Source organism: Poecile atricapillus, chromosome 4 (assembly GCF_030490865.1).
Source record: "Poecile atricapillus isolate bPoeAtr1 chromosome 4, bPoeAtr1.hap1, whole genome shotgun sequence".
In the NCBI taxonomy this organism is placed as follows: Eukaryota; Metazoa; Chordata; class Aves; order Passeriformes; family Paridae; genus Poecile; species Poecile atricapillus.
Genome location: NC_081252.1, coordinates 26,896,290 through 27,015,443, shown reverse-complemented (window position 1 = coordinate 27,015,443; position 119,154 = coordinate 26,896,290). Strand labels below are relative to the sequence as shown.

General features: G+C 43.5%; 7 protein-coding genes across 11 annotated transcripts; 6 read left to right on the top strand and 1 right to left on the bottom strand.

Moving 5' to 3' along the window:
• Positions 1–639: 639 nt before the first annotated feature.
• Positions 640–14,786, top strand: C4H4orf54 (chromosome 4 C4orf54 homolog). Its single transcript, XM_058837607.1, has 2 exons — positions 640–5,421; positions 9,759–14,786. Exon 1 carries the CDS (start codon positions 994–996, stop codon positions 5,410–5,412), a length of 4,419 nt encoding a protein of 1,472 aa, XP_058693590.1. The 5' UTR covers positions 640–993; the 3' UTR covers positions 5,413–5,421; positions 9,759–14,786.
• A 1,866-nt stretch (positions 14,787–16,652) lies between these two features.
• Positions 16,653–43,773, bottom strand: MTTP (microsomal triglyceride transfer protein). Its single transcript, XM_058837609.1, has 18 exons — positions 43,603–43,773; positions 39,075–39,262; positions 38,365–38,508; positions 36,260–36,367; positions 35,400–35,516; positions 34,235–34,374; positions 33,213–33,363; positions 29,757–29,914; positions 28,736–28,904; positions 28,042–28,149; positions 26,945–27,157; positions 25,696–25,907; positions 24,981–25,078; positions 24,758–24,879; positions 23,780–24,007; positions 19,698–19,822; positions 19,180–19,350; positions 16,653–18,292 (listed from the first exon to the last, which is right to left on the bottom strand). The coding sequence occupies exons 1-18, from the start codon at positions 43,661–43,663 to the stop codon at positions 18,124–18,126; spliced, it is 2,682 nt and encodes an 893-aa protein (XP_058693592.1). The 5' UTR covers positions 43,664–43,773; the 3' UTR covers positions 16,653–18,123.
• A 3,636-nt stretch (positions 43,774–47,409) lies between these two features.
• On the top strand, positions 47,410–58,448 carry TRMT10A (tRNA methyltransferase 10A). Of its 4 annotated transcripts, none has more exons than XM_058837539.1 (8): positions 47,410–47,474; positions 48,552–48,855; positions 49,851–50,013; positions 50,440–50,511; positions 50,932–51,006; positions 51,988–52,137; positions 52,676–52,781; positions 54,101–58,443. In XM_058837539.1, the coding sequence occupies exons 2-8, from the start codon at positions 48,581–48,583 to the stop codon at positions 54,265–54,267; spliced, it is 1,008 nt and encodes a 335-aa protein (XP_058693522.1). In that variant the 5' UTR covers positions 47,410–47,474; positions 48,552–48,580; the 3' UTR covers positions 54,268–58,443. The 4 variants fall into 4 exon arrangements, with proteins under 4 accessions (XP_058693522.1, XP_058693524.1, XP_058693521.1 ...); XM_058837538.1 differs by lacking the exon at positions 47,410–47,474 and adding an exon at positions 47,486–47,852; XM_058837540.1 differs by lacking the exon at positions 47,410–47,474 and adding an exon at positions 47,486–47,856.
• A 4,238-nt stretch (positions 58,449–62,686) lies between these two features.
• Positions 62,687–74,612, top strand: LOC131578608 (alcohol dehydrogenase 1). 2 transcript variants are annotated; one of them, XM_058837535.1, is made up of 9 exons: positions 62,687–62,841; positions 65,722–65,823; positions 66,645–66,783; positions 68,839–68,926; positions 69,035–69,254; positions 69,964–70,224; positions 70,712–70,847; positions 72,150–72,288; positions 73,707–74,612. In XM_058837535.1, exons 1-9 carry the CDS (start codon positions 62,824–62,826, stop codon positions 73,729–73,731), a joined length of 1,128 nt encoding a protein of 375 aa, XP_058693518.1. In that variant the 5' UTR covers positions 62,687–62,823; the 3' UTR covers positions 73,732–74,612. The 2 variants fall into 2 exon arrangements, with proteins under 2 accessions (XP_058693518.1, XP_058693519.1); XM_058837536.1 differs by having other exon boundaries at positions 62,712–62,851.
• A 3,435-nt stretch (positions 74,613–78,047) lies between these two features.
• LOC131578609 (alcohol dehydrogenase 1-like) lies at positions 78,048–82,378 on the top strand. The gene is made up of 9 exons (XM_058837537.1): positions 78,048–78,281; positions 79,205–79,306; positions 79,511–79,652; positions 79,970–80,057; positions 80,204–80,423; positions 80,557–80,817; positions 81,123–81,252; positions 81,569–81,707; positions 82,135–82,378. Exons 1-9 carry the CDS (start codon positions 78,264–78,266, stop codon positions 82,157–82,159), a joined length of 1,125 nt encoding a protein of 374 aa, XP_058693520.1. The 5' UTR covers positions 78,048–78,263; the 3' UTR covers positions 82,160–82,378.
• Positions 82,379–87,037: 4,659 nt separating this feature from the next.
• Positions 87,038–91,513, top strand: LOC131579315 (alcohol dehydrogenase 1-like). Its single transcript, XM_058839032.1, has 9 exons — positions 87,038–87,449; positions 88,373–88,474; positions 88,679–88,820; positions 89,138–89,225; positions 89,338–89,557; positions 89,691–89,951; positions 90,257–90,392; positions 90,709–90,847; positions 91,275–91,513. The coding sequence occupies exons 1-9, from the start codon at positions 87,432–87,434 to the stop codon at positions 91,297–91,299; spliced, it is 1,131 nt and encodes a 376-aa protein (XP_058695015.1). The 5' UTR covers positions 87,038–87,431; the 3' UTR covers positions 91,300–91,513.
• A 9,927-nt stretch (positions 91,514–101,440) lies between these two features.
• Positions 101,441–106,241, top strand: LOC131579299 (alcohol dehydrogenase 1-like). Its single transcript, XM_058839001.1, has 9 exons — positions 101,441–101,820; positions 103,117–103,218; positions 103,423–103,564; positions 103,882–103,969; positions 104,082–104,301; positions 104,435–104,695; positions 105,001–105,130; positions 105,447–105,585; positions 105,998–106,241. Exons 1-9 carry the CDS (start codon positions 101,803–101,805, stop codon positions 106,020–106,022), a joined length of 1,125 nt encoding a protein of 374 aa, XP_058694984.1. The 5' UTR covers positions 101,441–101,802; the 3' UTR covers positions 106,023–106,241.
• Positions 106,242–119,154: the final 12,913 nt, after the last annotated feature.

The window sequence follows — 119,154 nt, the reverse complement described above, 5'->3', positions numbered from 1 at the left end:
ATTTAGGATGTTATCTGCATTCTGCACCCGAGGGGTGCTCTTCAGCACTGCTCACTTTCCTTTGTTTCTCCTCAGTGTTTAACAGCTTGCCATTTCAAAACTTCCATGGTGCTGGACTGATTTTTGGTTTGTCATCTTGGGGACTTCTCAGTAAAGCTCTCAGCCACCAAAGGTCAGGCATGCCATAGAAATGCCTATTAATAGGTCTTAAGTGCTGGTTGTGTCTAAACCGGCATTTCTTGGAAAGAGAAAGATTTCTTGGACACCGGTGGCTCTCTGGACTACTGTAAAGGTGCAGGGTCAGGCTGCCATCCATAGGGTGCTCCTATGCAAACACACCTCCTGCAGATAGGGACGCAGGGTGCAGGCGGATAGTTTAGGGAAGAAAATAGCTATTTAGCCACTGATGCTTGTAGAACGAGGGTGCGCTTGCTGTTGTCACGCTGCGCGCTCAGACGGTGCCCTGGGAGCTGTCTCCTGCAGCCGGTGTCGTCGGCTCCCCGGGGAGCGGAGCAGTGGCAGCATCTTTGTAGGCAGGTCTCGGGCAGCTCTCCCCTTCCAAGGGTTGTCCGGGCTCCTTTATTACGGCAAACACGGGAATAAAGTTTAAAATAGGATTTCGTTCAGCCGGCCTAAGTGACTCCGGCTCTATGTATAGTCCGCCCAAGCGGAGACCATCTCGGAAAACCCGTGGGACCTGGGACCGTGCCGGGATGCGCAGGGCCAGCTCCCCCGCGGCGGCCGGACCGCCTGCCCTGTGCCGCGGAGGCTGCGGGGGGAGCCGAGCCCGGCCCGACCCCTCCGCCCCCCGGCGGCTATGCCCGCCCGGGCCGGGAGCCGCCGCGCCGGGCGGAGGAGGGGACGAGAGAGGAGGGGAGGGGAGGGCAAGGAGGAGAAGGGAGGGCAGGGCGTGGGCGGCCGCTGCCCCCCCGTCCCGGCCGGCACGTGCCTGCCCGCCCCCGCGGGCCACTGCCGCGCCCCGACGGCCCCGGTATGGACGCGCCCGGCCAGCGGCCCGCCAGCCCCCGAGCCGGCCCGGAGGGCGCGGCGGCCGGGCGAGACCCGAGCACAAGCCCGAGCCCCAACCCCGGCCCGGGGGCGCCCGTCCAGGAGGAGGAGGAGGCGGCGTACGTGGAGATCCGCGGCTCGCCGCAAGAGCCGGAGGAGAGCCGCCAGAAGCCCGAACTGGCCCCGGCGGGCGGCGCGGAGGGAGCGGCCGGTCCCGCACCGGACAGCGGAGCCGGTGGGACCGGGGATGGCGACTCGGCGAGCGGCGGACCCCCAGGGGGAGGAAGCGGGAAGGAGGAAGCATCCTTGGACCACGGGAGGGATCGCCCTCTTTCCCCGGCGGCGGCGGAATGCGGCGCTGACAACGCCGGCCCCGGCTCCGTGGAAGCGGTGGGGAGCGGCGGGACGCCGGAGGCGGGGGGCTGCCCGGAGTCTTCCTCCTCCTCCTGCCCTTCGCCCGTGACCAAGGCGGACGGCTTTCCCGCAATGGGCGACCCGGTGTCGACGGAGGGCAAAACCTCCTCGTCCTCCTTCGGCTACGAAAGCGAAGTGGAGGATGAGGTCGCGGGGCGCAAGGCGACTCCCCCCGGCGCCCCCCCGGGCACCCCTCCCGGCGGCGGCCGCGACGAGGCGCACTATATCAGCACGCAGGAGATCCAGCTCAGCGAGGTGGACCACGACATGGACTTCGACGCGGGGCTGGCCGCCCGCTGGGACTTCGAGGATAACAACGTGATCTACTCCTTCGTTGACTACGCCTCCTTCGGGAGCGACGAGACCCCGGGGGACACGCTGACGGAGGAGGAGGAGAATAGCTGCTACCTTAGCACGACCACCAGCGACCCCAACAACCAGACGGACAGCATCGACAACACCAGCAGCACCGAGATCGTCAGCCTTACCTCCGAACACGACACCCCCGGCGGGGATAAGCGCGCCAGCTCGGGGGAAAGCCGGTCCAAGCAGCCCGGCCGCCCCGGCGGGAGCCCGGGCGCCCAGCTTCTCCTATCAATCAAAGCCGCTTCCCGGGCTATAAATGAGTCTAGCAACGTGCACGGAAAGCAAAACACTGTTTACGCTGCCAAGCATGAAAGCGACATGAGTCTCCGTGTCGCCGCGGCTCCCGACCGCAGTGCGAGTTTAAAACAGGATGCGGTCCGCGACCACGCGAAAAAGTTCATCGCGGTGCCCGCGCGGCTGCAGACGCGGTGCGGGGCCGCCAGGGCAGGGGAGCACTCGAGCGGCGCCTCCAGCGCCGTCAGCGAGCTGGACGATGCCGACAAAGAGGTGCGAAACCTTACGGCCAGGGCTTTCCGCAGCCTAGCGTACCCCTATTTCGACACCCTGCGCCCCGGCTCCCGGGCCTCCACCGCCTCCCTGTCCGACAATGCCCTGGGCATCAACCGCTGGTCCACCTACCTGGACCTCAAGTGCGGCAGTCTGGGGCCGAGAGCCGAGCCCAGCCTGCTGCGCTCCGGCCGCTCGCAGACCAAAGCCCTCGAGTTCGTGGTCAGCAAGCTCGACGGGGAGATCGCCCACGTGGAAACGCCGCGGCGGCTGCGGGCGGGCTCCCGGGTGGTGACCCTGCTGGACCTCGGCGATGCCGCCGAGGCCGGGGAGCCGCCGGCGGCGGAGGGCGGCGGGAAGGGGCCCAGCAAGAAGTCCAGGTTCGCCTCCAGCCTCCTCAAAAACGTCATCTCCAAGAAGATGCAGCTGGAGCACGAGTTCAAAATGGAGCGGGGCGAGATCACCGACACCTCCTACAGCGGGCCGGGCGCGGGCCGGGAGCCGGAACCCACCGGCGGCAGCGGCGGCCGGGAGCGGCAGCGGGAGGGTGGCGTGCAGCGGCAGAACTCCCGGCACTCGGAGGGCGGCTCGGACTGCACCGCGGCGCCGGCAGAGGATGCGGGCGAGGGCGGCGGGGGCCGGTCTCCGGCCTCCAAGGCGTCGACGCCCCGCGAAGGGAACCGCAGCCTGGACCGGGCGCTGTCAGAGGAGCTGTGCGAGGTGAAGCGCAGCGCCTCGGAGGCCATCAAGGCCACCTTCCTCCGCAGCCAGAACAGCGCCTTCAGGTCCTGGAAGGAGCGGGAGGCGGAAAGAAAGGAGGAGAGGGCGCCCGTCGGTAAGCTGAAACTCTCTCCCAAGCACGACTGGCGAGCCGACCTGGGTGAGATCTCTGCCGGAAAGTCCACCAAGATGTCCCGCCTGTTCGTCCCCGCCATTCAGCACACCCCTCGGGAGAAGGAACCCGGCAAGAGGGCGACCAAGTGCTCCGCCGCGGCCGCCGCTGCCTCCTCGCCCCCCGCCGCCAAGCCCAAAGCCCCCGAGATCAAGATCAGCCTGGGCAGCCTGCAGCAGCCCCGGGACGCCGCTTTCAGCATCGCCCAGCTGCTGACGCCGCAGATCGCAGGCCGACCGCAGGAGGAGGGCAGGGGACAGCCACTCAAGCCTCTCAAGGCCGCCGACGGCCCCGACAAGGTGCCCCAGTTCCTGGTGCGCGACGTGAGGGACAGCAAGTACAAAGCCCAGGGGATCCTCCACCAGGTACGGGACGTGCGGAAGCTCATCAAAAGCTCCTACAGCGCTGACTCAGGGGATAACAGCAGCGACAAGGGCAGCGGCGCCTCCGAGCAAGGCGGCCCGGAGCAGAAGCCTCGGCAGCAGCTGGTCATCGCCGGCGTCCCCCGGTCGCTCTCCCCCGTGGTCATCACCTGCCAGGCGGTCGGCCACACCGGCACCAAGCCCACCGAGGCGGGGGCAAAGGCGGGGGGCAGGGCGGCCGCCTGCCCCGCGGAGGGCACCGTCCTGGTGCACCGCACCTCGGGCAGGCTGCCAGTGGCCACCATCGCCCCCAACAAGAGCGATGCTCGCCAGCCGGCTGTGCTCAAGATCGTCTCCAAATCCTCCGCGCCCTGGCGGCACCAGCCCCCGCCGCCTCCCGCCGAGAGGGCCCGGGGACCGGAGGAGGACCAGCGGGAGGAGAGCAAGTCAGCGCCGGTGCAGAACGCGCTGGAGAAGCTGACGGCGGCGGTGCGGAGCATGGAAGAGCTTTACAGCTTCAACAATCGCGAGTGGAAGCGCAAGAGCGACCCTCTGCCCATCACCGACAGCCACGTCCTCTCTCTTATCGCCAGCCAGGAGCGGGGCGCCGGGTCCCGACCCTCCGCCGCTGCCGCTGCCGCTCCGCCCCCGCCGCCGCCGGCGGACAAGGCGGAGGAGCCGTCGGGCAAGGGGCCGAGCAGCGAGCGGCTGCCCCGCCGCCCCTCCAACAGCGCCGCCGACAAGGTCTCGGCCAAGGCGGCCGCCTTCGAGAGCCTGGCCCGGCAGCGGCAGCGCGGCCCGCCGCCGCCCCGCTCCGAGCCCCCCGGAGCACCCCGGGCCCTGCTGACTCTCCGCGGGGCGGGCGGGCCCGCAGCCCCCGCGCCGGCCAAGCCCCCCTCCGAGGGCGGCCTGCGGGGCCCGGCACCGCCGCGCTCCCCTCGGCTGCCCGCGGGCGCCGGCAGCGGCGACGCGGAGCGCGGCCCCGACTGCGGGAACTATCTGTCCCTGCCGCTGAAGGCGGCCACCGAGCCCGGCTCCCCCCCGTCCCCGGGGGCCACGGCGGGCGGCGGCGTTCGCCCCAGCGCGGTGTCGGCGACGGCGGCGGCGGCGGCGCTGTGCAGCCTGCAGCCCTTCGGCACGGCCAAGCCCCCCGGCAGCCCCAGACCTCCGCCCGGACCCCCGCCCGCCGAGGAGCCCCCCGCCGCCGCCCCGCCGCCCGCCGAGGGTCCGGCCGCCGCCCTGTACCGCCCGCAGCTGCCCTTCGCCCTGCCCGGCTCCGCGCCGCCGCCGCTGCTCTGCTTCTCGCCCTCCGTGCCCGCCGCGGCCACAGCGGCCGAGCCCTTCCCGCAGACGCAGCGCAAGGTGCTGCTGGACGTGAGCACCGGGCAGTACTACCTGGTGGACACGCCTGTGCAGCAGCCCCTCAAGCGGCGCCTCTTCGACCCCGAGACCGGGCAGTACGTGGAGGTGCCGGTGCCCCAGCAGCCGGCCGTCGCTCCCGTCCCGCTGCCTCTCTCGCCCCTCGCCCTCAATGCCGGTGCCTACGGCGCCACGTACATGCTGTACCCCGGGCTCCTGCCCGCCGCCGCGGTGCTGCCCGCCGGGGCCCTGCAGCGCCCGCTGTCCCACACGGGCAGCGATGCCAGCGCCCCGGCAGAGCCTGGCAGCCCCGCCGCGCCAGAGGCGGCTTTTGCCGAGAGTCCCTACTACGTGGCTACGAGCAAGGGCCCGCCGCCGCCGCGGCACGGGGCAGCCGAGGCGAAGCCGGTCATCAGCATCACAGCGCCGGCCACCGGCCCTCGGATCGTCGCGCCGCCCTCCTTCGACGGCACCACCATGCGCTTCGTGGTGGAGCACCGGTGAAGAGCGCGGGTGAGTCGGGCACGGCAGTCACCGGTGATGGGTCAGGGGTAATGGCCAAATGACAGGAGTGCCACAGCTTCTCCTCAGGGGAGAGAAGGTCCACAGAGGGGCCCTCACCAGGGCATAAAATATAGAAAGGTTAGGCACACCTCTTGGTGCAGTTCAGTATTCCTTGCAGCTTCTTTTTTTGGCAGTTTCAGAGAAGCACACCATAGCTGCTCATCACACAGCCTGTATTTGTGCAGCTCCATGGCTGAGGCATCTCCCATTGCTCTCAGGAATGACAGTAGTTGGGCATCTCTGGATCCATCATCTGGACCCATCTTGCAAGCCATGAAAGATCCCCTTCTCCTTGGCAACACATCTTTCTCATCTCACTTCTCACCTCTTTCTCCCAAGGGGAGGTGAGCACCTCTCTTTTTCCCCTGAACCTGTTTCCCCACAACATCAAGAAGAGTGAGAGAGGGGTCTGAGAGAAGCAAACCCTTCTTTTGGGTCATTCTTGTTAGTGGGGTGAGGGAGCAGGATGCGTGGAGCAGTCCCGGGTGTGCTCTCCTGGAGCCATGTGGCTGCTGGCAGGGGCAGAGGTGCCCACAGCTGCCTGTGCTGCAGGAGGGCTCCCTGGGGCACTGCTGCAAAGCACAGTTTTACACAGCAGCTCTGAGCTTGGAGTGCCAGAGTCCTGGCAGTGTCCAGCTACCTGGGGCTGTAACCCAGGGCCAGCCTCCAAATTCAGGGATGTGCGTGCAGGGGCACTGAGTGCCCGTCCTGGAGCAAGGAGGAGGGCACGGGACTGCATGGGCAGTCAGACATACAGACTGGCATACAGCATGCTCTGAAACCAGCATGGTGCAGTGTCCTGTGCAAAATAACTAAAGAATAATGACATTTTGTTTTAAAAGACCTGAAATGTTACAGAAGTGCCCTCAGGATTGGTGTCACTGCTCCTTCTGCCTCTTACATTAGAATGCATGGCTCATCTTTATCCCTTGCAGTATTAGGCAGAGCTGCCACAAATCTTCTGTGGTTTTCCAAGAACTCACAGAGTCGGTTTTCTGGTGTATAGGAAAAGGCAAAGAGAAAAGAGTGGAAGAGTGGTAACAGTCAGAAGTTTGCCACCAGTTTGTGCTGAGCTTTGTCAGTTGCATGCTTGAGGGTAAATTTTGTCTTCCAGCACTTGGGTTATTTATTTTGCTTTAATTTTTTTTTTTTGCTTGCATCATCTGCTACATAGATTATTTATTGAATGAAACCTTATTGTGTGATTTGTACACTTGCTTCTCTTCTTGTAATTACTTTATCTTGAAAGTTCCATTATTTTATCCTGGCTGTGGATGAAGTTGTTTTCATTGGCCCTTATGGGTCACTCAGGTCAGACAACATGTCAGTTTAACTTGAGCTCTGCTGTGCTACTTGAGTTCCTCTTGCCAGTAAAGTCAGAGAACATAGATGAAATGGCAAAAAGTAGTTTAAAAAGTAGTTGTTTTCCATTTGGAGGCTGATTTGAGACTGCTAGCAGAAGGAATTTGTTAGATTTCAGATCAGAGACTTGACGTTTTTTAAAAGGTGGGGTATACAGTAGACATATTTGTAACAGTAGCTGTTTAAACAAAAACCTCCAGCTTTTCTTGTGTCACTCTTTAAAAGTGAAAAACATCATATTTCCTGGTGTGCCCTGCCCCTCAGTTCCCAGAGGCTTATCCTGTTATCATGTATTTAGCTTGTCTTCAGTGCCTGGTGAGGCAGGTGATGCTCTCACCAAATTGCTCTTTCTCACTCGTGAAGTTAGAACAGAAGCTCTACTTTGATGTGCTGTGTCAGAACTCTAGCAGTGCAAAACTGTGTGAAAGCTGCTCCAAAAGACTGATGATGCAAAAATGTGTGTACTCAGTACAGGTCATTCAGCAGTGTGCAGACTTTAGTTTAATTTTACCACCCTTTCAATCTTTGACCACGCCAAGGTCATGATTGATCATTGTCCAATACAGACAGGGATGCCCCCTCTGGGCTGTCTCAGACCTGCTGAGGGAAGTGTCCTGCTGCTGGACAATGGATGCACTTTTTCACCTTGACCTGTTCTGATAGTCTTAAAAGAAACAATTTTAACTGCATGCTGCAGGATGCATTTAACTTGTCATTAGACTTTGGTTATTCCTGTATCTTAGCTCTCAGTGGAAAATTAGGTATATGCCAGAGAGGAATCACATGTGTAGCCTTCTTCTTCCTGTTATTTTCATTCACCTACAGAATTTTAATGTGCCTGTGGATAATTCTTCTTCTTCTTCTTCTCTCTTTTATCATCTACTTTGTCTTTTGTTTTACATTATTTTCCTGTATCTTTTGTCATTTAATTCCTAATGAAAAGCATTTGTTTGCTCAGCATGGTGTCTTTCCCTTAACAAGAACAGCCATGTAATTTCACATGAATCTAAGGGTGAACTGTTATTGACTTTTTAAATTCCAGTTAGTTGCTTTCACACCAGACCAGGGTTTTTTGATTGCAGCAATGTTGTGCAGATCCTAAAATGGATTTTAAATCAGCCTGATTTTGTCCTTTGAGTGTGAGTTAAATAAAGTACTGTCCTTTCAGGTTCTTCTTTTTTTTTTAACTAGGCAAAATGAACTGAATGAATGATCCTTTTCTCCACTCCTGAATTCCTTTCTGCATTTCCCATGTTATCTTCTTCCCTTCTTTGCTCTGTTTCTTTCACATCTTCATTCACAAGCTCTATCAATCTGTTAAGGACTGTTCCATCTTGGTCTCTGTCACCTGTGGGAGGTCAGTGTGACTTCAGGTTTTGGTAATGGTGTGATGTCTGTGGTGGATTGATGCCAAATCCTCTGCACATCTGCTGCTCTTCCAGCACTGCCCTTTATATCTGGTGCTCTTTTCTGCATAATCACTGGGATAAAATGGATCCCAGCAATCTGTGTTCTGACAAAATCCAAGCTGCCATTTCTGAACTATTCTTAAGTTTTTGATATGCAGAAAATAGTGGAAAATACGGGCATATTTCTGAGTGATATCATAAGGTTGCTTCTCTCTTTTATCTTCTCTCAGTGTAAATGGGGAGCTTTAGCAACATCTTCCTTGCCTGCTGCACTTCTTCCTTGATGCTTTTAGTTCAAATAAACTTGCATTTAAGCCTAGACAGAACCAACTTGTAGAGAGTGAACCACCTGACAGGAGCTCATTCCCAGCATAAATAATAAATAAAAATGTGTTTTTAACACATTTTACTCTCTGGAGTTGCTGCCTCGTGTTAGGTAAATAATGAGAAAAGAACAGGTAGCAAAGTAGAAATCAACTGTAGTAAATTGTACTGCCAATATTAGAAGGGTATTTTTCATTGTTCTGTTCAAACCATGACCATAAACACATTATAAGTACAGGAATACATGTGTAAATATACTTATTAATTGTGTTTTCTCCTCAACTGCTATCATAATCTATGCCTGCCTTTAAAAATTAATTTTGTGTGGATAGTATATAAAAATGATTTTTAAAGGCTCATAAATTAATACTTTTAAGCTTTGTTTTAGTTGTTCCCTGTTCAGCAGGATGTATGTTCTACATCACTAGAGTCAAGAAGTCAACTTACAGTGTAATATGCAGTACATAGGATTTACTTCTGCTGATGCCTTTGCTGATAATTTAGTAAAGAATTTATCCAGTTTTAATGGGAAATACTGGAATATTCCAAGAACCAAACAGGCTCTAACATTTGGTCTAGTAAATCAGTCTACAAATGGAAAAAAGCATGACCTTGTGTTCAAAACTGTGGCTGCTTAGGAAACATTTCAGTAGTGCTGAGCCTTGGTATCAATAAAAGTTTGTGGTGGCCTTAGTGACCCCTCCTGCCCAGGGTGATTTCCTGAACCAGTATTTAAGTGTTAAGTCCACAAATCTTAGAGCATGTGGGCATGGGTTGTTTCCCTTTTCCTGCTGTGTTCCATGCCGGATGCTGTGTTGGTAAGGAGAGTGCCCAGGTCTTTAACTAAGCAGATGGATTGCTTAAATCCCACATAAGTCACACCACCCTCTTTCCACCTATGTCCATGGGGTTCCCCAGGACCAGTCTGCTGGGAGCTGTGGGGCTTCCAGCACGTTCCACACCTTGAGCAGCAAGGATGGGTTCTGCTCAAGAAACCAGGGCTGCCCAACAGTTGACTCATTACAAAAAGTTGGGTGCCCTTGTCTGATTGCTGGCAGTAGCTTAGGAAATGAGGAGCAAGAATAGTGTGACAGCAAAGGAGGTACTTGTGCACTTCTCTAGAGGAGTAAAGATTGTTCAGATTGTATTAATGATGCTTTTCTGGTTTTGTTTGTTTATTTTTTTCTACAGGGATAAAGAAGAAGAATTATGCTTCTTTAATTTGAAATACACTTGGTAACTCTTCAACATTAATCCTAAAAACTGCTTCTACAGTTTTCTTGATTTTTTTTGCTTCATCATACAAAACAAGCATGTAAGTTTCTTATTTTCTCATAAATGCCCCCCTGTTTTGGAGTATGCCTACATTTAATTATGTGAGCAACACTAAATTCCTGCATTATTTTATGCAAAGTTCTTTTTGTACTGATCTCCAGGCTTTTGGCATTGCCTCTGTACTGGTAGCTAATGGTAGAGATGCCACTACAGCTGTTTGTAAAATGCAGGATGCAAATGCAGCAGTGTTCCAGTGTGGATCACCACACAGCTTCATTCGGGTCCCTGGAATGGGTTGTGATGATCCAGTGCAGCCCTGCAGCTCCTCAAAAATAAAATAAAGCCCTCTGCTCTCTCCTGTTGCAGTAAATGAGGGTCTTCCATACAGGTTTTAGTCACAATTTGCAATCAGGTGGTTTTTTGTACTCTCTACTTCTCACTTGGAATTGCAAACGAAAAAGAGCTGTAGTGTTAAATCTATCTTTAATGTTTATTTTTTGGCATGGTTCAAAACAAACTGTGTAAATGTCAGAAAACACATTTGATTGCTTTCATTTTTTGTTTGCTCCTCTATTCTGTGTTGCATATCACAAGTTGCCTTAAATATGACAGTGTTTAAATACTGGGAAACCAGAAATTGAATGTAATATTTTAAAATCCTGGTTCTGAAGGAGAGCACAGCATTTGTTTTTCTTTAAGACTGCAGTTTATTCTTCCTTAAATTGCAACATTGTTGAGAACATGATCCTAGACACTGCCCCATGAGAGGATTTTTTTCAATGTTACAGCCTCAGTACTACAGTTTTTTCTTTAGCTATTTGACAGGTTTATCTGAGGGCTACAATTACAATTTGCTAAGAAAATATTTACCTTTCAAACAAGAAAATATACTATAAGATTATTGACAGTGCTGTAATTTATATGTCCAGCTCTGCTCAAACTGATTATTTTGTTACCAGCAACTACATTGTCTCACCAAAAGAGAATTGTTATTATGGCAGTAAAACTAAAATTCAATAGTCCCTGCTCAAAATTTTGTTTAAGTGAAGCACTTTGGGAAGCAAATAAATGTAAGAGCAAACCTAAATTATGTAACATAAAGCTTTCTTGAGGTGTAACAGATTAGAATTCTAAAGCCTAAATACAAACCCCAGAAGTCTTTATTTAAGCATTTGCCCAAAGGCAGGATTTTCCTGCACCTGTTCTCAAGGTTTCCTGCAGTTAGGAAAGTTTCAGTGTTTCCCATTTGTAAAATAAACCCTGGGTTTTCATTTTCCTGAGTAATTCACAAGGTATAGAAAACTCAGGTAGAACTGTCTTTAACCGTATGTGTGAGATTGTATTTCAATGCAATTAATTTGTTTACAGGCACAAAGTGTAATTGCCCTCAGGATGAAATCCCTACAAGTGTGCAGATAGCAGCTTTCTCATGTATCTTCTCACCCATTTTCATCTTTGTGGGAATCCAGTGACTATTCTAACCCTTTTTAAAGAGCTTGGTGTGCCCATCTAGAGCACATATCGTGTAAGGCTGACCCCTGTGCTCTTCAGCTGTACAGTCTGCAGTACAAGCTTTAACTTCCCACTGGGATTTGAGCTGACTGCCTCTTAAAGGAGACGAATGCTTCTCCACCTTCCTCATGCCTGATAAGTCCGTAGGTGTTGTGATTAGAGTATCAGTGTAAAACAGAACAGTACTTGGGACTGCAGGACAGTGCAGGTACCAGAGTAGATGGTTCCCTGTGACACACCCGTGTGCAGGACGTTCAGTATAATACTAGCATCCCTGTTCCAAAATGTTTCTGTCCTACCTTTTCCTGTTTCGGTGCTTGGAGTGGAGTTTCACATTGCAGTTTACAAGATACAGGTTTGCACACACAACCTCAGGTTTACAGTTTCACCCGGTGTACTTGAAAGGAAAGAAAAAAATGCATAGAAAACAAGTGCCCAGGATTTCAACATGTGTTTGTTGGAGGCAAATTTTGCAGGGTTTTTTTTTTTTTTTCACTGCCTGTGGAGATGAAAGCAATTGAATGAAGGAATACCAACAGCTATTTATTTTCTCAGGGGAGATTACTTCAGTGGAATGTGTCAATACTAATGTCAAACAGTGTTTACTTGATTTTGTCTATTACTAAAAAGACTTCTTGTTTGCATCAAGGGGTCAGTTTTGCAAGGTGCTTCGCTTTGCAAACCCAGCAAAGCCTTCACATGCATCTCCAGCTTCAGATATCTAAACAGATTCCTGGGGACTTCAATGGAAGGATTTTTTCCTTCACCCATCTATGCAAAGCTTTGCTGAACTCATCCCAGAGTGCTGAGTGCCTTGCAGACCTGAGCACCAGGTTCTTCACTTTCCAAAACCCGAGCTCTGGCCTTGAGTCAAGCCGGACCCAGCAGATAATGCCACAAAAAGTCACCAGAAAAAAAACTCTGGTAATATGGTGCTCCTCCATGTATACCCAGTGGTGAATTTCTCCAGTGGATGGGGTGATGTGTAACCACATATCTTGGATTAGAGTCAAGTCCTCCATGTCAGGGCTCACAAGCTGCTAGTATTATATGTTTCACAGTGCAGTCATAGTATGTTACGGCTGAAATTCACCCCATGTGCAAAGCAGGGCAAAATCCTGGGCACCACTCAAGTTCCCTCCCAGCCCTGCTGTCAGGGTTTGAGGGCTGCACCAGCCAACTCTCCACGCATTTTAGGTCAAGATCCAATTAAAAGAGTTTGAGTGGGACTGGAGTGATGCACCAGAATGTTGTTCTGGTCTTTTGCAACAGGGTTGATTTCACTCAGTATCAAATTTAGCCCTTGGTGAATCAATTGGTGAATGATTTGAAATGTATTTATGGGTTGTGTGGGGTGTTTTTCCCCCTTGTCTGTATTCAATGCTACCTTTATTCTTTATTGTTGATGGCCAAAGTGTCATTCCTTATGCTTATATATTGCCATTAACTTGTGGCTAAAATGCTTGTGCTTTTTTTTTCACCTATTTCTTTTTTTTTAAATTTCTTCCCCCCCCCCCCCCTCTTCCTTTTTCCTCTCATTTTTAAAGGGGTGGGTTACTTATTGGTGTAAAGATATTTAAAAGTGCAAATGTGAAGGATAATGATTGTTAAGAGGATGTGGGTGGTATGTCTGATGAGAGAGGGGTGGGCTGTAAGGAAAAGGGGAAAATGCCATGAACGCATTGTGTTGATGATTGTTGCCTGTGGAGGAAGAATTAAGAAACAGAAGATGTATAACTGGAGAGAAATGGACTCTCTGAGCTGCTCTCAATGGAGACAACACTGTGGCAAGTGTGTAGCTGAAACCCGAAGTGATCCCATGATGTGGGCCTGGGATTGAAGGATGGCGGAGTCGCTCTGGGAATTGCACAGTGGGAACACTTCAGTGTGTCACAGCCACGTGAGAACAGACTGTCTGAAACCACCAAGTACCAAAGTTTGTAACTGAATGAGTTGGCATTTGTATTATGTTGGGGTTTGTTTTGTTTTTTTTCTTGAATGTTATGACAAATAAAATGTATTTTTCAGTAAAAGACACACTGCAAGCAAGCCTGCAGTCCTGCTTGGTTGTATATTTGCAAAGTTACCTTGGCTGCTGTAAAGAACAAGTGAAAACAGAGGCATTGCTTGGTTCAACATGTAAACAGCAACAGAAGCAAGGATTTCACAAGAGAGCAGATCAAAAACCCCACACTCAGGGTCTCCCTGGGTTTGTCCCAACATTGAAAGTCTCTTTCTGGCCTGATCTCTCTTTATCTTTTCCTCTTAGGACAAAGGGAAGTTGGCATTACTTTTTTTTTTTTTTTTTTTACCCAAGTATAATTTAAGAAAGAAATCCTCAGTTTCATTGGACTAACTTTGACTGGTGTATGGGTTTGGGTATCCAAAGAACTGCATTTTTGTCTGTTGTAAAGTGTTCAGAGAGAGCAATTGGTGGGGTGAATAACTTTTTTCTGCTCACTCTCTATGTTATTTTCATTGCCCAATATTGCAATACAAGAAAAGATAAGATGAGTTTATTAGTGGATAGCATCATTGCTTGAATTATTACTAGGAAAAATCTTTTGCTGCTTTAGTGTGTTCTTCTGTCTTCACGGAGATTGAGAAGGTTTCTGTCGTTAGGTCCAAGTGTTTAAAAATGCATGAACACCAAAAAATCCCAAAATAAAACAAAATTATTACTTTTGCAGTTTAGAAGAACACTTTTACTTCTCAGTTTTCTGTATGTAAGGAGCACATTAAAATGAGCTTTCCTTTTAATCATGTACCCAAGATACTTAAAGGAAAACTGATTCCCAAAGGAAAACTGATTCCCACCTCATTATTTATCTACAAGCTGGACAATATGAAGACACCTGCTGTGAATTTGCTTATCCTTCCAAGACATGGCTACAGGACCTTCCCACCTTGCTGGAAGCACAAATTCACTGGTATAACAGTCCTTTGGTGTTTGTGACTTTCTCCCTCCCCCTCTTCCCAGATTCTTTGGAATTTGTACCTTGGCACTGCATCCAAAATAGATATCATTGGAGGCTTCACTGCTGATGTTTAGGCAGTGATTCCCATACAGACACACACGTGGCAGCCCCAAAAGACTTCAGATTGGAATGAGAACAGATGTTGAAAGGAAGAATGGGGAAGAGGGAGGAATAAACTGGGAAGCGCGCAGCCACACCAGCTTAGCTGAACAGGAGCAAGCTGGGTTACCAGGAGATAGAGGGTGACCAAAACTGACACAAAACAACAGTGGGTGTGTAGAGCAGGGAAAAAGGCCTTGGATCGCTTTGTTAAAATCAGAGAAGTCTGAAACTGCAAAGGAACCTGGGGTTGTGAACTAGAAAATTTGGGAACTCTACTTTTCTTGAAGGTGAGCTCCTGGAGCCAGATTTCAGTGGAGCTCCATTACAAGATCTTCACAGCACTTTCTCACAAGAGATGGAAAATTTAAGCTGAAACCTCTACAAAAGAGAGGTCAAAAGTAAATAAGCTGAGAGACATGAACTTTAACCTTTCCCTAAGAGGCCCAGTTTTGCAAGCAATGTTTGTCCAGCAACAAAGTGCCTCACACCACACAAATCCACTGAAATGAAAGTATGAGGATTTCTTACAATACCTTAAATAAACTGAAAGGTGGAATATGGGATTTTCAAAGATTGTTGGAGAAAATCTTTTAAGTTTCTACATAGTCATTAGAATATCACTTGTAGGAATGACGAGACCCAAACGGTAAAAGTGCGACCCTATCGTCAAAAGGAGAAGGGACAAAGTAAAATGAGAAGCAGATAATTCCCTCATGTCATATTTAAACAAGCTATCCAAACATAGAACATAACTCTAAAAAAAAAACCTAAAAAAATAAGGCATCTATTTTAGAACTGCTGACCCCTGGGCTTGTCACTGTTGAGAACATGTAATCTCCCTGCCAAACCCAAACTGTATCCCTATATATATGGATATTTTTTTAAGAGTAGATGAAAAATACTCTTTAAAAATTAGCACTCCTGGAAACCTGAAAGGGAAACTTTCCAAGTCTGTATTCAAGTGGGTTGTTTTGTGGATTTAGCTGGATTATCATTGCACTGCTCCTTCTGTGTCTTCCAATTAGAAACGACCAAGCATTTGTTTGCTTCTCTAAACTTCATGTATGAATTGTTGAATTGCTACCACTGCTGTTTACTTGAAAGTACATGTAATACCATTATTAAATACATATTTTACATCTTGATTAGCCCCCACTGATCTGATAAACAGAGAATTTGCTTTGTTTGTAACCCTAAGTGTGTTTTCCCTTCAAATTCAGGCTCGAGCAATGTATTAATTTCACCTTATTTTTAGAAGTTTGTTACTTTTGTTGTTTCCGTAGCTATGGAGCCCAAGTAAGGAAGCCATGGCCTTCCATTACCCAGCTGCTGGACTGAACCTCTCCTGGAATCCCCATTATGTCCAGCTGTTGGGGTCAGATAGTTTCAGAAGCATCTGCTGCCATACCAGGGGGTATCCACGAAGACACGGATCACTTCTGAAGGAGCAATGTGGGTCTCAGGGGCTCTGTTTAAGTGTCAAAGCTGTGGGAGGTCCACAATTTCCTTTTACAGGCTGGTTCTTCAATTTGATAAAATTGAGAAGGGGTAAGCCTTGCAGTGGGATTACTGGTATCAAAGATGTTACAGATATTAATTGCATTACCTAGAACCTTTTTATTCTGATTTTGGGTCATAAATTGACAGGCAAGCCTGGCAGAGTGGGGCTGAGGTGTCATCTGTTGACATCTCCACTCTTTCCAAGAAAAATGGTCATGGCAACTATTTCATTGTCCACCTTCCATATTTAGGGTGTCAGGTCACTGCAGGAGGAGACTGCCTCTTGCTAGGTGAGTAAGTAGCTCTGCTCTTATTTTTTTTTGTGTGACACGAAGAGCAAGTAGAAATAACAAATGCCAAAGCTTGTCTTCAGTTTGATCCTGAAACAATAGTGGAGGTATCAGTGTCTACAGCACGGAGGGTGCAGACTGTGAGTGGATGTTGAGGGCAGAATTGACAATGAGGAGGAGTGCCTGGGTCTTACCTCTCCTCTGGGCAGAGGGTTTGGGCAGGCATCTCCAGCCCCTGGTGGATCCAGCTGGAGGTCTCAGAGAGGGAGCCCAGGACGAGTGAGTGCCAACCTAAGTTATTGCTTCATATTGTGAAGCTGAGTAAAATGGTGCCTCTTACCCCATCAACAGCATTCCTTCCCCAATGAGAGGTTTTCCCTACTCAGAAAGTATCAGACAATAAGACTGGAAACAATTTCTTCACACTGTATTTTTACCTGTTTTATTTAGTCTTTGACTAGAAATGTGCCAGCATTTTCAGGAAAGACAAGCAGACTATTTCATACCACTGACAGTTTGATTTTTGCAGGTGTCTGCACTCTTGGTTTTTTACAACACAAAATAATTTGGATTTTTTTTTCCTAAGCTTGTGATAATTTTTTTTTTTCATGGCAATTTATGAGTTTTTCCTTCCTGCTTTTGGGTTTGGGTTTTTTTTTAAATAAACAATTGTTCTTGGCTTTTTATTTTACTTTTTTTGTGAACAGCAATTGCCCACCTTGTCCTATAAAAATTAAATCAGATGGATCAGAGATCAGCTGAGTTGGGATATATTATTTTTTTAATCTGCAATGCTGATGTAAATGTAAAACTTTTTGGTTTTTTTTTCCCTACAGATCCTATGAAGACACTACTTGAAGTGTATAAGTAATTTTAATCTAAGGACTTCTCTGAGTAGTGATTACTTTTTTTTTGCATTGAAATGCAAGCCTAAGTTACCTAGAAGAAAATGTTCTGGCTCAGCATAGGCTTTGCTAAACTGTGGATCCAAAATCTATTTCTTTCACAACCCTTTCCTTCTTCATCTTTCAGAATTCCCTTAGTGGGTGCTCCTTTTTTTTAAATACACCTGCCTTGATTACACACAGGGAGACAAATTTTTAGGAGGCAACCTTGATGGGCAGCCAGTGTTGGCTTAACTCCGCTCCTGTTTCTGGTAGCTACAGAAATTATACCATTGATTTCAGTGAGAACAGAATTAAGACAACTGTAAGTCCTTCTGGAAACATAACCCCATACTGTTAATCAATTGTATTTAACTACAGCAGTTAATAAAAAAACTCCAAAAGATAAATAATAATAATTGAGCTCTGCCTGCTTAAAAAACCCAACAAAATTCTTCAAAATTATGTAAAATAGAACCTGCTTTCTTGTAAACAGGCAATACTGACTAAGCAGGAATTCATGGTCTTATCTGGATGTTAATTGTACTTGAAAATTGAATATTTGAATGGGGATTGGTCATAGGCCTAAAACACCTAAATACTTTAAAATACATTTACAAATAATCATTCTTTATACATCATAATTTTTCTTCCTGCACATCAAAAACACAGACTTTTGTATTCCCCAAGAAAGAAAAAAGGAAGGATTACTTTTGCTTTTTGGCACAAAAAGGTAAAAATCAAGAACAAGCACCACCCTTAAGGGAGTGCATGGAATGATACCAAATTGGTATTTATTTGCCTAAGGGTTTTTTTTTCCCTTTTTACAAAAGTTTTAAATATAGGTTAATATGTAAACACTGTGCACGCACTGAGAGTTTGATCCTGGCCCGTTGAAATCAATGGCACATTTCCCATTAAGTGCAGCAGCACAAGGTCAAGCTCCAGGTTGGTAAGGTACGCGCAGGCCTGAGTCACTGAGGGATTCAGGAAAGCAGGAGCTCGGGTCCCGCTCTCAAAACCAGCTGCCGGCAGAGTCGGACTTAGCGCCAAACACCTTCTTGCACATGTTGGAGTTTTCCTGGTGGAGAGGGTACTCATTCCCTGCCAGCGTGGCTGCTTTTCCCCTCCTGGCAGTGTAGCGCCTGCCAGAGGGCAGGATCTCATACTTGGTCATGTGAGCCCTGCAAAGACACAGCACCAGGCTCTGGAATTAGCAGGTTTGCGCAGAGCTTGCACCCTGTTACAAACACCTTGTGCATGGGCGAGGTGGCACTTCCACAGTGAGCAGATATGATCAGCAGATGTTTTAGTAGCTGCAGAACAGCAGACACTTGTTTTCTTAGCATTTCCTGAAGATTCTCAAGGTCTTTGATTCCTCTCAGGTTTTTAATCATCTTTTGGATGAGAAAAACCTGACTAGAAATCTGGCACAGGTTCTGCAAATGTTATCTTCCTTAGGTCTTAGCAAATAGGGGTTAGGAGAGAGCAGTAAACCAAATAAACCAAATTTAATTACTATTCTTTGGCTACTGAAGAGCATCTTTTTAACCTTATTGCACAGTTGTTTAGTTTTCAGGAAAACTGGTGCCTTAATAAAGTATGATAAAACACGATAGCTGCAAGAGTTTAACAGACCAGGTACTTTTGTTGACCGTAGTAAACAGCAGATGCTGAAGCTCATTTATGGCTTTGCTCTTCCTCTCTCAACAGTGTAATAGAGAACTACTGCTGGCTGAGCTCACCGTCAGAACTGATGGTACACGAGGGTACTGCTGTCCTGCCACTCAAGTTAGTTCACTTGCAAAATCAAATAAAAAAAATGGACTGAAGTGCACATTCAGAGCTAATCAGTTGTGATCTTCAGAAAGGTTATTTCTGAATCTCAGGGGTGAGGGACAGGGAGGAATGGGTTAGCAGAGAGGTCAGTGTGTATAACAGCCTGTACTGCACCTGATTGTGTTAGGCTGGAATTTGGCCTCAGTGGTTAACCTCTTGTGTCTGTGAAAACCAAACGTTCCAGCAGCTGGCTGGAAGGACACCTCAGAAAGTGTGTGCCCCTAGTTCTTACCTGAATGGAGAGTCCACTCTGTCCATCTGCATACAGACCAAAAATGGGTACTGTGAAAACTGCACCGTGGAGATGAAATCCAAAGATGTTTCTGTTTCCAAAGTGGCTTCCATGCCAGTTTTTACAAAGAAGGAATCCACCTCAGTGTTACCAGATATAAACATGGCTACCCTACCAAAAAAATCCAACATTACAATTATTTCAAAACACATTAAAAAAGAGGAAATTTAATTACAGTCCTACCATACATACATAAAAACTGCCCTCAAAGGAGCCCGTTCTTCATGTAAAAGTACATAAATTCACATGAGACCAGTGGGAACTGGTATTATCCAGGGGGAAAGGAAAAGAGAAGTACAAACTTTCTCCCATGTACATAATATTTAATTCTATTTATTTAATTGCTTAATTCTAACTCATCTGCAAGGTCTTTTACATTTAGATTAATTTCATTGCTGTTACCATAGCTCAGAGACCTGAGCTGTCTACAGCTACAGAGAGTGCTGGGAATATCTCACCTGTTCTTGACGTTGGTTTTGGATTCCCGGTACCACAGGCTGAACTCCATCCCTCCAGAGATGTCAATGGCCAGCCCACCCATGAACTCTGCATGGGCTGTGGGCCCAGACTGCAGCTGGATTTCCTGGAGCCGTGAGAAAGCACAGGTTACTGACTGCAGACCTCAGAGCTTTCCTTACTCCCTTTGGTACTGCACTCACACTGCTTGTCATTTTGCAGGAACAAAAAGGAATAGAGGGATTTTCTGAAAGGATGGACAAAACACCCTGATGCACATCCCTCCCTCAAAAATGGGATGAAGCTACAGCAAGGCACCTTGCATCCTTCCCTTCTCCCCTGTGTGCCAGCTGGCACAATTTCTGCATGGAGTGTCACTGCAGAGAATATCATGTCTCCAAGAGCTACCACACAAGCCCCACGGAGGCTGTGATGGCAGTCCAGCTAAATCAGATTAAACTCCGTGCTAAAAGCCCAGCACAGGTTCAGTGCAGTGCAACTTCAGCACCCCTGAGCAGAACTGTACTGGCAGTAGGATGCTGCCACTTGTGTAGTGGCTCCAAACCCACCATATGACAGGAATTATGTCTTCAGTGGCTGGGTGGCCAAACCCAACAGCTAATGCACCTTAATTTGCATTTAATGCATTTTCTATCAAGTACCAAATGTGCTCCCGGCTTCATGAAACCTGTAAGGCTGGACTGGAAACACATCCACAAAGTTCATTTCGGAAGTGGCAATATAGCTCAGGGTCATGGCAGTTCATTACTTTTGAGGTTTGACACACAGCCAAGATTTTAAGGTTCACCCAGCTTGGCAATCCATCTCTCTTTACTTAGTTGTCCTGCTTCCCTAAGAACTGGTGGATTAATTCACCATTTTAAAAGAAACATTAATTTGGGAAAAGCTTATTTTGATCATGTGCCTCACATACAGGACACCTTCTCCAGTCTCACAGATGGTTTTCTCCCTCCTCCCAGGTTTCTGTGTCTGTGGTATTCTCAGCACCTGTAATGTTGCAGGCCCTTATAGGATATGTGGGAATGTGAATTTCCTCCCCCTTTTTGATGTCCAGGTACCCTAGAAGTCTCTATTCTCTTCTTAGCTATTCGGTGGTCCAGTGGCTCCAACAAATGCTACCCCAAGATTTAAGAAAGAAGCAAGCAGAAAGTCAGTCTAGCCTCCTAATCCCTACAGCAAGGAGCGACATCGGGGGGAGACTTTTGTTCAGAACATTAAAATTATCCGGCTTTAATCAAAGACTCAGATAATTATGGTAGCTATACATGGTTACTTCACCTTTTAGGGTAAGTTAACTATCCTTGAAATTATTTCCTTGGCAGAGCCATCTTGGCAGTCAGTTGCTGCTAAAGTGGGCTTGAGATTTAAAGAATCCAGTGGGCTGGCTGTGGTTTATAAATGCAAGTGTGGTCATACGATGCTCTGATTCCTTATTTTCATCCAAGTTAAAATATTGGATTGAAATTGTGGTCTTTCTGAAATCAAAGGGAGTTTTTATACTAACTGCAATGGGGCATAAAATACTTCCCTTGTTGGTCTGTTTAGGTGTGAACATAAAGCTTGTTTTACTTTATTTTACTTTGCTTTTAATTGGGGCTGGATTGGTGGGTAGCTGCTAATGAGTGAGGAGGTAACAGTATACATGCTGGCAGAGATATGTACACACAACCAGAGGAGCAGATATTTTTAGACATATTGTCAAATTGCACACAAGAATATTAAAGTAGGCTGGGTTTACAAAGGCTGCACAGTTCAAGACTTAAATGCTACAGCTAGAATTAAGCTGTATTTGTCACTGAAACCAGCAGAGAAGCTAAGGAGCGCTTGTCTTGTGTTTTACTAGCTCATCTATTTCCTTATTTATAGCTCAGCCCTGTCCCTCGTCTCATGTGCAAATCCAATCCAGGCTGATAGGAGGTGTAAATCACAGGGACCCAGCCTCCTCAGGGGAGGTATTTTCCTTTCCTTTCCTATTTTAAGCTTTGTGTCTCATTTGCAGTGGAAAATGTGATCCAAAAGATCAGAATCAGTAGTTTGTTACTGTTTAAAATGCTGAAATGTGCCATGTTTCAATAAAAAAGTTTCTTTACATACTGAACTGTAATGCAACTTAACTGTAATGCAACACAGAGATGGCTGCAACAAGCACTTCTCTGGGAACTGGCTACCTTCCACTGGGGTCTGGCTTTCAAGTGGCTTCTCTGACCTATTAATGCAGTATTTAATTTCTCTGGGCTTTTGGCAGGTGTGTTGCTTAGGAGAACTATTAACACTGCTGAACTTTAATGCAGGTGACTTAGGAGTCTCAAAAGGAGTTTTATGAGAGCTGTTTATTTTATAGCAGGAATATAATTTCTGGTTATTCTTAGCCCTCAGACAACACTGTGGCCACGTGGAAGTGCCAAAACCATGTTGATGTGCTGCTGAGTTGGAGCGTAGCAATAGGACCATTCTTAAAAAGATGGGCTGTGCCTAAAAGGCAGCTTAGCCTGAAGCTGTGTTCAACAGTGCTTTAAACCATTCCTGCCCTAATGGGGTGTGGAGGTAAGACACAGCTGCTGAGGCTTCCAAAAAGGAAGTGACTGACTGAAAACACTGCAGCCTGATATTGTTAAAAATGGCACACAGTCCCAGCCTTGGCTGCCCCAGACTTTTGAGAGGTTCTCCAAAGACAAGGAGTGGAGAATTTGCTGGCGGACAGAGCTCTAGGGGTGCCCAGCCAGCTGATTCAGCCAGAGTATGTCTGGAGCTTGGTGCATGCACAGCAGTTGGAAATATTTAGTTCCCTAAATGCTCCCTATGCTCAGGACTAGACACGATTATCTTTCTCACCTCTGCGGTCTGTTTGTTAAATAGGTCACGATAAAGCTTTTGCCCATAATCTGCGTGTGAACTGTAAAGCACTGTTGGAATGAGCTTTGGTTAGCCAATTTGGGCACTACTTGGGAAGCCCTCTGGACTTAAAATACCATTAGAAGAAGCTGAGCTGGGCTCTGGATGGGAAAACCTGTCATGTGCAGAGGGTGTTTCTTTGTAATTTTGAGCAGAGTGGACTGTCTCATAATCTACTTCTGGAATTTTCTTTTGCCAAGAATTAAAAGGGAAAAGCCAGAAGTAAAGTTTGAGAGTGCAGATGTTCCATGAGCTGAGTACAGCTGTTAAATCCACAGGTTCTAAGGAGATCCCTGTTTGGGAAGAGCAAACATATCAAACCAAGTGCTGACCCTGCACTTTGAGAGAGATATCTAGATTCTTAGTCCTCCAATAACACATTATGTAGATATTTATTTATATCTATATCTATATCTATATCTATATCTATATCTATATCTATATCTATATCTATATCTATATCTATATCTATATCTATATCTATATCTATATCTATATCTATATCTATATCTATATCTATATCTATATCTCTATATCTATATCTATATCTCTATATCTATATCTATATCTATATCTATTTAAGCACAAAATTAGCAAATCATTTGGGGTGACAGTTGCATAAAAACTGTGTAATCCTTATTTTAATTCCTTGTTTTGCCTAGAAATAAACAGATGAAATTTGAACCTCTTAACATTGTTCTTTGAAGGATAGTTATCTGATTCATTCACCTGACAATTATTGCCTAACTGAACAACAGTTCAGTTGTTCAGTTAGGCAATGGTCCCTGGACAACTTGTGAAGAGGAAAACTTAGGTGGCCACATGGGACAATACCATATTACAAGAAACTGTGGGAGGGGAGGTCATAGCTGAAAGCAATATGAGTTTTCAACAGGAAACTCAGTTGGATTTGCTTTTATTCAGTGTCACTTTGTTTTCTAGAAGATCTGTTCTCACCTTTGTGCTAGGCTGCTTTTCGTGTAATTTCATTCTGGTTTTTAATACTCATGACTTTTCCACTGCTCCCCTAGTATGGGCAGCCTGTGTAAGACCGGTCAGGTTTATCAGCATTGAAAAGAAAGAAGATAAGGTGTCAGACAATAGCAGTGTGGGGGAGGAACCATCTGTGCTTAAGAGACAGAAAAAGAAGTAAATTATGTGCTTTTAGTACCTGGAAGAAATCTGTGAGCAGGACAAGTCCTTTCACCACATTCATGGGATCTCCAGTTGCCGAAAGCATTTTAGACATTAAATCACCATACCCTTGGAAAAATGTCACTGGCCTGAGCTGGAAACCAAACAGAATGGCCGACATGCCAGCAAAGGAGTCCAGGTTTTCCTCGCCTTCATCTGGAGTTGCAGCTATTATGGACTCCAGACCCTGAGCTTCGATCACCACCTACAAAGGAACAATGATACAGAATCAATGAAAAAATCCTGCCTGACACAGACTATTAACAACACCACATATTTTCTTAATGTCTAAGAGCCTAATTCGAATTTTAGTTGAAGTGGAAAAGGTATGAGGTTAAGACTTAATGGAACTAGGTAGAGCACCTAGAAAAGTTAAAAATAAAATAATTTCATGCCATGCTTTTGTTCTTTAGGTGCTGAGTAGGATTGACCCACAGGCAGATCACAATCATGAGACTAGTTTTCTTTCAAACAGATTTTCCTTTATTCATATAACTATTTTTCATGGACAGTTGGGAAGAAAAGCCAGAGACAATCCACTGCACAATTTTTGTCCTACATAAATTTAGGAGAATTATAATACTGAAGGTTCTTGCCAATATTAAGAAAAGTCTGAAACACAGACATTTAAATCCCTTTAATCTGTCTACTCCTTGAATTTCCATTCTGTGACATACCTGAACTGGGACCTGATTTTACAAACTCACAAAGCTTTTATTGATAACAGCAGATAAACAGCACAGGCTTTACACAGGTACAGACCTTGAAGCAGGATGCAGAACAAAACACTTGTTGTTTTGTTTATGACAAATATATGCCACACTGTGGGGTTTTCCCCTGTTATTGGCTTGTTCTCTGCCCGGTGCAGCAAACCTTATGGTCTTAAGCATTAGCTGAATTAATTTAGAAGCTGTAAGAAAAGGACCTTAGTTATTATGTACAGCGTGGCAGTTACCTGGATGGCATGAAGTTCAGTGTTTCTGTCAAAAACATGGATGTTCACGTTACTTCTCCGTAAAATGCCAGAGCCAGAGTAGAGGATGTCAAGGCCGTATGTGGATGTCACATCAGGACCACCTTAATTAAAAAGGAAAGAAGGTACCTGTGACTAAACTAGTGGATTAATCAAATGTTTGGGAATATGAAGAGGGTTCAAAGGCAGTTTCATGGTTACATACGTGTGATATATCCGGTGTAGGCAGAGGAAGAGCCTGTCTTGGAGAAGCGATCATAGTTATGGGTACGCATGTCCTTCAGAACTTGCCGGATTATTTTGCTGTGGTATTTCAAAACAAACAAACAAAACCACTGAGGTACAAAAATGTTACAGTGCCATATGTATTACTTTTTGGTAGAAAGATCAAATTCGAGAGAGAGTGAATTCCCCAGTAGGAAAAAGGGTCTTCAAAACCCTTACCTTTTCCCACTAAAAATCTGCTCTAACCCAGAGTCTCTCTTTCAATTTCAGGTACTCCCTGCAGTCATAGGAAGAAAGGCAAGCAAAGGTCTTGCTTGAAAACAAGCAAGATTTTGAGAAGATTAATGATTTTGAGAAGAAGATATATATTATTTTCATTCTCACAGTGGGATGTTTAAAATTTTTCCACATCACCAGTTCTTAAAATATAAAAGCAAGGGACCCACTGAGAGAATTAAGATCAACAGATGACATTTTTCACAGTAATGCAAGTCAGATGCCTAGTTATTTTTTGTACCTGTGAATAGATATCAAAAGAATAACATTGAAATTAAGGGGTTTATTCTGAAACAACAACACAAGAGACATAAAAATAAGATATCTTTCTATACTCTCCTTAAGTTTTAATAATTCATGAGAACCTGCGTGTTCTTTATAAGGAAGGGGTGTATTTATTTACACTGAACTTAATATACCTGGAAGGCATTTCAAAGTGCAGTATATCTTGGACCATGGAGAGCATGTACTTGTTCATTTCCATAGGCAATTCCCCAATAGAGAGCAGGATGTTTTTCACTTCCATGTAGGATGGGTTACTGTTTAGGATGATGGCAGCTGCTGTGGTTCTCACTGTCTTTTCGTGGACTTTGCGAGTCTGGTGGTATATCCTGTTCATTGTTTCTTTCACCTGGTCAGGAAACACATTATTCACTCAATGCTCATGCAGATGACTGGGCAAAGTACAGGTTGGAATCTCGTTTATAATATCAGCTTAAGTTAGCTTAAGTTAGCTCCATAGCTAAGGCTAATACATAAGGATATATTTTCAGCGTCATGTTTTTCCTGGTCCTTTTGGAATGTTGAGACATGTATAGCTCAGTGACCGCAAGGACAAGTGGGACATCTGTTATGTTCTCTCAGCCACAGACCAAATACAGCCTTACACACTGGTTTTCAAAGCGGGCTGTAAATAAGTAGCAGCACTAAGAACAAATGTGGCAGTGGTAAGACAGAGATTTTCTTGACTCTTAGGGAAATATATACTTTAAAAATCAAGAATCTTGTTATTTTAATTTTCTAGATAGTGCCTGTGGTGGCCTGGTGTCCCTGAGAAGATTGTGACACATCTCTGTTACAGGGGAGTCCGTGGAAAGCCATGTAGCCCCTGACAAATGGTCTCCAGGACACTCATTCCACAGCAGCACCCTGACAGCTTCAATCCTGGTGGCCAGCAAGTCATGAAACAGAATATCATACCAGCCAGGTATGAAATGGAATGCAAGATAATGCAGCAGAGACAGGACCTCTTGTCTCACTATTTTCTATGTCTTTTCCTACTCTTGGGGGCTGCAGGGTAAAATGGAACTAATTTTACCCTTCTCCTAGTGTGTGTGCTCTGCCCGACTATGTGAAAGCAGAAGAAGGCTGCGCGGGTGCCCAAGCGCTCCCTCTGGCGAGCAGAGCCCGCTTTTCCCCGCAGATTGCGTGCCACCTTTGATGGCTGTGCGAGACCCTGGAGACAAGGGCTGACTAGCACCTGTCCACCAGTCCATTCCTTGCCTTCAGCACTGCACCACACAGCTTGGTGCCATCAGCAAAATTACTGAGACTGTACTCAGCCTCACTGTCCATGCTGCTGATGACAAGAAATGAACTCTGTTAATTTATCCCTTATCTTTAATACAGTCTCCCACACTTCTTTTCTTGTGCAGTGTATTTTCTTACCTCTTTGGGGAGAAAGGAAGGATCATATCTCTGCAAGGCAGTGGCTGCAACGCTGCTGATGGGCCCTTCTCCTGACTCAGCATACTTTAGAAGCACTGGAATTGCTTCGGGAAGGAGTGCATTCTTCAGTGCCAGCAGGTACATCTGCACATTGTCATCTTTATTTGCCTTCTCCAGTCTATTTAGAATCAACCTCTTGGCTTCCACAACAGCCTAAGAAAATCAACAGCACATTAAATGGTGCTTATAAACCTCCCTTTTCCCCCTTGCAGGAGCAGAAGGGGCAGGGCTGGGTTCTGGTGTGGTTTTGTTGCTTAGGGTTAGCAAAGGTGTCATTTGCATGTTGATGGCTTCCTTCAAGCATAACCAAAGTGACTGCAGCCACGGTGGCACCTGATCCAAAGTTTTATCACTTGCCAGCTGCTCCTGCCCCAATTCAGGGACTTCACAGGTCTTCCTTGTGGAGCCAACAAGTCCCCACAAAAAAAAGGCAAGGGAAGTGTTCTTCAGTGCCTCATAACATAATGTTATAAGACTGCTTGGCTTTTAAAAGGGAAATTAAATGGGCCTGTTCAGGTGGTCTGTATCTTTTCAGCAGTACACTGCAGTGCTGAACAACACAGATCCAGCAGCCTTGTCTGATCATTCTCATCCTCTAATACCAGCATCTACTCAGTTCATGCTCAGAGTAAAAGTCTTCCTCCTTCTGTGCATATTTGGGGCACAGTTGAGTACTTGAATCAATTAATTTTCTTCATAGAGGTGAAAAAACCTAAGGTGATTGCAAATAATAAACAGATCCTGAGTGCGCCAGCATTTCTCTGAGGATACACAAAGCTTTTGGAAAAGGCAGCTGTCCTTATTGCTGGCAGATTCAGCTACAGAAATGGGAAGAGACAAGATTAAAGCCTAAATCTGACAAAGTAGAAGTCATTATTAAAAAAAAATAAAATTTCTCTATCAAACATAGGAGTTCATGGGCTTATTTGGGAGAATCTGCTTCCCACGTCCGTCATGGTCTCCCAGTAACATCACCAGGGATCAGTAACGTGTGTTGCAGACCAGAATTTGGGCAGCAGTGACCATCAGATACTCACTGGCAGCTTGCAGCCTTCCCTGTCACACAGCTTTCTAATGAGCGCTCCCATGACAATGACAAAAGTTTCTCTGATTTCTGCATTGGCGACATCCCCCTTGAACTTCTCCTGTTGTGCAAAAGCAAAGCTGTTTAGTGTCTCAGTGTAAATATGACAAGCCACACTCTGCTGTGGGTTCAACAGGCTCACTCATTTTCTGTGAACATTAATGCAATGCAAGGGCAGTGATTACCACGATGGCCTGGGCTCAGGCTAAGCACAGCACAGCTCTATCATTACATATATATTACATATAATAACCCAGTGCCATTTTCACCTTGAGTTACATTCAATGTCTCCATTAGACTAATTTGGGGGAAAAAAAAAAAAGGATTTACAGTTCTGGTTACAGGATTTTCATAAGGCAACAATCAAACAAACCTCAAATTATTTTCCTAGCGTTCAGTATTATGTTTCCTTGTTTCCTTTCCAAGTACTAGATTTTGGTAATATTTTACAAAGTAAATAAACTTTCAGTCTGGACCTATCAATTGTTTGTTGTTTGCAGGTTTTATGTTAATGGCACACTTACAGGAAACCCTGGAAGTCATAAAGAAAGGAAACAGCAAGCATCGTTTCTCCTTCTCTTCCCCTTCAACTGGGACAAGGCATAAGAATATTAGATCTGTTGAATTTGTTTTTTACTTGGACTTACAGTTAATGATTTCAGGAGTGTTTCACTGGGATGAGAAGCAAATCCGCAGGCATACAGGAACCGCTCCTGCAGGATAAAAGTGCTTGCATCCTTAAAGTCAAGAAACTCCAGTACAGCCTCCAGTGATTCTTCTGTCTGAGCTGAGGTTACAGCATCCACTACCTGTGGACTACAAAGAAGTGGAAATTAAATGAACATATCATTGCAATGAGCCAGTCAGTACTGGAAAGACTTTGCTGCATATTGAGAGAAAGAAGCTAGTGTACTGAAACAGCTCTTCATTGCAAGTAAGAGAATCTTTTACCCTTGTTGAAAGAAGTGTCCCTGAACTCTCACCTCAAAAAAGTACTCATATCCATGGATAATATTTGAATTTATGCAAATAGGGGACCAAAAAAGCATTAAAAAAAACCTAGCTATCATGAGTGTATTAAAGTTTACAGGACAAGCTTGCATATATAAAGAAGTGTTTTAGTAGTGCATGCACAATGGCACACAGAAAAAAGGCTTCTATGCTACCTGAGTGACTTATCTGCATTCCTAACAACTGCTACAATTTATTTGAAAGATGCCAACCATATGACTAAGAAATGCTTTTCAACTCTCAAGTCTCGGTGTGCATGCTGTTCACAACCAAACTCTAATACTAGGACAATGCCCAGTCATCAATCTTCCCCTTCTTTGTTGTATTTCCTATTGAAGGAAACAAATGGGAAGTCAAGAACAAGTTAGAGGGTGTTTCAGAACAAGCATTTGATGTGAGAACCTCTGGCTAAACTACAAAGCATGTTGGTCTTGCACTGTAGATACAACCCTGGTGGCTGAAGGGTGTGCTGAAAATTTATTATCTTACAAGAACAAACATAACTTTAAAAAAAATCCTTTTCCTATAGACAGTACTGAACACTGGGTTTGCACTGCTAGGACATCACCATGAGAATTCAATCACTTTGTATGCAATTTGCCCTTCTGCATTTTTCAGTAACTTAAACCTTTTAAAAGCTTGTTCAGGGTAACTTACAGAAATTCTTTATTTTCACTTCTAATAATTTTCAGTATCTCCTCCTTCGTAGCTTTTCTGATGTTCTGAATGAAGGACAGAAAGCTTTTTGCTGCTTCAGGTTTGGAAAGTTTGTCAGGATGCATATGTTCTCTGATGCTCTGCCAGTGCTCAGAAAGCTGAAAAACAATTCATATTATGTCAAATCTCTCAGACTATGGTTTCATTTCTCAAAATCAGGCTAAATAAATGCAAATATGTAGGACAACTGTTGCTCAAATTAGCTAAAATCCAACAGATTGATGATCCTTTAGCTCAGTATTAGTTAATTTATGATATCCCAGCACAAATATCTTTGAAATCTTTCTATAGCTGTCTCTCTTCCAACATTTTAGTATTTTCCTGACGTTGTATATGACCATAGATGCAATCTCTTTTTGGAACAATAAAATTTATTTATACTGTAATTGGAATAAAGTTAATTCTCTTTTCTTGCAAATTTACTGTGATTTCTGGTGAATTTGGTGTTTGCCTTATGTTCCCTTTTCTTCCTAAGTAGTTTTTTTTTAAAAAAATGGAGATGCACAATCCCCAATTCACTAATTAATCATATTTTCTGAGAAGATGGTAATTTTGGGTTAGTACAGAACAGGATTGAATGTCCAAGAAGTTATTCCCATTTTTTTGTTCATAAACTCATATACAAAGGGATTTGTAGCTATTGTACAAAATGAAAGGCAAGATGGTATTAGAGCAGGTAATTGGTGGTTGCTGTATTTATTCCCACACCACATTTTTACCTGAACGAGCCAACATGGTAGCCAAGCACCATATCTGTCCTTCCAGATTCACTCCCATAAGAAACTGGTGCTGGTATTTTGACCTTTCCTCTCTCCCTCGCCTTTGCCTCTGTTATCTCAAATTATTGAGAACATTCCTTGGTGAAAACTCAGATGTTCTTTACAGCACTCTTTACTGCAGTTTTCCTGAGTGGGAAATAACAGTAGTACCCATTTGACCTTTACTAAAATACTTCCCCACTGTGGGTTTTGTATTGGGCAATAGCACTTGAACCTGCTGGCAATTAGAAGTATCATTCATCAGTACAGAGTGCAACTTCTATTGACTGTAACAAACAATAATTAGGCAACAGTGATTGAGACATAGGATATTTCCTGAGGATTAATGACCACCTGGGAGGAGCTCATGTTCTGAGGCACAGATGGGTCTTTTAACCTCAACTGGTGATTAGTGCTCAGCACCAAGGTCAGTGTTGCTATTATTAACTGAAATTGGATAAACATATGGGGCACTTTTTATTCCCCCTGTTGAAGTTGCACCACAGTCCAGGAAAAAAACCTCTAGCCTCATTACTCCTGTATTTTCTCCTGTGCAGAGCCCAGCTGTGTGGGCTGTTCTTACTTAGTTTAGCCCATACCCTAGAGACAAGCAAGATGGGAGATGCAAGACGGAGACACCCAAAGCAAAAGAGAGTGGAGACCAAGCCTTCCTCTTTAGGGGGTGCTCAAGCTGTTCAACAGCTACAAGGATCGGCTGCCATCTGCTGCAGTGACCATGGCATTAAAAAAACTGTTAACAGTTGACTTTTCTGAGGGCCCTCATTCTCCTGGTGTGAATGTCAGGAAAGTTTGGATTTAATAACCCAAACATTACGGCACAAGATGCACACACTTCCACATGGCAACTCAGCATGGACACAGACCTGTGTTTCTCTGACAGAGGGATAAGAACAGAGGTCTTGTGGGCATTCTAGGAAAAATGCAGCCAAACCAAGAGGTTCTAAACTGAGTAGGAGTTGGTTTTGAATGTCAGTGCCTGACAGCTGTTTACCAACATACAAAGGTTGGCTGCACAAGATAGAACAAACCCACCTCATCTTCAGAAGGGGCAAGAATCCTTTCCCATAGGAATCATGAGCATAAAAGAGTGTACAATGAATGAGTTCTTCTGAAAAGAGCATGCTTTATGTTGTCTAAACACAGAAATCTAGACCCAATTTTAAGTGCAAACATTTGCCATAACCTCAAAAAAGCTAGTGTTGCCATCTGGGAAATTAGGATAGTAATGGTTATTTTACCAAATTCATAGAGATAAGACCTGTTACCATTTAAAAAGGGCTTTGAGAATGTAAAACTCTAAGGCACAGCATGTCAGCAGGACATTAATGTATACTATGATATATAAGTACCATATGCTATGTTGCTGCTTTGGATACAGTGTTCTGTTTATAGAGCCCATCTTTTCATAGCAGTTACTGAAAAATACAGTGAGAAAGCAGAACTTCATTCTCCTCGTGCCATTAGGTCTATAATGACATAGCTCAGTCCCCAGGCAGTGCTCTGGAATTATACCCTGTGTTTGTTATCTTGGTCTGGAAATTATAACTGTTATGACAAACTCAATCCCAAGTGACAAATTGGTCAGCACAAACCCCAACGGGCGGAGTCAGGGAAAAACCACCTGTCCCTACTCTGTTTAGGATGCCTCAATAGTCCTTGCTCAAAACTGCTCTAGCACACATGCAACATCATTTCTATATTCCCAAATATGTGTTTTTTGTCTTCCCTGGGGCTCAACAAGCATTAGACAAGATAAATTATTACAGTATAATGCTACTTCCAAATAACTTGCACAAGTTCCAATACAGGAACATATTAGTGCTAATAAGGAGTATCTCTGGAGGAATAAAATTATGTGTGATAAATAGAAGCTACATCTTTCTTATCAACCAGAGAATAATGATCCTAAAATTATTGTTCCCATTCATTCCTCAGTGGTAATAGCATTAATACTGTTTGCTAGTAATCACTGTAGTAATTTAGTTTATGATGAACATCATTAGTAACACAAAAGATTATACATTTGCAGTGCCACTCTCTTAGCCTTCAGATGTCTTAAATATAATAAAAAAAGCCCCATAATATAAAGCCCCATTTTATACTTGTAAAAATACATATAAAATTCTTTAAACAAAATACTTCCTCGGAGTCAGGTAGTAAGAAGAGGCTAAATATGCTACCAACAAATGCTTAGCCTGTCTGAGGAATGGCTAATGAACTTGAATTCCTAGGAACAGTTCAGCTCCTCCATGACAGAACTGTTTACAAACACAAGTCAACCATCTTAAAATTAATTTTCCACCCAAAGGAAACAAGCTTCTGCCATCTCAAGGCTGGCAAAAGTAAGATGAAACAAGAGGGTTTTGTATTTTCTAGTGATCTGGAGAAATATTCCAGTTTTTAAAAGAGAGCAAAAAGGTTGGAACTTCTAGTGTTAGATCTTACAACACTATTGTGAGGTGAGCACCATTGCAACACTTCCGTACTCCCTACTCCAGGGTGTATTTTATATTGATATATTGGACCTGTCCTAGTTCTGCTTGGACAGAAAATTTGCTTTCACACTTGTCCTGCTCAGCTAAGCAACCTGATGTCCAATGAACCTGTATTTACTTACTGAAGGGCACTTTTTGCATTCAGATTTCACTGGCTCTGCTTCCAGGGGCACGGCAACATAATTTGGGTCCAAGGTCTTGATCACACCAGCGACTTGCTTTGCAGCGATCAGTCCCATCCCAGCTTGGACTGACTTCAGTTCCAGCCTCTGCCTGTACATCCACACAGTGAGGATACCATTACAGCACAACCATCAGTGCAGAGGTGCAGAAATCACACCAAGAGGAAACAAAAACCCCTCCACAGACAAAAAAAATATAGAATACAGACTTATTGAAATCTTATTTTAAAATATTCAGAACATGGCAAGTCTGTTGGATTTTTAAGGTAACAGAAATATCTGATACCAGCAAAATTACTGCTAGAGTTACATGCAATAAAATATCTGTATGAGAGACTGTCTAAAGCACAGATTTTTAACTCTTGATAAACAGCCTTAAGTATTCACATACATTCTGAAATGTTTCATATATTTGTTCTTAAAAGATCTGGAAAGTGAGATTTTTGAATGTACTTTTTCTTTCAAATATCTACTATTACTGAGATGCCTGAATCGTTTATCTTGTATGAGTATCTCCACACTTTCAGTGTTTTGGAGTCTGAAGTCTAACACAGATCTGGGCTTCACTGTTGTTTCCTTTCTATGCAGTAGATTTTATTTTCTATACTTCCAAACTCTCACAAGCTAGAAATGCAAATCCATCAGAAGTACTTTTTGAGAAACGAAAAGACAGCACACCTATAGTACTAATAGCAGATTAAAAGGTTCTGGTAAATTCCTGCTGTTTTCAGTTAACTTCTTATGAATGCCATTATTTATTATTTGCAGTGTGGTAGAACCCTTAATCAAAGTTGGACCTAGTACCTGGCACAGGTGGACCTGTATATGGATAAAAAAGAGACCCAAATCCCTACCTGAAGAGTTCACAGCTTTAGATCTCAATTCTTTAATACCTACACATATAACCTGACTTGAATCACTAGTCCTGTTACCATTAGTGACAGTCCAATTGTCCAACTTACTTTGAAACTATTTTGGCACCTGTTTTTCGCCGGTAATTCAGAGCAAAAACAAAATTTTCTTCTGCCTTAATGGATTTAAAGAAACTGTCTTCCAGCACATAAACTGTAGCAGATGAGGCTTTTGTACTGACATCCAAGATCTGAAAATAATTAAAAAATAAAACATTCAACAAACAACAAAATAGGAAAAGAGCTCACAGTTCCAAATGAGGGTAAGACTTGTAATGAAATGGAGCCATATGAGGAAGGTGCATATAGACTGGCATCTCAAACTAAGCCTATGAACCAGGTTTTTGAGAATTCCCTTTGCAGTAAGAAGCTACTCACTTCTACACCAAGTGCTTCAAATTCAGTAAGTATCAGCGTAAAAGACAGTAGGAGCAGGGCAGGAAGTTACAGAGCAGGCTGCAACTGAGCAAACATTAATTTAGTTTAAGTTTATACTACATTTAGTTAAAGATATGCTTTAAATAAGACAAGAATATTTTCCAGAGAAATGTCTTGTAAATGAGATTGTCATGTTCACACTCAAATCAAACAAGGTGGCTGACTGCTTCGTGTTTTGTAAACAAGATGATGCCTTTGTGGTAAGTGTGAAAATTGGGAACCCAGTCATAGTGTTAAGGCAGTTTATTAAGAGACTGTGTGCTGTCTTTGTACTTCTCTGGGCTGAGAAAGATCCGTTTCTAATGTGGAGAATCCCAGTGCCCTCAGCAGGTGTCCAGCCTGCCCTCAGCAGTGACCATTTAGAAAGACATTTATTAACAGTGGAGGACCATTAGAGCTGTAGTAGGGCTTCAGTTACCTCTATGGCACATCTCCTGAATTACACCTGTGCATTAGGGAAACCTGTGACCTTCCAGGCAAGCCTGACCAGGCTCCATTCAGGAGTCACCATCTTGCCTGACATTTACAGCAGATGGGAACAAGGTTACTTTTATCACTATGTATCAGCTGAGCCGAAGTGGTTTACACCACAGGAGAATCCCTTCCCTGTTCTCTCCGTGGGAACTACATATGATATTTGGGCCAGTAAAACTGCAGAAGTTACATATAGAATTTACTTTCTCTAATGCAAGAAGGGCTCCTGAGAAGATGAGTAGTAGCTGCAAAAAATATATTTTAAATAGGAAGAATAGATTTTATTTTGTTACAGAAATCATACCCGGTTGTGGCTGGTAAATATTTTCTTTTCTGTTTCACAGGAGTCCAGGTCTTTTATTTTAGTCACTTGATCTTGCCGCACGTGGTAAGTAGTATTGCATTTCCCAGAAATGTCCACCTTGGAAGACAGTTAGATTAGGACAAGTTGAATTTAGCTTTGGGACCCCACAATATCTTCCAAAGATGAAGCATTTTCTCTGCTGTTGGAATCCTGCACCTGAGATGCAGCACTGCTTGGGTTTATTTAACAGTTTTGAGGATGTCAGTGGTTCTAAGTATCTGCTTTGGATTGACAGGGTTACTATTCATTAGATGGCTATGAAGAAAAGTACCAATGGTTGTTTAAACCATTAAATATTTAGGAAATACCAGGCACCTCACACTATACTCACAAATTTGAGTTAAATTTGATCTTTGTTCAAGGGGACAGGTTTAGAAATTTAACAATGGAAAGCAACTTAAATGGATGCAGCTAAACCAGTACTAACTTTGTGTGGGTACTTGGATTTAGAATGGGACTTCACTGAGCTGAATTTAGGAATCAACCAACTTTAAACAGCAGTATAATCACTTTTATAGTGACCTGGTTTAAGGTGGTTTATTACCAAATAGTGCTAAATTTATAAAAACATTTTAAATCAAATGGATTGCACTACTTCTTTATGCTAATTGCAGCAATTTGGCTTGTGTCACCAAATATTCAGAAGCCTGTCTTTATGTCCCATATGTGATCAAAGGGCTGATTTCTATCACAGTTCACTCCTTCTGAAGTCAGCAGGAGCCACAGGTCTGCCTTTCAGAGCAGATCAGGCTCTGCCTGTTCCTCAGGTGATGATAATCTTGCCTGATAGAGCACCATACCTCACGGGAAGAGCCAGAGTGCAACTGTAGCTGGAAAAGGCTAGCCAGACCTCTCTTAATGTTCTGAGTAAATCCAGGTTCATTTTGATACGAATAGAAGGTTTTGACCTGTAGGAATAAAAAAAAAAAAATTACAAAAAGCATTCAAAAGTGTATAACATACCTGGTTTAATAAGAAAGGAATAGTGAGGACCCACTCCCTTTATTTTTTTCTCTTAAGGAAGTTGAATTTGAATCTGTTGCCCTTATTTAAACAAACTGCAGAGGCTTCAGGGCCTGACAATAACAGTACAAATATGTTTTGGTCTTCAGCTGAACCTAAGTACAGTTTCAGTGCAGTGAGCATCTCTCCTCCTGGAATCAGAGAGAATTGGAAAACTGGAATCTGCAATCAGAGGGAAACTTTTCATAATTTTGTAATTTCTGCATAATCCTCAGGTAATCGGTCCCCAGAGGGGCATGATATCTGTTGCACTTTAATCACAGGTTACAAAAACTCAGGATGAATCACAGATAAATCACAGATAGAATGACTTCAATGACGTGTCAAACATATCACAACCTTTGCACTTCATGGATCAACTGTTGTGCTTGAGCCTCTCCCCCAGTAACAAGACTTTGCACCTCCACTTTGCATTCAAGGTGCTTTAAAAGTGCCCCTTTTTCTGGAACTGTAAGTACAATTAGTGTGTTATCTCAGGGCAACCCTGAAAAGTGAAATTACTGTGCCAAGGCTGAAAGTGTCATGCCACAATGAAATCATAAAAGCAGTGTATAGACCCTACTACCTGAGAAAAAGCCCAAATTTTTAATACTACATCTTAACCTTAGCATATGAAAGCGTGCAAAGGAGAAGATGCATTCTGACTGTGTTCTTCTGGTACCTCTGTTCTCATGTAGGGATGTGTACAATTCACAGCCAGTGCTGTCCTGCTTCTTTTTATGTTGTGTAAAACTGATGACAAGGCTGAGTCTGAAAGTTACTGAGCAGGTCTGATAGCAGCTGCAATTCAGCAGGCTGAGCTGGCAGCCAGGGTATGTGCTCAGTGCCTATTTACAGCAGGAGGTAAAGATCCTGCTGGGATAGAGTGTCACAGCCCTCACTCCGCTTGCAGAAGGGAAAAGGGAGTGTGACCTTCAACCTTCCTCCTTTCTCACAGCCCCTCTGCCCATGCCCCACCTGCCAGGCATTGCAGGGCTGCAGAGGGGAAAATGGGGCTCTTGGCCTAATGCCAAAATCAAAAGGAGCATGAAGGAACAGGGGCAGGAGGTGGGAGCAGCCATGGCTCGAGCCTCACCACTCCCTGGCCAGAAGAGTAGGTTGAGTACAAGGGGACACGTAAGCAGCTCTGCAGGGAAAAAGAGTGGGATGGATGTGCTCGAATCCCCTTCTCAGAGAAATACGGACTCTGAGAGCTACAAATGGACATGGGTACTCTGTGCTGGGACAGTGCTTTGGTGTTCTCCCAGGGCAGGGTATAAAACCCAGGCACGTGCTGAGACACACCTGCTCTCTGACCCTTTTCTTCTGATTTTTGGAGATAGTCTCCCAGTGGGGGAAAAACATGTAAGGCTGTAGCTCTTTCACCATCAAGCTCATTAACTTGGGACCACTGAAACTGCAGTTGACACAGAAGTAAATAAGCAAACCAAAGAGCTGGGAAAAGCAGTCCCAGTAAAATACTTGAAAAGACTTTAAAGTGATTAATAAATACTGTTCCTCACAGACTCAGTAGAACATCCCTCATGACAAATTTTATCTCCTTTTCTGCCTTCAGATCTTGGACAAAATCCTGCCCTCACTGAAGTCAATAGCACAAACCCCACATAGCTACTGTGCATATATCCAAATGTGTACCTACATCTTTGTGGACAATCTGCTCTTTACTTCCCCACTGTGTGGTGTTCTCAATACAAAATAGGCTTGGGCTACACGGTAAATTACAGTCTATTCTAAACTATTGTATTTCACATAGAGTGACAGGAAACACAATAGCTTATTAAAAACACTGAGTGAATAGTGAACTGGTAAATTCTTCAAGTCTGTTACAAAATATTTGTGCCATGTTTCCTTAGGGACTGAATTTTAAAAGACAGGGTCTTACTTTTCCACGGACTAGCTCGATCACTATGGGCCTCTGTAAAGCCTCCAGATACTCCTTCCCGATGATCTTCTCTGTGCTTTTTCCTTTGAAGGTGTTTTTATCAGCTGGGCGTTCATTCACATTTTCAACCTGAACATCTTTTATCTAGCAAAGTAAAAGCAGAGAAAATTAATGTAGAGAGCAGTGCAGAATTGGCCTGGAGTAGGCTAGATAGACTAAATCACATAATAAATGTTCATTATTTCTGCATTTCTGGTTCTGATCATTCATCTTCCATGATTACTGCGTCAATGTTTACAAAAGAAGCTGGGGAAATAAGTGCCAGAAAATCTCACCATAAAGCTAAGTACCAAACCCAGTTTCTGTTCAGAAAATTTCATGATTTGTAGCTAGACCTGAGGGCTTCAGACAACATATTGCCCCTTGGGTAAGGGCTTGCACACCAGTTCTTTGAAGCTATACGTGCTCTATGAAGCAATTTCTAAATACAGGAGATATTCTGAAGTTCTGGTTTATGATATTAGATAGATACTTGTGAAATCTTATTCTATAGGAATCAGATCATCAAAGCAGCTGGGTTTAGTTGATGAGACTAGAGAACAAAAGGTTTAGCTGGCTTTCTGAAAGTGAGTTGTCTGAGATCAGTTTAGCAGCTAGATAAGTGCAGAAAACATTATGTATGTATTAAGTTGTCTGATGGCAGTAATTACCGTAATTTTGACCAGCTGGTCATCATCATTTTCAGGATTTCTCCATAAGAGGTTGACATCCACACCAGAAGAAATCCGGTATCCTGCACTTTTCTGCAGTGATGCTTTCACCTGATCAACATAGACTTCAGCTGAGTAAGCAAACTTATATAGCTTGTCATTATTTAGGCTTGGCCCAGTAGTGTGCCCTGTTTGGAAAGCAAAAACAAACAGCATTTCAGAATTGACTAACTCACATAATCTACCATTTTCTCTAAGAAACACCTTTAGAAAATCAAAAATTTAATTACAAATGAAAGATTTATGGGACTGATCCTGCTACTCTAGATTACAGAGGCTGTCCCACTGAAGCAGCTGGTGTTTTTTGTGATTGAGTTGACACTGGTTGTACATATTTAACATAAGAATGGTCACAAAACCCTTTTTTCTAGCTCTTTAAAACTGTCAGATTCTTCTCTTCAGCTATGTTAGTGTTACAAATTAATCCAAAACTATTTGCAACTCAAAATACTGTTACTAATAATGCAATTTGTGTGTTTAGCAATTTGAAATGCACTGATGTGATTCATTGGAGCCAACAGAAATCATTCTCTGCATCTCTTGAACATTTATTGGGAATCTTTCCATTAAGAGTCTTGCAATGAATGTAATGAAAACATTAAGAACGTACTTCTTATATTAAATAATTTTGTTCTTGTTCTTTCAACTAAATAATTGTCCCCATAGCTGTATCTCTGCTGTCATTTATATATTTTAAGGAATATAAAAGGGAAGGGAAAAGAAGTTGCCTGTACACTAAGTGCTCTTAACATTCTCAAAGCAAACACACATAGAGTGACCTTAGGTGCTACCTGTAAGCAGCACAGCACCAGCCTCACACACCCAAATGCTGCACCACTGAATGCAAGAAATTTCTTCATGGAGTTCCTGAGGTACAGAGCAGAAACAACAAGTTTACAACAGAGTTAATCTAAGAAACACAAAGTGCTGTCCTCAGGGAGATGCATCTCAGTCTTATGACAAATGAGGGGAAGGGCAGAGAAAAGAAGAAAAATCTCTCACAACATCTCAGAAAAATTCTTAAGCATGCTGTAATGGAATCAATGTCTTCAAAGTCCTCTGCAGAGATTCATCAGGCTATCCTGATTTATGTTATATCCCTCTGTGTTATCTGACTCACTTAAATAAATTTCAAAACACTGCATTGATAGAAAGGAGAATCAGTCTTATTTCACTAGAATATTTTAAAGCCCACTTAGGTGGGTGCACAGGGTAGTTCCATCATGGCTGGTTGGACACAGTCTGCAGTTCTTAAAGAGTCCAAAACCCCTGCTTCATTAAGATTTGCTCACATCCTTCCCCTGTTCACTCAGATACTATGGCAGCAGATTAAGGTCAGCTTCAGAGAACATTTCCCTGAGCCAAATGGACACTCCACTAAGCCAAGTCTGCAAGTTGTACAAACTGACAAAGTTACAGAACTAATGGACTTGTGCTTCATGCCAGCTCTGGATGTGGTGCAGCAAGTCTGGTGATCCCAGTGGGTGCAGCCTGTTCTCATGTGAGTGGCCAAAACTGTAACTATTGATTTTTTACCAGGGAAGCTGGAGGATTCATGTTGGCACAACGGGGCTTGTCTGGTTTTGCATGTCTTGTGTGTCTGTTTCAAAACAAAGTCATCAAGAGGCATACAACCCTTCCTGCAGGTTTACTGTGAATTTCCTATCCAATTTCCTTCCCCAATTCCCTGCTTTGAAGCTACCTTACCCTCGAGAGTAGAGGGCACTCAGTGCCTGCTCAAAGGTGGCTATGCCTTCCAGGGACACCCCTGATTCCCTGCAGTCCCTTGGAGCCAGTTGCCTCCCAGTTCAAAATATCCATTTGCAGCAGAAACTGCAGTGCAAAGGACTTAGTACTGGCTGAGATTTTAGGAATACCACCCACTAGGTGCATTCTAAACACAGTCCCATCTAAAGAAAAAAGTAGGGGAATAGCACATCCAAGAGAAATTATCTGGATTCTCTGAGACAAGTGCCTTATTAGTTGGAGCATTAGAAGGTGCATATCGTGGTTTTGCTCCCTCCCTATTTTCAGTTAAAAGCACTTTTCACCTACCCTCTTCCTTCCCCCCAACTGAACACATACATGGTTTTATTCTCCTTTTGTAAGAGTTCATTCCCTCTTCCTCCCTTTTAGCATTTGCTTGCCCCTACATACAAAAGAGCTGTTCCATCCTACAGGAAACACATGAGCAAATGATGTAGCAGCTTCTTGCAAGTGTTATGGAAGAAACAAATAATTGCAAACTATTCCTGGGAGCTAGAAGAACATGAGATTTTGAAAGCTTTCACCATTTCACGCATAGAAAATGCTGTAGGAGCCAGGGCAGAAGACACCTTAAGTTGCCAGACTGGGAAAAGGTAGGCTAACAGTGGATCGTGGTAAGATGATGATCTTACGGTAAGTGGATCATGATAAGAAAAGCAGCAGGGATCAGGCAGTACTGAAAGCAGTCCCAAAGAGTTAGCACTTATCCCCATGGAAATGGGGAAGCCAAGGAACATGACTGAATATGTGGTCAGGCTGAGAGGAAAGGGGGATCTTGAGAGATGAGAGACAGAGATGCAGGGTCACTGACCAGAACCAGTATTCAAAATAGCCCAACTAAATTTTCATGCCAACCTCCATGAAGAAAACACCGGTATTATTTTATAAGGAATATTGCAAAACTTTTCTGATAAAAACTTTTCTTAATAGAAAGCCCTCCTTTTAGAAGCTCCTTTCTTTGTATTCAGCACAGCACTGGAATCCTTGCTGCCTGTGCAGCCATTGACATTTCAGCTGATGGCAAGTGTCCCACTGCCTGAGAAGGGAGGAGAGAGGGACACACAGACTGCCATCAGCCCAGGCATGCTCTCTGGGGGTCAGAAGTGCTGCTTCCAAGGTGGAGTGCATAACACATAGTTTGACTAGTAATGTTAAGTGTCTGTCATTAAGGGTAACATGCCAAGTCTATAATTAAATCATGATACTGTATAATACAGAAGGTTACACTGCATGAGTAGAGACAGCTGTCAAGTCCTGTGCCTTTTATTAATACATATGGCATGCACAGCATGTGTGTCTCTAACTACTTGCTAGCTCTACCTTCATAAATCATATTTGCCACTGTCTCTGATACCAGATAGCTTTAAAAAGCAAACCCCATCCACTTATCTGAAAACATTTTTCAAGTGGAACTGCAGTAGGAAAATTTTATGTCTGCTGACCTACCTGAATTGAACAGAATAATGTTTCAATATTTCACAAAGGCAGCATGGCCTGATGAAAAGGTAAAAACACTAATCCAAATCCCAGCTCTCACACTGAGGCTCTAAGTGGCCTTTGGGCCAGTAATTTAGCTCTCAACCTCTGCACAAGAGAGAGAGGAAATCTGGCAGAGCTGTCAGGATGACTAATTAAAGAGAAAATGCTTGCTCAGTATCCTGAGGATGTGACAAGCAAATATTACTTTGCATCAAGAAGCTTCACTTAATTGATATTAAGGGGAAACTGGGAAGATCAGACACCAGAAATGTGGCACACTGGTACCTAGCCATAAACTGAACGTGGCAGTCTCATGAAATAAACTCACAGGTAAAGGCACTGCCTGCAAATTTCTCTCCTTTATAACTCCTGTGATGAGGGTGTATAGAGGCAGGGAGGAAGGAAGGCTGCTGCTCTGTGCTTACACAGTGTCCTGGATTCCTTGCGGGAAGCAGGAGATGGCACCCATGAGAGCACCTCCACAGCCTTTTAAACAGGTTATCCCAGGATAGCATGTCCCCCTTGCTTCTCATCATGATCAAGACATCCTCATTAAACTGAAAACTCAGCTTATGTTATAAGGTTGCTGTTCCTCTAAATTTAATGTGAAGTTGTACATGAAGGGTCACTAGTACAGACACCTTCCCTTGCTTCATACGTTGGCACTGCTGAAGCAGACAGTCTCAAAGACTTCATACCCTTGATTTCATCAGGACAGCTGAGTAAAGCTCTGCTCACAGGGTTTCTGCAGACATCCAGATTTTCAAGACTTACTACAGAGCAAGGTTCTCCTGAAATTAACAAGATGCTTCTTACTGACTTCAGTAGTAGCTGAGTCAACTGCTCAGAAGCTGAAACCTGGAGAGCCCTGAGCACTTCCTGGCTATGCTCCACCAGAGCACTCCACGTGTTTAACTTCTGGGTGTGTGTGAAAAGTCCCTTTGAAGTCGGTGCCCCCACAGTATGTCCTGATTAAGCAAGGTCAAGATCCCTGATCTCCTGGTCACACCACTGGCCCTGTGCACTTGAAAACATCATCTCCTCCATCACCTCTGCTGAGAGGAATGCCACGAGCACTTAAACCTAACTACTAAATGCATCTTGTATTACTCAAGTATGTCTGATTAAAGCTGACAATTTTTGAGGCAAAACAGACCTGCATACACATGCTGGTTATGCCTCTGCTGAGGCAGAAGCTGAACAAAGCCCAGTACAGACCTACCTTTAACAGAGGCTGAGTAGGTGGAAATGATGCAAAGGAACAGCACGGTAAGAAGAATCATGCTGGACTCTGCCAAGCTCCTGACTGCAGCATGAAGTGTGAGAACCTCCAAGAAGTGAGCTGAGAGTGGAGCTTGCAGAGAGAGGCACAGGCTTGGCCACACTGTTTATCTAGATGTAGTAAAGGTCAGATTCCAAATTCCACACTCAGGTACTAAGTTCATGAAAGGACTTCCAGTTAATTATTAAGAACTAAGGTAACTGGCAGTTTCTACCCCATTTTATCGATCACCTCGGCTTTCATTTATGAATACTGAGCCCACATAGACCCATTTCTGAGAAGCAGAGCCCCCATCCAGTGCTGGAAGAACCAGGAGATCCTGCCACCACTCCTCTCTCTGAACAAAAGAGGGATCGGGTCTGTTGCTGCCAGGGGCCAGATCCTGACCACCATCTCCACTATCTCGCATCATCTGTCATCATCTCTGTGAGCAACCACAGATAGCTGAGGTTTTTTAAGGGTCTTCCTGGAAGCAGAATTACATGGGATTTATCAGTGCCATCCCAAAAACTAATCCTACTTCATTACAGACTCAGATGTGATGTCTGCTACATCTTACCACACTAAATCAGTGCTCTTTCATTCAGCAGCCCCAGCCTTCTTACATCTTACATCATTGCAGTGGCAGAGGTGAGAGCCTGAAAGATGAGATAAAACAAGACATTTTGTCCCATCTCACTAAAGGGTACCTGCTTGGCAAGGTCTGGGAGCAGGGCAAACCAAGCCCTTTCCCCTTTTCTTGTGCTTACTTCACCACCTCCCTTGAAAAGGCCTTGGCTGAGTAACCCACATGCTTCCCAGTTTCCCCTGACAGTAAATCCCAGACCCACTCACATTAACCTCATGGCCACAGGGCTGGTTAAAGAATGTCCTTCAGCTGTCCCTCAGGTGTCACTGGGGCAGCAGGCCAAACCTCCATGTTTCTTGGCATGCCCTGGCACACAGCCTGCAAGGCTGCATGCCCCTCTCCCAGCACACAAAGCCTTCCCAGCTCAGTAAGGAGACAGGATCTGCTCCTGCCTGTAAAGGAAACACACAACTGAGCCATCACCACAGTCTTCCACTCCACTTCCACTGGTTGCTTTCATGTGACTGTGATCTATGAACGCCCCAACCCAGCAAGCGCCACCCTGGGCTGCATTTAGATGCTCCCAGAGGTCCACTTCTGCCACCACCTCCTCTGTAAGGGATGGCAAAGTGAGAGCAGCCTTCTCCTTGGATGGTATAAATGCCTTCTCTGTTTTCTTGTGGTAAAGGAGGAGTCAAACACTGTGGATGTCAATCATTGCCCAGAAGTAGGAAACAAAAGGCCCATCCACTGCTTCTCCCACATGCTCATCTGCACCCTGTGGAAGATCCCCGTGGACCTCATCCTGTATTTTGTGTGCACACGTGGGAGGGAGCAGATTAGGAGACCCCAGGGGTCTGTTGTTGCTTCTTCCCTGTTTGTGGTTGGTTATGCTACTTTCTCAGCACAGGCTGTGATGTGCTCCCAAATTCAAGGGGCTGAAACAGAGGACTCATTTTTCTGCACTTAGTAAACAAGGAACTTGCCAGGATTTCTGTGATTTTGAAAAAAATAAGGACACTATCTTGGTGCACAACCAACTAGATTTGTCCTGAGAAATGCATCCTGCTTTAGAAAAGCAGCATTGACACTTTACTCAGAAGGGGGAGGTGATGTTAGTCAGAAATCTGAAGAAGAGCAATTGTCCTCTTTCTGTGCTCTTGATACACAACAAATTTATTTCTTCCTTCAAATAAAATATGTATTTTTTAAAAGGCCTCTGTTAGAATATCCCTGGCCAGATCCCCTGCTGATGTAAATCCACATCTCTCCTTGGACACCACTGTAGCAGTGCCAATTATAGAACTAAGGAAGTAACTGCCATGTAAAGAAATTTTGTACATACACTTCCACGTGCACACACATTTATACACCCATAAGCATATCTATAACACAGAGCTGGAGTGCTCTTCAGACATCTTAGAAACAGGAAGCCTGAGCCTCACCTTAGTAATGGCCAGAGTTAATCAGCAGTGACTTCCTTTCAGTCAGATTACATCAGTGAAATCTCGCTGTGCCCACCAAAGTCCACACCACGCACAGGTTGTGGGATCAGCCCCTCATGGATGCTTCACGCCATGCTGGCATATGGACTGGGGTCAAAGTATTCCTGCTGTTGCCTACTTTCCAGAGTCCAAACTATAGGGCTCATATCTTTATACAGCCTAATAAAACTAATGAGATTTCCTCCCATATTCTGAGGTCAACAAAATGTTTCTTTCTGCCTTTTCTTCTCAGAAAAGCACAGAGATCTTGCTTTTCAACTCAAACCTTCAGGCATGAGCACCAAAGTACCCAAGAGCATCTCTGCCCTTCAGCTGGTGCCCATGCACCCCCAGCTTCCAGGTTTTGGGTGAATAAGCCACCCCTGTTTCTGCTGCAAGGGATCAGCCTCACCATTGGGATCAGCATCTTGAAAAAGTCAAATTAAATCATCAAAATAATGAAATTTAGACAGCTCTTTTTCAATATTTGCAACTGCTCAGTTCTTCATTTCGCTTTGTCACTGCTTGGCACTTGGCAGACTTCAGAAAACATTGCATTACCCTGTGTTGGTGTCTGAGGACATGGGGCTGGGTAAGCAATACTGACACTTTGCAGAGTGCAATATGAGAAAAACAAACCATATAAGCAGTTTCTTCATTCTAGGAAAAAGCACATCTGAGTATTATCCGACTCAGTCAGATGTCTTTCACAATTTTTTTTTAAAAAAGGGCTTCTATCGGTAACTCATATGCTGCTTTTCAATGACCGAAACACACCAAAGGATTCTCCTCAGGGACACTGGAGCATTTGGACTTGTGTGATGTTGGCGTGTCAAGCTAGATATTAATAGTAACGAGAGTGAGGTTTTAAATAGACCCCAGCAAATGCAAATCTAGCTATTTTTAAAGTAATGCACTGAATAGGAATCACAAATTAGATCAAATACTACAGCAAATATGAAATTCCAACAGCAGTTGAAAGGTCAGTGTCTCACTAGAGAAACACCGCACTGTTTTGTGAGCGCAACACAGCTGTAGCGAACCCGAAACCAGCACTAAAACTGTACGAGTGTGTATATCTGGCACCCGTGAAACCCGAGATAAACACTGATGCACATAAAAAGGGGATTATGGTAGGGCACGCTCGTGTGTTTGCTAACTTCGTGTGCCTCGTTAACCAGGGGCAAACAGACATCTACATACTCAGGCTGCCCAAAATACATTGTTCCCATAGAATATAATCCCAGTCTCCAGAACCGACTCCTGTAACAGGGCAGCATTCTTTCATGAAGTTATCTGGCGGCGAAAGAACGCTGCCCTTCGCTGGGCACTGACACCGGAGTTCAAGAGCCGATTGCCGGTGGCCTTTAAAAATAGGAAGCGCTAAGGCGCGCACCTCTCTGCCGGGGGCGGAGGGGGCGCGGCACTGCCGGGGGACCTCCGCAGCTACAAATCTGCCCTGAGGAATGCCACCAGTTAAAAATACTTCGCTGTCCCCCCTGCGTGAACTCAGCGGTGCTATCAGAACCGTCAGATAAAAACAAGCTTTTCTCTTCCTTTTCTCTGCCCTTTATCCCCACGGAGCCCCCCTCAGCCACGGCGGGGGGGGGGAAGGGGGTGTGTGCCCTGCCACCACCTGCCGCTAGGGGGCGCCCTGCCCGGCGGCATCACGTGACAGCCGCCCGGCTCCGCCCGCGCGCATGCGCGCGGCGCGGCTCCGCCCCGTCCCAGGCCGGGCGCGCGCGCGGGGCGGCTCGCGGGTACGTTGCGGCCCCTCGGGGGCGGGGGGGGAAGATGGCGGCGCCCAGGGGCCCTCAGCAGGGACCGCGCCCCGCCCGGCCCGGCCGGCGGGGCGGGACACAGCCCTTCGGGGGCCTGCGGCCGGCCCTCTGCAGTCATGAGGGGCTTATGGCGTGTCCGTGTATAGATACACGTGCGCTTGCGTGTGTATATATCTATGTGCCTGTGCGCCTATGTACACGCGCGCAGGTGTGCGGGCAAGACTCCGTGTGTGAACGCCCTCAGACAGGGAAATCGGGATGTGCCAGCAAAACCTCCGCTGGTCTTCTGGTGTCCTGTGTGTTTCCTGCCTCTGCTGCTACTGTAGGAAGCCGGGGAGTTGCTCTTTCCTGCCTGTTGTAGGTGCAGTGTTCTCCGGTGAAGTTGTCCTTGGGGAATTGTGTGGGTGTCGAGCACAGAGGAGCTGCTAGAGCAGGAAAATCATGCTTGCCATTGGAAAGGAGTGGTTCTAATTGTAATTGATTTGAACCGAGAGTGTTTTGCTGAATTACAATTATTCATCCTTTTGCTTGTTGTGTTCGTCTACTGACAGTGGCCGGTGTCTGTTATTGTCCAGTGTCTTCTGTTTTCAGGAGAAATAAAAATCTATTTTGAAGGAGTACTGCTCGTTCATACTTTTCTCCCCCCCCCCCCCCCCCCATGGCTTTAGTGACTTTAAAATTACATTTCTCTAACATACTTCTGTAGATATTGCAAGATACTACTTTAATTTTTTGTGTTTGTGTACACATACTGCTAATGCTTTTTTTATGTTACATTTGATTCATTATGATTCCCTAATTTTATGCTGTTGTTTTTTTGCAAAGCTTTTAATTAAAAACTATTCACTACCTGCACATCTAGCAGGCAGAATTTTAGACTATCAGAATATAGGTTAAAATCTTTTTAGAATGTTCTATATTACTATTTGTAGAGGCTTTAAACAAACAAAAAAGGCCATTTTCTTATTCTTTATTCAGGCTTATATTCAGGTGTTGAGTGGTATTTGTTCCAGTTGAGCATCTTGTTAATGACGCTCATATCACTTTGTTTCCTAGAGAACTGGTGAGCAGAAAACTTGTTTTTAATGAAATGTCCAGCACATGCTGAGAAACAAGTCAGAAAAACCAGCAGAAAGCAAATGTCATCAGAAACACCCACAGCCGGTCCAGAGGTGCCAATGGAAAATACCCAGTTCCCTGGAGTTCCTGATGTGGAAGGAAAGACAAAGTCAAATGACGGTCCAGTAGAGAGACTGGAGGCAGGCTCAGGCAAGGAAGAATGCCTTGAGTCCATGTCCAAGAGGCAAAGGAAGAAGCTGTTGAAGCAGAAGCAGTGGGAAGAACAGAAAGATCTACGGAGGTATGGTTTGCAAAGGAGCTTCCCATGGTTCACATGTAATATTTGGTGCTAATAATAACGACGTGTCAGCAGAATTTGCTTGTGAATTGCTTCATCAAATCAAGGCAGTTGAACCAGTTTTCTCCCACATCAGGTTTAAAGCAGTAGCCCCAGGCTACTTCGTCTGCACTTAAAGAGGCTGTGGAGGTAAGCGTCCCCTCCTCATACTAGAATTGTTCCTCGGCTTCAAGAGGATGTCAGGAGGGATTCAAATGTGCATGTTTTTCATTTGTCAGAAGGGAGATGGAACGAGTGGCCTTGTTCCTTTCTGAATGGGCTGCACTTCTTTTCCTGGTGCTGTCAGACTTGAGACTCTTAGACACACTGAATAAAAGCAGCTACATTTGACACCTGAAGTGCTGTGCTACAAGTTACGCTGGCTTATGTAGAGCTTCTGTTTTGTTGTGTTGAGAGAAGGTGTATCTGCGAATGGATTGATGGTGGTTTATTCTTATCCCACTGGCTGCCGGGTGCTCCATCCCAAGACAGTGGTTGTTACTGTCTCTGAAATTTGATCTCCCTACTGCCTGCTTCTATCAGGAGGAAAGGAGGATGGAACAATTTCTTCAGAAGCCTTTTGAAAAACTGTTCAGTGAAACAGCATGTAAATTGCCTTACTCATTCTGATCCTGATAGTGTGATTTTGTCAGTCTTTTTGGTTAGTTCTGTTATGAGACTTGGCTCAGAGCACCCTTAAATCTGTGAGACTCCCAGTAGTGAGTTAATTGAATTTGTGTCAGATATCTGTCTTTGTAGGTATTTAGAGAACTTCACAAAGATGGGGGGGTGTTTTGTGCTGGTTTCACTGTAACACAAATGAAGGCAACAGGCTGAGTTTGGCTGTCACAGTCACAGAACAGCCACTTTTGCCCTAGAAGTCTGCATTTGTGTGCATAACACAGTACCTCAGCAGACTTGGCAGCACTTTTTGAGGATTGATTTGTTTGTTTACTTAGGCAGAAACGAAAAGAAAAACGCCAGAAGAGAAAACTAGAACGTCAGTCAAAATTGGATTCCAGTAGTGAGGGAAATGACAGAAAGTGCATGCGAAGGGAAGTTGTTCCTAGCACACTTCGCCTCGTTGTGGACTGCAGCTTTGATGACCTGATGGTGTTAAAGGTAAAAGGAACTTCAGATTAACTAAGTACATTTAATTTTCATAAATATATACTGTATGTTCTCAGAATATTCCTATGGGTTAAAGGTCAAGTATTGTCACAGTGATAAACCTGATTCCTCAGATTATTTTTGTGTGTTAATTAAATCCCTGTGATTTTTTTTTCCCTAGAATAATGTCAATCAAGCACATGCATAGAGGTGTCTTAAGTACACCTGTGTGGAAGATGTGTGTGTCTCCTTGTCACCATAACCCCTTCTCAGTGGGTGTTTTTTCTCTCAGGATCTAATGGCTGCACTCTCTGAGCAGTCACTTTTGCCAGTTAAAAGCTTCCTTTTTCTCTCTTTAACTTCTGACTGGTTCATGATGAAGCATTTTGTGATGGTCTCTATGAAGGACTAAATAAAAACAAATTGTGTTGTGTGCAGGATGTTAAGAAGCTTCACAAGCAGATTCAGAGATGTTACGCAGAAAACCGCAAGGCTTTTCATCCTGTGCAGGTATGTTTGAACAAACTGAACACTGACTGCTGCCAAGCACCAAACATGAGAACTGTAGTAGGAAAAGAAAATATATAAGCTGCTTCTTTCATAAGAAAATTACTTCTATTGTAACACACACATGTTATAAAGATACCCCTCTATATGGAACAGTATGTGCATGCAGATGAAAAGTGCCAGATATCCAGGTGTGCCACTAAGAGGCTGTTGATGCTCTTGGTTTTAGCTGTGACAGATTTTAAAAAAAATCCGGATTTGTCTTTTAAACATGTCACTAACTATATGAGTATGGTCCTAGTACCACTTCCATCTAAAAAATAGGAATAGTTTTAGCTAACAGTTAAGGGTAGAAGGAGAGGAAACAGGTTGTGGCAAATTGATGTTTCTGTATTTTGTACCTCTTGTGTGTTCTGTTTGAAGTTTTACTTGACCAGCCATGGAGGACAGTTGAAGACCAACATGAATGAAAATGACAAAGGATGGGTGAATTGGAAGGTGAATAATTGTGTATTTCTGTAAAAAGTTAGTCTTGATTGTAGTTGTTAACTATATTGTTAGTTGTGAAGAACATGATTTTTTTCCACATGGGTTTTTTCTAATACAGGCAAGCAGTAGCATATTTGAAAAAGTGAAGCATTTTGTCCTTTTAATTGATTTAACTTAAATAAGGCAAAGACTGCTTCTCTTGCATTTAGATTTGATTTTTGCTTGAAAAACTATACACAGATCCATTTTTACTTACTTTTGTTGAACAAATTCCATTCTTGATAGACTAAGCAGAACTCCTTGATTTAGGCAGTTCTGGCAGTTGTCTGTCTTGACAGTGCTCTTTTATCCATGTCCAAAATAAGACTTGTCAGTTGGGATGTGATTCTTTCGTGTGCACCTTCCCTTCCATCAGGCTGCCCCTCAGCACTGAAGTGCTCTGGAGAGCATTTTCTGTTCTTGTCTTATGGTCAAACTCACGTTGGCTTTCCTTGTGACTCCCTGTTATGCCACCATTCCAACAAAAATTCTTCAAAGGAAGAGCACCTAGAACAAATAAAAGCAGTCCTGTTTCCAGCAGTTCTTGTACAATAACTGTTCCATGAGAGCGTAGCATAAACTTCTCTTATTGAACTGAATGTTAACTAAGTGTTTGCTTCTGGGTTCACTTTTTTAATGGGCTTGAAAATTACTTGGATCCATAGGAGACGTATGGCAACATTTGAAGGGGATCACAAGAACTTAAGGATTTGTAAAGTTCTTTTGGGATTTCAGAAATTTTCCTGTTGGTTTTTGCAAATCAGAGCTCTAGGAACTGGATTGTTTACACAGAAAATTAATCTGCACTGAGCTACATATTTGAACGTGAAGGAGGGATGTGGAATGACCACATACTGTTGGATTTATTTTGCCAGTCCCATCCTGGATCTGTAAAGCTTGGCCAGCAGTTCATCAGTTGAATGTAACTTCTTTTAACTACCTTTTTTTGAGGATATCCAAATTAGAACAGAGCACTACAGTGAGCTAATAAAGAAAGAAGACCTAGTGTATCTTACCTCAGATTCCCCAGATGTTCTCAGAGAGCTTGATGAGAAGAAAGCCTATGTGATTGGAGGACTGGTGGATCACAATCACCACAAGGTAAACTGTGGGCCTGTTTCTCTTCAGCTTTTTATGGCACCTTATTTGGCATTGCTGTTCATGTGTAAACTAACATAATTAATAATGAGAAAATGTCTTCAAAAAGAATTCCAAAAAATGTTGAAGAAATATGAAAAACGCTTGTGGTGGTAGCAGGCTTGTGTTCCAGAGTTTTCTTATCCTTTACTCTTCTGAAAAAATACCAAGTGACTACAACCTGAATAACTTTGTACTTTAACACAAGCTCACCTTTAAAACAGGCTAAGGCTGATGGTTCTAGAGCTGCAACTGCTTGAACACCTTTCATCTGCAGTCCTTTTGACCACAGGTCACAGTGTGACATTTATAGAAAGTGAGTTTTCCAGAGGTAGTAGCCCTTGAGGCTGGTGCTGTCCCACAGGGGTAAGTTTCTTTTTGTAAGCAACATCGTGGCAGCACAGGCAAAACTCTTGGCAGAAAATGATACTTGTAGTAAATCTGTATAGACTGATCTGAAACAATAATTCTCAGTCCACTTGTTTTGTTATCTTTTCCCCAGGGTATTACTTACAAAAAAGCTATAGAGCAGGGAATTGGTCATGCACAGCTCCCGCTTGGAAATTTTGTCAAAATGAACAGTCGGAAAGTGTTAGCTGTCAATCATGGTAAGTTCTAAATCATAAAATAATTACATTATTTAGAATATACCAGTGATAATCACAGTTCAAACCCTCTGCGCTGTAGTGCAGATACCTAAGCCTTGTTTTATTATGTTGGTATTTCTTGACTTTAGTTGCCTTCAGAATACACTGATTTCCCTGACCTTTAGCTATTATAGATATGGTTAAATGTAAATGATGGTGTCTTAGCCATTTAGAAGTGCACATTGTATCCTGTTGGCTCGTCTGAGGATTACTTGTGGCTTACTTACCATCCTGGTCTTGTTTCCAGGCCTACTGTATAAGTGCGTGAAATGTTGGAAACTATCCAACATTGTTTTATTGTAGTGTACACATTTTATGCCAAGGAACGATATCTGTTTGTGATGTTTTCTCCTCTTTGGACAGCTTTGTTCAGCATTAACTGCCTCAGTGCCTGTAGACTTTCCTCAGTTGGTGTCAGCAGTACTCCAACTACTGAACTTTCATAACTGTATTTTTACCTGATTTCCTGGTTCTGATTGAAATATTCAATTGCTTAACCAAGCCTTGAATTCTGCTCCTTTAAAACTTTCAGCTTTATTATTAGGTTGTCTTCCAGTGTCACTAAACAAAAATACATGCAAAATGAAGCCTACTCAGACTTTCATGGAAATTTTTGACATGGTGTCAAAGTCTTTATTGTGCCCCACTGCACATTCTTCAGCTTATCTTACCTTGCTTTATTTCAAGTTGTTTTTTTTTTTTTTTTAATGTAACACATTGCTCAATGGTAACTTTATTTTCTGAAAATGCTGTATTAGTGAGGCTGGCATTTGCATGATACTAACAACTATATAAGCATGGAGAAGGATATAGTATGGCACAGGACTTAAAAATTACCAAACCCTGTGTTATTTATAAGACTTTACACATTTCTAAAATTGGATCTTTCACTGTTGCTTTATATAGAAAGGAAGAAATAATAAGAGCTAATTATCGGAGGGGTCAAAATCTTTGTTAAAGTGCATCCACAGCAGGATTCCTGTCAAACATGTGAAAGCATTGGTGCCTGTACAGAAAGCACTGGTGAGACTGCAGTATTTGTCTCAGTCCCTGAGAGAAATACTGTCATGCAGCTGGAGACTTGGGGTATGCTTGGCTTCAGGCTGCAGTAGTAGCAGAATTGCCATGTCTGTTCCTGCCTGCATTTCATCAGCGCTGCTCTGAAGATGCCACAAGAGAGTGCACATGAACCTCTGTAAAGATGGATTTGGGGGTGTGTTGCTATCAGCAATTCACTTACCTCCCTGTAAAAGAGCTGATGGATTTCTCTGATGTTTCAGTGTTTGAGATCATCCTTGCATACCTGGAGAAGAGAGACTGGAAGGAGGCTTTTTTCAGTGTCCTGCCACAGAGGAAAGGAGCTGTTCCTTTGGGAGAAGCCAATGATTCATCCAAACATGCTCTAGCTGGAAAAGAAGATGAGGACAATGACTCGGACAGCAATTAGGCTTTAGAATGAGATGGTGGGAAGGATGAGACATGCAGTTCGTGGAATAAAATTGGGACATGAAGTAGTTTTACATCAAAGACTGTCTGCAGCCCTTGTAATGCTAAATTGTCTCAGTGCTTGGTAGTCCCAGAACAGAGTTTTTGTGCATGAAGAGTTAAGTTAAATGCAGGTTTTTACCCTGAAACTTCAATATAATATCTTTTTTTAAAAAAAAGGAAAGAAATTAATGGCAAATGCAGCATTTATTTTTTTTTTCCAGGGAAGCTGTTTAGTTTATTTTTTTAATATTATTTTTTATACATACCAAGTTGGGTGTAAATGCCAAGAGCATTAGTAGTTACTATTTTAAAGTCTACATTCTTGTCTCCATTTCTGTTCAAAAGCTTTCTTAAAAGCAATGAATGAGAAGTGTTCCTTTGGCTCCAAAACCTGTACCACTAGTGCCTGCTGCAAAGTGCGCATGAACACTCAAAACAAAAATTCTGATTTTCCTGAGCATCTCAAGAGACAATCACGAGCAACTGAACTGCCTGATTCATATATTGTGTTTAGTTAGCTGGGGTCAGTAGGTGAAGTATAAATGTGGGCTTAAGGCAGTGCTTTATACTTGAGTTTGAGAGGGATGGGTGCTAGCACAGGTGCAGATCATGTGTCTTGGCTGGCACATGGTACACACTGAGGTGACTCAAACACTTTTGATTATTTCTTCATATTCTCAGCAAAATTTATCACACAGCCTCAAAACACCAGGAGGGAGGAACTCTTCCTTACCGGTCACTCAGATTCAGTATTCCTGAATGGCATGATCCTGTATGTATTGTATTGTATTGTCTATAAAATATTTTTCCTTTAAAAAAAGTCATAGTCTTGGCTGGATGTTCTGATTCTGACTCATCAACTGACTTTGGTGCTTTGACAAAGTAGTGAAGTGGACACCTTGGAAGTGAGGCTTTGCTTCAGCCCTGTGAGGCTGCCTATCCCTTTCTTCCCCAGGGAGTGGCCAGGTAGCTGCAGTGTCTGGATAAGTGCAGCTCTCACACAGGTTTCTCATGCCTGAAGAGCAAGAGGACGTGGCATCCTAAGTGTTCCTCTCTGCTGAGCTGCAGTCAGAGGGCTGATTCAAGTATGCCTTGTCTTGTGCACGTTTTTCTTCCTCCCTTCCTTGTTAGTGCTTTCAAGTGGACACTGCAGGTGGGATCCCTGTGGGTCCCTATGGTCTGTAAGAGCTTGGCAACCAACTGGTTATGACTTACACACTTAGTACACTTTGCTCTGTACTTTCTAAAAGGCCAACAGAAAAGTTTCTTCTGTTAAAAGGATGCATTGTGGTCTCTTACTGAAGTTCCACAGGGCTTTTCTTAGGCTTTACAAAACCTTTTATTCTTTGTTGCAGAAACTAGATCAACCTTTTCATAAAAGCATTGCTGGTTTTATTTCTGTAACAAAAAAGGCAGCATAAGTGTACCCAGCATGTATTACACTGATTCTCTAATTGAAATGCGTAAAATTGCGAGGAATTACACCCTTATAGCTGAGGTTCTGCATGTTAATGCACGTAGCACCTATTAAACCTGATCTAAGACTCCTCAGTCTGTCCAAGGTTTCCTTAAGACCATTTCACACATGTGCCTCATTTACTCATGCTTGAGAGTATAGGAGCAGATGGTTCAGACAAACTGGGGACTTTCAGAGACATGCTGAAAGTGTTCCAAAGCATATTACAGAATTGTTGTGCAACTTAAAACACAGCCTTACAACTTTACCAGGGTAATTACATTTTCACACCTGCACACATACAGGTGCTTTTAAATTCAGCTGTTTAAACCTGAAGCTTACCTGTCCATGGAGAAACAGAAGGAAAACATGGTCTGGTGTGTTGCTGTTCAAAGGCTGCTCATGTCAAATGCACAGTGTCACAACAGCTCTGTGGCTGCTGCCTGTTCATACACATTGCTTGTCTCACCTACCTGGTCTTCCTGTCCCACATCACAAGAAACGTGGTCAGCAACTCAAGGCAGGTCATCCTCCTGCTCTGAAGAGAGCCCACCTGGCCTGCTGCGTCCAGAGCTGGGGCTCACAACATGTGAAGCCCATGCACCTGTTTGAGCAAGTCCAGAGCAGGCCATGAAGATGCTCAGAGTGCTGGAGCACCTCTCCTGTGCAGACAGGCTGGGAGAGCTGGGGCCAGTCAGCCCAGGAGAAGAGAAGGCTCTGGGGAGACCTTCCAGCACCTTCCAGTACCTGAAGGGGACCCACAGGAAAGCTGTAGAGAGACTTTTTACAAGGACAGGTAGTGGTAGGACAAGGGGGAATGGCTTTTAACTGGTAGAGGGTGGATTTAGATTAGATATTAGGAACAAATTGTTCACTGTGAGGATGAGGACTTTCAACTGCTTTTCATTTTGGATTTACATATTGTATACAAGTTTTAGCCCTGTTTGGTACTCTTGTGTTCTAGCTTGTGGCATGCTACTTAACAAAACACATTTATTCTTAATTTTCAATCTACAGACCTAGCTGTTGTTCTCAATATTTTCAGGATGGCCGTTTGCATATTTCAGGCATGGCCCACTAATGTATTACACTGGAAGCAGAGATAAATCACTGTACTGTTCTATAATAAGAAATTACAAGGAATTTGTTTCTGATAAGAGAAATAAATATTTACATGCAGTGCTTTAGGGCACTTCTTAAAGAAAGATCTTTCTTTGAGCCAGCTTTAGCTGTACAAAGTTAATGAAACTGTAGGAAAACACACTGGGAAGTTCTCTGCTTCACCCTGCTGTCCTCAGGGAAGATCAGCTCTGACAGGCTTGTCTAACCAAGACTTAGAGACCTCCAATGTGATTTGTTCCCAGTCCACCATGATGTTGAAGCACAGAATATTAAAAAGATAATCTGCACAGAAGCTCTAGAAAAACAGGATCCCTGTGTTTCACCACCAGGCGTCATTGCTGTGCTTAGGAAAGCTCAGACTTTCATCACTAAGCTTTGTAAAGTTTCAGGTACTGCCAGAACTATTGCTCAGCTGGCAGCGGAATACTTCCAGAGATCTTTAAACCTGTGTAGTAAAGCATTAAAAAGGCCATGAAGAAGGTATGGCTCAAGGAACCTGAAAAGAAAGAAACTAAAAATAGGAAGGGGATATGGCAGGAAGTCAAACCTTCTGGCTGAAATGGGCGAACTTCCTTTTAGTTGCAAGCAGTGGGAAGGTCACAGTAAAATGTCATAAGTAATCCTGTTGTTTTGTTCCATTCCCACTGAGTCTCAATCCCCTTGGTTCAGATTTCTGAAGTCAGGGACCCCAGCAATGTTCATCTACATCCATGTTGTGACAATTTCCCAAACGCTGTACTGCAGCAGGTTACTGTACTTTACCATCTTGTCTATATCCTAGATTCATGTCAATTTGCCTTTTCTTTGGCTTCCACGTGTCCCATGTCATGATGTATGCTCGTTGACCCTATGTTTGCTTATGGAGCAGTAGCGTTTGATTCTAGACATGACTCTGCAGAAGAGCATCTGAGTGGAAAAGAGCCTCTCTGAACAGTCCCACCTCAGAGGCGTTTGGTCACAAAGTTGACAGTGATGGTGGGTTTTGCAGTGCACACTGGCATGCTGCACAGGAGTGTAGCTGGCCAAGGGGATCTACACTGATTGTTATTCCAAAATCCTGCATGCATGACAAGGCACATGGGCAGTTGTGGGGCAATGTGACTGCCAGCTGCAGGAGTGCAGGATATGGCATTCCCGAAGTCCTTAAAGCTTGAGGATAAGGTCAAGGAAATTTGAAGAGTTACAGTGTTTCTTTGATTTAAACAGAACTTTTTATTGCTCAGGCTGTGCTGTAGATCACACTGAAGAGCACAGGTTCACTGCACCATTATTGGTATTGGCTCATATTATTGTAAAGTATCCATTTATTCTGCAGGAGGGTTTTAAAATAAGCCATCAGTAAGCACAGATTCTTCTCATTGTAAGTTATTCTGAAAAGCGGAGATGGACTTCAGTGTGACTTCCACCTCTAGAGCTGAATAAACTTTGGCCCATCTTTGAAATGTGTACCTTAATTGTCTCTCTTTCAAGAAGGTGGCTTTGTTAGCTGGAACAGTATCTGCTGCTGACAATCCTAAAGCCAAATAATCAAATGTCTGATTCATATTCATTCCCTTTTGCTGCATTTTTACTTCAAGTAGTGTAAGATGTGCTTTTTTATTTCTTGTTTGTGTTGTTTGGCTGTGATATTTTCAGAGACCTAAAAGGAAGAAAAGGCATTATTTGCAAAAGGGATGTTCATACTTGATTTTCCTCTTCAAATTTTTCTAATACTTGCTCTAAACCCACAAGCTAATTTGCACTTTCCACCTTTAGCTTTTCTTCAGCTTACTAAAATGAATAAGGCATTGTCCTGTGAGTAGTTGATTTATTTCCTGTGTATTTTGGAAAGGTGTTTATTCCTGGATGTCTTTGTTCATGTTCTCACAAAACTGGATGTCATCCCATATGTGCTTAATTCAGCTCCATTGCCGTGTCATGCACATTTGTATAATCTTCAGATATGATCCCTAAGCTTTTTGAAGGGCATAATCTGCCCTACCAGCTAGTTCTGTTCAGTCTCTGTGCTTCAATAATAATGAGCACTTGCAGGGTTTTGTATTTTATATACCTAATCTTTTGGACACCCTTAAATGTGCAGGTGGAAAAATACAAAGGGATTGGAGAAGTCACAGCTTCTATACTGTGTATGGTGGAACTTCAGAAATGTTGCTTTTCCTATCTTCTACTAACATGTGTCCCAGAGCTTTTGTGTTACCAAGTTCTTCAGAAGTGACTCATAATAGGGTAACTCGGAAATTGCTATCACACAGGAGGAAGAAATGCTGGATTTTCAATTTAAACACAATTTAAATAAAAAGGTTTATTTATCTTAGCAGATAAGTCGCTGTCTGAAAGAAAGAAAGGTACCTTGGTAAGCTTAAAAATCAACATGGTAGATAAGGAAGAAGTAACCTCTTTTTGAAAAGGCTAAAGTTGTAGCTGAAACTAGTATGCATTTTATTATTTGTAGGACAGAATGTATAGTTGTCAGTAAAACCTGTGATGCATAACTACAATTAAAAGCCTTTTTTTTCCTTCTCTAAAAAGTCAGGTCACTTGAGCTGTGGTTAAAATAGTCTTCTGTTAAATAGAGGCAGGTTCAGTGCAGAACTAATTTTCCATTAAAAGAAAGCTGTTTCAGAAAGCACTAGCTCTCGTCACCTGGAGTCAACATCATGCACTGCTTCAGGCAAGTAAGCAATGCAAGGCTGCTCAGCCCAGGCAGGAGTGAGGAGTGGGAAGCAGGCTGTACTGCTTGTGAACTGGCAGTAAAGAACCACTTTCCCCTACAAGTGCTTTGCAGTCAGAAACTGTAGCTATGGCTACAATCTGCTGAGCATGGTCGACGTTTCAAAGCATTTGCCCAAGTTACAGTCCCCAAGTGAAGATAACTTGGAGTTGCAAGTACAGACCTTCGCCCACTGCTTCTAACTTCTTTTGTGTGCAAGCTCACCAGCCATGAACAACTCCAGTATGTTCTTTGTCTTCAGCCTCTGACACACATTTCACTGGAATCTGCTGAGGTTAATAAATCACTGGAGAGGGGATATTAGTGCATCATGTTCAGTTGGATAAAGTGAAATTAAAAAACTATAAAGAAATTATGTATCATATCTCCATAGAATTGCAGGCTATCCTGAGTTGGGAGGGTCCGGCATCAAAGTCAAACTCCTGGCCCTGCACAGGGCAGCCCCAAGAGTCCCACCATGTGCCTGAGAGCACTGTCCAAACTCTTCTTGAGCTGTCAGGCTGGTGCTGTGACCACTGCCTTGGGGAGCCTGTTCCAGTGCCCAAACACCCTTTGGGTGAAAAACCTTTTCCTAATATTCAACTTAAACCTCCCTCTGACACAACTTCATGCCATCCCCTTGTGTCATGTCACTGGTCACCAGAAAGAAGAGATTTTAATTGCACAACATTTCGATAAACATAAAGAAAAATTCTCTTCATAGTGAACAGCCCTAAAAGTGGAGAGGTCTAGAGATCAGCAAAATATTTTCTGGCAAAGGGATGAGCCAAGAGCCTGTGCAAGCAGGTTGTAAAGGGGCGGCACTGTGGTTTCCATGCATGCCAGGGCCACTGTATGCCCCGAGCTGGAGCCTCACCCTCATTTATCTTTAGGAATCAGGCAGAGCAAGGTAAATAAAGCAGCTTCTGCAACATGGTTATGCAAGTCTGCTCGTGCTTCACTGCTGGAACTCTGTGCAGTCTCTTTTGTTGTCACCTTTTGCCTAAAGACCATGACACCTATCCCTGCACAGGCTACAGACAAAGATCCACTGACTGATACAGTGTTCTCAGTCAGAGAAAAAAAGTCATGGCCTTGATATGCATATACCTAAAGATATGCGGAAAGTTTTGAGGGGAAGGGAAACATAAAGGGATATGGTAAATAAACCAATAAGGAAAAGGGATGGGAACTTTAGAAGAATCATAGAATAGTTAAGGTTGGAAAAGACCTCTAAAATCATCAGGTGTAAAAGAAGGGAGGAAAGGAGATAGATAAACATCAAGGAATAGAGTGGACTAGTGGACTTCATTCTGATACAAGTTATTTCAGGAAGTGCAAATCACTAGGTTGTTCCTCCTGAGAGGACTGGAGAGTTTTGGCTGGAACTCAGAACAAAAAAGGAGAGTTTATGGCCTTTGGAAGAAAGGGCTGACAGCTCAGGAGGATTACAAGGATGTTATGAGTTTTTGCAGGGAGAAAATTAGAAGGGTCGAAGCCCAACTAGAACTTAATCTGGTTACTGCCATTAAAGACAATAAAAAATGTTTCTATAAATACATTAACAGGAGCAGGGCCCCATCATATGGGGTAATGGTGACTTGGGAAGACAAATGCCACCACTACAAATGTCCATGCCTTCCTCCTTCTTCCCCCACTTTATATACTGGACATGATGTCATGTGGTCTGGGATAGCCCTTTAGTCGGTTTGGGTCACCTGTCCAGGCTGTGTCTTGTCCCAGCCTCCCACACACCCCCAATTTCCTCACCAGTGTGGCTGTATGAAATGCAGAAAAGGTCCTGACTCTGTAACCATGCTTAGCAATAAGAAAACCATCCCTACATTATCAGCTCTGTGTTCAGCACAAATCCAAAACCCAGTCCCAAACCAGCCGCTGTGAAGAAAGCTAACTCTGCACCAGCCAAAACCAGCACAGAGGTTCAACAAGGCCAAGTGCCAAGTCCTGCCCTTGGTAACAACAGCCCCAGGCAGCGCTACAGAAAAGCTGCCTGGAGGAAAAGGACTTGGGGATGCTGGCTGACAGCAGCTGTACATGAGCCAGCGTGTGCTCAGGTGGCCAAGAAGGCCAATGGCATCCTGGCCTGGATCAGAAATAGTGCAGCCAGCATGACTAGGGAAGAGAAGAATCTCTTCTTGAATTAATTACAGTCATACAGGTAAACGTGAGAGAGTACTATACTTAATAATTACTAGTCAAGTTATATGCAGCATTTTATCTCTTTTTCACTTGTTTCTGAAGGAAGAAAACTTGGTTTCAGAATGTTGGGCATAATTTAAAAATAGACAAGGCTTGAGGTCCCCAGGAAAGGCATGAAGTGCTGACTTCCACCCAGTCCCTTGCACCAGCATCTAGTGCCAGGAGAGGGCAAGTGTATGGGCATGTGAGCAGTGTTGGGGGCTGTGCTTGTGGGTGTTGATGGAACCAACAGGTCAAGCACCCACAAAACAAGCAGGGTGTTGCATGTGGTAAGAAACATTCTGTCACAGCACTTCGGACTTACGGATTTTTGTTTTCCTATCAGCATGGTTGGCACATTGTCCTTGGACACAGTGAAGTGAAAGCCATTCCAACAGATTAATGAGTAGCCGGACTGTAAAACTAAGAATTCAGGAGAAGATACAGCCACAGCCACACAGTCAGCATACATTTGTTAAACAGCTTGCACAATCCCATGTTTTAGTGGATGAGCTGGGCTCTTGTGTCACCGAAGTTCATCACCAAAGCCTTCATGCTCTCACTGTGTCCCTGCTGTTGTGAATTCAAGAGCCACTCTCTCCATTTCTCTTTGCACCAACAGTGCCACTGAGAGTAGAGGGTTTGGAGGGCAGCTTCCAGGGAGGTGGAAAAAGGGAAATAGCATCCAGACAGGGCTGTTGCTTTTGTCCCATGATGTTGAGGACAGCCACAAGTGGGCTGCAAAAAAGGGTGGGAAAGAGCATGACAAAGGGGTCAGGAAGATGGAAACACTGAGTGAGGTTTCATCAGATGAGTGGTTCACTCTCATTCTAGCATTTTTTCTGATTAAGGGGTGGGACTATGGGCTGGGAGGCTTGGCTAAAAGACCAGAGAAGTCCACTTGTAGGAGCACTTCACACAACCAGCTTCCAGTGTGCTGGAGAGGACTTGTGGTACCAGCAACCCAGCTGCTCTGGAGGTGACTGAGTTCTTGGTGCAGAAAATCAGCGGTGGCAAATTTCATCAACATGAGCACAGCAGGCAAAGTATGCAACGGTTTGTAATAGGAAAGTTTCTTTGCTGCAGCTGAGTAATGCATTTTTAAATGTGAATTCTTTGCAGGGACACTGTAAATCCTGGTGGTATAGCACAGATTAGAATTTAGGATGAAGCTGGTACAGAAGAGCTGCCTTTATTTGCAGGCTGCTGTAGTTTCCTAGAAAATGGTTGTTAACTCTTCAAGGCAATAGTTTATTTGTGGCAACAAAAGGTAACAGCACCAGAATAAGAATAACACCCTTTCTGGGTTAGCAAACTGTTTTTAATCTCTGAGTGGATAGTTTAAAATATGATACAATATACTAAGTTCTTAGATCAATGTATTTATCTGCTCCACCAGTCTCCATTCTGAGATCCTACAGTAGTTTAAACTATTTTTAGTTTATTTGTGATTCTATCAGCTTGTTTTGTAAAAAGAAGATATAGCTAATATTGTGTTCAATTTCAGGGTGAATTGTGCTGGCATTAGGACAGTCATTAAATTTGAATTTGCATATAACAAGTCTCAAACTTTAGTTAATGAAGACCAGAAGTAAAGTTCACATGCAATGAAATACTGAGCTTGGATTGAAATGAGTAGTTATATCTTTGCTAGAAATTAGATGACAAGAGAAATGGAGGTTGATACCAATACGTGTTCCTTCTTGCACTGCTGGCGAGATGCTAGCAGATACCCAGGGACCTGCAAGAGAAATTAAGGGGCAAGCAACTAGAAATAGAAAACTGAAAGCATGCACCTTGCTGGAATGTGCCTTAAGCTAGGACCAGAATCATTTGCTCTTACTGCCAGCTATCCTCACTATTCTAAAACCAAAAGAGAAAGGAAAAAAAAATGCTCTTTTTAACTCCGAGTTAGTGCAAGTGCACAATTAATTGTGGCTTACTTGCAGGTAAATTCACCAAGTTCAGTCCTCTATCAGCATTATTGGATTACATATTCACAGTAAATGAAGTGTTATGATCTAGCTTAACTGCTTTGATTTCACTGTGTTTACCTTGGAATAACATGGGAGTTCCAGTGCAATTTATGTAACCAAGCAGCATAGTCCTTGTGTCCTGCATAAGGGTGTGTTTCCACACATGCCCTCTCCTGCAGTAGTAACTCACATGGCTGGTAGAACACACTAGCAGAGAAAAAACTGTTAAGCCAGTGCTTGTCTTAGCAGATGACGTGGGTGACAGTGTGCTGTTGCTACATCTCTGGGATCCTGTTGCAATCCATAAAAGCTCACAGGGATGAAACAGTCATAACAAAACATAGTTAACTAATGTCTGATTAGGAGAGATTTGCTTGTTCTCAGCAACCCACACTTCTTGGCCACCTTTGTTCTTGGAAACACTACATGTCCTTTACATGTGCAAGTCATGAAGTTATCTGCCTTTTTTTTTTTTTTTTAAGTAAGTTTCCTAGAAAATGCTGCCCTTTGAAATGTGACCTTTGACCACACTTGTGAATTTTTACTAATTGCCCTTGCATCTAAACATTAAATTTAAATTTAGTGCAAATATCTCTTGAGGCAGTTTTTTTCAAAGCATTGTACCCATCCCACTGCTGTGTCTGGCTGCTGAAAGTTTGCTATTTTATATGTTCAGTATTTCCTAGTAATTATTTTTTTTGTTACCACTTTTCCATTTGTGGATAATCAGACATTATTTCTACTTCTACTTCAAAAGGTTTGATACTAAAAATTTTTTTGTTGTTTTTTTCCCTTGCAAATTTTGCAACACACTGGTGTTAAGTTGTCCTGGTCACACAGGATAAATATGCATGTGCTAAACTGAGGGCATCCTGGATTTGAGTCCCCTCCATTTCCTTCTCAAGATAATGCCACCTGAACACTTGTAGTCAGTAGACTTAACAGAATGACTGAGGACTTTATAGTGTGTGACCCAGGAAAATCATATTTCAGGTTGTTTAAAGACTTAGGGTGAGATCTTTAAACACTTCCAAGAAAGAGCAGCAATTATGGGGGCAGAGAGGTCCCACTGCTTTTGAATACAGTAGGATTGAGCTTGCAGTGAGGAAACCTGTTTTATAGCTCAGGATGAGGTGTGGACAATGCTCTTCTCTTTTCTGAGGGCATTTTTCTCTCAGTGGCAGATGGTCAGAGGAGCCCTTAGGTCACTACCAGGACAAAGCCTGAAGAATTAATGGACAAACTTCAGTCTAAGAGATAAAAAAAAAATACTGTCTTGGATAGTTGGGTAGTAAATCCACCAGAGTTAAATATCCCTTCTGAGAAGGAGGGTACCTTAGCATGGATAATACTGCACATAAAGGGATGGTTCAAGATTACCTCTTTGAAGTGCTGCATCAGTTTACACAGCTGTCCTTCAGCCATCACCTCATGGATGAACTTGGGCTCCACTAGAATGCTTATAAATCTGTACTAGGCTCTGAATTCCATTTTTAGCAAATTTGTTAGTTCACAACACAGACTGTTCTAGACAATACAGACTTTATTACAGCCTGATAAGTGACATCATTTAGTGTGCCATCTTCAAGAAGATACAAATACAGACAAGTAACTGAATACAGCAAAAGAAAGTGACCAAGGAAGTTAGCAAAGGAGCAATGAAAATGGGTACGGTACCCCATTACCTAGGAGACTATTACACATGCAGCTGAAAACTTGATGTGACAGAAATATGATAAGCAAAGTCAGACATGATCTTGGTGGGGGGAAAAAATAGGCTTACACTGACCTTTGGTGTTGACTTTTTTGTTGTTTCATTTAGGTTTTTTCCCCTGTAGTTTCCCTCTCTTCTCCACAAATATGAACAGGAGTTTCACATGCAGAAATGGAAGAAACTGTCTATGTGAGGACTTGAAAATGCCATTCCCGTTTTCTTTGCTCTGTTTGCAGGTTATTAAATGCAAGGCAGCAGTGCTGTGGGAAGCCAATAAACCTTTCAGTATTGAAGAAGTGGAAGTTGCCCCACCAAAAGAACATGAAGTTCGCATAAAGGTACTAAAAATAACATTTTAAACAACTTGTATGACTTGCATTCTATCTTGCTTTTAATCAGAATTAGTTCTATAAATTTTTAAGACCCAGTGAGAAAACATTCTATTAGAAAGCAGTTACTAATCAGTTAGCTCCTATGGAACATGTTTAAAGTCATTAATTTAATAATGAGGTTATTAAGAAAAAAAAAAGGTTTTCCAGGTTGTATTTTTTGTTTACTGACAGCTGCTTTTCTAATAGGCTGAAAAATTACAATACAAGGCAAAAATCAGAATTTCCAGTTGTGTGGAGCAAGAAAATTTCTCTTACTTTGACATCATCTATATAAAATATCTATTATATATTGTCATATAATCTAAATATCATAAACATAATATATACACAATATTTCTATATTTATAAATAATATGTGATGGTTAATTTGTATTTACATAATTTTATAATATTTATATAATATTACACACTTTCCTTGTAAGTATTTATATATAAATACTAGGCATAATTTAATTTACTCTGTTCTTCCTATCTAATTGTATTGCTAAAACATTGATTCTACAGAAAATCCATTGGACTCCCTATAGAGCTCAGTACTGCATTGCAAACATTCACAAAGGAGCTTTGGCCTGTAGATTAAAGACTAATAAATACCATGAAAATCTTAAATCAGACAACTAAATTTGTTTTACCTGTAGATTTATTGGATGCAAGCTGGATTTTGGAGAGAAGCAAATGGCTTCTCCACATGTAGAATATCATTTCACTTCCGCATATGACCTGACATAGTTAAAAGCAGAAACATTCTTGTCTGTCCTGTGAATCAGGTCGTGGCCACTGGGATCTGCCGCTCTGATGACCATGTGATAACTGGTGCACTGGTTATGCCTTTTCCAATAATTCTTGGGCATGAAGCAGCTGGTGTTGTGGAGAGTGTTGGGCAGGGAGTGACTTCAGTCAAACCAGGTATGAAACAGCACTGAAAACAAATCCTCTGCTGAGTTTCTAGACTCCTCCTTAGTTCAAAGATTGTTACATTTGTTAGTATTTTTACTGCACAGGAAAATAGTCCATTTTCAATTTTTTCAAGGATACCTCAAAGGATACAAACTTACTGTTTATGCCTTTCTGCGTCCCCAGTATTGATTTACTTTCAGATTTTCTACTCAATTTCTTTTGGTTTTGGCAAAAACATCTGCAGCTTGCTTTCCACCTACATGGTGCTTTTCCTGTTGTGGGACTAAGAATGTAGAGTCTTTTCATATGAAGTTGTTTTTCATATGCTTTGCTGTTCATATGAAGTCAAGCATTAGCTGCAGGTTCTCTGAACACAGTTTATACAGCTCACCTTTCTCAAGAATAAAGTAAAGCAAAGCACCAGATGACAAAATGTTAAAGCACCTTTTAATTCTCCTAACAGCTAAATAATCCATTGACTTCAGCTGATCAGAATTTAGGTCTTACTTCACCTCAAAAGCATCAGGGCACAACTGGGGTGCCCACCCTGCTGCAGGCCTTGCATGTGGGCAGCGCCAGTGCGGGTGAGGCAGCACTGCTCCCCGAAGGCTGGGTTGCTCTCAGGACACTCATCTGGACCAGCTGCTCCTCTCCCTATGTTCTCTTTGAACCACAGTGCAGAGATGGTCAGTGAAAGATGACAATTCTCAGCCAACTGCTTCAAGATGAGATGGGATTCTTCTACACTTTTACAGGACTGAAAAAAATCCAACAAGGGCTAAATTATTAAGAGAAAATATGCAGTGTAAAAAAATCTGTGCAGAATCACTCTATTTCTAGGCATTTTGTTATGATACCTGAGTAGCCCACTTTTAACACTTCTGTACTTCCAGTGTCTTTGTCCATACTGACAAGTATGAAGTCTGTCCAAAGTAGGCTGGTATGTATAACAAAAAATTTTATTGGAGATTTCTGCTTTAACTCCAAACAAATATGCCTATTTCAAATTTCAGTGACAGCTCTAGTTGCTTTTTCTCTTATGTCTGGGTTCATAAATCTCTCTGTTGTCTAATTCCAGCAGCTGCCCCATGTTTCCAGGTGAGCTGAAATAGCAGGCCTGAACACATACATGCACAAAATCACATTTCTCAGATGTTGCTTAATTTACACCTCCAAGTTCTAAAAAAAAGGCTTCAACTTGTGCAACATTTCTTTAGCAAAATGATTACTAAGCCCATATCACAGTTCTAAGTTAGCTCAGGGTCAAGGTTGTGGGGGCATTTAATGTTCTGTAGGTATTTTTCATTTTTTGGTGGAAAGCAAAAATTTATATTGACTTTCAGTGTGTCAAGGATTAGCCACATCTTAAAACTGACAAATCATAAACTAATATGTATTAGGAAATACATGCTTAGAGATCATTAGGTATTTACCATATATCATTGCTGTGGAAATTGCCTAGGAGTAAAAAATTGCACTGGGAAGCTATGTGCTACTGTGTTAATCACGTAATTGTGCTAGAGAATTAGAGATGCTGGCTTAGGCTGTGTGTGTCACTGCTTCTCAGACAAGTATTTTACCTACATGTACTCAGTGCAACAGTAATAGGACTGCTAAAGAGCAAAGTTGCTCAAGAGGACTGGCAAATTAATGCTTAATTCCCCATTCTTCATATGCATGGTTTACAGCCCAGTTATCTTGGCACTCCAATCTGCAATCCTAGTTCCTTCTTTTTATACAGAAGATGCAATAAACTGCTGAGTAAGTACTTCAGAAGTGTCAGTAGATAACATGGTTTTATGACATAGGTCTGACTCTGTTCTGTGGAAAGACACCAGAAATTTTGCATATCAAAATTAGTTGTCATAACTTTGACCTAATTATGTCTTTTATATAAAACACAGAGAGATGGTTCATCTTACAAATGCAGTGGAAGGAAATAAAACCATCGCTGCAGTCCTACTGCATATTTGCCTTGGGATTAAATACACTTGCTTCATGTTTTTACCTGTATGCTTCTTGTTTGCCTTTTTTAATCCTCTGTCATTACTGATTTATTTCTAGGAGACAAGGTTATTCCACTCTTTATTCCACAGTGTGGGGAGTGCAAGAGCTGCTTAAACACCAAGAGTAACCTGTGCAGTAAAACTGAGTGAGTTTTCCTGGATTACTTACAACCCTAATTCGATTTGACTTTATCCATAACTGACTGCAAACAGCAAATTTCACTTGCCATTATTTCTGATCATCTTTCAAACAGCTTTGGTACAACATCTGGATTAATGCCTGATGGCACCAGCAGATTCACCTGTAAAGGAAAAGCAATTTACCATTTTCTTGGTACAAGTACCTTCACTGAATACACAGTAGTGCATGAGTGTGCTGTGGCCAAAATCGATTCTGCTGCTCCTCTGGAAAAAGTTTGTCTAATTGGCTGTGGATTTTCAACTGGTTATGGGGCTGCTCTGCAGACTGCCAAGGTAAATACTGTGGTGGGTGTTTCTGATATTTTATGGTGTCTGTTCAAGATTGTGTAGCCTACAAGTGGGTTGTCAGCATGGCAGCCAGGAGGTGTAGACTCTGTTTAGTTGAGTGTGGAAAGAAGATACTAGTTCTTTCCTACTTCAGATTCTGTCTCTAGGGTACTCAGAAGTCTTAAAAAAAATATCTTCAAAAATCCAGTAAAATTATTTATTACATCATAGTTTTATCACCCCTAGAAAAATGTTACAACAGTTACAAATGTTACATTTATTTATTGTAACTGAAGTCTAAGAATATATAGAAGCCTATATAGGCAACACTCACAATTGTAGCAATATACGAATGTGAGTTTAGAGCTGGCACTGTCTCCAGTTGAATGACACTACAGATCTTAACACCACTGGAACATACAGTGTCATAAAAAAAAAAAAAGGTGTGTCTAATCCTGAAGCTGAGACATATAATGAAAACCTGGTCTCAGGAGTGTATTTTATGGACAATTTCTTTTAGTCACATGTAGCCTTATAACAGTACAGCTGGCTACTGCACTAGCTGTACTAGGTATGCATGTGCAAATTCCTTCTCAGCAGGTAATCTCTAAACTGCAAGAAGTGGCTTAAGTGAAATCATGTTGATAATGAGGAAATGCATAGGACTTTCCCAAGCCTGTAACAATATGCCATGTTTTCATGGTTGTTATTATAGGTGGAACCAGGCTCCACCTGTGCCATCTTTGGCCTCGGAGGAGTTGGCCTCTCTGTTGTCATAGGCTGCAAGGTGGCTGGAGCTTCCCGTATCATTGCCGTGGACATCAATAGCGACAAGTTCGCCAAGGCCAAGGAGCTGGGAGCCACTGACTGCATCAACCCTAAAGATTTCAATAAGCCCATCCATGAAGTGCTGATGGAAATGTCCGGTGGGGGTGTGGACTACTCCTTTGAGGTCATTGGCCGTACTGATACCATGGTATGCAACCAAAAGATGGGGTGACAGGAGGCATTAGCTCATTAGCACTCTCTTCACCAGGCCACCAAGCACCAAGGAGGAGGAGCTGAGAGCCACTGGCAGAATACCAATCTAACTTCAAACCTTTCAAGTCCAGCTGTTGGCCACTGAGACGCAGGGACAGAAGCATGCTCAGAAATTTAGGAAAGGGAACTTCACTGTAGTGCCTGGCCAAACCAGGTTGGCTACATTTCATATAGCCCATTATCTGCTCTCCAAAAATGGCTTATCGCCAATAGTTTATACAAAACAGGTGAAAAGAGCAAAGCTAGGATATACTTAACCAGTGAGAGCAGATACAAGGGTGTGAGCAGATACAATGGACAATTTTTTATGTGGTTTCATTTACAAAAAATTAATTGCAAGCAGTAATGAGAGGAGGAGATGGAGTTTGTGCCCCAAAGACAAATCTTGCCAGACTTTGGGTGTCCCTCTGTTTCTAATGCAGACTGCAGCCTTGGCCTGTTGCCAGCATAACTACGGAGTCAGTGTGATTGTGGGAGTGCCCCCTGCAGCAGAAAAGATCACTTTTGATCCCATGCTCCTCTTCACTGGTCGCAGCTGGAAAGGCTCCATCTTTGGAGGTAAGGACTTGGAAAGATGTGATCTAACTGGCTTGGGAATCTTGTAAATAATCTTGAATGAAACAGGACATACAAAATTAATCACTTAGGCTGTCTTATTGGAAGTATTGATGGCTATTTTGCTGACAAAGAAGTTGAAGGGGAATTAATTATGGGAACTTAGTGAATGGCAAGAGAAGGAAAGAAAAAAACAGAAAGGGAGAGAGGGAGGGGGAAGAAAGGGAAGAGGAGACAGAGAGAAAGAAAAGAAAGGAGACAGAAAATAGAGAATAAAAGGGAGGAAAGAAGAAAGAAGAGGGGGAAATGAGAAAAAAGGGAGAGAAGCAAAAGAGAAAAAGAAAATGAGGGTGAGGGGAGGAAGGAGGATGGATAAAAATAAAGAGGAGGAAAAAAAGATAGGGAGAGAGATAAGAGGAGATAAAGGATAGAAAATAAATGGGTGAAAAAGAGAAAATCATAAAGAGGGAGAGAGGACAGAAAGAGGGGAGAAAAAGAGCAAGTGCAAAAAGGAGAATGAGAGGAATAGAAGGAGAGGGGAGAGACAGCAGGAGAGATGGAGAGTCAGGACAGTAAACTACATCAGGGCTTATACTCAGCTGATTTCCACAGAGGTCAGACCCCAGCTTAGCCCCTGGCCAGCTGCCAACAGTCCCTTCCAATTCTTGCTCTTTTTGGAGCTCTCTCAGCAGTCCCACACTCAGCAATTCCTAGCTCACTCAACACAAAGGCCACAGAAAAGTTGTTTCCAACAACAGGTTTTCTCACTTGTAACCAGTTCCTCCGATGTATTCAAAAGACACCTGAATAAAATAGCAGAGACAAATCAGGGTCCTCTGGAAGGGCATCCTAGGATTCATGACAGCTTTTACCTACTGATGCTTGTAAGAATAGAGAGACACATCTACCACCCACTCCCCAGTTTTGAGCAGAGAATCAAGTTTCTTGATTAAATTAAAATTATTAATTAACTAATTTAAAACTTACCAACATGGATGTCAGCACTCTGGCTTTTGTATGAAATGTGATTAAGTTGAAACAGTATTTCATGTGGGGACAATTTTGGATTCTGTAAAGACTGACATTTGTACTGATCTTCTGCTGGGTTTGTCGTATGTGGAATAACTGCACTTTGTCCCATGTTTCTTGCTGGCACGCTGTGTTACAAAGGTAAAGCCATGCTGCCACATTTCATCCTATTACTCTGCTATAGAAAGGTTATCTAAAAATTTAAGCCACCCTGGGTTTTATGTATTTTCAAAAGCATTTAATTTCATTATGCATTCTCTGTGGGTTTTTTTTCAGGCTGGAAGAGTAAAGATGCAGTTCCCAAACTGGTTGCTGACTACATGAAGAAAAAGTTTGTTCTGGATCCATTAATAACTCACATACTACCTTTGACAAAGATCAATGAAGGATTTGATCTTTTAAGGACAGGAAAGAGGTAAACATTGTTTCACTGTAAAGGTTCTGTATAAATAACCTAAAGGAGATGTATGGTAAGACAAAGTCTGACTTCACGGCAGAGAATGGGGAAGGCAGCCCAGCATGCCCCTTAATCCCACCCAGTGTATTCCCATGGTTTTGCAGCTGGAGTAATAAAGCCAGCAAACCTTCAGCTTTTGAAATGCAGTGGGCCCTTGCAGAAGAACTTTCCTTGCAGAGGAACTTTGAGATTCTATTTTGAGCAGAGACACTGGGTGGCAAAGGGAGAAAAGACTACACAATTGAGGAAGTCTCTTCTCAGCACCCATTGGAAAAAAGCATACAACCAAGGGAGCATGGGAGTGCCAAGCTGTAGAGTGCCAAGGGTTAGTTACATCATATTCCAAGAAACTTTTCAGGATGAGGAGCAGGAACACAGAAGTAGCCTATTCTTCTTGTGATTTAGGGAACAGAGTCCCAGTCCAATTGTTCCTAAAGTCACTGGGTACTTCACTTTGAACTTCAGAGCTTTTTAAAAAGGAAAGTACTTGATATATATTGCAAACTCAGAATTTAGCTCTTGTGCTTTCCTCAAATATTGTGACAGTTTAGGTCAGACTGTTTTCACAGGGTATTGAAACTGGAAATATTATTTGACAAGGTTCACCATGGGAATTGAAAATTGTCCTTGACAGAAGTAGGAAATACCTTTGTGTATCTTAGTATGTGTGTAGACTACCCTTTTTGAAAGTTGTAGATGTTTATAACTTACAGAACCTGGAGAATTACATTCATGGTTTCTTTTCATTGTCATTTGCTAGCAGTTATTCTAGATGTTACTCTAAATATAAAAAGCAAGTAACAAAAGAATTTCAGTCCCTGAGGTTTGTTTTCAGGTTCTAACAATGCAGCACACACTTCATTTTTTCATTGTCCTTATTTTACATAGGCTACAAATGTTAGTTTTAGTTTTTAGTATAGCAAACAGGAAAGTGATGAGGACAGAGATGCCAGCAGCTTTGCTAGGATACTGATAGTTAGCCTGAAGATAGAGGCACATTGCAGCTGATCATTTTTACAGAGTATAATACTTCAGTGTTTCAGCACAGAATAAGCTGTACCAGTTACCCTGTAATTAGAAAGCTGTTTCTAAGCTCCTCTCTGAGGAACTTCTCAGACTGTAACTGGTAATTAATTAATATGAGCCCTGGGCTTCATCAGCGAAGGCTTCTCAGTCTTCTGTGAATTTTGTTCTCTACATCTGAAGCAAAGTTTGCACATCTTCTCTGTCATTTTGCTGCAAGCTGGGGCAGGGGCAGGAAGGGTGGGAGTACCTGTTTGACAGCAATAGCACAGGTTATCAGACAAAACAGCAGTGTTCAGCTGATGTCAGCCTAGGGGATTTTCTAGTCACTAACTTGTCATTTTATATTGCAGCATCCGCAGTGTCCTGACGTTTTAGGATTGCCAGACATTAAACAGCAGATGGCTCAGCACCAGTATGAACTTCACCATCCTCCAATACAACTTATATGAAATGCAAACCAAGACTTTCCTGAAAGATCTACCACTTCCCTTGAATAAAAGGATCAAGCTCAAACCCCACACTTCAAGCACAGAATTTATAAATGAAACCATCTTTTTATCTTCTACCTATTGCTCCTCATTCTTGTATTGTGCTGCAATTTTTTTTTAGCCAGTTATGAATTACAGGACTTGCTCCTGTCACAGGTATTATAAAAAGTTTGGATTTTTAAAAATTACTTATAATATGCAATCTTTTAAAAAGGAAGGAAATTGTTTCTTTGGGCTTCCATAACACTGCAAGCTTAAGGAATTCATACATGCAGTTCAACAAACTCTAGATTAGAACTGTGTATCCATCCTGATTGACTGTATCATTCCAACGCCTAATGAGCAAGGAATAATATAGCAGAAATTAAAATTTATGGTGAACATGTGTTTGAATTATAATTTAAGTAAATCATAGGCTTAGGTACTGGAGAATGTCTCACCACTCAGTATTTTACCAGATTAACACTCCCAAACATTTTATGTAAAGCTGGTGTTCGGTTGTTCTGTGTTGTGGCTTTTATTTGGTGTTTTGGGGTTTTTTTACCTTTATGCCTCTTTCTTGGGGTTGTTTTAATTGTTGATCATTGTGGTTTTAAACCTTTGGCCAATTTAGACAAGTGCCTCTAATGTTTGGGAAGCAGTGTGAAGAAATACAAATGTGCACCAAGTATTGTTTTTTGTTTCCATTATACAAAGAGGAGGCTTCTGATATATGAATACAGAATAAATGGGAAGAAACAGCTGACTGGTAACAATTTATAACAACTCAAACATAAAACATCGTACTTATTGAGACACCGCCAGCTATTCACCAGTCTTCACAGAAGTAATCGTGAACGCCGTTTATTTCTATCTTTAGCACACCTTTTATAGGGTTCTACAGGGTCTGCAGGCAGAGCAAGCTACTATTGGCTAACACACACAGTTTACATTTTTTCTCCTACACAGGATATTGTTTTGCTTTACTCTCTCTTCTGCAGGAAGGTTTCAAGGACTTTAGCCCTTAATATTACGACTTATTTCAAAGGCTGGTTTGTGCATACAGGCCTTTACTAATATATAAAATGTAGCAACACTTACTGTTTTCTGAATTTGCAATGTGGAAACAAGAATAGAGGCTATTTCTATCTTGGCAAATATGGTCAACTTTGACATATTTTAGCATGGATTAATCAGAGCTTGCAAGCACTCACACACATGGCAGCTGGGTAGAAGAACCTGCGAAGCAAGGGAGCTATGCTACTGATGATTTACCTGTTTGTGTCAGCAGAAAGATTCTTTGAGTGGCCCAGCTAGTTTAATGACTTGAGGGCAAGAGATCACAGTTTAATGATTTGAGGATCAAGAGATTACAGTTTAACAGAAAAAGGTCTTTAAACATACCTATAAACTAAACTTACACAGCAATTGAGAGCTGAACTTTAGTCATCAGTGTAAAAGAGCTAAAGTACAACAAACCTCAATTCTATCATCTTCAGGATGATGCAAAGCCCATTTTTGTGGTTGTCATCTGCCAAGCATAGTAAATGCCATCTGTTAGTATCTTTAGTAGGATAGTTGCTGGAGCCCAAAACAATAAACCCATTAAATCATTCTTATTAGGCATATTTTATAAGGCAGCCATCTGGATCTGTCTTCACATGGAGGAAAGAAGTGTATTCTGACTGGGAAACAACAAAAAGTTCATACTTTCCTAGCATATTTTGCCCTGCAGGCCCTCAACACTCAGCTGAAGATGGTTTATGTGGCTGCATAGCTTGGACAGAAGGTTTCTGATGGCCCTTCCTAATGACTCTCTGGCTCTGAGGTACTCCAGGAGGGTCCAGGAGCTCTGGACAGCTCTTGCACAACTCTGTGTAAGCCTCCATTTAGGAGCTTTCCTGGGAGTGAGTAGAGACCACATGCCCCATAAGAGCACCAACTGTCCACTAGTACATGATGACACCACAAAAAAAAATCCACGAAAGACATGAAAAATACACTCATTTCCCAAGAAACAAACTAACTATCAGACAAAGCACAAATGGTGTTTCCTCAGACCTTAAACTATGGCAGTGTTTAACTGAACATCACTTGGCTTTGCGTACAACTGAGCACTACCATGTTTCTTCTCTCCCACCACATCTCACCTACCCAGACACTTCCCCGGGAAATGGCACATGCTCCACTGTACAGCTCTATTTTCATATGCTTTTAAGATCATGCTCCCTGACAGTGCATCAAAGCCAAATGATCATTCCCACACAACTTAATCCCCTCCAATACTTCCAGGTTATCAGATGGAGGCCACAGATCCCAGTAATAAAATCTGTGCTACACAGACACCTAGGAGACAACAAGCCCATGTTTTGTTCAGGGGTTATCGCATCTTTGGACAAGTGAAAAAAGTTGTTCTGGACAAGTGAAAAAATTTTTTCTCTAACAAGCTGCATAAATCACAATAGAAGTCAATATAGTTTTGTTTTTTTTTTTTTTAATGCAGCAGGGTGACCAGGCTGAATACTGAAATCTCTAAAACTTCATTCTAAAACTCCTTATTCTTGGAAAATTATACATCATCATAATTCATGATCTCATTGAGGCTACCAGAGGTATGCAAACAAATGTTTGAAAAAGTAGAAATTTCTTGAGAGAAAGTTCTAAATATCTCTGTTTACCTGAAATACAGATTAAAATGATCCACAAGTGCGTGTCTGCTCTAGAGCCAGCTGCTCACCTCCAAGACAGGAGCATGTTATCATCTCGAGTCTGGGTTGACCAGCAGGGCTGGGGAGCTGCAATGCCAAGCAGCACTTCCATGTGGCTGGGACCACTGTCACACCACAGGGCTGCCATGCTCTGTGCAAGAGCTCAGACACCTGCTGGGGTAGGATAGAGCAGCTGGGCTGCATCCCTGAAGCTGGAGATGGGATCAGGGAACTTGAGAGATGGGGGCTTGGCCTGCCAAGTTTAAGTCCTGCAGCTGCTACTGACTTTCCTCCTCAGCCCATGAAACAGGTTTGGGGTATTCAGCAGCAAGAACCAGCACAAACCTCTGCAAGCAGCTGAACACATGAACATGGGGCTGACGTCTTCCCAAACACAGAAGCAGTTCCTGAACACACACAGTGCTCATCTTAGCCTGGTCCACGAACAAGTTCTTGCTCATCCTGTATCCCCTATACATCACCTTCTCCAATGCCTCAGCAGAAAACAGCTCTGGGGGCAACCTGAAGAGGCCAGGGGGTGTGAACCCACAAGCCAGGTTACACAGAAGTGATGTAATTGTGTCTTTGGAAAACCAAGTCCTTTCTTGAAAGACTTTCCCCTTACCGTTCTGGTGAAAATAGCAGCAATAACACAGACAGTAAAGCTTCAAACCAGTAGGCAGTGTCCACCCCACCATGTTTTCACTGCTTTTTTTTCGGTTTTGGTTTTTTTTGGTTTTTTTTTTTTTTTTTGTTTGTTTTTTAATTTTTAACCACTTTGCAAATACCTTGGCGTGAATGACCACGAGGTCAAATGCTCCAGCCTGGCAAAAAGGGGATGCCAAGGAAGACCCACCAGTGCCGCAAATCTCCTCCTTTCACATCTGCCTGAAGCAACTGGAGGAGGAAAAAAATCTTTCTGCATATTCTGTGCCTAGCAGGCAGAATGGCCCAAGGGTAGGGTCACCGATAAAGCCTCCCTGGAGGACTTCTGCCCCCATCCATCTCCCTGCCGCTATACAGCTCCTCCCTGTAATAAATTTTAATTATTTGTTGATCAAATTTAATATTATTACTAAAATAAAATATGATTGCTAAGGTTGTTTAAAAAAAAAAAAGCTAACATTGCAGAAACGCCGAACCACAATGACCACATATCCGGCTGTGAAGGCAAGAAGCTGAAACTGCAAAGCTAAATCTGTAGCATGGTATCTGGCTAAACAAAGGGGAAGTAGAACATCTCCTTATTCAGGAGAATTGCCTACCCACGACCACCAAGAGGCAGAAGAAGATGCCCTAGGAGGCGCAGGCACTGATGCGATCCAGGAAGGCACAGATGCAGGGACTGTATAAATAAGGGAACCTCCTCAGCCAAGGCACGCCGTGTGCGGAACACTTAAGACAAAGTGTCCTCTGGCTCATCCCCAGCTGGGTTTTTGCTTGCTTTACTGCTTGCTGAATTGATAAAAATTGGCATTCATTAATTATTATATAAATTGACCCTTCTATTTGTCACGACAATTTATAACATTCCCCTCAGCACTCGCTGCGCTGCCTAGCACCCAGCATCTGACACAGATTAACCAGCGCTCTCCAGCTGCGACGGTGCCGCACCGGGACTGCTCCCGCTCCACGCCTGGGGAATTCCACAACGCGCGGCTTGGGCCACACGGGCCAGAGGCAGCTTCCCTCCAGCCGGCGACAGCGACAGACACAGCTCTGCTAAGACCACATGGCCACTGCCGGAAAAGTAAGGACATCGCATTTCACATCCTCCTTCCCCAGGTGCCCTGCTCTTGGCGAAATCCCCTGCAAAAGGCTCAGCCTGCACACCACTCTGCATGCCCTCTTTCTTCCCACCTTACTCCTCCTCCACCTCTTCCAAACCCCTGTGAATTTCACCAGATTCTGCTTTTGGACAACTGCACGTGTCCGTACCTGCATTAGGTCGTGCATTCCCCCTCTGTCCTGCCCAGCTGCTCGGGACACAAAATACGCAATTGTGCTGCTCGGAAAAATCCTGCTCAATCCCACTCTGTGCTCCTGCTCTGACAGCAAAAGGAGCTCTTCAGTGGTGCCTTCTTCAGCCACTCGTCTCCTGCACTCAACCTTGTCCATGGCCATGCCCTTTTCAAGCTGCAAACTCCATTTTGCTGATGCCAAACAACTTTGGATTCAGCAGCACAGGGTTTGAGCAATGGCACAAAGAAATCATCCTTTTGGCAAGGGGAGAAATTATCCAGTTGCCAGGCAGGCTGGGAGTGTTTTGTAACCTCTTTTTATGTACCTTCAACCCACAAAAAGTAAAAGTTCCCTCTTGCTTGCCTTAAACAACAGAAGCGCTCCCATTGCTGTTACATCTGCCTCATACACCACTTCATTTTGCCACTTCATTTTGCATTTCACTCTTCACACAAAGTCAGTGTTTACTGAACATTGTTTGGCTTCACGTACAGCTGAGTACTCCAGTGTTTCTGCTGTCCCACCACATCCCACCCAACCAGTAACCCCCAGAAACAGCACAGGACAGCTGTGTAGCTCTAGAAGTGTGTGCTGCAGTGTGCAGAGACCCGTGTTGTACACCTCTGGCTTTGGTGATTGTAGAACAACTGTCTGGGCTTTTTGTCAAAGGTGAACCTTTCTCTGCAATGAATTCTTCTCGGTTGCTTCCAGGTTATCAGGTGCAGGGCTGCTGTTGCCTGGGCCCCCAGCAAACCTCTCTCTGTTGAGGAGGTGGAAGTTGCACCTCCAAAGGCAGGGGAAGTCCGGATCAAGGTAAAAACTTTATTTCAATTTTTTTTCTCCCTTGCGGGAGTTGCTCTCCTTGTGGCTGTACCTTGGATACAACCTAACGATCTGTGTCCTCTCATAGGCATTCACAGTCCAGAGACGTTCTGTGAAAAAATCTTCCACAAACTGAGATAAAGAGAGGCTGGACTATTTCTACAAATCACCATTTACTCTTTCCTCTACAAACAGATTGTGGCCACAGGCATCTGTCACTCCGATGATCACGGTTTGAAAGGTTCCTTACCTAACGTAGAATTCCCAGTTATACCAGGCCATGAAGGAGCTGGGATTGTGGAAAGCATTGGAGAAGGAGTGACCTCTGTGAAACCAGGTAACCAACACACACTCAAACGCACACCCAGGATTCAGGCCTCAAATCTCTGCCAAGAGCTCAGAAACTTCCCCCTGCTCCTGAGTCAGTGGTTAAAAACCTGAGCGCACACTCCATTGCACTGGACTCTCATGCCCACTTTCCCAATCTGTTCCTCCTGTAGATGACTGGGGGACAGAGCATTCATGCTCACAGGGAAAGCAGAGGGCTCATGGTAGGTTTCTGCCCTCAGAAATCTCAGGAGATGTGATTCAACAGGCAGTGCCCTCAGGGTCTACTGAGCAAAAGGCACCTAACAGAGATCCACTTTGTTGCAGGAGACAAAGTGATCCCACTTGCCATCCCTCAGTGTGGGGAATGCAGCTTCTGCCGGAATCCTGACTCCAACTACTGCCAGAAGTTCCAGTGAGTTTGCTTTGCTTTCCCCTACACCTACACGGCGTTGACTTTGTGACAAGTCTGACACCCCCATCAGTGCTTCATCAATCAATCAATAAAAAAAATGTGCTCCTATCAGTCAATCAAATACTAATGTTTCTACCTCCCAACAGTTTCACTGAACCACAAAACCTGCTGCCAGACAAGACCAGCCGCTTCTCTTGCAAAGGGAAGCAGATCCACCACTTCCTGTGGATCAGCACCTTTGCTGAATACACCGTGGTCCCAGAGTACGCCGTTGCCAAGATCGATGCTGCGGCACCTCTGGACAAAATCTGCTTGTTTGGCTGTGGGTTTTCCACAGGCTATGGGGCTGCCATCAACACAGCCAAGGTTGGTATTTAGGTGTGTTTAGCACACCATGGACACCCTCACAACCTCATCAATCCTGTGCAAATGAAACCTCCCCTGCTCCCTCCTCCTCCTCCTCTTCCTGATGGAGACTCACAGGGTCCCATCTGTGCAGGTAAAACCAGGCTCCACCTGTGCCATCTTTGGCCTCGGAGGAGTTGGCCTCTCTGTCGTCATGGGCTGCAAGGCAGCTGGAGCTTCCCGCATCATTGCCGTGGACATCAACAACGACAAGTTTGCCAAGGCCAAGGAGCTGGGAGCCACCGACTGCATCAACCCCCGAGACTTCAGGAAGCCCGTCCAGGAGGTGCTCACCGAGATGACCGGGCAGGGCGTGGACTACTCCTTTGAGGCCATCGGACAGGCAGACACCATGGTAGGTGGCGCTTCAGCACCTTTCCTCCCTCCCAGATCATCACAGGCTCCTTTCAGCACAAAATTCACCCGCAAGGGAAGGTCCTCGCCTGCTGCCTGCAATGCAGGAGGCACAAAGGCCGTCTGCTGCCTTGAGGATGAAACAGCGTACAAATCTTAAAAGAGGCCACAAGCCCTCCAGCTCTGCTCCACAAGGGGGGATGTCTGTTTTCAGATTACCAGGGAGGAGCAGGAATTTGCACAGAAAGAACACTCCCCTGACCAGCTCATCAGGGCTTTCTCTAATTCTCCTGCCTGTCCCATCAGATTGCTGCCTTGGCTTCCTGCAACATGAACACTGGTGTCTGTGTGATGATTGGGGTAACGGATTCCGAAATTTCCATCGATCCCATGCTTCTGGTGACTGGGCGTACCTGGAAAGGGACTATTTTTGGAGGTATAAGACTTAAGAATACAGTCTAAATATTTCAGCTTTTCCTTTCATGGTAGTTGACAAGTCACAGTAAGGAGGGTTTTCAAGAAGAAGACAACTAAAGACGAGCATGCATTGCCTGCATTAAACATTAGCATTACACATGCAAATGGTCCTCTGCTTGTTTCACACAGAAACCCACTCATCCAAAAGAACAGAAAATCTCTCACAAGACTGTGGCACCAGCATTGGTCTCTCAGTCCTGACCCTCACAGTAGCACCACCCTACCAAAACACCCTTTCTCCCATTATTTATGCAGCTGCTTTCTCCTGTTTCTAGGCTGGAAATCAAGGGAATGTATCCCCAAATTAGTTTCCAGCTATTTGGAGAAGAAATTCAATCCAGACTTGCTGATCACACACACGCTGCCATTCGCTAAAGTGAACGAGGGATTTGAGTTGTTACGTGCCGGAAAAAGGTGAGACCCTGACCAGCAGGAGCGAGGTACAGCAAACCTCAACACCTCCTCCTAGAATTCCAACAGGCAGAGCAGGCAACACTGGCTTCCCAAAGAGCACCTGAGCCTTTTGAGGAAGCAGGGCCTCACAGCTGAGTGGTGGCAAGAGCTGCCATAGCCCAGAGGGAAGAGCCCATGTGCAGCACAGGGAACCCTCCTGCTCATGGTTCAGCTCAGCACAGATCCTGTGGCCTTATTCCCTGAGGGTTTCCCTCAGCAGGGATTTGAAGGCTGCCCCGCTGCTGCATGTCTTGCTGCTGCACATCTCATGCAGCTCAGTCAGGAAGAGGCTGGATGACAAAGAAAGGGCCGCACCCCAGGCACACCTGCCTGCCCCACTGCCTGCTCCTGAGCTGCAGCAAACCTTCCCTTCCCTTCCACTTTTCAGTGTCCGCACTGTCCTGCTCTTCTGAAGGACGCAGCCAAGGAAGCCGAGCAGAGGGACCAGCACAGCAGATGCTCTCCTGGCCCTGACACCTTCTCAAGCAGCATCTCCTTGTGGGGCACAAGGAGAAGAGAACGAGGAATTCACCTGTGCTGATGCCACTGCTGCTCCTGCTGTGCCTGGATGGGACATAGAAAGATGTCTCTCCTGAGAAAACACTTATACTAATAAATGGTTTTTAAACCAACTCACCTGACACAGTGCACTCAATCAACAGAGATGCCAGGGCCTTGGGACAACTGGTTGATGGATCTGGAGCACAGCTAGTGATTTCCTTGACCTTTCTGAAACAAGGTATTATACTGATAGGAATAGGCAGGTCCATCTGGTCAATGTATGGCTCTGAGGGTGGTGCAAGCGAAAAAATATTGGGTTTTTTGACTGTGGGGTGATCTATTCAACACCTGATTTACTGACACCTGACAGGATGAGCCTTTCTCAGAGGGGAAAAGGATTTTTAGCACAGGAGCTAGCAGAGCTCTTTGAAAGAGCTTTAAACTGGAAATGGGAATTGGAAAATACCAGGCTGGTCAGTGACGAGCAGTGTGATTGGGCGCCAAAACATGAGGAAAGGAGCGCTAATGGGATCCCTCAATCTGCTCCACAAGTGTTGGCTACAAAGTACCACATGTGGAAATGTTTCTATACCAATGAATGCAGCTTGAGGAACAACCAATGATGGCCTCAAAACTTTCACCCAGTGCCAGAGAATCAATATCATTGGCCTAAGTGAAACTGGTGGGACAAGCTCTGTGACTGGAGTGCCCTGTTGGATGGTTACAGACTCTTTGGGAGGGAAAGGCAGGGCAGAAGAGGCAGGGGGAGTGGCACTGTACGTAATAGAAGGGTTGGAATGTATGGAGTTGTAATGGCACAGTTAAGAGCCTCTGGGTGAGAATCCAGGAGCAAACAAATAATGTGGATGTCACCATGGGTATCTACTGTAGACCTATCAATTTGCTCAGTACTATTCTCTCCTAAGTTTTCTTTCTTTATTTCATATTTGTCCTCTTTGGATCCTGATCTTAGTTTGGAGGCCTTTTTCCTGGTCTAGTTTTAATCTGGGAACAACCTCAGAGAAATTTACAGACTGTAATGGGGAAGAAACATTACATGTGCATTTATGTCCCATCACATATAAACGTGGGTGCTAGAGGTGCTATACCTAGGCTATCAGCAATCATGAAGTACAATTCCTCCTTACATTGCATAGTGAAATTCTGTAGGACCGACTATGATCACGGCATATCTGACAAAGGAATTCATTCTGAGCACAAAAAAAAATATAAAAGGCAAGGCTATCATCCTAATGCGTCTCCCCCAAGTTAAGATATTCCATCATTACAATAGCATGGACTCAAAAGCAGCAATTGCTGGAAGAATCCTGTTCTCAATTTTAACATTTTTTTCCCCCACCCATTCTCCTTCTCTAGGGTGAACAGAATCAATAATTGTTCATTTTAATAGACATTTATCAATATTTTTTAATATCTCTTCTATGTACAATATCTCAGGGTGGATCTAACTTCCGCTTTCCTTACTTCATTTGCCTCATTCCACTTGTTGGAGTCTGGAATACGGAGTGTGTGCCCTTGTTTCTGACACTTAGTTATAAGATCTAGAAAAAAACTGAATTTCATATAATATGAAATTCATGAGCATGTTTTCATGGTGATACATGAAAACAAATGTTAAAGTTAGATAGAAAAAGCTAAAAGTGTAAGTGTGTAGATTCGAAAGTTTCTTTAAATCACTGGGTGAAAAAGTTAGTTTAGAGAACAGGAGAAAAGATGGAGGATTTAGGGTGTTGTCTCTTGTCCCTTCTTTCTCCTTCATGTTCTTCTCCTAGAGGTTTTTGGGTAATAGTAAGTGACTGGCTAGAGAATGCTGCAGTGCATCACAGAGGTAATGGGTCATTGGGTCATTAAGAAAAATAATACACGTGTCTATTGTTAATTGGGTGAAAACAGGTATAAAGATAAAAGAACTGCGTATTTCGGGGCCATTTTGTGCATCAGACACAAAGTGTGCCACAAGGCCTTGTTTGTACCATCAGAAGAAAAAAATATACCAGATTGCAAAGATTAACCTTGTGTAGCCAGCCTGGAGAGACCTGTTAAGTTTTGTGATGACCTTCTAATAAACACGAGAAACAAGATTCCAACGAGCTTGGGAGTTTTCTTCGAATCATAAGAACTGAGATAAGCAGGGCTCCCCACGAGGGAGGATCCCAAAAGAATTTAGTCCAAAGGAGGTGGAGAAATCCAAGAATAAAAAGAAAAATACAGAGGAGATGCAGCAGAAACAGAGAAACAAAAAAAGGATTTCTTAGAGAAAAGTTACACCACTATCATTTTGTACAAGGTCCACAATATTTCTGTTCTAATGGAAATTAAAGCATCAGGGCATCTTACGGAATAGTGAACTATCAATACTGCTAACAAATGCAAAACCATATCATCTGCTAGGATATTATCTAGTTTGTCCTTCACAGTAGAATGCAAAAATTGTCTCTGAAACAGGAGCCCAGTTACACTGTGGACAGAAATGTAATGCTGAGTCATTAATAAAGGCACTAATATTGGGCTCTGACTTTCAATGAAAAAAATACTGAAGCCTGCTGCACGTAGCAGTAAAGATTAGATTTGTACTTAGCCCTCCTAAGTGCATTTCAGAGTCTATTCCAAAGAGATTTCTGTCATATATTCTTACATCTTTGATACAGACAGCAAACAGCCAGAACATAAAGAGGAGGACAGAAAACTGACTACTACCAAGACGAAGACAAACACCTTGATGTCTATGCCTGTGTGTACTAACATCTGACCTCGCAGATCAGCTATTAAAACTTATAAAATACATTCATATATACAGCAACTCAGGACAGCACTTATTGTAGAATGCAGACAACACAGGATCTGCCATTAAAAGGTTAATCATTAAATGCATGCCTGCTGACATACAAGTTTGATCTGATTTTCCCTCTATTACCTGGATAAGAAGGAAACCACAACAACAACCACCTGCTGTCTGAAATACGCACAAAAAGCTGCACAGAAACAGGATCTCAGGATCAACTCCCTGCAATGATTACCTACATTTCAAATGTTTTGCAGAGCTGCCAGCTCCCCATGGCACTTTACAACTGCAAGCAGGGCAGACAGAAATTCTCAGACCTATGTTGTCTTCACATCAGTGGTGGGTTTGCAAATTTGGGGGACTAGAGCATCACAGGGATGTTTTAAGGAAAAATATCAGTACACATTTGAAAGATCTTTTTACAACCATTGTGTAGGTTTTACACTCAACAGCAGACATTAGACAAGTCTTAAGAGCCAGCAAATGGCAGCACAAGTAGCAGATTCACGTCCTTATGTGTGAGATTAAATTATAAGCCATATGTATGAAATGCTTTCTAGGAAGCAGGTGAATGATTTTATTCTCTGTTCATTCTCAGTCCTCTACAGGATTTTTATAGTTGTTGGTTTCAGCTTCAAACACAAAGGGGATATTAGGAAGGAACTCTTTATTGTGAGGGTGCTGAGGCTCTGGAACAGATTGAGGAGAAGTTGCGGATGCCGCATCCCTGGCAGCGTTCAAGGCCACTTGGATGTGGCTATGAGGAATTTCATCTAGTGAGAAGTGTTCCTGCCCATGGCAGGGGGTTGGAACAACATGATCTTTAAGGGCCCTTCTAACCCAAGCCATTCTGTAATTTTGTGAAGGACATGTGAATCAGCTGCAGAGATGAGTGTGACAAGCTTGAGTCTACAGAGTAATGCTCTCCTGATTCATGAACGCTACATTTTTTTCTAGGATCATGTCTAATCCTTTTTACTAATCCAAATGTCAACAGATGCCTTTTGATTAAAAATAAATAAATTATTTATAGATATATAAATATGTGTGTGTGTGTCTGTGTGTCTGTGTGTGTAATGTGTCTCAATAGCCAAAGGGTTAACTTCTGCTCATTATAGCATTCAAAATGGCTAGCAGTGTAAAAAGGGGGAATTGTTGATATATTTTACATATTAGTAAAAGCCTGTCTGCACAAACCAGCCTTTGAAATAAGTCGTGATATTAAAGGCTAAAGTCCTTGAAACCTTCCTGCAGAAGAGAGTGTAAAGCAAAACAATATCCTTGTGTGTAGGAGAAAAAATGTGAACCTATGTGCATTAGCCAATAGTAGCTTGCTCTACCCGTGGACCCTGTAAAACCCTATAAAAGGTGTGCTAAAGATAGAAATAAACGGTGTTCACGTTTACTTCTGTGAAGGCTGGTGAATAAACTGGCGGTCTCTCAATAGGGGGTCATTAGTGGAAGTCTTCTAGGAAATGACCCCATTCCTTAGGTTTGAAAAAGTGTCCTTTCAGCCACATGGAAAGAAGATTCCTTTCTAACTGTGGCGGTTACATCACACTCTGGGTGTTCACCTTAACCTGCTCCTCCAACAAGCTCTTGCTCATCCAATCCCTGCAGTAGATCACCTTGTTCAATGCCTCAGCAGAAAACACCTCTGGGGGAACATGAAAAGCCCGGGTGGAGTGAACTCACAAACCTGGTCACACCGGAGTGAAGCAAGTGTGCCCTTGGGAAAAAAAATCCTCTTCTGACACATTCTGCCCTTACTGCTCTGATGCAAATAGCAGCAATAACACAGACAGTAAAGCTTCAACCCAGGAGGATGTGTCTTTGTGCACCACATTTTCACTGCCATTTGTTTGGGGGTTTTTTGGTTGGCTTTTTTTTTTTTTTCAATTTTTAATCATTCTGCAAATATTGGGATGTGAACGGCCACTTGGTCAAATGCTCCAGCCTGGCAAAAAGGGGACTCCTCTGGTTGGAGGAAGCCCCATCAGTGCCACAATTCTCCTCCTTCCACACCTGCCAGAAGCAACTCCAAGAAATAAAACAACCCTTCTGAGCTCTCTGAGCCTTTAAGGCGGGGAGGGCAGGGGATGACCCAAGGGCAGGGTCACCGATAAAAGCCTCCCCGGAGGACTTCTGCCCCATCCATCTCCCTGCCGCTATCCAGCTCCTCCCCTCAGCACTCGCTGCGCTGCCTAGCACCCAGCATCTGACACAGATTAACCAGCGCTCTCCAGCTGCGACGGTGCCGCACCAGGACTGCTCCCGCTCCACGCCTGGGGAATTCCACAACGCGCGGCTTGGGCCACACGGGCCAGAGGCAGCTTCCCTCCAGCCGGCGACAGTGACAGACACAGCTCTGCTAAGACCACATGGCCACTGCCGGAAAAGTAAGGACATCGCATTTCACATCCTCCTTCCCCAGGTGCCCTGCTCTTGGCGAAATCCCCTGCAAAAGGCTCAGCCTGCACACCACTCTGCGTGCCCTCTTTCTTCCCACCTTACTCCTCCTCCACCTCTTCCAAACCCCTGTGAATTTCACCAGATTCTGCTTTTGGACAACTGCACGTGTCCGTACCTGCATTAGGTCGTGCATTCCCCCTCTGTCCTGCCCAGCTGCTCGGGACACAAAATACGCAATTGTGCTGCTCGGAAAAATCCTGCTCAATCCCATTCTGTGCTCCTGCTCTGACAGCAAAAGGAGCTCTTCAGTGGTGCCTTCTTCAGCCACTCGTCTCCTGCACTCAACCTTGTCCATGGCCATGCCCTTTTCAAGCTGCAAACTCCATTTTGCTGATGCCAAACAACTTTGGATTCAGCAGCACAGGGTTTGAGCAATGGCACAAAGAAATCATCCTTTTGGCAAGGGGAGAAGTTATCTAGTTGCCAGGCAGGCTGGGAGTGCTTTGTAACCTCTTTTTATGTACCTTCAACCCACTAAAAGTAAAAGTTCCCTCTTGCTTGCCTTAAACAACAGAAGCGCTCCCATTGCTGTTACATCTGCCTCATACACCACTTCATTTTGACACTTCATTTTGCATTTCACTCTTCACACAAAGCCAGTGTTTACTGAACATTGTTTGGCTTCACGTACAGCTGAGTACTCCAGTGTTTCTGCTGTCCCACCACATCCCACCCAACCAGTAACCCCCAGAAACAGCACAGGACAGCTGTGTAGCTCTAGAAGTGTGTGCTGCAGTGTGCAGAGACCCGTGTTGTACACCTCTGGCTTTGGTGATTGTAAGACAACTGTCTGGGCTTTTTGTCAAAGGTGAACCTTTCTCTGCAATGAATTCTTCTCGGTTGCTTCCAGGTTATCAGGTGCAGGGCTGCTGTTGCCTGGGCCCCCAGCAAACCTCTCTCTGTTGAGGAGGTGGAAGTTGCACCTCCAAAGGCAGGGGAAGTCCGGATCAAGGTAAAAACTTTATTTCAATTTTTTTTCTCCCTTGCGGGAGTTGCTCTCCTTGTGGCTGTACCTTGGATACAACCAAACGATCTGTGTCCTCTCATAGGCATTCACAGTCCAGAGACGTTCTGTGAAAAAATCTTCCACAAACTGAGATAAAGAGAGGCTGGACTATTTCTACAAATCACCATTTACTCTTTCCTCTACAAACAGATTGTGGCCACAGGCATCTGTCAGACAGACGATCACGGTTTGAAAGGTTCCTTTCCTAATATGGATTTCCCAGTCATACTAGGCCATGAAGGAGCTGGGATTGTGGAAAGCATTGGAGAAGGAGTGACCTCTGTGAAACCAGGTAACCAACACACACTCAAATGCACACCCAGGATTCAGGCCTCAAATCTCTGCCAAGAGCTCAGAAACTTCCCCCTGCTCCTGAGTCAGTGGTTAAAAACCTGAGCGCACACTCCATTGCACTGGACTCTCATGCCCACTTTCCCAATCTGTTCCTCCTGTAGATGACTGGGGGACAGAGCATTCATGCTCACAGGGAAAGCAGAGGGCTCATGGTAGGTTTCTGCCCTCAGAAATCTCAGGAGATGTGATTCAACAGGCAGTGCCCTCAGGGTCTACTGAGCAAAAGGCACCTAACAGAGATCCACTTTGTTGCAGGAGACAAAGTGATCCCACTTGCCATCCCTCGGTGTGGGGAATGCAGCTTCTGCCGGAATCCTGACTCCAACTACTGCCAGAAGTTCCAGTGAGTTTGCTTTGCCTTCCCCTACACCTACACAGGGTTGACTTTGTGACAAGTCTGACACCCCCATCAGTGCTTTAGTCAATCAAATACAAATGTTTGTACTTCCCCACAGTTTCACTGAATCACAAAGTCTACTGCCAGACAAGACCAGCCGCTTCTCTTGCAAAGGGAAGCAGATCCACCACTTCATGTGGATCAGCACATTTGCTGAATACACCGTGGCCCCAGAGTACGCTGTTGCCAAGATCGATGCTGCGGCACCTCTGGACAAAATCTGCATGCTTGGCTGTGGGTTTTCCACAGGCTATGGGGCTGCCATCAACACAGCCAAGGTTGGTATTTAGGTGTGTTTAGCACACCATGGACACCCTCACAACCTCATCAATCCTGTGCAAATGAAACCTCCCCTGCTCCCTCCTCCTCCTCCTTTTCCTGATGGAGACTCACAGGGTCCCATCTGTGCAGGTAAAACCAGGCTCCACCTGTGCCATCTTTGGCCTCGGAGGAGTTGGCCTCTCTGTCGTCATGGGCTGCAAGGCAGCTGGAGCTTCCCGCATCATTGCCGTGGACATCAACAACGACAAGTTTGCCAAGGCCAAGGAGCTGGGAGCCACCGACTGCATCAACCCCCGAGACTTCAGGAAGCCCGTCCAGGAGGTGCTCACCGAGATGACCGGGCAGGGCGTGGACTACTCCTTTGAGGCCATCGGACAGGCAGACACCATGGTAGGTGGCGCTTCAGCACCTTTCCTCCCTCCCAGATCATCACAGGCTCCTTTCAGCACAAAATTCACCCCCAAGGGAAGGTCCTCGCCTGCTGCCTGCAATGCAGGAGGCACAAAGGCCGTCTGCTGCCTTGAGGATGAAACAGCGTACAAATCTTAAAAGAGGCCACAAGCCCTCCAGCTCTGCTCCACAAGGGGGGATGTCTGTTTTCAGATTACCAGGGAGGAGTAGGAATTTGCACAGAAAGAACACTCCCCTGACCAGCTCATCAGGGCTTTCTCTAATTCTCCTGCCTGTCCCATCAGATTGCTGCCTTGGCTTCCTGCAACATGAACACTGGTGTCTGTGTGATGATTGGGGAACTGGATTCTGGTTCAGAAATTTCCATCGATCCCATGCTTCTGGTGACTGGGCGTACCTGGAAAGGGACTATTTTTGGAGGTATGAGACTTAAGAACACAGTCTAAATATTTCAGCTTTTCCTTTCATGGTAGTTGACAAGTCACAGTAAGGAGGGTTTTCAAGAAGATGACAACTAAAGAGGAGCATGCATTGCCTGCATTAAACATTAGCATGACACATGCAAATAGTCCTCTGCTTGTTTCACACAGAAACCCACTCATCCTAGAGAACAGAAAATCTCTCACAAGAGTGTGGCACCAGCATTGGTCTCTCAGTCCTGACCCTCACAGTAGCACCACCCTACCAAAACACCCTTTCTCCCATTATTTATGCAGCTGCTTTCTCCTGTTTCTAGGCTGGAAATCAAGGGAATGTATCCCCAAATTAGTTTCCAGCTATTTGGAGAAGAAATTCAATCCAGACTTGCTGATCACACACACGCTGCCATTCGCTAAAGTGAACGAGGGATTTGAGTTGTTACGTGCCGGAAAAAGGTGAGACCCTGACCAGCAGGAGCGAGGTACAGCAAACCTCAACACCTCCTTCTAGAATTCCAACAGGCAGAGCAGGCAACACTGGCTTCCCAAAGAGCACCTGAGCCTTTTGAGGAAGCAGGGCCTCACAGCTGAGTGGTGGCAAGAGCTGCCATAGCCCAGAGGGAAGAGCCCATGTGCAGCACAGGGAACCCTCCTGCTCATGGTTCAGCTCAGCACAGATCCTGTGGCCTTATTCCCTGAGGGTTTCCCTCAGCAGGGATTTGAAGGCTGCCCCGCTGCTGCATGTCTTGCTGCTGCACATCTCATGCAGCTCAGTCAGGAAGAGGCTGGATGACAAAGAAAGGGCCGCACCCCAGGCACACCTGCCTGCCCCACTGCCTGCTCCTGAGCTGCAGCAAACCTTCCCTTCCCTTCCACTTTTCAGTGTCCGCACTGTCCTGCTCTTCTGAAGGACGCAGCCAAGGAAGCCGAGCAGAGGGACCAGCACAGCAGATGCTCTCCTGGCCCTGGCACCTTCTCAAGCAGCATCTCCTTGTGGGGCACAAGGAGAAGAGAACGAGGAATTCACCTGTGCTGATGCCACTGCTGCTCCTGCTGTGCCTGGATGGGACATAGAAAGATGTCTCTCCTGAGAAAACACTTATACTAATAAATGGTTTTTAAACCAACTCACCTGACACAGTGCACTCAATCAACAGAGGTGCCAGGGCCTTGGGAGAACTGGTTGATGGATCTGGAGCACAGCTAGTGATTTCCTTGACCTTTCTGAAACAAGGTATTATACTGATAGGAATAGGCAGGTCCATCTGGTCAATGTATGGCTCTGAGGGTGGTGCAAGCGAAAAAATATTGGGTTTTTTGACTGTGGGGTGATCTATTCAACACCTGATTTACTGACACCTGACAGGATGAGCCTTTCTCAGAGGGGAAAAGGATTTTTAGCACAGGAGCTAGCAGAGCTCTTTGAAAGAGCTTTAAACTGGAAATGGGAATTGGAAAATACCAGGCTGGTCAGTGACGAGCAGTGTGATTGGGCGCCAAAACATGAGGAAAGGAGCGCTAATGGGATCCCTCAATCTGCTCCACAAGTGTTGGCTACAAAGTACCACATGTGGAAATGTTTCTATACCAATGAATGCAGCTTGAGGAACAACCAATGATGGCCTCAAAACTTTCACCCAGTGCCAGAGAATCAATATCATTGGCCTAAGTGAAACTGGTGGGACAAGCTCTGTGACTGGAGTGCCCTGTTGGATGGTTACAGACTCTTTGGGAGGGAAAGGCAGGGCAGAAGAGGCAGGGGGAGTGGCACTGTACGTAATAGAAGGGTTGGAATGTATGGAGTTGTAATGGCACAGTTAAGAGCCTCTGGGTGAGAATCCAGGAGCAAACAAATAATGTGGATGTCACCATGGGTATCTACTGTAGACCTATCAATTTGCTCAGTACTATTCTCTCCTAAGTTTTCTTTCTTTAATTCATATTTGTCCTCTTTGGATCCTGATCTTAGTTTGGAGGCCTTTTTCCTGGTCTAGTTTTAATCTGGGAACAACCTCAGAGAAATTTACAGACTGTAATGGGGAAGAAACATTACATGTGCATTTATGTCCCATCACATATAAACGTGGGTGCTAGAGGTGCTATACCTAGGCTATCAGCAATCATGAAGTACAATTCCTCCTTACATTGCATAGTGAAATTCTGTAGGACCGACTATGATCACGGCATATCTGACAAAGGAATTCATTCTGAGCACAAAAAAAAATATAAAAGGCAAGGCTATCATCCTAATGCGTCTCCCCCAAGTTAAGATATTCCATCATTACAATAGCATGGACTCAAAAGCAGCAATTGCTGGAAGAATCCTGTTCTCAATTTTAACATTTTTTTCCCCCACCCTTTCTCCTTCTCTAGGGTGAACAGAATCAATAATTGTTCATTTTAATAGACATTTATCAATATTTTTTAATATCTCTTCTATGTACAATATCTCAGGGTGGATCTAACTTCCGCTTTCCTTACTTCATTTGCCTCATTCCACTTGTTGGAGTCTGGAATACGGAGTGTGTGCCCTTGTTTCTGACACTTAGTTATAAGATCTAGAAAAAAACTGAATTTCATATAATATGAAATTCATGAGCATGTTTTCATGGTGATACATGAAAACAAATGTTAAAGTTAGATAGAAAAAGCTAAAAGTGTAAGTGTGTAGATTCGAAAGTTTCTTTAAATCACTGGGTGAAAAAGTTAGTTTAGAGAACAGGAGAAAAGATGGAGGATTTAGGGTGTTGTCTCTTGTCCCTTCTTTCTCCTTCATGTTCTTCTCCTAGAGGTTTTTGGGTAATAGTAAGTGACTGGCTAGAGAATGCTGCAGTGCATCACAGAGGTAATGGGTCATTGGGTCATTAAGAAAAATAATACACGTGTCTATTGTTAATTGGGTGAAAACAGGTATAAAGATAAAAGAACTGCGTATTTCGGGGCCATTTTGTGCATCAGACACAAAGTGTGCCACAAGGCCTTGTTTGTACCATCAGAAGAAAAAAATATACCAGATTGCAAAGATTAACCTTGTGTAGCCAGCCTGGAGAGACCTGTTAAGTTTTGTGATGACCTTCTAATAAACACGAGAAACAAGATTCCAACGAGCTTGGGAGTTTTCTTCGAATCATAAGAACTGAGATAAGCAGGGCTCCCCACGAGGGAGGATCCCAAAAGAATTTAGTCCAAAGGAGGTGGAGAAATCCAAGAATAAAAAGAAAAATACAGAGGAGATGCAGCAGAAACAGAGAAACAAAAAAAGGATTTCTTAGAGAAAAGTTACACCACTATCATTTTGTACAAGGTCCACAATATTTCTGTTCTAATGGAAATTAAAGCATCAGGGCATCTTACGGAATAGTGAACTATCAATACTGCTAACAAATGCAAAACCATATCATCTGCTAGGATATTATCTAGTTTGTCCTTCACAGTAGAATGCAAAAATTGTCTCTGAAACAGGAGCCCAGTTACACTGTGGACAGAAATGTAATGCTGAGTCATTAATAAAGGCACTAATATTGGGCTCTGACTTTCAATGAAAAAAATACTGAAGCCTGCTGCACGTAGCAGTAAAGATTAGATTTGTACTTAGCCCTCCTAAGTGCATTTCAGAGTCTATTCCAAAGAGATTTCTGTCATATATTCTTACATCTTTGATACAGACAGCAAACAGCCAGAACATAAAGAGGAGGACAGAAAACTGACTACTACCAAGACGAAGACAAACACCTTGATGTCTATGCCTGTGTGTACTAACATCTGACCTCGCAGATCAGCTATTAAAACTTATAAAATACATTCATATATACAGCAACTCAGGACAGCACTTATTGTAGAATGCAGACAACACAGGATCTGCCATTAAAAGGTTAATCATTAAATGCATGCCTGCTGACATACAAGTTTGATCTGATTTTCCCTCTATTACCTGGATAAGAAGGAAACCACAACAACAACCACCTGCTGTCTGAAATACGCACAAAAAGCTGCACAGAAACAGGATCTCAGGATCAACTCCCTGCAATGATTACCTACATTTCAAATGTTTTGCAGAGCTGCCAGCTCCCCATGGCACTTTACAACTGCAAGCAGGGCAGACAGAAATTCTCAGACCTATGTTGTCTTCACATCAGTGGTGGGTTTGCAAATTTGGGGGACTAGAGCATCACAGGGATGTTTTAAGGAAAAATATCAGTACACATTTGAAAGATCTTTTTACAACCATTGTGTAGGTTTTACACTCAACAGCAGACATTAGACAAGTCTTAAGAGCCAGCAAATGGCAGCACAAGTAGCAGATTCACGTCCTTATGTGTGAGATTAAATTATAAGCCATATGTATGAAATGCTTTCTAGGAAGCAGGTGAATGATTTTATTCTCTGTTCATTCTCAGTCCTCTACAGGATTTTTATAGTTGTTGGTTTCAGCTTCAAACACAAAGGGGATATTAGGAAGGAACTCTTTATTGTGAGGGTGCTGAGGCTCTGGAACAGATTGAGGAGAAGTTGCGGATGCCGCATCCCTGGCAGCGTTCAAGGCCACTTGGATGTGGCTATGAGGAATTTCATCTAGTGAGAAGTGTTCCTGCCCATGGCAGGGGGTTGGAACAACATGATCTTTAAGGGCCCTTCTAACCCAAGCCATTCTGTAATTTTGTGAAGGACATGTGAATCAGCTGCAGAGATGAGTGTGACAAGCTTGAGTCTACAGAGTAATGCTCTCCTGATTCATGAACGCTACATTTTTTTCTAGGATCATGTCTAATCCTTTTTACTAATCCAAATGTCAACAGATGCCTTTTGATTAAAAATAAATAAATTATTTATAGATATATAAATATGTGTGTGTGTGTCTGTGTGTCTGTGTGTGTAATGTGTCTCAATAGCCAAAGGGTTAACTTCTGCTCATTATAGCATTCAAAATGGCTAGCAGTGTAAAAAGGGGGAATTGTTGATATATTTTACATATTAGTAAAAGCCTGTCTGCACAAACCAGCCTTTGAAATAAGTCGTGATATTAAAGGCTAAAGTCCTTGAAACCTTCCTGCAGAAGAGAGTGTAAAGCAAAACAATATCCTTGTGTGTAGGAGAAAAAATGTGAACCTATGTGCATTAGCCAATAGTAGCTTGCTCTACCCGCGGACCCTGTAAAACCATATAAAAGGTGTGCTAAAGATAGAAATAAACGGTGTTCACGTTTACTTCTGTGAAGGCTGGTGAATAAACTGGCGGTCTCTCAATATCTGGTGCTCTGACCAGGGACCTCCTGCGGGCAGAGGGGCTTTGGAGCCGGCGGAGCGGATCCGGGCACGGGAAGCCGCGGGCTTGGATCGGCTCCGGATAGGCAGCCTGAGCGCGGTGAGACGCGGAGCGGTTGGACGTGGAAATTCAGGCTGCTGGGGGAGATCGAGGAGCGGGGGGCGTAGTAGAAGGGTCGCAACCTTCCCTCCCGCAGTTTGCCACTAGCATGGAAGTGGAATGTGCGGTGGTGAAAATACTGCTTCTTAGCACCCTCGTTAAACAAGGCGAAGCAGCCCGGGAAAATGACCTGGATATGCTCATTATATGGGCAAATTATCACAGGCATTTAGTAGTGCCACCACTGCTCTTTGCAGTGAATGAACGGACGGATTTTAGGGTTCTGATATGGGAAACAGCAATCACGGAAAAGAGCAAGGACACTGTGTCTCTCGGCCGAACCTAGCGGATTGTAATTGATGTCTTAGAAAACAGAAAAGCGAGATATGCTGAGGCTGTGAGCCCTGTAATTCTACCTGCGTCACAGCGGCAGATGACACCTCCCACTGCTGGGCAAGCACTACTATCTATGCTGCCCTTGGAGAGAGGGAGGGAGAGTCAAAGAGAATACTGAGAAAGAAGTTCCACAGCGAACACTGAAACAATGAACAGAATCTGTTCAGTTATGGCATGATGTGATACATCCAGAAATATTTGCTTCATTTTTGGAGTCACTTTTAACACTACAATCTTATTTAAGTTCCATCTTTACCACCCTGGAAGAAAAGAAGCCAAATTTAGACTGGTTTCCACCTGAACCAGGAGGACATGGGGGAGCACTGAGGTAGGCACAAAGGCACCCTGGGGGTAGAAGCAGTGCAAGAAAAGTTCCAAGGCCACTTTGATAAGCTGCAATGACCGCCGTTGTTAGCACCTGGCTGTGAGAGACTTTTCGTGTAACATCGCCTGCTTCTGTAAAAATCGTGCCCTTTTTCCTCTATTGGCGAACAACAAAAGAGATTGAGAGAAAAAACTGTATTTGTTAAAGTTAACTTTGTGAGGTTTTTTTTCCTCTCTCTCGGTTTTTCCTCTCTGTGAGAGCATGTAGAGAATGTGAAGAAAGATAAGAGCAGAGCTGCAGCAGCAGGGCGGGCAGTCCACCCCCCTGCTCCCTCTCTAAGAAAAAGCACCGGGATAATACCCAGTTTGTTACAAAGTCGTGATTTATTGGGTTTTCAAAATGTTTTTATATACCCTTTTAGAGTTAATCTTGTGTTTTAAGTAATTATGACTTTATGCAGTTGCAGTTTTTAGAGTTTTACTAGAGTAGTTACAGTGATTCTTTGAAAGTAAAAAAAAAAAAAAAGAAAAAAAAAAAAGTGTTTAACAAAAGTTGCCATTCAATAATTGGTTTTAGAACCCAAAGTTAAAATATGGTGTGATTTACAGCTTCTAGGAAAACCTTCCAATTAATGTTATCTACAGAAGAGATTTGTGGTTTAAAAAATAATTAGTTAAGAAAACTTTACTATACAACACAAAGTTAAGTTAAAGTATATATTATCTATTTGCTTGTTTTCTCCACAATTTTAATAAGATAATTTCAGTGTGAGTCCTTTTGTTATATAAAACACATATAACTGCATATATACCAATTTGGATTTTGGATTTTAGGTTTAAAACTTGGACTTAATGTTTCTGAAAAGTGCTACAAAAGCTGGATGGCAACTTGCCAAATCCTGTGTTGTTGTGGGTTTTCTCTAGAAAAGCTGCACTTTAAAATCCTAACCAATTTAAACATATACTAGGCAAATTCCTGTTATGAATGAGTATTTTTAGTAACATTTGCAGTTATTGTGGGTTATTCTCAAAGCTAGATGATATAGAATTGTGATGTAGTTGTTACATTTTTATAATCTTTATAGTGAATCCATGTTATTGTTATATTGTGTTTAAAAGGTATATATCAAACTTTTAGCTGCTTTTTGTAGTAACAGAATGAGATTAAGTTATGTTTTTATTTAATATAGATTAAGTGTTAATAGAATTAAGGATAGTCAAGTTTTATTATGTTTAGGCTTGAATGTTTTTAAGTTAAGTTTTATAACTTAGATATTCTTTTAAGTATGTTATTTCCTTTTGTTATAAATAATTATTGTCAGGTTTAAATATTGTTTAATTTAAATTGTTTTATGTTTTATTGGAGACACTTCTTTAAACTGCAAAGTATAGTTATTTTCTTAGAGAAATGAAGATAGCCACAACTGAAACAGCTGTGATAGAATGCTGATGAACACCTGCTTGTGGATAGAAGTGAATGCAGTCTGTGACACCCTGGACTTCATTGCGAGTTCTATTGTTTGTTGCAATCTCTGCAGTTTTTGTTTTTTATAGCTTTCTTATTTTTCAGTGTTTCCAGAATTTCAAGAAAATGTACCATTGCTGAAGGTTAGTTGCCATGGAAGAGGCTTCAGATTAAACCAACTGCTGAATGGTTTAATTGGTCTGGTACCTAAAGCTTCTGATCATTTGATTTCTACAAATGCTTTTTAACAGTTTGCTGTGCTGTAAGCATCTCACAGCTGCTACTATTGAGAACCTTGTTTTAGAAATGAGTTAAGAGGCATCTTTCCAGTTTAAAGCCTAAGGCCCTGGCCAAGCCTTGACTTTACCTGGATAGAATGTTTGCCAACAGATCCAGATGTTTTCTGTACCAAATCAGTATTTGAGTCACTTTTTGACTCAGCAATTTGACCCTATTAATATGACAGCTGGATCAATTTTGAAGTGGGCTTGGAGAATCATTTCCGGAGGTGATTATCCAATCCTTCACGGATGATTTTTTGTTTCTGTTTGTTTGCTAACTATGGGATGCTGGTGCAGTGTTTTAGTAATTAATAGTAGTTCTATATTACATATCTTATTAATAATGTTTATGATTTAATTGATTTTTAACTGTTATAGGTTCTTATTAATTGTGTATATGGTTTTGTGTTGATGTTGATGCTTATAACAGAAGTACATCTCATTTTTATTTTTTTTTTAAGCAAATGGGGGAAATTGATGCCCTAAAAGCATTTAATTAGTGTAATTCATTAACTTCAAGGGGAGAAGTGTCTGTGTTTTGTTGGCAGGTTCAGAAAGGTCACCTGTTCATCTGACCAGACTGTGTGCCTCTGAACACATGAGATCCAGTGAACAGAGATGTCATCACACAGCCGTGGTACTCCAGACATGGATCAGAAGTGGAGCTGTCAGCACACAGTTGTGTCTGAACACCACACAGACAGTTTACCAACAGAAATTTTATGTTGTTATTATGTTGTTGTGTCTCTACCAATTTTTCAGTTATTCTTCTGTTTTAAGATTTAGAAGGATCTGAAGAACAACTTGGACATCAAAGCCCTCAGTCACCGATCAGCTGCCAGCTGACATCACGGGAGCAGTGAACGTTCCAGGACTGAATCGTGCTGGAGAAATTCTGTAGAAGACCTAAGAAAAGTGTAGAGACTCCATCTAACTGTATATAAAGCAAATTGTAGTTGTGTGTTTACACTTTTAGCAAATTGCTTTCATGCTTAGACTACATATATACCAGAGCACGTGTGTTAAAAGTAGTTAGATAATAGTTTAAGATAAAGTGTTTAGCCTGTGTAGTAATTGTTATGTTAGTATAAAGTATAAGTATTTCCCCTTCAAGAGGTAGTGTAAGCATCTGTGAAAGTTCATTTAACATGTAAGTTTTAGCTGTGAGTTTGCAAGTTTGGTGTCATTTACATGGTAAACTGCTTATGGTAATTGTGTTGTGTGTAGTCCTGACCAACTGTCTGCTAACTAACATCCAAAAGTGACAGAATATATGGGTCACTCTGGCACATTGAACTGGCCAAAGGTCAATGTGTCTGAGCCTAGCCACCCCTGGAGATCCTTTTTGCATTTGTCTTGTAGGAGTCCCTGAATGGGATCCTCAAACATTTAAAGGTTTAATTAGTAATGAGACTTGACTGAATCGATTGGCAATGTTGCAAGAGTGCAATCGCACTGTTGGCTTCACGTCAAGACAACTTGAAGCCTGCTGGCAAGCAAAAATTACCAAAGTTCTCAATGTTACCATACAGCCCTCAGAAGAATTAGGTTTGTTAAGTTCCACCAATACCTCAGGTGGATGGATAATGTTTTATCCGACAAAAAGCCATTCTAACAAAGTAATGCAGCACTGGGATGCAGTCAACCCTATAGCTGATCTCGTTACTACCATTGAAAGTAAAGCCATTATACGTGGTGCAATCTCACAGGAAAATTACCAAAGCAATTACCTAGTTCCATCTTCCTAATCTGTGGAATAGAGCATGGAATTAGATTCCTGCTAGTCCATGTAGAAGACCCTGTTATCTTGGGGAACTCACTTTGTTCTACCCAAGCTTACACCAATTGCTGAATGTAGCTAGCAAAATGAAAAACATCAAACAGTCGAAGCGAAGCCTGAATGAATTAAGGCTTAGCAACTCTAAAAAGGCTCGCTTGCTGGACTAGGAAAGGATTGAACTTAACATCCACAATGTTAAGTGAACTTTCACCTCATGTAAGTAGTGTACATCATGCAGTATTACAAAATCGAGCTGCAATTGATTTTTTGCTCTTAGCGCAAGGACACGGTTGTGAGGAGTTTGAAGGCATGTGCTGCTTGAATCCTACTGATCATTCAGTTTCCATCCATAAGCAACTACATCAGCTACAGGATGGGTTACATGCCCTGAAAGAAGAGTGACCCCATTAGAAGTTGGATGGCCAGCTGGGGGATCACAGGATGGTTGAGGTCTCTTGTGCGAGAAGGGGGAAGGACTTTACTTATAATGTTAATCGGGATGACAGTCTAAGTTGTATGTTATCTTGTCTTCATAAGAGTATAGAATGAGTCACATCCAAAGCCTGGTTTGTGCAAAGAGAGAAAGGGGGAATTGTCGATATATTTTATATATTAGTAAAAGCCTGTCTGCACAAACCAGCCTTTGAAATAAGTTGTGATATTAAAGGCTAAAGTCCTTGAAACCTTCCTGCAGAAGAGAGAGTAAACCAAAACGATATCCTTGTGTGTAGGAGAAAAAATGTAAACCTATGTGCATTAGCCAATAGTAACTTGCTCTACCCGCGGACCCTGTAAAACCGTATAAAAGGTGTGCTAAAGATAGAAATAAACGGTGTTCACGTTTACTTCTGTGAAGGCTGGTGAATAAACTGGCGGTCTCTCAATAGGGGGTCATTAGTGGAAGTCTTCTAGGAAATGACCCCATTCCTTAGGTTTGAAAAAGTGTCCTTTCAGCCACATGGAAAGAAGATTCCTTTCTAACTGTGGCGGTTACATCACACTCTGGGTGTTCACCTTAACCTGCTCCTCCAACAAGCTCTTGCTCATCCAATCCCTGCAGTAGATCACCTTGTCCAATGCCTCAGCAGAAAACACCTCTGGGGGAACCTGAAAAGCCCGGGTGGAGTGAACTCACTCACAAACCTGGTCACACCGGAGTGAAGCAAGTGTGCCCTTGGGAAAAAAAATCCTCTTCTGACACATTCTGCCCTTACTGCTCTGATGCAAATAGCAGCAATAACACAGACAGTAAAGCTTCAACCCAGGAGGATGTGTCTTTGTGCACCACATTTTCACTGCCATTTGTTTGGGGGTTTTTTGGTTGGCTTTTTTTTTTTTTTTTTCAATTTTTAATCATTCTGCAAATATTGGGATGGGAGCGGCCACTAGGTCAAATGCTCCAGCCTGGCAAAAAGGGGACTCCTCTGGTTGGAGTCCTCCTTCCACACCTGCCAGAAACAACTCCAAGAAATAAAACAACCCTTCTGAGCTCTCTGAGTCTTTAAGGCGGGGAGGGCAGGGGATGACCCAAGGGCAGGGTCACCGATAAAAGCCTCCCCGGAGGACTTCTGCCCCATCCATCTCCCTGCCGCTATCCAGCTCCTCCCCTCAGCACTCGCTGCGCTGCCTAGCACCCAGCATCTGACACAGATTAACCAGCGCTCTCCAGCTGCGACGGTGCCGCACCGGGACTGCTCCCGCTCCACGCCTGGGGAATTCCACAACGCGCGGCTTGGGCCACACGGGCCAGAGGCAGCTTCCCTCCAGCCGGCGACAGCGACAGACACAGCTCTGCTAAGACCACATGGCCACTGCCGGAAAAGTAAGGACATCGCATTTCACATCCTCCTTCCCCAGGTGCCCTGCTCTTGGCGAAATCCCCTGCAAAAGGCTCAGCCTGCACACCACTCTGCATGCCCTCTTTCTTCCCACCTTACTCCTCCTCCACCTCTTCCAAACCCCTGTGAATTTCACCAGATTCTGCTTTTGGACAACTGCACGTGTCCGTACCTGCATTAGGTCGTGCATTCCCCCTCTGTCCTGCCCAGCTGCTCGGGACACAAAATACGCAATTGTGCTGCTCGGAAAAATCCTGCTCAATCCCACTCTGTGCTCCTGCTCTGACAGCAAAAGGAGCTCTTCAGTGGTGCCTTCTTCAGCCACTCGTCTCCTGCACTCAACCTTGTCCATGGCCATGCCCTTTTCAAGCTGCAAACTCCATTTTGCTGATGCCAAACAGCTTTGGATTCAGCGGCACAGGGTTTGAGCAATGGCACAAAGAAATCATCCTTTTGGCAAGGGGAGAAATTATCTAGTTGCCAGGCAGGCTGGGAGTGTTTTGTAACCTCTTTTTATGTACCTTCAGCCCACTAAAAGTAAAAGTTCCCTCTTGCTTGCCTTAAACAACAGAAGCGCTCCCATTGCTGTTACATCTGCCTCATACACCACTTCATTTTGACACTTCATTTTGCATTTCACTCTTCACACAAAGCCTGTGCTTACTGAACATTGTTTGGCTTCACGCACAGCTGAGTACTCCAGTGTTTCTGCTGTCCCACCACATCCCACCCAATCAGCAACCCCCAGAAACAGCACAGGACAGCTGTGTAGCTCTAGAAGTGTGTGCTGCAGTGTGCAGAGACCTGTGTTGTACACCTCTGGCTTTGGTGATTCTAGGACAAATGTGGATGCTAACTCTGAAACAGAGAGCATGTGAAACTGCAGGCCACATATCTTTCTCATTCTTGCCTGAGAAAGTGGCCTGAGAATTCATGGAGAGGATTTAAAACATTCCTCAGAGACAGAAAACAGCCTTGCAGGTGCTGTTTGTCTGTTCCTTGTTTTCTTTGCAGGACTAGGTCGAGGGGTGGTGTGCCCCAGTGACCAATGATGGTGATGTAGTATTTTGCTAACCAATAAGAGTTTCATTTCTGTACTTTCCACTAATCAGTCTATAAAAAAGACCTGAAGTAATCAATTAAGAGATATTCTCCTGATCGACTCCAAGAGAGTCTGTGTCTCTCTTTTTGCCGTTCCTAATAGAGCGACACAAAACTGTCTGGGCTTTTTGTCAAAGGTGAACCTTTCTCTGCAATGAATTCTCCTCGGTTGCTTCCAGGTTATCAGGTGCAGGGCTGCTGTTGCCTGGGCCCCCAGCAAACCTCTCTCTGTTGAGGAGGTGGAAGTTGCACCTCCAAAGGCAGGGGAAGTCCGGATCAAGGTAAAAACTTTATTTCAATTTTTTTTCTCCCTTGCGGGAGTTGCTCTCCTTGTGGCTGTACCTTGGATACAACCAAACGATCTGTGTCCTCTCATAGGCATTCACAGTCCAGAGACGTTCTGTGAAAAAATCTTCCACAAACTGAGATAAAGAGAGGCTGGACTATTTCTACAAATCACCATTTACTCTTTCCTCTACAAACAGATTGTGGCCACAGGCATCTGTCAGACAGATCATCACTGTTTGAAAGGTTCCTTTCCTAATATAGATTTCCCAGTTATACCAGGCCATGAAGGAGCTGGGATTGTGGAAAGCATTGGAGAAGGAGTGACCTCTGTGAAACCAGGTAACCAACACACACTCAAATGCACACCCAGGATTCAGGCCTCAAATCTCTGCCAAGAGCTCAGAAACTTCCCCCTGCTCCTGAGTCAGTGGTTAAAAACCTGAGCGCACACTCCATTGCACTGGACTCTCATGCCCACTTTCCCAATCTGTTCCTCCTGTAGATGACTGGGGGACAGAGCATTCATGCTCACAGGGAAAGCAGAGGGCTCATGGTAGGTTTCTGCCCTCAGAAATCTCAGGAGATGTGATTCAACAGGCAGTGCCCTCAGGGTCTACTGAGCAAAAGGCACCTAACAGAGATCCACTTTGTTGCAGGAGACAAAGTGATCCCACTTGCCATCCCTCGGTGTGGGGAATGCAGCTTCTGCCGGAATCCTGACTCCAACTACTGCCAGAAGTTCCAGTGAGTTTGCTTTGCCTTCCCCTACACCTACACGGGGTTGACTTTGTGACAAGTCTGACACCCCCGTCAGTGCTTTAGTCAATCAAATACAAATGTTTGTACTTCCCCACAGTTTCACTGAATCACAAAGTCTACTGCCAGACAAGACCAGCCGCTTCTCTTGCAAAGGGAAGCAGATCCACCACTTCATGTGGATCAGCACCTTTGCTGAATACACCGTGGTCCCAGAGTACACCGTTGCCAAGATCGATGCTGCGGCACCTCTGGACAAAATCTGCTTGTTTGGCTGTGGGTTTTCCACAGGCTATGGGGCTGCCATCAACACAGCCAAGGTTGGTATTTAGGTGTGTTTAGCACACCATGGACACCCTCACAACCTCATCAATCCTGTGCAAATGAAACCTCCCCTGCTCCCTCCTCCTCCTCCTTTTCCTGATGGAGACTCACAGGGTCCCATCTGTGCAGGTAAAACCAGGCTCCACCTGTGCCATCTTTGGCCTCGGAGGAGTTGGCCTCTCTGTCGTCATGGGCTGCAAGGCAGCTGGAGCTTCCCGCATCATTGCCGTGGACATCAACAACGACAAGTTTGCCAAGGCCAAGGAGCTGGGAGCCACCGACTGCATCAACCCCCGAGACTTCAGGAAGCCCGTCCAGGAGGTGCTCACCGAGATGACCGGGCAGGGCGTGGACTACTCCTTTGAGGCCATCGGACAGGCAGACACCATGGTAGGTGGCGCTTCAGCACCTTTCCTCCCTCCCAGATCATCACAGGCTCCTTTCAGCACAAAATTCACCCCCAAGGGAAGGTCCTCGCCTGCTGCCTGCAATGCAGGAGGCACAAAGGCCGTCTGCTGCCTTGAGGATGAAACAGTGTACAAATCTTAAAAGAGGCCACAAGCCCTCCAGCTCTGCTCCACAAGGGGGGATGTCTGTTTTCAGATTTCCAGGGAGGAGCAGGAATTTGCACAGAAAGAACACTCCCCTGACCAGCTCATCAAGGCTTTCTCTAATTCTCCTGCCTGTCCCATCAGATTGCTGCCTTGGCTTCCTGCAACATGAACACTGGTGTCTGTGTGATGATTGGGGTAACGGATTCCGAAATTTCCATCGATCCCATGCTTCTGCTGACTGGGCGTACCTGGAAAGGGACTATGTTTGGGGGTATGAGACTTAAGAATACAGTCTAAATATTTCAGCTTTTCTTTTCATGGTAGTTGACAAGTCACAGTAAGGAGGGTTTTCAAGAAGATGACAACTAAAGAGGAGCATGCATTGCCTGCATTAAACATTAGCATGACACATGCAAATAGTCCTCTGCTTGTTTCACACAGAAACCCACTCATCCTAGAGAACAGAAAATCTCTCACAAGACTGTGGCACCAGCATTGGTCTCTCAGTCCTGACCCTCACAGCAGCACTACCCTACCAAAACACCCTTTCTCCCATTACTTATGCAGCTGCTTTCTCCTGTTTCTAGGCTGGAAATCAAGGGAATGTATCCCCAAATTAGTTTCCAGCTATTTGGAGAAGAAATTCAATCCAGACTTGCTGATCACACACACGCTGCCATTCGCTAAAGTGAACGAGGGATTTGAGTTGTTACGTGCCGGAAAAAGGTGAGACCCTGACCAGCAGGAGCGAGGTACAGCAAACCTCAACACCTCCTCCTAGAATTCCAACAGGCAGAGCAGGCAACACTGGCTTCCCAAAGAGCACCTGAGCCTTTTGAGGAAGCAGGGCCTCACAGCTGAGTGGTGGCAAGAGCTGCCATAGCCCAGAGGGAAGAGCCCATGTGCAGCACAGGGAACCCTCCTGCTCATGGCTCAGCTCAGCACAGATCCTGTGGCCTTATTCCCTGAGGGTTCCCCTCAGCAGGGATTTGAAGGCTGCCCCATTTCTGCACATCTCATGCAGCTCAGTCAGGAAGAGGCTGGATGACAAAGAAGGGGCCGCACCCCAGGCACACCTGCCTGCCCCACTGCCTGCTCCTGAGCTGCAGCAAACCTTCCCTTCCCTTCCACTTTTCAGTGTCCGCACTGTCCTGCTCTTCTGAAGGACGCAGCCAAGGAAGCCGAGCAGAGGGACCAGCACAGCAGATGCTCTCCTGGCCCTGGCACCTTCTCAAGCAGCATCTCCTTGTGGGGCACAAGGAGAAGAGAACGAGGAATTCACCTGTGCTCATGCCACTGCTGCTCCTGCTGTGCCTGGACGGGACATAGAAAGATGTCTCTCCCGAGAAAACACTTTTAGTAATAAATGGTTTTTAAACCAACTCACCTGACACAGTGCACTCAATCAACAGAGATGCCAGGGCCTTGGGAGAACTGGTTGATGGATCTGGAGCACAGCTAGTGATTACTTGACCTGTCTGAAACAAGGTATTATACTGATAGGAATAGGCAGGTCCATCTGGTCAATGTATGGCTCTGAGGGTGATGTAAGCAAAAAAATATTGGGTTTTTTGACTGTGGGGTGATCTATTCAACACCTGATTTACTGACACCTGACAGGATGAGCCTTTCTCAGAGGGGAAAAGGAGTTTTAGCACAGGAGCTAGCAGAGCTCTTTGAAAGAGCTTTAAACTGGAAATGGGAATTGGAAAATACCAGGCTGGTCAGTGACGAGCAGTGTGATTGGGTGCCAAAACATGAGGAAAGGAGCACTAATGGTGATAGTAAAAGGCTTTAAAATCTTAGAAAATTCAGGGACTTAGAAAGAAAGTTAGGTTTGGAAAGCCCTGGGAAAAGCAGGCCCTGGAAAAGTTAGGTCTTGTGCTTGCTAAAGACCAGGTCAAGCTGCACCTGTGTAATCAGTATATGATAAATGATACAATTGTTAGATGTGATTAAATATAATTATTGTTTAGAGAACATGGGGAACCATGTTAGGGGGCTAAGGGGGGATCACGAGACATTCATGCTTGGGTAAAAACAATGCATACAATAGAACAATGTAAGTTTAATAATTAATATGTAAGTTGCATAACGATACAGTATAAAATATGTTCAACTTGAAAACCCAAATTGGGTCAGATTTGCGTATGTGTACCCCTGACACCCAGAGCTCTTTAAATAAAGCACCTTCATATAACCATTCGTGGTTATGTGTGTTCCTGAACGCTAACATTTTGGCGACCCAGATGGGACCTTGTGAGTACTGCTGAGCAAACTCGCGACCTGATCACGGTCCAGCCGGCCCCGAGGGATTCTTGGGGAGCCCATCAGCCGCAACTGTCTCCGCTGCTCACAACGTCCCCGGGAGAAGAGGTAAGGTGCTTTACTTTGGTTTTGGTGCCTGCCAGTTAGACACGGTGAAAGCTGTGTGTGGTTGGGCTAAAGAAATTCCTCTTCGTAAAAAGCCTAGGCGCCGTCCATAAGACAACTGCGAAAGCGTTGCAGGTTCGGCATTTGTGGTATATTATAGTTATAATATGGAGAAGCTTAAAGGGGTTTTGGGTAGCAGTGCTCCCATACCGGGTACTTCTCCTTTGGGATGCTTATTAGCACATTGGAAACAAGGTAATTTTGGGGAAGAATTACATAAGGCTAAGTTGACTGATTATTGTAATACATGGTGGCCAGGATATGTCCTGGATAGTGGAAAAAAGTGGCCAAAGAATGGATCTTTGCAATATAATACTATTTTACAGTTGATGTTGTTTTGTAAGCGAGAGGGAAAATGGGATGAAGTTCCGTATGCTGACTTGTTTTTCTATCTGTGAGACAAGCCAGAATGGCAAGCTGAGTGTGGATTGATGGTGGTTAAAGCATGTGGGAGTGATAAATGTGAGGTTTGTGTAAAAGAGAAATGTTTAAAACACCTGGCATTAAAAGAAAGTTTGCGTCGGGGGAACGATATGGATGTCAATTTAGAGGTGGCTTTAACAGAACTGAAAGAACCTGACTCTGTCTTGTCTGCCCCCAATTCACCCAGTCTTATTCCACCTAACCCTATTACACCTAATTCTAGTCCACTTAATCCTACCTCACCCTTCCCTCTTTACCCTCCTCTCCTGCCTTCACCAGATCCTTCTTCCCCAGGAGATGATCAAAATTTAACCGTAATACAAGGAAATGTGAAAAATGCTGGGCGGGAAAATAGTAGTAATGGATGTAATGATAATAAATCAGCGACACCGGTATCTCACCCGACACGGTCTAAGTTTGCCCCAGTCCTGTATAAAACGGAAAAAGACTTGGGCAGACAAAATCAGACTATGATTGCCCCCTTGAGACAAGGAGTAGGAGTAGAGGGGCCGGTGTTTGTAAAGGTACCTTTCTCTCCTGCGGATTTGGTAATTTGGAAACAGTCAGCTGGAACTTATAGAGAGAATCCTGACAAAGTGGCAAGGGTGGTAAAAATGGTTATGAAAACTCAGAATCCAGATTGGGATGATATACAAGTAATATTAGATACTTTAATGGATTCTACTGAAAAGGAGATGGTGCTTAGGGCAGCCAAAGAGAGAGCGAGAGAAGATCTCAGAACTGGGTTAGTAACAGGGACTTTAGATGAGAATTTTCCTACCGAGGATCCAGGGTGGGACCCTAATATATTTAGGGATATGCAGAGGCTGAAAAGATATCAAGAATGGGTTCAGATAGGAGTTCAGAATGCTGTGCCTAAAACTATGAATTGGTCTAAACTGTATGAGATAAGGCAGGAAAAGAAAGAATCCCCCACTGCATTTTTGGAAAGGCTTAAAGAAGCCGCGAGAAAATATACAGATCTGCAAATAGAAACAGAACCAGCAAAAGTTCAGCTTGCTCATATTTTCCTTGGGCAGTCGCAGGATGATATCAGGAGAAAATTACAGAAGTTAGAAGGAGAGGAATTAAGGAATTTGGATAAATTACTTGAAGTAGCTTGGAAGGTATACAATAGCAGGGAAAGGGAAGCTAGTAAGAAGCAGCAGCAAAATCTCTTGGCAGTATTACAAGGGAGAGAGAATTCAGGACGCGGCAGGGGTGGTCGTGGATTCGGGAGGGGCGGACTTGGCAGAGGATGAGGGGTATCGGTTTTGTCAGGATTAGGGTTAAACCAATGTGCATATTGCAAGCAGGAGGGGCATTGGAAAAAAGCATGCCCAAACAACCCGAATAACCAGTTTAGCCAGGGCAATCAGTTCCAGCAGGAAGATGTTGCCAAGGCTATGGTAGTAGGAGAGTACAGCAGCTGACTAGAATTGGAACAGAAGTCAGTACAGGAACCTTTAGTAACTATACAATTGGGAGATAAAGAAGTAAAATTCCTGGTGGATACGGGAGCTACATATTCTGTACTAAATTACCTGAAAGGGCAAACTGGGGACAAAACAACAACAATAGCTGGGGCCACAGGGAAGGAAGAGAATCGGCCATTCTTGCAACCCCTAGATTTGTGTTTTGGAAACAAAGTTTTAACTCATGAATTTTTATATGTGCCTGAGTGTCCAATTCCACTTTTAGGACGAGATTTATTGGCAAAACTTGATGCAGTAATAACTTTTGAGAATGGGGAACTATTAATGAAAATACCCGAATCAAAAACAGGACAAATTTTAATGATAAAAGAAAAACCTGTCCCTAATATTCCTAAGGAAGTAGAGGATGCAGTAATTCCCTCTGTATGGGAAACAGACATACCGGGAAAATCTAAACTAGCACAACCGATACATGTGGAATTAAAAGATGGGGTAAAGCCTGTGCGGGTCAAACAGTATCCTATAAAACCAGAAGCACGGCAAGGAATAGTAAAGACCATTGATAAATTTTTGAAGTACCAAATTTTAGAAGAATGTGAATCAGAATTTAATACACCAATATTCCCAGTGAAGAAACCAAACGGTGAGTACAGACTAGTACAGGATTTAAGAGCAATAAATGAAATAACTAAAGATATTTACCCAGTAGTAGCTAACCCTTACACATTGTTGACATCCGTGAAAGAGAAATATAGATGGTTTACTGTAATTGATTTAAAAGATGCCTTTTTCTGCATACCTCTTGACAAAGAAAGTAGGAAACTGTTTGCCTTTGAATGGGAAAATCCAGAAAATGGAAGAAAAACTCAGCTCACCTGGACACGACTCCCACAGGGATACAAGAACAGTCCAACACTATTTGGAAGTCAGCTGGCGAAGGAACTGGAGATTTGGACCAAAAACAGGCAAGTACCAAGAGAACAATACCTGCTGTTGCAGTATGTTGATGATATACTGATAGCTACGGAAGAAAAAGCAACCTGCATAAAGGTAATGATTGAAATTTTAAATCAGCTGGGAATGGGAGGATATAAGGTGTCTAAAGGAAAGGCACAAATTGGCCAACAGACTGTGATTTACCTGGGGTGTGAAATCTCACAAGGGCAACGTAAGCTGGGTACTAATCACATTCAAGCTATTTGTGCTATTCCAGAGCCCCAGAACTCACATGAGCTGCGAGTTTTCCTTGGGATGACAGGGTGGTGTCACCTGTGGATCATGGACTATGGACTGATTGCAAAACCCTTGTATGAGGCCCAGAAGACGCAGCCGTTTACCTGGGGCAAACCACAGAGGAGGCCTTCCTCAAACTGAAGAAAGCATTGACAACTACTCCAGCGTTAGGATTGCCTGATTTATTCAAAGACTTTCAGCTGTTTGTGCACAAAAGATCACGCCTAGCTCTGGGAGTACTAACCCAGCATTTGGGAAGCTGGAAAAGGCCGGTAGGCTACTTTTCCAAACAACTTGACAACGTGAGTGTTGGATGGCCTTCATGCCTGCGGGCAGTTGCAGCCACTGTGATACTAATACAAGAAGCCAGGAAACTCACGATGGGTAGACGCATAGATGTCTACATACCACATATGGTAACCACTGTTTTAGAACAAAAGGGGGGCCATTGGCTATCTCCAAGCAGGATGATGAAATTCCAGGTAATCCTGACTGAGCAGGATGATGTCACATTAAAGACAACTAACCTTTTGAATCCAGCCTTGTTTTTAGGTACAACAACTGAAGAAGGCCCATTAGAACATGATTGTGTGGAAGTGATAGAACACACCTGTTCAGCTAGAGCAGACCTGAAAGACGTCCCACTGGAACAGGCAGACTGGGAGCTGTTTACAGATGGAAGCAGTTTTGTGGAGAATGGGACCAGATACGCTGGACATGCGGTAACAACAACAGGTGCAGTGGTTTTCCAGCAAACACTTCTGCCCAGCGAGCAAAACTGGTTGCCTTAACCAGGGCGTTAGAGCTGAGTGAAGGGAAGATAATAAATATCTGGACTGATTCAAAATATGCTTTTAGAGTGGTGCATGTACACGGGGCATTGTGGAAAGAAGGAGGACTGCTGTCTTCCCAAGGCACACACATTAAACATCAAGATGCAGTCCTGCAATTAATAAAAGCAGTGCAAAAGCCGGAGCAAGTGGCAATTATGCACTGCAAAGCACACCAATCAGGAAATTCCAAGATTTGTGAAGGGAATCGGAAGGCAGACTGGACAGCACGACAGGCTGCCCGGAAAATGCAAACAACAATGGCATTGATACCTTTAAAAGTTAATGTATCTCAATTTAATTTGCCTCCAAAACCGAAATATTCAGTAGAAGACAAGAAATTGGGACGTTTGCTAAATGCACAAAAGAATTCAGAAGGGTGGTATGTAACTGCACAAGGACGAATAGTGTTACCCCCCTTAATAATGAAAGAAGTTCTAGAAATTAAACATAATGAATGTCATTGGGGTGCAGAGGCATTGGTAAAACTGTTAAAACAAAAGTTAATCTCAGTACGGATGCTAACAATGGCAAAATCAGTAATGTCAAAATGTGAAATCTGCTTGAAAAACAACCCGGTGGCTAGATGCCAAACACAGCTAGGGAGGATCAGGATGGGAATAGAACCAGGAGACTATTGGCAGGTAGATTTTGTAGAACTGCCAAGGACTCGGAGATACAAATAACTGTTGGTAGGGGTTGACACATTTTCAGGATGGCCAGAAGCCCTTCCCTGTCGCACAAATCAAGCAAAGGAAACAGTTAAGTGGTTATTACAGGAGATCATTCCCAGGTTTGGGGTACCCTTAGGGATATCATCAGATAGGGGGCCTCATTTCATAGCAACAATAGTAAAAGAAATAAGTAGATGTCTGGGAACAACCTGGGACCTCCACACGCCATGGAGACCCCAATCAAGTGGACAGGTAGAGAAAATGAATCAAACACTAAAGAGGCAAATTAGTAAAATATGCCAAGAAGCCAAACTGAAGTGGCCCCAGGCTTTGCCAATAGCATTGCTAAGAATTCGGATAAAACCAAGGAGTGGAATGTCAGTAAGTCCCTATGAGATACTGTATGGGAAACCATATGAGTCTCCTGAACCTAACCCAAATGCACATGTCACAGGGAAACAAGAGGTATATAATTATGTTCTTTCTCTTGGGAAAACTTTAGCCCGGCTCCGGAGCACCCTCGTGTGGAACAGACCGCTGATTCTCGAGAATCCAGTTCATGATATACACCCAGGAGACAAGGTGTACATTAAAAATTGGAATGAAGAACGACTGAAAGAAAAGTGGACTGGGCCCCATCAGGTACTGTTGACCACCTTCACAGCAGTGAAAGTAGCCGGTGTGGACCCCTGGATTCACTATACCCGAGTGAAGAAAATCCATTCCAGATCACAGACTGTGTAAACTGTAGGACCAACAAAGCTGCAGATAAGATGCATTTAATTGCTTTAAGGGTGTTAATAGTAGTTGTGCCAATGCTCATTTTATGGTTATTGATGTCTTTGGGATGTGGAATGCAAAAAGGTCAAATAATCACTCTTCATTCTAGAATGAAGAGAGAGATGCAAGCAAAAACACAAGTGATAAGAATTTCCAATGAAATTCGGGCTGAGAATGTGATGATTGGATTAGTTAAAGACTTTGCCAAAATACAAAACACTAGCAGAATAACTGCCTGTCTGCCAATACCGAAGGCAGCAGGAGACCCAATAAGTTGGGGAATTATAACATCAAAATTACCTAAAGTACAAAAGAACAAAACAATTATTTGTAAGCAAGTACCAGAATCAAGGCAAGTAGTCAAAGAGGCCTGAAAAATAACAGAAGAGTGGATGAGGCCTCTGAGGAAACGGGATTGCATCTTGAGTCATGGCAGGGTAGGACAAATCATAGAGTGGTGGGTTGAAAACCGAGACATCGCAAATTGGGAATGCTTTTTGCCACATTATGAAAAGATCAGAGAAAATATTACAGAAACCACTCTGATATGGAAATGTGAGGCCAAAGATAGGAAAGGTCAGATAGAGCCTTGGGACAGTGTTTGGTCCATGGGTATACTTCAAAAATTCCAATATATGGCAAACACCCCTTGGTGTATTAAGTGGGTAGGCTCTGAGAACGAAACAGATCCAGCAGTAATGAACACTGCCACTAGTAGCCGAACAAAGGCAGACAAAGTAAGCTGGTGGGCATGTAATAAAACTTATGACTGCACTTCTGATGCCATAGAGATAAAACAAATGCCAGCTCTGGTAACAGCTCTACAAATTGGTTGTGCTTGCAGAGGTATTAAACATAAACAAGGTAAAGTGGATTACAAAATAGTTGTAGGATGTACCAGGAGTACAATCCGAAGCCCAGGACCATTTGTATGGGCAACAAATGATGGTACTTGGACAACACATTTGCCTGTAGATGGGAAAGTAAAATAAATTACTTTGGGCCTCCCTACCTTATGTCCTATTTGGAAAAAGTCCCCATATGAATGCTAAATCTGAACCAGAGTGCCTGTAGTTATTACAGGCCACATAACTCAAGCAAGACTGAGAGCTAGCCTGAGAAATTCATGGGAGGATTTGAAAACAATCCTCAGAGACAGAAAGCAGCCTTGAATGTGTTGTTTTCTATCCCTTGTTTTCTTTGCAGGAGAAAGTCAGGGGGTGATGTGCACCACTGACCAGTGATGGTAATGTAGTGATTTACTGACCAATGAGAGTTTCCTTTCTGTACTTTCCACGTATCAGTCTATAAAACAAAGCTGAAGTAATAAACTACGAGATATTCTCCTGTTCTGACTCCATGAGAGTCTGTGTCGTCTCTTCCCAGTCATTCCTTAATAGAGCGACAGTCCCCATTTAATGGAAAACATGAACTTCTGCAGATAAGAACCAGACGAGAAGTTCTAGACAATGAGAATCAGGATGACATTTGGCAAGAACCTTCTAGTGGAGTGAAATTTGGGTGGGCCCTAGAGTCCTTTCTCCGTACTATAGCGAACTATCAAAATAGAGAAATGTTGTACAAACTTACAGGTCAGGTAGATAGACTAGCAAGAGTCACTCGGGAAGGATTTAAAGAACTAAACATACAATTACAAGCCACCACAAAAATGACTTTACAAAATCGATTTGCCTTAGATTTGCTACTCCTGAAAGAGCATGGAGTGTGTGGTTTTTTAAATGGACAGATTGATCATTGTTGCGTCCACATCCCAAATGGAACAGAAGATGTAGAACATGACATCAGTCAGTTGCAACAGATAGAGCACGAAGCATAGGAAGAGCGAAAGGATTTGACTACAAGTTGGTTAGGCAAAATCTTTAAAGGGTTAGGGTGGAATGTGAATTCATGGATTAAATCTATCATTGAGAATGTGATAATTTTACTAATTGTATTTTTAGCAATTTGGTTTACAGCATCTTAAAAAGAGAAATACAGAAGAAAACGTCCTGGAACCAGAAGATAATAAAGGCACTGATGCGAGATCCACACCCACCATCTTCTGGTTCTCCATTTCGTCACACCATCCAGGACAACATTTACATCAATCAAGGATTTGAAGAACACCAAGTATAAACTCAGAAACAAAGGACAGTATCAAGTGAAAACATTTGCACTTATGGTGAAGTGAAAATGCTTTCAAAGGGGGGAAATGATAGTAAAAGGCTTTAAAATCTTAGAAAATTCGGGGACTTAGAAAGAAAGTTAGGTTTGGAAAGCCCTGGGAAAAGCAGGCCCTGGAAATGTTAGGTCTTGTGCTTGCTAAAGACCAGGTCAAGCTGCACCTGTGTAATCAGTATATGATAAATGATACAATTGTTAGATGTGATTAAATATAATTATTGTTTAGAGAACATGGGGAACCATGTTAGGGGGCTAAGGGGGGATCACGAGACATTCATGCTTGGGTAAAAACAATGCATACAATAGAACAATGTAAGTTTAATAATTAATATGTAAGTTGCATAATGATAGAGTATAAAATATGTTCAACTTGAAAACCCAAATTGGGTCAGATTTGGGTATGTGTACCCCTGACACCCAGAGCTCTTTAAATAAAACACCTTCATATAACCATTCGTGGTTATGTGTGTTCCTGAATGCTAACAATGGGATCCCTCAATCTGCTCCACAAGTGTTGGCTACAAAGTACCACATGTGGAAATGTTTCTATACCAATGAATGCAGCTTGAGGAACAACCAATGATGGCCTCAAAACTTTCACCCAGTGCCAGAGAATCAATATCATTGGCCTAAGTGAAACTGGTGGGACAAGCTCTGTGACTGGAGTGCCCTGTTGGATGGTTACAGACTCTTTGGGAGGGAAAGGCAGGGCAGAAGAGGCAGGGGGAGTGGCACTGTACTTAATAGAAGGGTTGGAATGTATGGAGTTGTAATGGCACAGTTAAGAGCCTCTGGGTGAGAATCCAGGGGCAAACAAATAATGTGGATGTCACCATGGGTATCTACTGTAGACCTATCAATTTGCTCAGTACTATTCTCTAATAAGTTTTCTTTCTTTAATTCATATTTGTCCTCTTTAGATCCTGATCTTAGTTTGGAGGCCTTTTTCCTGGTCTAGTTTTAATCTGGGAACAACTTCAGAGAAATTTACAGACTGTAATGGGGAAGAAACATTACATGTGCATTTATGTCCCATCACATATAAACGTGGGTGCTAGAGGTGCTATACCTAGGCTATCAGCAATCATGAAGTACAATTCCTCCTTACATTGCATAGTGAAATTCTGTAGGACCGACTATGATCACGGCATATCTGACAAAGGAATTCATTCTGAGCACAAAAAAAAATATAAAAGGCAAGGCTATCATCCTAATGCGTCTCCCCCAAGTTAAGATATTCCATCATTACAATAGCATGGACTCAAAAGCAGCAATTGCTGGAAGAATCCTGTTCTCAATTTTAACATTTTTTCCCCCACCCATTCTCCTTCTCTAGGGTGAACAGAATCAATAATTGTTCATTTTAATAGACATTTATCAATATTTTTTAATATCTCTTCTATGTACAATATCTCAGGGTGGATCTAACTTCCGCTTTCCTTACTTCATTTGCCTCATTCCACTTGTTGGAGTCTGGAATACGGACTGTGTGCCCTTGTTTCTGACACTTAGTTATAAGATCTAGAAAAAAACTGAATTTCATATAATATGAAATTCATGAGCATGTTTTCATGGTGATACATGAAAACAAATGTTAAAGTTAGATAGAAAAAGCTAAAAGTGTAAGTGTGTAGATTCGAAAGTTTCTTTAAATCACTGGGTGAAAAAGTTAGTTTAGAGAACAGGAGAAAAGATGGAGGATTTAGGGTGTTGTCTCTTGTCCCTTCTTTCTCCTTCATGTTCTTCTCCTAGAGGTTTTTGGGTAATAGTAAGTGACTGGCTAGAGAATGCTGCAGTGCATCACAGAGGTGATGGGTCATTGGGTCATTAAGAAAAATAATACACGTGTCTATTGTTAATTGGGTGAAAACAGGTATAAAGATAAAAGAACTGCGTATTTCGGGGCCATTTTGTGCATCAGACACAAAGTGTGCCACAAGGCCTTGTTTGTACCATCAGAAGAAAAAAATATACCAGATTGCAAAGATTAACCTTGTGTAGCCAGCCTGGAGAGACCTGTTAAGTTTTGTGATGACCTTCTAATAAACACGAGAAACAAGATTCTAACGAGCTCAGGAGTTTTCTTCGAATCATAAGAACTGAGATAAGCAGGGCTCCCCACAAGGGAGGATCCCAAAAGAATTCAGTCCAAAGGAGGTGGAGAAATCCAAGAATAAAAAGAAAAATACAGAAGAGATGCAGCAGAAACAGAGAAACAATAAAAGGATTTCTTAGAGAAAAGTTACACCACTATCATTTTGTACAAGGTCCACAATATTTCTGTTCTAATGGAAATTAAAGCATCAGGGCATCTTACGGAATAGTGAACTATCAATACTGCTAACAAATGCAAAACCATATCATCTGCTAGGATACTATCTAGTTTGTCCTTCACAGTAGAATGCAAAAATTGTCTCTGAAACGGGAGCCCAGTTACACTGTGGACAGAAATGTAATGCTGAGTCATTAATAAAGGCACTAATATTGGGCTCTGACTTTCAATGAAAAAAATACTGAAGCCTGCTGCACGTAGCAGTAAAGATTAGATTTGTACTTAGCCCTCCTAAGTGCATTTCAGAGTCTATTCCAAAGAGATTTCTGTCATATATTCTTACATCTTTGATACAGACAGCAAACAGCCAGAACATAAAGAGGAGGACAGAAAACTGACTACTACCAAGATGAAGACAAACACCTTGATGTCTATGCCTGTGTGTACTAACATCTGACCTCGCAGATCAGCTATTAAAACTTATAAAATACATTCATATATACAGCAACTCAGGACAGCACTTATTGTAGAATGCAGACAACACAGGATCTGCCATTAAAAGATTAATCATTAAATGCATGCCTGCTGACATACAAGTTTGATCTGATTTTCCCTCTATTACCTGGATAAGAAGGAAACCACAACAACAACCACCTGCTGTCTGAAATACGCACAAAAAGCTGCACAGAAACAGGATCTCAGGATCAACTCCCTGCAATGATTACCTACATTTCAAATGTTTTGCAGAGCTGCCAGCTCCCCATGGCACTTTACAACTGCAAGCAGGGCAGACAGAAATTCTCAGACCTATGTTGTCTTCACATCAGTGGTGGGTTTGCAAATTTGGGGGACTAGAGCATCACAGGGATGTTTTAAGGAAAAATATCAGTACACATTTGAAAGATCTTTTTACAACCATTGTGTAGGTTTTACGCTCAACAGCAGACATTAGACAAGTCTTAAGAGCCAGCAAATGGCAGCACAAGTAGCAGATTTATGTCCTTATGTGTGAGATTAAATTATAAGCCATATGTATGAAATGCTTTCTAGGAAGCAGGTGAATGATTTTATTCTCTGTTCATTCTCAGTCCTCTACAGGATTTTTATAGTTGTTGGTTTCAGCTTCAAACACAAAGGGGATATTAGGAAGGAAGTCTTTATTGTGAGAGTGCTGAGGCTCTGGAACAGATTGAGGAGAAGCTGCGGATGCTGCATCCCTGGCAGCGTTCAAGGCCACTTGGATGTGGCTATGAGGAATTTCATCTAGTGAGAAGTGTTCCTGCCCATGGCAGGGGGTTGGAACAACATGATCTTTAAGGGCCCTTCTAACCCAAGCCATTCTGTAATTTTGTGAAGGACATGTGAATCAGCTGCAGAGATGAGTGTGACAAGCTTGAGTCTACAGAGTAATGCCCTCCTGATTCATGAACGCTACATTTTTTTCTAGGATCATGTCTAATCCTTTTTATTAATCCAAATGTCAACAGACGCCTTTTGATTAAAAATAAATAAATAATTTATAGATATATAAATATATGTGTGTGTGTGTGTGTATGTGTGTATGTGTGTGTGTGTAATGTGTCTCAATAGCCAAAGGGTTAACTTCTGCTCATTATAGCATTCAAAATGGCTAGCAATGCAAAAAGGGGGTCATTAGTGGAAGTCTTCTAGGAAATGACCCCATTCCTTAGGTTTGAAAAAGTGTCCTTTCAGCCACATGGAAAGAAGATTCCTTTCTAACTGTGGCGGTTACATCACACTCTGGGTGTTCATCTTAACCTGCTCCTCCAACAAGCTCTTGCTCATCCAATCCCTGCAGTAGATCACCTTGTCCAATGCCTCAGCAGAAAACACCTCTGGGGGAACCTGAAAAGCCCGGGTGGAGTGAACTCACTCACAAACCTGGTCACACCGGAGTGAAGCAAGTGTGCCCTTGGGAAAAAAAATCCTCTTCTGACACATTCTGCCCTTACTGCTCTGATGCAAATAGCAGCAATAACACAGACAGTAAAGCTTCAACCCAGGAGGAT

What these genes read in the sequence shown, in the direction of transcription:
- C4H4orf54 (XM_058837607.1), top strand. Translation starts at nt 994, where the DNA reads ATGGACGCGCCCGGCCAGCGGCCCGCCAGCCCCCGAGCCGGCCCGGAG.
- MTTP (XM_058837609.1), bottom strand. Translation starts at nt 43,663, where the DNA reads ATGATTCTTCTTACCGTGCTGTTCCTTTGCATCATTTCCACCTACTCA. An exon ending in ACCAGCTGGTCAAAATTACG is followed by an intron (nt 38,509 to 39,074) that starts GTAATTACTGCC and finishes TTACTTTGCTAG; the next exon opens with ATAAAAGATGTTCAGGTTGA. An exon ending in TATTTACCAGCCACAACCGG is followed by an intron (nt 34,375 to 35,399) that starts GTATGATTTCTG and finishes AATTATTTTCAG; the next exon opens with ATCTTGGATGTCAGTACAAA.
- TRMT10A (XM_058837539.1), top strand. Translation starts at nt 48,581, where the DNA reads ATGAAATGTCCAGCACATGCTGAGAAACAAGTCAGAAAAACCAGCAGA. An exon ending in ATGACCTGATGGTGTTAAAG is followed by an intron (nt 50,014 to 50,439) that starts GTAAAAGGAACT and finishes TGTTGTGTGCAG; the next exon opens with GATGTTAAGAAGCTTCACAA. An exon ending in AGGCTTTTCATCCTGTGCAG is followed by an intron (nt 50,512 to 50,931) that starts GTATGTTTGAAC and finishes TTCTGTTTGAAG; the next exon opens with TTTTACTTGACCAGCCATGG.
- LOC131578608 (XM_058837535.1), top strand. An exon ending in AACATGAAGTTCGCATAAAG is followed by an intron (nt 65,824 to 66,644) that starts GTACTAAAAATA and finishes CCTGTGAATCAG; the next exon opens with GTCGTGGCCACTGGGATCTG. An exon ending in TTGGCCGTACTGATACCATG is followed by an intron (nt 70,225 to 70,711) that starts GTATGCAACCAA and finishes TTTCTAATGCAG; the next exon opens with ACTGCAGCCTTGGCCTGTTG.
- LOC131578609 (XM_058837537.1), top strand. An exon ending in CTGCCATCAACACAGCCAAG is followed by an intron (nt 80,424 to 80,556) that starts GTTGGTATTTAG and finishes CCATCTGTGCAG; the next exon opens with GTAAAACCAGGCTCCACCTG. An exon ending in TCGGACAGGCAGACACCATG is followed by an intron (nt 80,818 to 81,122) that starts GTAGGTGGCGCT and finishes CTGTCCCATCAG; the next exon opens with ATTGCTGCCTTGGCTTCCTG.
- LOC131579315 (XM_058839032.1), top strand. An exon ending in CAGGGGAAGTCCGGATCAAG is followed by an intron (nt 88,475 to 88,678) that starts GTAAAAACTTTA and finishes CTCTACAAACAG; the next exon opens with ATTGTGGCCACAGGCATCTG. An exon ending in GAAAGGGACTATTTTTGGAG is followed by an intron (nt 90,393 to 90,708) that starts GTATGAGACTTA and finishes TCCTGTTTCTAG; the next exon opens with GCTGGAAATCAAGGGAATGT.
- LOC131579299 (XM_058839001.1), top strand. An exon ending in TCGGACAGGCAGACACCATG is followed by an intron (nt 104,696 to 105,000) that starts GTAGGTGGCGCT and finishes CTGTCCCATCAG; the next exon opens with ATTGCTGCCTTGGCTTCCTG. An exon ending in TTGTTACGTGCCGGAAAAAG is followed by an intron (nt 105,586 to 105,997) that starts GTGAGACCCTGA and finishes TCCACTTTTCAG; the next exon opens with TGTCCGCACTGTCCTGCTCT.